This window comes from Labrus bergylta, chromosome 20 (genome assembly GCF_963930695.1).
Source record: "Labrus bergylta chromosome 20, fLabBer1.1, whole genome shotgun sequence".
Classification (NCBI taxonomy): Eukaryota; Metazoa; Chordata; class Actinopteri; order Labriformes; family Labridae; genus Labrus; species Labrus bergylta.
In genome coordinates, this window is record NC_089214.1 from 18,725,462 (window position 1) to 18,869,640 (window position 144,179).

At 40.5% G+C, this 144,179-nt stretch overlaps 1 protein-coding gene across 1 annotated transcript; it reads right to left on the reverse strand.

Annotated features, from left to right (window-relative positions):
* Positions 1-15,035: 15,035 nt before the first annotated feature.
* On the reverse strand, positions 15,036-90,750 carry ofcc1 (orofacial cleft 1 candidate 1; the record flags this gene model as incomplete). The annotated part of the gene is made up of 21 exons (XM_065949163.1): positions 15,036-18,225; positions 18,372-18,510; positions 23,452-23,649; positions 40,325-40,484; positions 44,364-44,527; positions 45,037-45,289; positions 48,177-48,428; positions 61,547-61,680; positions 63,484-63,575; positions 69,490-69,790; positions 70,572-70,686; positions 70,847-70,995; positions 74,193-74,435; positions 79,561-79,687; positions 80,901-80,965; positions 81,622-81,708; positions 83,077-83,174; positions 83,573-83,797; positions 86,471-86,554; positions 87,193-87,297; positions 90,510-90,750. Coding segments are annotated over 21 exons (3,306 nt in total), but the record flags the coding sequence as incomplete, so codon positions are not given.
* Between the last annotated feature and the right edge of the window lie 53,429 nt (positions 90,751-144,179).

The window sequence follows — 144,179 nt, forward strand, 5'->3', positions numbered from 1 at the left end:
AGAACACCAAAGTACTCCCACATTCAGCAGCCGGCTCCCTGCTCTGCTCTGTGCCCCCACTGCACCCCCTATTGCATGGGCTGAGTCTGTGGGGGCTCGATCAGCCTAATGAAAATTACATTCACACCCGCGCCACTCCTGCCTATACAGCCTACATTATGCAACAGATGAGCATTGGGGGCCACAGTGTCTAAGTTTGATAGCATTTCTTAAGCAGGATCAAACTGGAAGCGCGGGAGGAGTGTTGGCAGTGATGTGAATTTGATGAGTTCAACAGTAAAAATATTCACTTTTCACGTATAATGAGAGTGAGAAACAGGTCGGCGCGGGGTGGATTTTTGGAGACAGTTTTTTTTGGGAAGAATCTTCTTTGCAATATCATTATGTGGGGTAAAATTGATATAAAAATGAACTTTTTGGAATAATTGACTCGGTGCTCATAACGAGAGGGGATTCCGTCATTTGTTATGAGCCAAATGTATGCTACAATATAGAAAATCCAGTTAGGAGGAAAGTGATGAGTTTCAGGAAGGCACTGAAATCTACATGCAAATGCATAATAATCACACATCTACAATATTGCAGTGTTAAGAAAAAAATACCTTGAATTCAATTATCATGTGGGCTGAAATAATCATAATGTTATTGGAAACTCAATTACGGAGGCAAGCCATGTCTGGAAATTAGCTGAACTTAGCTAAGGCAAGTCAGCCCCTTGAATTCATCAAGTATGGATTATCACAATATTACATGTTCACTTTGATTCTGCTGTCCAAAGACAAACATTCACAGTCACTGCTGCATACTCCCCACGTTTGTTTTATTCATGAACTGCGCTCTGATCTATTATACATACAAAACTGATTCTATGCTGATCGCCTCGGGCTAAGAGGCTCAGACATAGAATTAATTATATTATATACACATGCATGATAATTGTGTACGATTCGGTCAAACACAGAGGTATTTCTCTATGTGTGATTACCATTGTTGCTTCAGCGGCAATTATTTTCATTATTGTTGCTAATATTGTTAATGTTATTGTTTTCTCATTACAGCATTTCTCTGGGGCTTATTTTTAAGATATTAGGATGTATGTGACCGCTACTCTGGAATAAATCATGGCGGTAGTTGACGAGGCCCATGACATTAATACATAAACGGCATGCTCATATAGCAAGAAAATTACTTTGAAATTAAACACCAGAAGAAAATTACTTTGAAATTAAACACCAGGCTAGCACAGGTCGGGCACAGGAAATAGAGATAAGGGCGCTAATTCATTAAAAAATATTAATGAAATATCCCCCTTTACACAGTGTGCACAGAGACAACCATACTTTTGAATATTGCAACATTAAAAGTATTTCCTCTGGCTGATAGGAAGGGTAGATCTTTGGTTATTATTAATATTATTATATTGGCTGATACTTGTACCCTGTTTTTCCATGCATGAGCATGATTGAAAATATCATTTCCACTTGGTACTGGGAGCGTCACGCTTGGTTTGTTATCAAATTCCAACACACTGCAAGGTCCAATATGATTCCACCCCAAGATTGTACAAAGACATTTACAATGAATTTATTTGGCTAATGCAGAGTTTAATATGACAAGAAGTGGAGGTCAATTGCATGCCTGGGTGGCATTTCTCAAAAAGATAATGTGTTTAGGCATGGACCATGAAAAAGGGTGTCCGGATCTATATTGATATTTGCATAGATGCATTAACAATGTGGATGCACAGTAACACAGTAAAGGAATGCTAGTACATTTACATGAAAGACAATTTGCAGAGCATGCTGTAAAAAAATGAAAAAAAAGTACAATTTCAAGTCTTACTCACAACCTGCACATTTCTGCCGTGCAAGACACACAGGAAATCGTTTTTTCCCCCCTCATGTCCAGCATAAAGGATGCTGGTAATTTATGTTTTCCTTTCTGTTTGTGCATCTCAGTGCCTCTGCTTTTGTCAACTTTGAGAGTTCCTTTCAGTTCACTCTGTCACCAGCCTTACCCTTGTTCCCCTTGCATCGCTGCCTGCCACGGCTGAGCTGGGGAACATGCAGCCTCGCTCCAAGACGACTTCAATCCCCTATTATCAGGAGAGCGCACATTGCCGCTCACAAGGGTTTAATTTATTTGTGCCTGTTTCAGCCCAAGATTAAAGTTTAATTGGCGCTGACTGGCAGCGCCCAAGTTTTGACTAATTCTCCTTATCGGGAATCCTTACCGAGTAGCTGTGGGCAATGTGAGGCCTGCCTGCCTTCCTGTGTGCGTGGCAGCAGTGCCCACACACACACACACACACGCACACACGCACACACACGCACACACACACACACACACACACACACACACACACACAAATGCACACATGCAGCGAACATAGTAATCCCTTACTTTAATTGGCCGATGCATCGAGTACCTGTGACTGCACATTTGTTTGAGTTGTGTGTTTTCTAGGTGTGTGCATGGGTGTTTACACAATTATGCATGTTTAGGTTGTGTATATGTATTTGTTTGAGTGGTGATACATGTGTTAGCTCCATTCCTCCTTGGCACGGCCCCCAAAAGCTCCTGGATTGTTGGGTAATTAGACATGCATCATATTATTTACTTCAGACTTTATAATTGATTTGTAAAGGTGGAACCACGGCGCTCTAGTGCAGGCTGCTCTTGTGTTTCCAAACCAAGGCTTTGTGACTTCACTCTGAATATGATTGTACACATTTACAAATGGAATATCTCAGTCAGTGTGGTAAACACAAGGGGACAAAAAACACAGGGTGAGAAAACAACACGTTGCATTGTGGGTTGATGTGGCTTTTTGCTGCCATATTTCCCATGAATCGTTGTAGCATAAATCATTATAAAGTGCATTACCGTAGAGGGATCACATTTCCATAAGTGCGTGCTTATGCCAGAGTGATACACAAGCGTAAATAACACTGATAATCTCAGCCTGTGTTTGATCAGCCAAATCTGAGTCTGAGGGTGCAATCATTTGTGACCTGAAATATTAGTGGTAGCTATTAAAAGCTGTGGAGGATTTGCAAAGCTTCATTTAGTCCGTTGGGGAGATGTGCGTGAAATAGAGTTCCTTTGCTCGTAACTAATGTCTCTAATTCTAATGAGCAGAGCTTCTGTGTTGTAGCTCCATGCTCCTAAACTGGGATGCAGTGGATTAAGAGAGTTCTCATGAGGGCAAATGGACCAGAGTTCAAAGTCATGGGCTTTGATCAGGAATACACATGGGCACAAAAGCCTGTAATTAGTTGTACTGATGTACTTTTGTAAATATGGTTGAACACATTTTCATCCTGTCAAAATAACTATGATGAATTCAAGGTGTTGTTTCATTTTCAACAGCATGTCTTTGAAGGTGTGATGAGTCTGGGACGTCTCCAACAGTTGTACAGGTTGTACTCTACTGAATCACAGGCGACTGTGGGGCTTTTGAAAAATGTATTCCAACAATTTCAAAGGAAGACAAGGAAACATTAGCAGGTAAAGGTAAAGTAACCTTAGATTCACGGTTTAAATTGAATAAATGTAAAGTAGAGAGGAGATGTACCAAAAAGATAATTGATTGATGATGCTGCTATGCTATGTGAATGTGTTTGGCATTGTGTTTAATAAAAAGGAGAATAACACATCCACACATGGGATGGGACACACACATGCATGAACACACTCTTAAATCTGGTGAGGTTCTTAGCTGCGAGTCATTATTTGGAGCTACGGTATGAGACGGGAATGGCTTGTGTTTGCTTTAGTGTGTGTGTGTGTGTGTGTGTGTGTGTGTGTCTGTGTGTGGGATGTAAGTGTGAAGGGCTGTCAGTGGGGGACGTTGTCCTCTAATGAATCCCCCTGGTCTGAGGGTCTTTCATTGACGGCTGCTAATTTCACCTGACACTTCTTAGCCGCCGCTGAGCACGGCCTGGCAACCAATCGGCACGCATCAGTCTCAATCAGGAAGAGATGCCCCTTCTCTGGAGCCCACATACACACAAACACACACACACATGCTATAGACACCATTTATACAGGGTCAGGGCTGGTATCAGTGTTTCCACAAGTACCATCCTCAAAGAGAGCACCTGATCCTGACTAGGAGGCGATGGTTTCACTGAGTCTAACTCTGCCTGACCTCCAGGCGCTAAATACTGGTCTGTCTTGGTTGTCACACCTGAGGTAGAAAAAACGCCTGATTTATCCCCACAGATCTCCTCCCTTTTACTCGTCTTCTCTTAAGCGCAAAAAAAACAAACTCTTGATAACATCACGTTGGCTTATTGCCACCTTTTGCACGCTTCATGACAACTCCTCTAAAGCACCGCGTACACCACCTGAGGAGTTGAAGAGTTGATTCCTCTCGAGTTGAAGTCAAGCAGCACAAAACAAACAGTACCCAGGAGACAGATGGTGTCAGGCTGCAGAGCTGTAGCACAGGGAAGGCACAGCCAAATAACAGGGTTGCCATTATTGTAAAACAGTTTTCATGCAAAATGGATGTGTTCGCTTTACATGTTGATAGTATCACGGGTGTTTCTTCTTTAGGATTCAAAGATAGAAAAATAGTCCACCTTTACATGTTGATGTGTCCTGTGCATTAAACTTAAAATCAAATCCATTAAACTCATTTACGTACTAATGCGGAACCATCTTTGGCCTTCATCATCCTCTGACTGGTCTTTTTATTTGTCTTTTTTCCAGCTTGTCACTCTAGGGCACAAACATTTTTGCTTTCTGCCGACCAATGTCGAGTTATGATGAACAAACTATGAGGCAAGAGTTGTTTACAGGAGGAAACAAAAACTAGAAACTATGTTGAAAAATGGGCACCGCAGTTAGATTTCACAAAACAATTAATGTTGCTTGCGGTGGGCAAAAAGCGCTTGCGGCCAAAAACCCATCTCTCGCCCTCCTCAGCTTGCGAATGTGGTCGACGTTGCGGGTTTCTCACTGTGTCAAGAAAGAACATATTCAAATGTGTATGGCTATTAAATGTTAATTTGCACAACAGATGAATGTCAAGTACAGTGCTTCATCAACAAAATGCCCTTTCTGTTTCAGTATGCATAAAGTGCGGCTTTCACCAAATGGAATGAGCTCTTGATTGTGGCATTTACATACCTCAGACAGATTTCTTTTTAAGTTTGTAAAAGTTCTAACTTGAACTCCTTCAACACTATAAAGGAATCCCTGAACAATCAGGAGGCAAACGCCTCAATGAGACAAAAGGGAAGGAAATGCTTTGCTCAAGAGTAGGTAGACTGGAAACACTAGAGTTGTGAGAATGATCACCGTCCTAGGCACAACATGCCGATTCTGTTTTCTTTTGTTTGGCTTGTGTCCCACATTTGAACAGTGACTATCAAAACAGTCTCCTGTGCCATTTGTATCCAGTGAAGATTTCTCTATTTCAGCTGTACTATGTTCTCTTCAGAACTTAATCTTGAGCAAACAGCTTGAATTGGCCACCGACCAGGAGTGACTAATGCTGGAGTTGCTCGCTACGTATCACAACGGAGAATGTTGATGTTGAAAAGTGTTGAACCTTTATTGACAAATGGCAGTCAGGGAAATAAATAAATGGAATCAGTGGAGACAGAAAATGTCAATGTGGCCAGCTTAACATGCTGATAGATGGAGATTATGAGCAATGTCCACGGAAAGTTGTACCTCTCAACACATGCTGAGAATTTCAAATCCAAAGTCAAACAAAACATGGAAACCACTAATGCCTTGATCATGCTTTTACATTCTCCTCGATTGTTTTCACCCTTTCTGTTTTTTTCAAGCAGCTTTTAATAGTTAAATTCTACCTTGAATTCATCATCAACACTTTTTGACGACAATTAAATAACATAGACCTCCACCCATGCTGTATTTGTTGCTTTACACGGTTATGATCAAATATTTTAGGGCTTTAAACTGTATACAAAGCATTGTCTAAAGGTTAGTCAGCCCAACACACACAGACACACAGACACACACACACACACACACACACACACACACACACACACACACACACACACACACACACACTAAAGAGCCCCTGTCAGTAGCACTCTGATTGCCTCCTCTTGGTACCTACCTGACAGCTTCTCCCAACCACGTCTGCAACGGAGACACTCACACCCAAGATGCTGAAACAAAGAGCGAGGAAGGAAACGGTCTCGGCGTCTCCCTTTGTCTTGAGCTGATGTTGCCTGACACGGTCAAAACAAAGCTCTGTGTATCTACACCGCTACGTTAAGCATCAGGAGCCGTGTGTCAGGCCTTACCTGCTTCCTGTTTGAAGGCTCCATGGAAACCAGTTGTGACGACACAACCTGGTCAGTGTCAGCAGGAGTCAGCATGAGTGGTACAACGAAGAAAAGAGAGGAGGGGAGCTGGAGACCTGGAGGAAAGGCACACTGTACCATTGTAAACTCTTACTATACTATATCGCTGCAGGAAACTGTTGTCCTTTTTTTTTATAAATATTGATTATTTTCTTTCAGCACCATGCTGTTTTTTTGGCCATTGCTAGCTTGTTCAAAACACTGACCTTTGCACTCCATTCACATCATTTTGGAATTCACTTGCATTTACTATAAGTCACACTGAATAAAAGATATGGATATTGTATTGCACTATTTTTGTCCATATGCTGTAGCTACAATATGCTAATGTGCACCTGGACTAAAATGCACTTATTTCTAGGACGAACATTCAGGGAACATCCCTGGAAAGCTTCATCCATCCTTTGAGCCTGTTTCATATTTTTTGCTTGCAATGTTGTCAAATGGTGCAAATCGCACATCGAGTCTACAGACACACATCCTGTGCCTTCAGGGGATTCAACATTTTATTTCTTTATTTATAAAGTTGCTGGTGCATTTAAAAAACAGGTTACTTACACACGATTTATTCATTGACAGCCCACTATATATTGATCACTAAAGTTGTGCCACATTTTGCACAAGTATATAAGAATAATAGTATTACAGGCCTTAACCAGGGGGTACATGTGTCATAATGTTAACATGGCTTGTGTTAGTGTAAATGATTGAGCTTATTATTGGATTTGAAAGCTCAGAAGTGTTTGAAAAAATAAGAATATATTTTTTTAAATGTGTCGGTGTCAGTGGAGTCGTTTGCTGTCTCTCTTTCGTTCAATCCAGTCGGGGCACATGGCTGTCCACTGACTAGTCTGGTTCTCCTTAAAGTTTAAGCCTGTTGAAAATACCTTTTTCCTTATGATGCAAAATACTTGTTCATGTTGGATAAATGTTGGGTCACTGGTTTTAAGTCTGGAAGCGCTGCTGTTTGCCTTATCTGCTACTGATGCTAGTTTGCAAAGAATGTACTAAATGAATATCCATGTTCTCTCAATTCAGATCTGGGAGATAAAAGGAGGACATTTCAACAAAAGGGCAAAATAGAAGGAGGAGCAGAATGCTTATGTGTGTGTGTGTGTGTGTGTGTGTGTGTGTGTGTGTGTGTGTGTGTGTGTGTGTGTGTGTTCAGCCTTTCCCCCAAATCAAGGCCACACTTTTAAGGTCAGCAGAGTGCGAGGAAGTGCAGCGGGTTGCAGAATGTTGCTGGCACTTAGCTTGGCGCACTTCTGAACCTCGTAGACGTCTGTGGCAAGGTCACCGCAGGAAGCATAAATAAGAGTTGATGGCTCCGTTGTTCAGTGTCATCCGCCGTGCTCTCCACCATACTATTCGGGGACGGCACTACTGAGCGCTTCTGACATCATGTACACAAAGGAGGCAGGCAGGATTAAAAAAGCGTGGCAAAAATAGAGCCCGGGCCGACATTATTAAGACACAAGCTTCAGTTAGCCCACACAATGTGCTGATGGGATGTCATTGATGCATTTCCTGTCTTGAGTCTGGAAGAGCTTTTCATGCTGGCCTGCACAAATAACTGATTGCATATTGTGGGAGTTTTTTGTAAGTATTTCTTGGCTTTTTCTTTTTTTTTTTTTTTTAAAAGGAAAGGGATAATGGAAATTCAGTATGAGAGGCCAGAGTCCTGATGCTCTGCTCACCCTTTCTCTACTCAAGACTTTTTTTTTCTACTCTGCGAATGCATTGTTTTACTGCAAATTATAACCATAAAAAAGCCTCTGATCCCCCATTCTGTTAAATTAATAGAATTACGCAAAAAATGTAATGATAGCAATTAAGTCTTGAAAATGCAAATTTTATAGTCAAGGACGATTACCTCATTTATAGCATGTGCTGGAATGATGCCAGACGAAGGTAATTTAGATCCGGGTTGCTCACGGTTACATCATGATGAATATGAGGCGAGCGGGGCCTCATCACGCACCTCCAGTCACTCAACTCTCAATCAAACTGCGCGGTGGGGGCGGAGCTTAGGGGAACGAGGAACGTGAATGCTGTCAGGGGCAACTTTTCTGCTGGAAAGAAAGACATACATCAGGACTAAATGGGACTGAAGGAGCGTGAGGCAAAAAAACTGCCAGTATGCTCTAAGAGATGCAAATGTTACATTTAATATGGCTGCGACGGGCATTTCTGCAATGACCATAAGCTTTCAAGGGCCTCCTCTTGACTTCTGTGATTATACAAATGTTGTGCTTTCACACAAGTTCTCACCAGTCAAAAATCGTAATAGGTTTTACAATGAATGCTGACATTTTAGAAGGGTATGGATTGTTTCAGAGGCTTGATGAAAGCCTATCAGGACATCCTGTTAACCTCATAATGTTTATTGCCCGAGATTAAGAATTCACATCAAAACTTGTCACCCAAATGACATTTAAAATCTTGGATTTTTAAAGCGCAAAGCTGCGTTTGGCTGAATAAAATACTCATGTCAGTTAATTATTTGAGAAAGTCAGCCTTAATGGCATGAATCTTTTATGGGGTCTGCCTGGTGCCACGATCTCTAATAGCTTAACATTTCATTTAAGCACTCTCTCCATGCTAGTACAATTTGCAAATCAACATCGGTTTCACGCGCCAGAGTAAGATGCAGGGGGCAGCATGACACCATGATCCAATCCCCCCCCCCCCACAAACTATGCACTTTGACTCTACAGACAGTATAAAAGGAACAATTTGTTCTGATATATTATCTTAACATTTCTAGGTAGCATCCTCATGTGTTGGATATTTCCCCACCCATCAGTCAGTGTTTTCAAATTTTACTTATAAGGTTTGATTCTGCCTCCAGGGAGACTTGATATCTGAAAAAGTGCCCAGATAAAAGAAAAGAAATAGAAAGTATCCCTCTTGTTTCCTTTAAAACTGGAAAGCCATTTAACTAACATTTCACCCTGGTCTGGCTATTACACAGTCTATTGACACACATTGCACCGGGGTTGGACTCTTTCTCAACCCCATCCATCGGTCACACAGATTGTCCCCTGGTAGGCAGAGGCCTGCGACGTTAATGGAAATGGGGCGATGCTGGGAGCATAGAGCCTGGAGAAGCCTGGATGATCCCTCAGGCCATGGCTGCCACGGGATGAAATAGAGAGACTATTACAGCCGAGTTGTAAAGCCCCACACGCTCCACGCACTATCATAATAGAATATTGATTCTATCAGATGCCAGGCCCCGGCCTGTCCCCGCAATGAAGGAAAGAGCACTAAAGGTCATTGTGTAAAAGAACAGAGTGGGGGGGAGAGACAGAAGAGCACAGAGGTGGAGAGGAACAGAATTGGGTGGACAGAAAAGAAAGAATGAGCGGCTGCTGCTGTGATACAGTATTTCTGTTATTACAGAATAGATCATGCTGTAAACAACTATAGAGGAATAAAAACAAGTACAAATGAGTTCAATACTATACAAATAGTGTTGAACCAATCTTAACATATTTTTGCTGTGCAATTAAAGTTATTGTTTTTTTTGTGTGTTGCAGCATCTGTCTGCACAGCCATAAGTAACAAGGAAGCAATTTCAACCATTAATTGTTGATCAAGGCGGTTGGGAAAAGCGCCAAAGGAGAAGGATGACAAATAAGCGCCCACCACGCGAACAGCAGTACAAATTACACCACAAGCAGGAGACGTTTATGCTTGATTGGAGCAATTTAATGTTTTCTTACAAAAAAAAGCTTGCAAATCCTGGGAGGACAGTTAAGGAAATGACTTTTTAATCATCCAAGGAGCCGCTGCGCCTTGTCTCTCCTGATGGCCCCATATTGAAGACTTAGAGCCATTAGGAGAAGGAGTTCATTGGTTGAAGGCGTTCTCAGCAACAGTTGGGCGGATGTTACTTAAGGAGACAACTTTTCAGGGAGCATCGAGTCCTATCTGTGAGAGGAATTTTGATTAGAAGATGAAACTCTCTTTTATATCGTTATATTTTTTTAAACATTGAATAGATAACTTTAGCATATTATTTGCCTGGCATAGACGTAAATATGTTCATTTTTTTCTAAGATTACAACAACTAGAGGAGATATGAAGTATAAATACCATTTCATCAAGTATGCAGTTTAACCGTAATGTCTTCAAAAAGAGGCCCAACTGTTTTTGTAAACAAACAAAATGTATCGCAGGTTGTCTACAAGCATCTACTCTGTAACCAAGTCAGGAGAAGGCAATGTTAAACAATGCCACAGTTATGTGCACGATATATTAGGAGATTGACTAATCTTCGCTGTGACATTATGGCCTGTACAAACTTCATGATGAATTCTGTTTTTCCAGGGCCCCTTGGAAAATATATTCATGAAATCTCAATGTCCGATGAAAGAAGTAATCTTTTAACCAGAGCATGACTGTGACATCCCATTCCTCATTTCTATCCCAAGCAAGGCTTTATTTTAGTCAAATAAATATCCATTTGTCTTCTTGTATTTCTTTTTTTTCTTTTTCACTTCTCATACACACAGCCCCGGTAATTGAACAGTAGTTGTTGTCAAGGGCCCCCCGCAAATGAAATTGCCATTGTAGCATCAAAAATAATCAATTTGATGAGTCTTGTATATACTCCCATTCTCAAAGTAATGTGATATTGATTTGGCCCTCTGATATAGTACTCCTCTTCTGCACCACAATGATTATTGGCTTTTGACAAATTCCAACACTATTTTTTTCATCCCCGCTCACACCTCTCTGCTGGGCCACCTCTTTTCTTTCAAAGCTCTCAGCTTCAGTTCGACTCTGTGGCCCAACTTTGTGTGTGTCTGTAACACACTTTGACCATAAAGTGCTTTGTGCTTTATTGCTCGACAACAGCTGTAGTGCAATTTGACCAGATCAGTCTGCTCCTAACCATTCTGAACGCAACTCAATTTGCATCTTAAAGACTTGAAAATTATATTTGTTTTCTCTTGCTCTCTTTTTTTCAATCTTTGCACAAACAGTGGTGCATGCATACCTTTAAGTTATTATGTTTCATAGTGCAGGGAGGCATTGTGGATGGTAGCTCTGAAACGCTAATACATTATTTAAATCCAAATCACCCTGCCCTGTCCAGCCAAGTTATAGATGACACAAATGCTGCCTTTCTCAAACACACCCACACATACACACACACACATACACACACACACACGCACACACACAAAAACAAAACATCTACTTGGACGTAGTGATGGTTAAAACATAAGGGGAAGAGTTAGGGCATGATCGATGCATGGACAGACAAACAGATGGATGGATTTAAGATGTGGGGAGGTAGAAGGGTGGATGGATGAAAGGAAGTGAGGATTGATTTGGGAAAATGATGGGAGATGATGGAGGGAAGGAGGGAGGAAAGGAGGCGGCAGAGGAGGGATGGAAAGATGGCAGGCCTCAACTCCGGGCCAGTCTGTTTTGATTAGTGTGTGTAATAAAGAAAGCGAGACACTTGGCCCCAGAGAGGACATGGTTCACTTGGTGTCTGCTTTAACAAGAAGTGTGTGTGTGAGTAACAATGTGTGTGAGAATGTTTGAGATCTAAAGCCACTAAATATGCCGATGCATGCATTTTACATACAAAAAAATGCCTATGGGTGTCTACAGAAATTAATAAATGAAAGAGTCTGTGTGTGTATGTGTGTACCTATGTATGTTTGTTTGTTAGCCCGTGTATGCATGTGTGTGTGTGTTTGGGCACGCTGCAGGCCTAACCCCCAATGCGCCGTGCATGCAAACACCTCACACATACAACAGGGGCCTGCTCATGGAAAAATCAATACGCTGGTGATAGAAATATGCTAGAATGTTCTCTAGGTGAGCGATTGATCCGAGTTCCATAGAGGCTCTGTCAAAAACCAAATAATGGTTAGGGGCCAGCGACCTCCAGATCTCCACAGAAAACAATAATTATAACCACACCATGTATGCCTGCACTAAGCATAAAGGCCACAGTCAATGAAGGGCTAAATGCTAACACTGTAAAGGTGGTGGCTCAGCATTAAGGAGCTTTCACCAATAATTAGGTCCCCCATATAACTGTCAAAGTGTAGATGCTTTAAAGGAGCTGTTCCCCCAAATCATAAAAGAGCACATTTTCATTTATTACATATAGCCAGGCAGACAACTTGTGTTTAGCTCTTACATAAATATGTGTTTTCCATGTCATTTCAAAATATAACAGATGAATATAATTTCATTGAGTGGCTGAAAACGTCGAAGAGAAGACATAAAATGCAACTGGATTGACTTTTACATGATCATACTTAAAACTAAATTTCACTTTCGCTGTATTATGTCTACCTTTTAGAGTGCCTAGTCTTCCTCATACATGACAAAGTAAAGACGCTCCTCTTAAAGTAATCCATTGTTCCAGTTATTTTTGCATATATTACCACAAGCTTATTATAAAAAACAATCAATAAAAGCACAAATCAATTTTCTTTTTCATTTGATCGAGTAAGAGGTTATCAATCAATCAATTGTCATTTGTATTGCAGCAAATCAGAACACATCCGTGCAGGTCTAGTTTGTACTCTTTCTGTATTTAAGATGATTTTCATAAAGTCAAGTGATTACTGATTCAGACCGTCACTCTATGAGGATGTTTAACTGAAAAACACAGCATCATAACAATTTCATACTGCTCACTGGGTCTTATGACATAATGAATATTCAGTATGTTTGGATTTATATATGCATGCTTTAAGTAGGAGAGAGCCACTAGTTGGCTCTCCAGCAAACACATACTGTATGTAGCTGCATGCAGTGTTTCTATATCAGGGACAAACCACACAAAGACCATCGTTTTAGATTAGGATAGTTACTGCCATAAAGCTGAATAAAAACCAAACATGTCCAATGTATTATGTGTACCTCAGTTTCCATTAAATGCATGGCATTGTTGTTGGTGTTGCCTGTGTGCTGCATCCGGCTCTGTCCTGGCAGGTGCAGTAAAGCAAGCTGTCTCTGTGGAAAGCGACCGGGCACACAGACTGATAAAGAGAGACAGCTAGGTCAAAGCACTGTGTTGGCATGAGGAGATTTTAATTGCTTTGTGTTGCACGAAACAAACTCTCCACTCTCCTCCTCGTCAGGCGTAGCCCAATGGAAATAAAGTCTCTCAATTATATTTTGTGGTTTATATTCATTTATTTTTACAGGGGGCAAAAGGTCTCTATGGCAAAAAAAAAAAAAAAAAAAAAAAGTTGCAGGGATGAGATTTTGGTTGAGAATGCCCAACACATTTTTCAGCACTTCTTCATAAACCCAAAAGAAAGTAATCTAAAATATAAATTGGTCTTTCTTCCCAAGGCTGGATTGGCCAGCAGAACATCTTGTTATTACCTCTCCAGCCTATCATCTGCACCGCCACTTTTTGAGTGATGAGTCTCCTACAGGAACCAACAGCTGTATGTGCAAATCATGCATATAAATCAATTACCGGGGCCCTATGTACTTTAAATGCACCCATTAATTAAGCAATGTCAGACACAATGAACCATGAAGTTCATTACATTTTTAGCATTCAAACTCGGGATTATTTGAAGAGTGCGTGAGACAGGGAGATGGGTGTACCTAATGATTAGCCCCATGGCTCAAAGTCGGGGCAGATGCCAGCGGATGGAAATTTCTGGGAAGCTGTTGCAAGAGGAGAGAAGAAATGGCAGCGAGCTGTCTCAGCAATCTACGAAACACGGGAGGGTTGATCAAAAGGAAACAATCACTTGAAAGATATCGGTTCTGTCTTTGCCTACTTTTGAACTTCAAATAACGAAGCTCTCACTTTACTTTGTCTAACAAGTTCTGTGCAAAATGTTGTCAAAGTCTCAAGACGGGTCACTACCTTTCTGTGAAGAAAATGACAAAACTCCATACACAAGATTTGTCATGAACAGCAGCAACATGAAGGTGTTTGTGTACGAGTGTTTGTGTGACTGCATGTTCACGTGTGACCTCCATGATGCTTCGTGCCAGGCTGTAGTTTGGTTCAAGTTGCTGTGAGATGACAGCAGAGGTTGGGGGGGGGGGGGGGGGGGGGGGGGGGGGGGTAGCGCAGAGAGAAGAAGCTGGGCCCAGCTGCCTGGCATTAAGCAATGACCTCTGCATAATGAAAGATGGCGACAACATTTCCCACTCATTACAAGGTTCCACACTGTGACAAGATTTGCATATTCATATATTTTTTCCCCCTCCACCTCGCCCTCCCCTCTTTTCCACCGCAATCTTTTTTCTTCTCTTCCTGTGAGCAGGACATCTGCCTCCCTGACACCGCTTTGGAAGAAGAAAAATAAATAAATATGTGTTCAGAGAGGCACATGATCTATCCAGATGCCACAGAAATATGGCACGATGTTGACATCTCAGAACACCCCGACCGTGTGGGTTTTCCGCGATTTAAGCACCAGGAAATCACGTTCGGGGTCAGTGAAGAAGAATACAGCTCGGGCAGAAAAACCTGACAGAGGTCCGGAATTTAAATCTGTTTTGCATATTATTTTTTCTACGACAGTGACATTAATGCCACCGTAATACTGGTGTTGCAGGTTATGCATAGTCAGAGTCAGGAGCAGATAAAACGTACGGCACAGAGGAGAAAACACCAGGACTACAAATACTAACTTAAGTTTTTATTGAATAAATCTTTTAAACAAAAGATGACATAATGAATGACAATGTGTTACATTTATTAATTTGAAGTTCAAGCTGCAAACATCTTTACAAAGTTGAAATTTTTTAAACATTTTATTTCTAATCACATATAGTATTTAATTTATTTAGTCTTCTTCACTGAGCCTTATGTGCAACACAGTTCATCACTGCTCATGTATATCTGTAAGTATTGTTCATATGTTCAAATATTCAACTCCCTGTGCTTGTATATAGCTTACTATTTCTTCAGATACCCTGAAACATATACTTAGTATGGTACGGTACTTTGTTCTGCTTAGTCTACTTTTTTCTATTTGATTCTACATTCTATATATATATTTCTATATTTCCGACTTTTACATTGTGTTTGAGAGCTCCTGTAATGACCAAATTCCCCCCCGGGATTAATAAAGTATTTCTGATTCTGGTTATTATATTTCAGAAAAGAAAGTGGTTGAGTAAAAACTTTCCTCAGACTTAAACTAAGATCATCAAGAGAAAAAACAAACATTTTTCTTTTATCTATTAAAAGTGTGAATATATATTTAAGGTTCAGAAGAATTTGAGCTGGATATACTGTCAAACATTCCTGATGGCTGCTGTAATGTTGGTTTTCTCTGATCAAAAAGCATCAGAGCAACACGCCCTTCAAAAGCAACACATCATTACATTTCAACATCAAAAAGGTGCCATGAAAATACAGACATACGTATATGCAAAGACAGTAAATGTGAAAAGTTCTCCATCAAAAGAAATTCTCTGCCTTTAAAAAAACAATCAGGGAAGGTTGGAAACGTGGGGGGGGGGGGGGGACGAAGCAGCAAAAGTGGGCATTTGAATCCCTTTTATTTAGTTGGGTAACTTCAATTCAAATGAATCAGGCAGAGCTCGACCCGCCAACCGTGCCCGGAGAGCCGCCGATCTCAACGTGCAGCATAACGATCACCGCAGCACTTCTGAATGCAAACTGTTTTATGTGAACACCTCAAGCTGAGGGCTACATAAATATAGAATTAGACAAAGTGTTATTTTTTTCTTTTTATGTTTTATTTTCTTGCTCTCCAGCAACATCCCCAGGTTGGCTTGGCTCTAAGCAGATGCAGGCTCGCACTTCAAAAAGTTGCAGCTCCCTTATGATAGCTCTGCAAAAAGGTTTTCTTTTAACTTAAATCAGCAAATGTGTGGAGCACAGACCTAGCGGCGTGTTTTCTCTCCCCTAGAAATAATTGCTCCCAGGGATCAATTTAAAATTTAAATCGTGGAGAAATGGTGTTTGTCATTAACAATCAAATATTTGAACCGTTGAAATACCCCTGCCCTCTCTGTGTCTGCACCCTTTGCACCCAGTTGGAAATTGTTGCAGAGGGCATTGTTTTGATGATGATGAAATGGAGAGTTGGTGAGAGCATCACACAAGAGAAAAGGCAGGAAGATGAAAAAAGCCATTCATCAAAAATTGATGATCAAAGATTTTTCACTACATGCAGTCAGATGCACATTGCAGTATAAATGTATGCAGTTTACCTGCATTGATTTAGATATTCAGACCACCGTCATGTCTTTAAAAAGGACATTTAGATGAATCATAGGGGACAGGAAAGCTGGGTAAAAAATAAACAAGAAAGAGTACAAACAGTATGGTAGGACAAATAGAAGGATGGAGAAGCCTCCTGTCGTCTCTGAGAGGCAGCGTCTCTGCTTAATGTTCATTAGGGCACTGATTGAATTGGGGGGTGTAGCACTGTCACTCTTAATGGAGTGATCTCTAATTGGAGCGCATTAGCTCCATAGGCTCTGGCTAGCGTCAAAGTCAGACAGAAGGACAGGATGCAACTAAACAAATGCTGCTAGTGCTCAAAGACACAAACAATAAAGTACATTTATATGTCGTAATTTCATATACTAGAATCAAACTCCCTGTAGAGTGTTGCTTATTTTTTATTTTAAACTAAATGCAGGGAGATTCATCTAAGAAATGTATTTCAGAGTTTTTTTTATTTATTTCTCGTGTTAATGGAACTTTTAGTTTAAAAGGCCTCTGGCTCTATCAGAGCTCTACGGATCAGAAACAGAGAAGTTGGGTGTGTGTGCATGAATGAGAGAAATTGTGTTTTACAGTGTGTTTGTGTGTGTGTGTGTGTGTGTGTGTGTGTGTGTGTGTGTGTGTGTGCACTGTGAACCAGCCCCCCCCAGGACACCACTATGGTGGTTTAAACATGGAGGTGAGGAGCAACATTAAGGCCAAAGTAAGGTGTGTTCTTGGTAATGACGAGCACGAATGGCCGCTATCGCCAAGTATCGCTAAGTTGATCCATAATGGCTGCCCATAAAGGAGAATCATCATCAATGAATATGACAGGTTATTAAGATACGATTTTAGGGAGGGCTATGGCTTTAGTATGATAGGTTAGCTATCTATAAAACCTTTAAAGCCCGGCCCTCAATGACACGAGTCCTGATTCCCATCTCCCAGCGCCCTGTGCCAGAGACACATGCTAATAAGCTCACAACCTTTAATTAAGCAATATGTGTAAGTAGGCAGCCATTATGGCCTGATTTGTGAGCCACTTCATTACACTGAGCACCGGCTAGCAGACACATATTCAATACAAATCAAGCTGGCCTGAATATTATCCTGTTTAATGTGAGGCCAATATTGATATTTTATCACTGGTGTTCTGATTAGCGACTTTTAGCATCTTCATCTTTCATTGTGTTGAGGCAGCACTGAACACTTGACGACCTGCATGCATTAGCAGTTTTGCTGAACATTGTTTATTAGGTTGCAAAGAGCTAATCAGGTCACACAGATTTGGAATGTTTACTCGCCTAGAAATGCAAAAGTTAAATAATTTACAACACTGTTTATGCTGCCTGTAACCCTCCAAAATAAAACTTTTAATAATGAGCACTTCTTTCTTAAATAAATAAAAAACAAACAAACAGAGGAAGTTCTTCTCCAGTGAACAACAGCTGCATTTTAACCGCTTTGGAAAGGTTCTTGAAAAGCTATCACTTTTACAACATTTCTCTTTAATATTATAATTCAGCTATGGAGACTAAAGACAGTTGAAGACTTACATCAGTGTCAAACAATCTCCTCCTTTGCTTTGATATCATTGGTTGAGGTCCTGCAGTGCAAAACTGGAGCCACACCCACTTCCTCCTACCGGCTCAACACGATGGCACCCTGAGGGAGTGAAACACTTGATGACACTAAGTCAATTCTGTTAAACAAACAGCAGCTAAAGAGGTCAAACACAGTGCGCATACATGAAAAAAAACATGTTTTTGTAAGAGAGTAAAATTTAGGAGAAGCATCAGGTTGACACTCACTTCCAAATAGTCTCCTCCTTTTGCGTAGCTGCAGTGGAGCACTTTCACCTTCCTTGTGCTCTCTTCTGTCAGCAGACCCCTGACCTTGGGAAGACACTATCCTGGTGGAATTATCGAACCCCTCCATGTCCCCAATCACCTTCAGAAAGACCCAAGCAGACGAGAGTCAGCGAGAAATATGCAAAAACTTAACTGTAGTACTCTAAAAAATTAAACCCCGCCGTTTCCCGGAAACCCCGGAGTCGTATATATCAAACATCTTAAAGTGCAGGTTGAACTTGGATGACAGTGACTGAGATTGGCAGGAGAACTGCTACTTTCCTCGAGGCCTGCAAGTAGTGTTGTCATGCACAGTCTCTACCTCTGTCCTAGTGCTTCGAGTGAACTTGGAGAAGAAACAGAAACGGATACTTTACATGACACACTACCTCTCGTCCCAGAGGGGAAACAGCTCACACAACTCCGGGTTGGCCTACTTATGTACAGCAATGTAAAAATGCAACTAAAATCCTGCTGGTGTATGCGATAAAGTAAAATAAACCGTCTATTTGTGTTAAAAGAAATAAATATTTATCATAGTTATATGAAAAAAAAATGAATGCACTGCAATTTAAAATACACACACATGAAGCAGAAATGTAACACAATAAAGGGTAAGATCAAAAAGATGTCTGCATTCTTTCCACATATCTTCATCTCTATATTTCATCACAGGAGCATCAAGTAGTCATGTCAAAGAGCTGGCTGGCTCTTTTCTGAAGTTGAAAATTACACAGATAGAGCAGCAATTGAGACAACTTGAAAAATGTGCTGGAGAGTGCCTCTTTATCTAAAACTAGTATAAACTTGCCAGATAATTACATGCGGTGTACTTTGGAGAAGTCCTCCTGCTAAGCAGATATGGCTGCCAGGGAGGCATTAATCTCCTCATGCAACATACAGTACGTAGCCAAGGACATTCCCCCTCTCTCTCCTTTCCTGTGTCTCCAATACACACACACACACACACAGCATACAGAGCACACTCACTTCCTGTATAAATCATATTCATATTTCTGAGGGCTGCCGATGACCTCACGGCAAATGAAGCGTGGGTCCTCAGCTCCGCAGCGGCAATCAAACGTGCGGCAGAGTAATTACAAAAGAGGGGTAGGAGGGAGAATTGATGCGGTTTGTCAATTGATGTTGCTGTGAGGTGTTTTTTTTTCTTCCAAAGGTTAACTTCTTCATATTCTTCGCATTCTAAATTAGGTCAATATTGGTCCGGCAAAGAGTCGCCGTCGTGTGCAGACGGATGGCGGGCTGAGTCATGGAAGGAAAAAGACAAAGGGGCCTTTTAATGAGAGATTTGATGGCATATCAAGATGATGAGGTGTCCTGATGAAACTCCTCTTTGTTGCAGCTCCGAGCTCCCTTTCTCATAATTATCATCACTGTATTTTGCATTTAAAAAATCAGCATATTTATCGTTTTCCAACAGAATAAAGATCTACAAATGAAAAGGGATATCCTCTCCTTCATATCCTTATGAAACTATCTGCCATGCTGAGGCTACAATAATTTCATGCAATGCAGCTCGAGCCTTCCTATGTGACTAAAAAACTGCATACCTTTTGTTTCTACAAATGGTTAAGCACATCCCCAGAAAACAGGGAGAAAAAAAAAAAAAAAAAAAAAAGCACAGCTGAAATTGCAGAGAAAAGTGTTTTTATTTAGACAAGTCGCTGGAGATGCTCATCATCAGCGTTTTTTCCGAGCCATAAATAATTTGCGCAGAGAGGTAATATTCAAGCTGGCAGAGCCTTAGTTGTGCATCTTTAATGGAAGTTTTACAGAAGCTGAGCCAGTTCTTGCATATGCTGCAGCCTCCCATATGGAGGGAAGGAGACAAAAGGAGCACAGTTGGCTTGTCCTATCTTTTATAAGTCCATCGACACTTAAATGCTAGCCCCAGAGAAAAAGCGACACAGGGGGACATAAACCCACTGTGGTTTTAGGAGGGAAGATAATGACTTTGCCTGCATTAATTTCTTCATCAGCCATCTTGTTTCTTCAGACAGAGTGGTTATGAGGCCTTCTCTGAAGGTCCTAGGTTATAGAGATGCATTCCCCTGCATAATGTCGGCCTGAACAGTTGTTGTCAGCAGTGCTTTTTGTGAGTCGGCAGCTGGGGAACATCTGTTTATAGGTAATGAGTGTTTGAAAAGCTACACCTCACTTTACCTTTAATGTCTTTTATTGGAGCACACTGATGGGAATGTAGCTTTAACTTTTTTGTATTGTTGTGCTTCAGCTACAAGATTCTCGCAGCATGGTCAATATTACAGACACCTGCCTTGGGCAACACGCTGAATGAGAGCATATGATGGATCATTAATATTAACTTTCTTTAAACAGAATTCAATATGCGAGTCAATAAAGACTTCATTATCGTTATATTTTTTACTGCACACCCACAACTCCAAATTCTCTCCTATGTTGCTAACGATGCAGCACAGAAAAAAAAGAAAGAAGTTTCAGTCAACACTGCCGGTTGAATAATGTCTGAATAAACAACAGAAATATTTAGTTTCTCATGACTCTTGTTCGGCCCCTTTTTTTTTCTGAAATCAAACAGGACACACCTCACTGTTCTGTTACTTCCAAACAGTGTCGAGCAGTGTCTATAGCTCAGGGCACTTCTTCCAGGACTTGCTTTTTAAGGTGTTCATTTAGACAAATTTTGGGTGTAAATTTGAGGATATTATGCAAAGCTGCTTCCCCCTGGAGCTGTGGTCATGTTAGTCTAAGGGAGGAGCCGGTCCTCCGGGGCATTGGTGTCCAGGACACTGCCTGCGAAAACAAAGCTCTTTAAAGGAAATGAGCCATCAGTCAATATTTCCTCAGTAAATGGAAACAGACTTCTTAAGTAGCAGGATTAGTCTCTCTTTAAGTAAGTGGGACAGAGAATTGAGTTACGTTATTATGCAGGCAAATTCAGTTTTTCTTGTCACTTTGTTCCTATTTTAAGTTTCAAACAAGATAAAAAAACAGCTAATATATTACAATTACCACCTTAAATACTACATATATAATTATAATAAGATGAAGAAAAAAAACAAGAAGAATGGGTAAAAAAAAGATTTCCCCGTGCATACATTGTCTAATTGTAGGTGTTTCCTAAAGGTCTTATATGTATCTTATATGTAAGAATGTCAAATGTACCTCAACATATTCAGCACAAGTATAATAAATAATATGACTTTTTATTGCTTAAAATGGATCCATGCAACATAATATTTGTCTAGCAACGTTGCAGTGTAACCACATCACCATAAAACATGCTATTATTCGGATAAGTGAATAAAGTAATAAGCATGTACAGGAAAAGCCCATAAAATCCCTTTAAATGTCATAAATCTAAGAACGGAGGGGGGGAAAACTTCTCTGCATTACTGTGGTCACTTGCATCTCATAGAGGAGCTCTTTCCCATTTCATTCTATATTATTTTATCTATTTCATTTGTATGGAAGTATCTGCACGGCTGTTATTTCTCTCCGAGGAGCTGTCACTTTCCATCTGAAGGCCAGTTTGTACACAGCACCCTGTCGCAGTGTGTGTACCGCTGCCAGAATTATATAAAGCGCTAATAAAATCAGCTCAAGTGTTCTTCCGAGTGCTGGAGATGCCCTTTGGTGATTCCTGGATCGTGCTCTATACATAAAACCAGTCTATATATTCAGGGGAGGATTAGTTTTGAATATGTAAAGTGGGGGTCCCTGCTGCGAGGCGAAGGGGAATGGCACCGTGCTCTCTCGGCGATGCCGTGTTATCGCTCCCGCACTACCAGCGGGTGAAAGAGGATGCTATCGGCATCACTTGCTACTGGAGGTCCCTGCCTGTTAAGTTGTAAGGAACAGACAGCAACACCCAAGGGACACAGTGTGTGTGAGAAAAGAGAGCAACCGAAAGATAGCGTATGTGTGTAAGTGTTTCCCAAGGACAGCTACAGATATCTTTCACTTAAGGTTGCTTCTATGAAAATCACTTCATAGTTTACAGAATGGGGAGTCAGCAGAGGAAGAAAACCATTTTGCACGGCAGAGATCGGAGGAACTTATCTTTTATTCACATAAGTTTTCTGTGTGTGGGGTTATGAGTGTTGTAAATCTGTATATGTGTGTTTATTAAAAGAATGAGTGTTGTAGCGCTTTATATTCCAGAACATTTTCTCTTTTTTCATGGTAAGTGTTGATATGTGTGTGTTTGTCTGTGCTGTTTGGCTATGAACAATCCCCCCAGATGTCTCATCTGATATGCACAGGTCTAGAGGCTACGCACACACAGACAGTGCGACACCAGTAATAAATATACCATGCTGTGTGTTTACTCACATAAGCTCACCATCACTCAAATTATGACGGAGAACCATTAGAACGCAAAAGAGCCTCAGAGCTAATTGTTAGCGCACATAACCCCCCCCTCCCTACTCGCTCACTCTCCTGACATTCAAACTTCAAAATATTAATTTTGTCGAGACGATCCAGGTCGCTCTCGGGCGACTGACAGAATGATTGAGGAAAGGAATGACTTCTCGCTACAGCAGCAGTTGTCACAAAGCTCTACTTTTAATTAGGCAGCAATCTGTGAATCAGTCTGTTTCTGACCTGCCTGACTTGCAGGGAGTCAATAAAAGTTGACACAATTGATACACAGTAAACGAAGGGAAACACCGTGTCATCTTCATCAATGTCCTAACACAACGTAAAACAGGAGGAGACACTGAAGTTGTGATTATTTCAGTCGTGTAAAATATGACTTACAGGATGAATGAAGTTTTGATTGGTTTCTAAATCCAAATTCAAAGAAATAATTTCTTCTAAGTGACATTACAAAAACCCAGAGTAGCTGTTTCTTTAATTGCTTCCTTTTTCTCTCTTGAAAGAAGAGGAGAGAGAGAGAGAGAGAGAGAGAGAGAGAGAGAGAGAGAGAGAGAGAGAGAGAGAGAGAGAGAGCAAAGGAGGAAGTGCTTTGTGACTGTTTCAGTATAAATACATATTTATACATATATATATTGTCAACAATATGTAGATATCTCACCTCAATAATAGCCCCATCGGGTTGCCTGAGGAAGTGCCTGTATCTTTGTTTCCTCCCACTTAGGTTTAGGGTGTAGATTGTCACATGGGTGCTGGTGTCTCCCTCTGGGAGGACTCTGCCCTCTCTGGGGTATTCACTGGGGGGTGCAGAGCCTGCTGATGGGTCTTCCGCTGTCCATATATAGTCATAGACTGCAACCTGATCCAGTACAAACATGAAGAGAGATCATTGTAGAATTAAAGCATATACATGTAGATTGCATCATAGTAAGGATCTCAATAGTGTTGCATAGACAAGTTGTAGTGTTGGAGAATCAAACCAGGAGGCAATACATGGCACAAAACATAATAAGATATGAAGGGAATAAGTAAGAGGGATGTTTATAAGAGTAATGTTTCTTACTGGAACTATATTCCATTGATAAAATTCCAATATCAAAAAAATCCATGTATTTTGTTTCAAATCATCCCAACAGCTTACCTTGTAAAGTGCAGGATTTTCATTTTAATTACATACAACTGCAGCCAGCAGATAAGCACCACAGGCTGCTAATTCCTAGCAGTGCATGAGTCCTGTGGGGCCTGATCTGCGGCAGGTAAAGAGACAGGTTGTGTTTGTGATCATGCATACATATGTATAATCCTGGTGGCAGGCTTGTTTATGATTCTTTGTGTGTGTGTGTGTGTGTGTGTGTGTGTGTGTGTGTGTGTGTGTGTGTGTGTGTGTGTGCGTGTACGTGCATGTGTGTATATCGGGGGGCTTACACACCTGTAATGCACTGCCCCTCTGTATTAGGGTGAGACACGTGGAGCAAGCGGAGCGTGTAACATGTTATATAGGTCATGTAACTCGAAGTCATCCATGTGTGAAGATCATGGAAGCTCCCTCTCTTTCTGATCGTGTCTGTTGGTGAAGGCTTGAGTGTGTGCATTATGGGAGATCGTATACATCACATGAAGTAAATAAAAAGCAAAGTAGTACGTTTATATTTGTACACAGTTTATGTCATGAACCAATGACAGAAGTGCTTAATTTAGATTAATTCTAAAATCGTTTGGACCAGCTCATGCAATTCCACCAACACACTTAACCACACATACAGAGTCACCAAGAGGAGGAAGTTTTCCAAGTCATTTGTAAAACCCAAGGTGACCCCCTAATTGGCTGCATAATTGTGATTGGTTTAAAAACACAGAAAAGGGGGAAAAAGGCAAACTCATTCAGCGGGCCATAAGTGGCAGGGTCAGGCTGAAGGAGAGGTTTAATTTGGTGGTGTATCGATGTCACCCCACAATTACAAACGGTTAGCCAAACACAACTCTAGGCACTTCAGCGAGGTAACAGTGGGAGCCATTACCCCGCTCGTAATTAGAGACACTGCGTAAACTGCAAACCTCACGAGCAGAAAGGAGTTCATTGTCAAAATGTCAAAGAGTCACATATTATGCAGAGAGAGGGAGTAGCAGAGAACATTTAAGAAGGTGTGTGTTTTGTTTGTGTCTGTGTGTAAAAGGGGATGTGGGGACGCAGGGATGCATCTCTTCAACGCTAATTAAGACGCTCATTAGTGAGATCGCCACAACTGCGCCTTGCCTCCAGCTTGGCCTCGGCCCACACTGGGGGAAAGTGATTACCTGAATTCTTTAAGTAATCAGTACCTCAGCTAGGCAGCAATCAGTCTGTTTGGATAGGGTGTGTATGTTGATTTGCTGCTTTTTTTGGAAACAAAAGTGGAAGTGTGCAGAAAATCCTAGAATTCTTCCTGTTGCCTGCCAAGTTTATACATTAAAAAAAATAAAAAATCTTGAAGCCATGAATGTTGAGAAGAAAAAATGATTAAGAAAACACATCTTTTGCTGTACTGGTCACAAGTGTGCAGGTGACCCGGTTCAGGCCCCAATCCAGGATTGTGTAAACCAAGCTGTACAGTGTTGATAGAAACAGCGTGCTTTCATTCCTCTGTACTCTAAGTCACTTTGGTTAAACACACCTGCTTAAATCCCCTTGTGCAGACTGCATGTGTATGTATTTTGGCTTGCATGAAAATAGATTTTTTTGATGTTAGCCATGCCACCATCCTACGCTAATTAGCACGTGAAATCCACTTGACAAGACCAGACAAAAGCTTGAAAAGGTGTTTGTGTGTTCGGTTTGGGTGATGCCATTTCATGCAATGCACCATGGCTCTCAGGATGCATCATTGCTGAGACACAAAAAGGAAAGAGCATTAAGGGGCCTGTCTGCTCCACACTACTCTGTTCTGGTCTGTTGTGTTGCGTTATGATGCTAGCCTGGCTTCTAGCCCTAGCGTGAGTGCTCTCTCCACTCCACCATTGTTCCATTTGATAGCACTAAGTGACTGATTTAGGTTCAATGCCTGCATGGAGCAGACAGGCCAGCTGTGGGTTAAGCAGATAGCATTCAAGTGAGCTAACCCAATTCAAACCCAATCAGGCCGGGATTTATTGTCGGGGTCTGTATTTAGAAATCTGATAGTCTGCATCAGTCTCTTGACTAGCATCAGGAGAGATGGGCCTTATTTCTTTTAGCGGACGACTATAAACGGCAAACCATGTTTTCCAGCAGGGACATAAATTTCAGGATTTGTAGACATTACCGCAAATGGGAGGGAGGGACAGGGCACAGGAAGTGAGGATGGCACAGCTGCAGACATGGCTCCATGGTTCACAAATATAGTCTGTCTGTCTTTCTGGGAGAAGATGCGATTTCACACCAACCGAATCATACCATACTACATCTGAATGCAGAATAAAAGCAATCAGTACTTAAATACAGATGCCTGTGGAAAGCTTTTCTTCTTAAAAATCCACTGTGACTTGTGACAAAATTTGACTGGTCTGTCAATCACTTTTATTCAAGTGTGTGCACATGTAAAGTCTGTCAAAAGACAGATTTGGAATTTCAGAGATGTTTTGTTAGTTTGCTTTGAAAATAATAGGCATCACTGACTCAGATAAATGGATGTGCATACAATTTCTGAAAGTGATATTTAAAAAATGACCCATACAGAATCTATACCTTTATTAGGTTGTTAACCTACTAAGCACTAAAAAGTGGGAAGACAATTTCTGGGGAATAAGTGTTTCCACTGGGTGACTGGTATAGTAATATGTCTGGGAAATGAACAGTGTTTTCTATACACTTATCTCCCACGTCCTTGGCTGTCACAGATGTCTAACTTTTTCCTCAATTTTGTGACATGTCGGGTATAAACACAGTGTCTGGAGCTGACCATTATTTAAAGGACATTCCCACTGTGACTCCACATGACATGTCCCAGCTGACAACCAAAACACTTCCTGAACTTGACCCTATGACCTTGCTTAAAACTTTGCTATTTTCCACTTGTTATCAAAACATAGTGTCAAAAGGGGAGACAATCACAGGCCTAGACCGAAAATCCAGACAGCTAATTTGTGCATTAATCCACATTATTAGACCACGACAGAAAAGAGGGACGCACAAAGGAGGGGTTTATACTTGTCTTTGAACTTTTTAAAAACACACATACCATATTACAGCAGATTTTATCCCACTACATTCCCTACAATCTTTAATAATTAAGACTTCTGTGACCATATTGAGTTTTTTCTTTTCTTTTTCTACTTCAACTACTTATTCTACCTCTTTTCTCTCTCACTCTTATTGTGAATTTTTTTTATTGCAGCAAATTATCTGCTTTATTGGTCAGGTATGTGGGCACATACAAAGTCCAGTTTTATGAAGCATTTAAGAATAAATAATAAAGTATCAAACTAATATACAATCCTACTGTACATACTGTCAGAAAACTGGTAGTAAAAAAGACGCTGTGACAAGCATACACAATAAAGTTCTTCTGACTCCGATTGCCATTCTGAACCTTGAGTAAACACGAGTGTCCACATTAGTTTACTAAGCTGTTTGTGTGTGATTTACGAGTACTTATATATATGCATATGTGTGTGTGTGTTTGTAGTGAAAGCAGGAGGGACAGAGAAGTCTCAGTGAGCAGGAAGCCTGAGCCGGGCTGGCGACTGTCCAGCACAGGAGCCTAAGGCGTGGGCACGAGCAAGCCTGTCAGTCCCCCTGATCCCTTAATGATTGATCCAAACTAGATAGCCATCATTACCGCTCAGGCTCTCTCTCTTTCCAAGGTCCCCATGCCACCGTCTAATTTTTACCTTCCATTTGCATGTTCCCATTGACTAATGTAATCTTTCTTTTCTCCTTCTCTCTCTGTCTCTCTACTTCAACCTTTCTGTGTTTCTTTCTCCATCCATGTCCTATTTTTATATAAAAAATGCTGCAGCACATTTTTGGCACATTACAATGTATGAACGGTGAGGGAATAATGTATGCCAGTTGTTTAAAGTTCTCTGGACCCTGTCCGTAGTGAGCACAACACAAGTAGACATTCGACGCAGCCTGTGAGATTGCTGTACCTCTGTTCTCTCCCCTCTCTGTCTCTCGCACTGTTTCCCCTTTTTAAAAACAAAAGCTGCTGACCTTCCCTCCATTTCCCAGCTTCACACTTCCTTCAGCCGTTTCCCACCTTTTCCCGACGCAAAACATACATGGGCGGGCTGTGTTTTTTTTCTTCTGCCACCGCCATGATCATTTTAGTTTGTAGTTCTGTCCCACTTGGCTTTAATTTACAGTGTGAAAATAATTAGAATCTCACTTTTGTGAAGAGTGGAGTGAAAATGTAAACAATGCTTCCCTGCGGGCGGGTGCTTCATCACTTTGACAGGTGCATTTGAATTTGCCTGGGTGGCGGACAGGCTTGGTTATTTATGTGTCAGTCGCACATGGAAGCCCCGGCTGTGGCTGGGACTATGGTTGGGACCGAGACTTGGGGAAGAGATTGGAGCACTGTGGGATATAGGTTTTGATGTGGGAGAAAGCTGAGGATGGTGCTGGTTCTGGACCTGGTGCATGGAATGAGGCTGTTGTTGGTTCTAGCACTTTGAAACCGAAATGAATAGGAAACGGAGCTGGATGTGGAGATTGTAAAGTGGCTGATTATATTAATACTGAGAAGAGGAGTGGTGATACGGAGGAATACTATACTCATACTATTTAAACTGGCTTCACTTGGAGTAAAAGGAGAAGTATGGCTGGGTCTGGACATGGGACTGTTGTTGGTGGGGGGGGGGGGGGGGTGAACGTACAAGTACTAGGTACTAGGTACTAGGTGTAATAAAATGTAGATGTGCAAAAAATGAGGCAGATCTGAGTGAAACAAGCATTGGCAGGACCATGGAGGGAAGAACTATTTTGGATCCTGAGCAGCTTTGCAGCATATAACACAGGCCGACTTGGTAGCACCCATCACATGCTTCAGATTTGCCAATTGTCTATACTTCATTATCCAAAACCTTTAAACTAAACTTTGTTTTTACCATAAGAAAAAACAAGTTCATCTAAAATGTATCCTGACCAACAGGACCTGTTTGTTAGAAAACTCATGTGTGCAGTAATATTGTCCACTTGCTATTTACAAATAAGGACCAAAGATACAGAGGATAAGATCAAGATAATGAATACTGTACATTAGGACAATTAAGGCTGCTTATGGATACTGCTTTTACATTTTTTACAGCAACACTGTATTGTTCAGCATTAAGCACTGTATGGCTTATTTGCTCTCAACTTTATCAAATACTATATAAAAGCTGTATCTTTAAGCTAAACTTTGATTTAAACAACAATCATTTTTATGCCAATTTCATGTTTTTTTTTCAGAAGTGAGGTGCAACTGTTTGACAATGATTTCTTTGTACATTTCAAAACAAAAGGCAGCCATAACATGAAAATGCAGCGGGCACACGAGCACAGATCGAGCAGAAAGGAGCATCAATGATTATTGCCAAGTGAGAGAAGAGGTAGACATGGTTGCTTCTTTTGTCCACAGATCCTCAACCGCGCATGCACACACACACACACACACACACACACACACACACACACACACACACACACACACACACGAACACACTTACACTCATCTACATGCTAACACACACACATACATCCTTGCTCACAAACAGACAAAGCCTCACACAGCGAGGCAACGCATGCGTGCATCTCCAGTGCCTGCGGGCGCTTGGGGCTAGGCAGCAGGGAGTTGGGGGAGGGAGGGGGGAGGGAGGTGGATGAGTGTGTGGGGAGGGGGGGAGGGGGGGGGGGGAGTGTACTGTGCAGAGGCTCTCTGAGCTATAGAGGGTCAATCCCTCCACTACACCACCACCACCCTGTCTGTCAGAGCTGGCCCGGGCTCAAGGCCTGTTTGCCGAGAACTCTGTTTATACCACAGACACATATTGAATGTAGGAATGCTCACACACACACATACACAGACACACACACACGCTCACACACACTCACACTCACACTCACACACAAACACTCCAGCACAAGCTCACAGATACATGCAACACACATGCACTGTGTTTCACACATTCACAAACAAATTCCAAATAATAGGCACATACAGTATACCGAAGTACTTAATGCACAATCTATGGAGGTCAGACGGCACACAAGCACTTGCTCATTCATAGATTTCATTGCATGCATGTGTACACAGGCACATATGTATGAACTAACTGACCTGATGCAACACATACAGATGCAAGGCCAAGACAGGGTACAGCACATTGCACATGGCTTGGAACAGACAAAACCACAAAGCATAAAAGACCACCGACATACATGCATGGATAAGCCAAGAAATGTCAGCCATTAGGATGGAAATAGATATGCTATTATTGTAAATTTGGCCAATATGTGGACGGTCGGCAGAAATAATTGAAGCAGCTTGAAAATGGCATGGATGCACACTGTCTGCGTTGGGCCTGATTTGGCTGAAGCAAAGGTCTGTGTCTGGTTAAACGCACCACTGGACAAGACAGGCCACCCATTCATATTGCATGCAGGGACACACACACACACACACACACACACACAGAGTGATAAAATGGCAAGTACGCTACAGTGGCTTTTCATCCACTCGCCTCTCATTACTGAGGTTGTAAAGCAAAGATCACCGACTATAAATATTTCAGCTTGAAGTTAAAGTGCAATAACACACCCGATCCGAAAGTAGCCCGGACCAAATTGGACTTCGAGAAAAGATAAACAAGCAACAATGACTATATTTACATTCAGAATCAAATGAGCAACTTTGAAGAGATCATCCGGAGAGATCGTATCTCTGAGTGCCTGAGATAATCCAGAAAATAAGATATGCATAATTCACTGTTACTAATCTCCTTTGCAGAAAATAAAGCCTACTCCCAGCCTACAGTAAACAACTCAGATATCCCATCTTTTACTTCAGCCATTTCTGACTCATCCCGGGCCCTGAAGTGATCACTTATAAGGTTTTTATATTGAAGCATATTTAAAGTTACCTGCAAGTTGACCTAATAAAGGCAACTGTGTGCTTTGAATGCTTATAATAATGTCCGTTAAAATGCAATGAAAGTTACATTTATCTTAATCTTTCTTTAGGTCAGGGATGATAGGAACAGGTGATCTAAACATTGAACACAAGAAGTGTAAAAGTTCAACACATGGGCCTCTTGTGCAGGAGACCCACTTTTCTGAGCGACATTGACGTTGTGCATGTTTTATATCATTAGAACTATTCGCAAAGAAATCCAATAAAGGATCAATATGAAGAATAAAAAACAACTTCTTAATGAGAGCGTATAAGAGACTAAAACTAAGACATTTTTCAGTAAGACACACACACACACACACACACTCAATACAGGTCCTATTTTTTATTAAATTGAGGCTACACTGATCACTCAATAATACCAAATACTTGGCTAAAGCAATGCTTGTAGACATGCCTCCCTCAGGAAATCCTAAAAAAACCCCACATTTTCTTACTAACTGTACAAATTTTTAAGACGTTGTGCTCAATTCTCAACATGTCAGGAACCCAGGCTTGGTATTAAGATGCTGCAGACAGATGCCAAAGTTGAGTGTTGCCTTTGATATCCAAAATTTGACTTTGGAGTAGCTTCAACCTAATCAGGCCTCGGAGGCTGGAGGTGATAAGTATCCAAGCCAATAATCAAAATGGGAGCTGGGAATGAGTGATACACACATACACATTCCTTCTCACATAGGTACTGTAAGCGTGCACACACACACACACACACACACTCAGATGCACACATGAACACACGCCATGTCTCTTTAAGGTTATAAGTGAAACCCTTATGAAAAAAAAAAAGTCTATCTCTCCTTAGGATGTCATGTGGGGCTGTTAAGACGCGACACCTGTCACGATCACCGGGCCCTCTTTATCCCCTCCGGGCCGCAGGAAGCGGTCAAGGTCAAACTCTTTGAAGGAGAGGAAGGGAAAAAGGGGGAAAGAAGTGACTAACGACAGACAGTCACAAAGGATCAGATCTGTCAAGTCTAAGCTGTAAAAACCTCTGAGGAGTCAGGGGCTGTATATGCACAGGACTCATAACATTTCCTCAACTGACATAATTGACATGTGTTGCCTTAAGATTACATCCTCATAAATTAAACATACAGCATCAGCAGCATCATAAACTTTCTGGTTCAAACTATTTTTACCCAGCAGATCTTTGCCAGGTGCTTTGGTAATGAAAACACCTGACACTTGCTGTCTTCTTCAGTGTTGCTCTGTTTTTGCAGAGCTCTAATTCAATTTATTCTAAAATAGTCCAATTTGTTGCTTTCTGTTTCTGTCCATGAGAAAACAAAGCAACAGACCACAAGGCCTTGACTCTAAGTTTGATGGAAGAATAAGGATGGTAAATAGATGATGGGGAGAAGAAGGGAAAGGTTTCTAAATCTGGAGTCTCTCTAACTTCTTCCAGCTGGACTTGTTTTGACAGCTGACGGGCGAAGCTTCATATTATGAAGAAATTAAAGGGAAATCTTTACCTCATTGATGGAGTCATAAGAGGCAATTGTCTGAAACATCTGAAGAGCACAATCTTCTGGAATAATCTCCAAGAATCTTAGCTTGATCCTTTTGTGTGACACAGAGATCGACCTTATGGTTAAAGCACTTCCATCTTTTGAGTGGATTTCACTTTATCGCTGTCTCATCCCCTCCCTCTTTTTTTTTTTTTTTTCCATCAGAAAAGCTGCCCAGGCCCAGGCTTTGGTAGATAATGACATCCTCTCCTTGGATTAATTGTGAGGGACACATTAAGCAATGTGGCTGACACTCCCTGTAATTAAAGTGTTCACACCGACAAGTTCATACTGGAACACTCTCTATTTCTCTTGCTTTGTACCGCTGGAACTATTTGGAAACGGGATGAGACATTAAAGTGAAGTGTTTTTGAGCAAAGTGAATGCATCACCTTGGGAATCTTTCACAATTACAGTAGAGAGTTTGAGGTCACTGCCCTTACAGTGGGTCACAGAAATATAACAACTGGTCTGACATTTACAAAATGAAACTTTTTACCCCTGTTATTGGATAGAATAATTTAATGGAAAAATATAGATTTCATACATTTAACATTCAAAAATCAATCAATGGAATTTTAACATATGAGTACTTATTTATCTTATTTACTGTATGTCCTTACATATCTGTTCGGGGTCGCATGGGCTGGAGCTGAACCCAGCTGTCAATGGGCGAGAGGCAGAGGAAAGCCTGGACTCATCCCTAGTGAATCACAGGGCTCACATCGAGAGAACAAGTTGAAAATTGAGTTCCTTGAGTGTCCACTTGAGGCTGGCTGCTATAGCCCCAGAAGTCCCATACACATCCATTCAAAAAAGTCCATTTCATTTTAACAGCAGAAATGAAATGTTTATGTCCTGATTCAAAAAATGTGTTTCATCTGAATAGTTAATTTATTGATTGGGACACACCTTATGGCAGGGTGACTTTATCTTATAACTCTTCTGTTAGGATTTTATGAGGGATAAGAGCCTCTGCTCCACCTCTTTGCCTGTTTCTAGGTCGAACAAAAGTCTGTTTGAGACACCATTTAAAAAATGCTAACCACTGAGCCTCAGAAGTCTGCATCTGAAACCAATGGGTAACATCTCTGATGTGTTTATATATTGCTTATGATAGGGTAAAAAAAACAGTATGTCAATTTCTTAAACCTCACATGTAAAATAACCCCCCCCCCCATCGAGAAAAAACATTTCAATCTTACATAATACATTATCAACCCAAATTGTAGGGAGGGCTTTGCTGATTGCCTTATTCTGCCTGGTACCAGTTACTTTGCCAAGCTTTGTGTGTTACATCAATGGAACTGGGACATTGGTAATATCTCTTCTTGCCCTCACATGCTCAGGCTTCTTTAGAAAGTCAGGTATGGTTATTTTGTAAGGGCTCAGCAGGTGCTATCAGAGGTAAAAGAAGGGGTAGGAGAATCACAGCAATCAACGCATACTGGAAATGGTTTCACAAGACAGAACTAATGGAGAACAGCTCACATCTCAAAGCTAATTAATGGAAAAGGTTTTTCAGTGGTAAATGTGTACACCATTCACTCACAGTAGCAAGTGTTTCCTTTCAGAGCTGTTGGTGGAAATATATTTCTTGTATATTTAAAGACAATGGTGTCATCTCAGACAGAACGTGTATTCTTTTTTAATTAATGCATAGGCTTTGAATGTTGCTGGGCACTTTACATGGATGCACTTTTTTGTCTAGAAGTTCTGAATTAGGATAGAGGTGAGAGAGTCCATCTGTTTGAGCTTTATCTGTTTTTTTTCTGTTCTTCTTTTTTAACCAGTGAGCACCACTTTCACACATTGCTGCCCAGCAAAGTCCATGACCTTTTCAGCAACACAGGCATGTAGCCTTTGCAGTCATATCTCATATTGAGCTCCCTAATGCTCTGACTGTGAAAGCTGTGCTTGCTGCTGCATCGCTCCTGTCCTTGCCTGCCTGCCTGCTCGCTATCGCCTCAGGCCATTGGGGCCCTCAGCGCTGTCCACTAAAAAAAAAACCTCATCCGCTGTAATTGAAGAAGCTACTCTAATGTGACATGCACATACAAGTGCACAAAAAGGTTTGTGTGCACTGTAAACTGTAGTCATCCTTACACATGCACAGTCAAAATGCACACTGTATTGTACAGGCAGCAGAGCAAAATACCCATATGCACTCACATGCATGCACACTGGCCACATTTTTCTTTGGAAGAGGTTATTGGGAGGTTGGGAGGACTCTGGTGACCCCACACTTACTCACATGCGTGTACACACACACACACACACACACACACACACACACACACACACACACACACACACACATACACACACACACACACACACACACACACACACACACACACACACACACACCATAGACCAATAGTTGCCCTCTGACTCCAGTCGACCCTCCATTGCTACTGAAGCACTCAGCTCCTCTGCTCATCTCCTGGTGTTCCTGTGTTGCTGTTTTGGGTTCCTGTTCAGGAGCTGAAGGTTCTATTGTTGTGTGACAGCGGTTCCTGTGTATCCTGTCACAGCCTACTGCTCCCTCTGTCCCCCTTTTCTCACTAAAGTTTCCTCTTCCTTTTTTTTTCAGGGGAGTTAAAAATCCCAGGTGGCCTAAACCTCACTTTACTGTATTGTATGCAGTGGTAAATAAAGCAGGTGAAACACATGTATATTTTAAGTATAGTGTCGAGGTAAGCCTGTAAATGGTTTCAACTTAAATAGTTTTGTATATAGTTTAGAGGTTATTCAGATTGTGTAATGTTCAAAGTCCTTATTTACATTTATACAAACTCATTTAGAGTAATTTAAGTGAAAAGGAACATTTTCCTACATCTCTTCTGTGTTTTTAGGTGTTTTCAGTGAATAACTTCAGCTAAATAACATTGGGTTTTGATTTATTTTGAGAGTCAAGGCAACAGAATATTGCTGAATTAACTGTGGAAATAAGATTATAGAAACAAATGTTCTTTAATGTCACAAGATAATTTGTGGGAAAAGATGGCCCTGGTTCCTCATTGGTCAGATGGTACAATTATGTCACTGCGGTATGTTAAGATGGAGAACACATCTTCTATGATTAACAGCCAGCCTTCTAGACTCCGGTTATCATTACCATCCAATCTGTGCTGCTTGACTCTCAACAGGTTTATTCCCCACCAACCACGCTGCTGTTGCATAGCACCTTGGGTGTTCCCAAACTTGCCCGCTGGAAACCCATTACCTAGACATACGGAGACAAACGGCAACGAAGGTACGCAAATGTTGATGCAATCAAGTTGGGAAAACATCTCCAGGGCCACCACTCAAACCCCCTCCTCCCTCCCACCACACTTCCCCACTTCTTTTAATCTCTCCCTCTCTCCTTCAATTATCACAATGTCACCACCACTGGGAAAGTTTCCTTTCCATGAATTAACAGGAAAAGAGCATTTGCAGTGGGTACGCCGGTTCTCTACTTTGTCATTGTCATGGCGGAGGCTCTGACAAAACAGTTTGCATACCTGCTTAAGTATTACAGAAATTAACACCTCCCTTCCAGGTACAGTAATCAAGGGGGTGACGGGAGACAATTAATTAGGTCCATCTGCATCACTGCCTTTACATAATTAATGGGGCTCATTACTGAACCACGAGCAGAAGCTGTAGCATACTAGTGCACTCACTAGCTCTGAGCATGGTAGCACTATATGGACTTTTGTAGTTTTGTTAAATTTAAAACTTGTTTTATTTTTCAAAATAAAGGTGCAGTGTCAACTCCAGTTTCCTATCAAAATATGTTATCCTTTAATTGGTCCATTCTGCATCTTCTGTTAGCCTCTATTCTAAAACATATGAAGACTCACGCTGTCACAATGCCACTTAAATCAATCTTCACTGGTTGTTTGCTCATACGAGTACATTTTTTTAACTTTTAATTACAGCACTAATCTGTTGATCTGATTACAGTTTTTTGGACAAATTAATGAATTTACACACTTAATGATGTGGGATTTTATAGATAAGTAAATACAATTGGGAGACAGAAGTGTGAGGTAAATCCTGAATAATTTTAATGTGAAAATTGTCATCATTGGTGGGTCAGCTTCACCCCCCCCCCCCTCCCCCTCTACCATGTATGTGTAATAGAATAGATGCAGCAGAGCCAAACTCTGACTTCCATGTGTAAGTATTGGATCTTCTGCGATACTGTGCCCAAAACTCATGCTTACTTGGAGTCGCAGTGCCATTGCTCTGATCTGCGTTCATTATGTCTACAAAAATATCTATTTGGCTTTGATAACATTTTGACACTTTTAGGACTTATGATTTTAAGAAGGGTTATTTAAGGGTTCGTATTGGGAAGTTGATGTACCTTAAAAAAATGATGCAATGATTTATACTCATGGGAAAAAGTCTATTTGCGCCCAATGGTATCACGAGACGCTGCAATACCAGGTTCGGCCACAATGTTAAATTAGCTTTAACAGTTGATGCACTTCCTGGGGGCTTGGTTTCCACTATATCTGAGTCTATTGATCTTTCCTAGAAACTCATTCTTTCTCACTTCTACCTGAGATCAAATCAAAGAGCACACAGGTACATTGGAACTTGACTCATTAAACATTTTTGCTTGGCTACTGCACTCTCCTGCTGACATCTCAATCTGCGAGTCATATTTAAACCTCAAAGCAACTCAAACTATCATATGGCATGGATGGATCTATAATATAAAGTTAATTGGTGAGAAAGTGAAAGTGAAGTGATAATAATGGGCCATTTGAACGTTGGTTATTGGATGTGAATTATTTTTTATTGTTTTGGGGCTGGAGGGAGAAACGGCATTGGACAGATTTTTGTTGGGTTCTTAACACAGTGCAGCCACATGACTAGTTTTAACTTCGTGGATTGTAATCACCTGGCAGTTTATTTGACTTACATATACGTTAACATTTGAATGTGCCGTTCATACACAGTAGGAACATCTTGATCATGCCCATGACATAGAGAATCCTATGATGTGTCAGACACTGAATAGAGCCCATCAACAACATGATCAAAGTCTTAGACTGTCTACTTGTCATGTTTTCCATTAAAGTTGTTGTGATGTTACCAGTTAGGACCAGTTAAGACGCAAGAAAATGCAGAATGTAGAAATAAAGTGGGTCAGCTGGTCGAGCACATTAAACTAGCTGACATACCTCTTGAATTTAATTTGTAGGTTTTATAGGTTAACACATATTTTAACATTATTGCTGTGTCATATGACCTACTTTAAGATTAATCTTAAAAGACCTCAATTTGTGATTCTCTGAATGATTTACTTCAGTTTCCCTGTCTGGCACCTGAAGTACGACTGGCATCAAATAAGGCTAAAACAAACAGCAGGTATTTTCACTTCCTGCTTTCCCCAGATCTGATTTGTGGAAAATGTCACTTGAAAGAGTGTGCTGTTCAATAACTTTGTAAAATTGGCTCAATATCAGACTGCTGCTGTTCCTGTGTGTGCCTTGTTTTCCTTCCCCTCATCCCTCCTTTCTCTCACTCTGCTAATGAAGGCCTCGTGGCCCACTGTTATTAAAATTACGCCCTTGCCTCTGATATTAATTGGGTCCGTAATAGGGAATGCGTCGGATTCATTATTTAATTGCAAGGGCACATTTGGAATACAGTTTCTGAAATGTATTTTTAATGAAAAACACTACATCCTGACCTAATCATATCAACCTTATTCTATCTAATTAAGGATGCAAAAAATCATTAGAGTTGCAAAATATTAGTTTCAGCTCTGTCGGGCTGCTCCTTTGCTCGGCTTCATGAATATTTTTTTTCCTGTCTATGATAAATAGTTAATGAGGGAAAAGTGACAAAAATTTGCATGTAGGCAAATTAGTTTAATAGGGATATGTCTTTGCTGAGGTGGGAGAGTGACCCTTTTCACGGGAGAAACTGTTACAATAATTATGGAATAATGGCAAGGCCCATCTTATTTGGATGAAAAATGGCCAACTTGAATAATGTAAAATCATAAAATGCAATAACCCTAAATTTTCATCACGCTGGAGAATGTGTTAACGTGTTAGCATTATATCAGTTTAATAACAGCAAATTAGGGACAATATGAAGTACGCTGTAATTGTTGCTGTGGAGGGAGATATGCAGTAATGCGAGGATGATTTAGCAGAGCCACCACAGCAAGAGGCCATCAGCAGCTAAATGAAGCATTTTCTTAATCACAAACTTTGGGGCTTTAATTTCTTTCAAAGTCTCCAAACATTGGGAGGTTTAATTTTCTCCCAATAAACAGGACCATCACCATTCCATTAGCAGCAGTGTAGTCACCTCTCAGAGCCAGGGCTGCAGTTCATTAGAGCTTACAAGACGTGTGTTTAAAGGACATATAAGGGGGAAAGCTGTTTTACATTCAGTGCATGCAGTAAGTCGTGCATTAAACAAGACTATAAAGAGGATTCAAGACTGAATCCTCTTTAAAATCCGTTTCAGTATATGATCCCAGTCTGGATCAAGTTTGAGTAAAATGATAAAAGGATAATTTTCATTATGATTTTTATCATGACAGATAGTGAACAATAGAACTTGTTGCAAAGATGAAAAGCAATTTTAAAATGTAAACTGTAAAGCTGTGACTGTAAAATGAAATGAATATGTCAAAAGACAACAGCATTGTATTTATTATTGGTAACCATGTTTTTACTGACAAGAGAAATGTCCATTCTTGGGTGCCTTTTTTTTCATTTATCAAAATTATATCCAGTCATACTGATAAGGAGATTACAGTTAAATGTGACCAATGAGTCAATTCAGAACTTAACAGAGGAAGTTGAATTGTAGTAATTAGACTTTCAAAGGGATATGAGCCAGCTTGACACTCACAAAAACTAATTCTAAACAAGCCTGTTTAAGTCCCCTTTTAGGCAAAATGGGCATCATTTCAACATCAGCTAGTCCATATTTAATGAGAAACAGATAACCAACTTATGCGTCTGGTTCTATTTCCCCCTTTACCGCCATATGAACAAGTAAAGATCACGGGAGTTAATGAACATGGAGAACACCGAGCGATGTGTGCCACTAACAAATCCTACAAAATAAATTAAAATGGACTGCAGTTTGATCGCTGTGCTCCATTTCCCTTATCTCAACAAGTCACATTTTCAATCACTATGCAAAGATTTCCGGTGTAGGCTCGGTGCTAATACACTGCCCTTCTCTGTGTCATCCCTATCGACCTACACTGGGCTGTCAAACATGCACCAGTATATATCAAGACATAATTTCTGAAAACATGGATTTATGCAAACTGGGACTTTGTGTTTCCCATGACACTGAGTTGTCCACATTAAGAGAACGCCCAGTGTAACTTATGCACCCAAGTATGTGTTGATTGAGCAGTCTTTCTTTAATGAAATATCTTTGGAAATTGGTTTCCACAGACTAATCAGGCAGCCCGCTAGCCGGGATTCTGTTTTGGTAATTATCTTGTACTAATTAGAATGGAGCTAAAGACCTCTGAGATGAATTCTCAGCTTTCTCAAATGTAACTAAAGAAAATGTAATGACATAAAACGAGTGTATTCTATATACCTTATTGGACATAATATCTTTGTTAAAGTGACCAAAGGAATACGGTGTGAGAGCGTCACAGCTACCATGAAATAAAAATCATTCCTCTGAGTACCACATTCATCCTGTTCAGCCTGTCTTTCCATTTACTCTACAACATGGGAATGACCCCCACCATAGACACAGAAAATTGAGATGAATAAATGTGACCTTTGACTCATTCTCTTGTTAAGGAAACCTCCATTAGCCCAATTAATCATCAAGGGTTTGAGGAGAAGACCATTGTCTTAGAGAGACAGGAGAGGCTGCATTGTGGTGAGATGCTTACCTTACGCCTTTCCCCATTAAAGCCTCTCCACTGCTCCGCTTTCTTAACAATGTAGCTCAGCTCCTGATTGGACAGCTCCAGGTCTTCAGGCAGGAAGTACGTCCCTTCCTTGGCTGTAAGCCTCTGAAAGACGTCCAGCATGCGGCCATTGTTGTGGAATCTGATGAGGTGAAAAAGGACGTGAGGAAGGAGAAACTGGAGCAGGAGTTGCACCGTGCTGAATCACTGTCTTTGCCCTTTGAAAAGTCACATGGGGTCAAATACGGGTCAGATCTAAGGTCAGATTGTAAATACCTACTTGTGCCAAACAGAATCAAGTCCAGTTTTTTACTTCCACATTGGCTGTCTTTTGTGGATCAGGTCAACAGACAATAATCCCGACTTGCTGGAAGATCATATGAAACGTCTATTGATTACACAAAGCGTGTTTGCAGAGTAATGCTCTATAAATATATAATACATCAATTCCAACACAATGAAAGCGCAAAAAGGAATCAAAAAAATTGGCCAGTGAGTGGGAAGCACTTTGTTAACACAAGCTGACTGTAGCGCTGTCTGTGTTTGACTGTGTGTCTGCGTGGTTGTACATCTGTTAATGTGTGGGAGTCAGATCCTGGGATCCTCTTCAGTGTTAATGCTGAGCTTCAAAGATGGCAGATGCAACAGACGTGCTGGTTGCAGATGTGTCTGGAGAGACGGGCCTGAGTCACAAGCAAACATTCTGCACAGCAAAAGGCGTATTGATTCATACCTCCAGATGAGCGCACATCGCCAAAGTGTTGTTTTTCCTTTACCACACAAGGGTGCACGCAGCCAACCCCTAAAAAGAATCACCATGTCTGTAAACAAATGCCTTGGCTGACCATCAAAACCGGCAGACCTTGTGCCCTTCCATAGAGATTCTAGCCTGTCAGAGGGTAATCAACTCTCAAATAAAACCAACATCAAGGAGACCGGGATTTATACAAGACGCCAGTGCGTAGCTTTGAACCCAGCATCATTCCCCATCACTCTCGGGAGTTGGATGTTTGTAGAATCTTGACCTCAGACACAGGAATAGCATGCATTCATTTTCATCCTACACTTGAATTGTGCTTCTCATTCATTTATGCTGTCTCTCTCTTGGAGAAATTCAACATCTCTGTATCTTTGGCATCAAAACAGTCTCTGGTCTCTGTGTTGCCAGTGCCCTTGATGCAAGTTGCCTATGTGTTACTTGTATCTGGTTTGACCTGGATGAGGATGGCTCCCATTAGCTCTCCTTCAGTAAAGGGGTTCTTCTAAAGGACATAGGTCAACTTATGGACTCCATTTTAGAAATCTAATACTTTAGAATATACACTACCAAACCACTTTGGTGGAATAAAAGGGAAGGGTCTATGCATATAAATTGACAAATGAAACATATACATTATCCACAGTACAATAATGGAATCAATGAATGGACTGTTTGTGTTATGATATGCTAATCTAAAACTGTTTTTATAGTGAAGTTCAAGAATATGCCTTCTATATTTATTTTATTTCCAGGAAAAAAAGAAAAGATTCCAAGTTACCAGTCACATATGATGGACGGTTTGCCTCCCCCCACCCCCTTGCTCCCGATCCCTCTTCCTGCATCTTATCCCATCTCTCCCCTATCCCTTTCCAAGCCCGGCGCAGTCTAGGCCTGTGAAGGCTGTTTCGTCATGATCCGGCCGAAGATTTCTGCCTTTTAATAAGGCAGTTTTTTCTTACCACTGTAACTTTTGCTGCTTTGCTAAAGTGCTCATGATGGATAGGCCGGATCTTTGTAACATAGTAATAAGTAAGGTCTTTTATCTGCTTTTTGTAACATAATAATGAGTAAGGTCTTTTTACCTGCTCTTTTGTAATGTTAACAGACAAAGAGTAAGGTATTTTACCTGCTTTTTGTAAAGTGTCTTGAGATAACACTTGTTATGAGTTGACGCTATACAAATAAAATTGAATTGAAAAATTGAATATCCATGAATTTTACACGACATAGAAACCAATGGATGAGTTTTCCTTCAAGAAGAGCTACTCAAATAGTATATAGTAGATACACACTGTATGCTGTTTAGTACACACATTAAAAGTTGTGTTCTGAATACACATGTGGGCCGAAACCCAACAACAATGCAGATGAACTAACTCATTGTGTATATGCAAACTAAGTATTTTTTATTGTGTAACCATTTTGGGTGTAACTAAACCCATATCAATGTCACTTTATTCTTTGTGGTGTTTATTAAATTTCCAGGGGACAGAGGTGTAAAGCACTGCGCTGATGTGTATTTTTACAGCCAGTGAATAAGGGCTGCCTAAAATGTAATTAAAAAAGGATAACAGTCCATTCTATCTATACATATAGCCTGGGGCATTTTTTTAGAAATAGGTCACGCTCTGTGTCAGAGCCCCTTCCTTGCAGCCAATAGGAAACTGTAACCCATAAAATTATCAGCCTTGCTTCAGCCTCGTGGCCTACATTCAATACAAACCCGTGTGGCGGCTGAGTGGCAGAAGTCATTATTCCCGGCTGCTGTTTTAATATTGTCCATTTAGCCGGAGCCCGATAAGCGTCCCGCTTACTGAAATTAGATGGCACCCTCTCCTCGGCCGCCAATCTCAAACTGATTAATTCAATAAGGGTTTCCTTACATTTGGAGCCCTTAATGGAATTTGCTCTTATACGAGGGTGGGAGAGCTCACCTTGGATAAAACTGTGTTACATTATTCACTAATTTATCAACCCTGACATTCTACTTTTTCATATTGATGCTGCAAAAATAATGTCTTTCTATTATTTAAAAATGCAATAATCATATGTTGTGCTGGAAATGTCTCATAAGTGGTGCTCAAGTTTATATGTAAGGGGGTCTCCTTTAATATTCTAAATTAGCTACTGTTTGACTGAACAGTCAAGGACCAGCCTTCTTCAAATGAACAAGAGCAGATCCAAACTTTTCATATTGTTTTTTCCTGGTTATCCAAGCTAACCAAGCTCCAAAGCTTTTAACAGCCTCACAGAGAACATAAAGGCTTTGTGGGGATTTTTTAAAACAGTCTAAGATGCTCAAACATAATATAAACCAAGCAAGAGAATGTTTCAGGATGGCTGACCTCAATCTGCAAGACATGAGTGGAACACATAGTGCATTAAGATGCTCGCCACCATGTATATGCAGTCCATTTCAATATGTATGAAACCTGCAGTGATACCAACCATGCAAAACACTCAGCCTAATCGGATAATGTAAGGGGGTTATATGTTCACGCTATATCAAAACACATCTAACTTTTGAATTAGAAACGCTTTCAATATTCCAACCCGTATGGTGCCTTCAAAAACAGCAACTGTGTGGTGCATGTGTGAGTTTCTGCTTTTGTGTCACCTAATTCAATGTGTATGTGAGTGAGTGTATGTGTGAGGTTGATGCATAACTGCATAAGTAATTCCATGCGACTTTAAAATCAAAAAGGATTAGATCAACATTTGTTTTTTTTTTGTGTGTGGGGTTTTCTGTGGACAGAGGAGGGAAAGAAATGGTGGATGCGGTAGAACATGGGATGCGGCTGTGGGGGTGGACGGTTTAGAGTTATTCCTGAGTGGGTGCTTGAGAAGTGAAGGCTGGTGAGGGCCTGAGTGTTTCAGGAAGGGTCTTCCTCTTCATTGGCAGACTGTCCCTACAGGCTGTGTCAATTCAGTACTATCAGGACTTTAACTGTCAGGTAGGTTAAACACAAAGCCATAGGTAAATGAATATTTCAATCAAGCCATTGGAACTAGAATTGACAGTAACTGCCACTGCTCCAAGTTGGTACGGAGCCATGTTGGGTCAAAAATGTTCAGCTAGAGAAGATTGGCAAAAAAAAAATACAAGGTTTATATTTATATACGATTGCAACAAACAATATCTCCTTTTATTTCCTTTTTCCTCTTTCACTTAACAGAAAGTATCGCTCATACATGTAATGCTAAGTCAGAAGAATCAAAACAAACAAGACAATCAGGCCACCATCTTCTTGCATGTCTCACCTGAGGAGGTAAATGGACAGGATGGTGATGGAGAGCAGGAAAAGGACTGCGTACAAGAAGAGTGTGATGATCACTCCAGCTGCACCTGATTGGTCGGTTCGATAGAAGTGCCAGTACAGCTTGGCTGCATCACCCACCGGTGTGTCCGGGCTGTAGGCCAGACGCTGAGGAGACAGAGGTTGAATGAAAAGATGGGAAGAAAAAGACGAATCAGTAAGTGTTAGATGTATAAGACTGGACATATGCAATACGGAGAAGCTGCAGCTGAAGACAGAGATTGATCGAAGGAAGACCACATGATGGCTTCAGGACTGTGTGTCACATACTGGTCAGCTGCTTTTCCTTTCACTCTATGTCCCTCATAGCTGACTTTCTTCATTTATAAACACCACAAAGGCTTGGAAGGTTTCTTTTTGAGTTGTTTTTTAAGTATAAGATAATTCATATACAAATTATTCAGGATTTGATCTCTTGTCAAGAGATTCAGTCGACAACAGTCCGAATCATTCCCGTCGCCCAAAAACGACACTCATCTAACCTTGCACATTTATTTCCCACCCTCTCCTCTCCCACCCCTTTTTTTTTTTTTTTGTAATCTAAAGTCACTTTGCCAAGATAAAGTGAACTCCTATTTAAAGTGCACAAGTGTCCAAGTTATTTTTAAGTGACTTACCCCGAGGACGGCGTCCACTGCAAAGACTGCCAGGGGGTCGAGGACTGTCCACACTCCCTGAGCCATGATAAACTTTGACGTGAAGGAAGGGAGTGAGCCAAATATCTGTTGACAGCCCCATCTGATCAGAACCAGCAGGAACGTTACTGCATTCAAGGTCAGGGGACCCACCACCACCATCGCCAGCTCCTCCCGGGTGTGGAGCAGAGAGCCCTGGTACACCAGGTCCACCGTGTGTGCGTGGAACTGGAATCTTGCGGGAGAGGAAAAGGAGGCTGGTGATGCGCAAGTTGGTAGACCAAATGTGTAGTGTGTGTATGTTTGTGTGTGTGTGTGTGTGTGTGTGTGTGTGTGTGTGTGTGTGTGTGTGTGTGTGTGTGTGTGTGTGTGTGTGTGTGTGTGTGTCAATATGTGTGCGGTTGATTTGTGTTTGTGATGCAATGCAGCTTAAGGGCATCTGGTACCAGCATTTCACACTCTCTGTTAGCTTGTTGGTGGTTGATCCAATCATATTTAATGAGTTTGCTGACAATTAACATTATAATTTGTGGTTTTCGTGGCTGTGCAGCCTTACTGCTCTGTATATCATGGGGAACATTGTTGTGTAGGATTCCAAAGCAAGGCAAAATCAAACATAAATTCCACAAGTTACTGTGACAGTATTTATACCTGTCTTTATGCAAATCATTGGAAACTTGTGAGAGTTTTTTTTTAACCTCCTATAGTAAGTTACGCTCCCTGTTTACAGCAAGCCTCATGAGTTTCTTAATCTTCCCATCAGTCAGGAGGAGGTAGAGCCAGTGGTGGGAGAGGACAGGTCCAGTTTTTGCTCATTAATTTCCATCTGATTTGCTCCAAGAGTCAAGCATCTCTCAGATTCTGTCCATTAATCTGACAGTGGAGGTCCATCGGTGTTCTATCTGAGGCAGATCTCTCTAACACAGAAAACTCAATCCTGCAAAAGTCATTTTAGAGAAAGGAGATTACCAGGCCGAATGACCTATTTCAGATGGAGGGCTTTGAATTATTTTCTAATGTTGTAGGCTTCCATTTTCCAAAGAAATTACATCATGAAATCTCATTCCAAAAATGACAACAGATATTTTGTATTTATTAAATCTTGATTGGATACAATGAAACACAAAAGTCCAATACACTAGACTTGTATTTTGGCATCAGCAGCATTGTTTCATATCAAAAACTGGAAGCATTATTCCATATTCAAACACATTTGGTGTCCATTCAAGTGATTTTGCATGAAAAACTTTCAAAATGAGTTGATGGATCGTTCTTGTTTTCATGTTTATTATTTGTATTGCAAATACATCAGCATTAATCTGTATATGTTACACATTTAGACTCCTTTTTTTGTTTGATTTTCCCTATATATTTTCAAAACACTCAATGAAGAAAGAAATGAACACATACATTTGAATGCATCGTGTAATATGCATTGTGCCAATGAAAAAAAATCTTGCAAAGAAGAACATTAACAAGCATGAATTATACTTCTGTCATGGTTTTAGCATGTTCCAAAATATATTCAGATATTGATCAATGGTGGAAAGCATCTCAGTAAACCTTCACAAGTACTGCCCTTAAAGGTACAACACTCATTTGTGAATTTTACATGTACGTTTTGTTTCTACTGCACCCTACATGTATTTGGTTGATTGTTTAAGTTACTAGTTGTATGGATTGATATATTTTAAATACCCACTATGTGGCTTTGTCACATCATTACATAGTACACTTACCAATCAGATAGTACTTAATCCACCTACTACTGCCAACGCATGGGTGCATTAGCAATTACATCCTGAGAACAAAATATATAAGATCATACTGTCAGGGGCAGCTGAGCATAAGAATGACTTTTCATTCACCTCAATACCATTTGGTATTGATAACACAAGACTTACAAGATCTTTGTTAGACCGTTCTTTTAATACTTTGACTTGTCGTTGTGTATAAAACAATATAACCACCAAAGGAGAGAGGAACGCTCATAGGTGGTTGAAGCAAAATTGGAGCCAGAGAAGCTTTGTCCTTCTACAAAGAGAGACAGACAGAAAGAGTTGAGACAGACAGAGAGAGTCGGAGAGAAGAAAAAAAAAGTGAGATAGACACAAGAAGGGAGGGAGGCCTGTCACCACACATAGCCGCTGACTGTCACTTTTCCCCTCTCTCTCTCTCTCTCTCTCTGGGCACCATGAGATCTGGACATTGCATGGAGAGAGAAATGCTTGGAGGGAGAGCAGGCGATTCGGACATGTGGAAGTTGTCAACCGATGTTGACCCCCTCTGTTTTCACATTTTTGTTTTTCTTTTAACCTTCTATCCACCCCCTGAGTACATCCTTCTTTTTTTCTTTTTTTTTTTTAATCCAGCCACATTTTTTTCCTCCCTCCTTCCTCTGTATCACTTTCCATGATTTAATGCATGATGTTTGCAGGCCTGTGTTATTGTAATAAAAACCTGCTTGTGTGCGTGTTTGCAGCCAACGTGTTTTATTGTGAAGAATTAAATCAGCGCCATATGCTATTGAGATGAGATTTAACAGTTCTGTGGTATCTTATTGCTGTTTATAATCAATGCTGTGCACCAAATAATAACAATAAATTCCTTCCAAATAATGTAGCCTTTTGGGACTTAAAGCTGTGTGGTGAAATCAACAAACTCCCCCAGCAATGGTTTGTTAATATTGAGTGTGTCTTGTTAAAATGTTAATGGGGGGATTCCAAGCAGATGATTTGGGCGTATCCAATGCACACATGCACGCACACACACACACACACACAATCTCTGAAACACTGCACATCCTGTGTTCGTTACCCCTTCCACATCCCATTTCACCACAAACTTACTTTGCATTTTGGTGTCTGTTGTGGTGTGTGTTAGTGAATGTGTGTGTGTGTGTGTATGTATCTACAATTTTTCCATGTGCTTCAGTGATCTATGGATGTATCTGCCAATGGAAGGGGATTTATGTCAGCAGAGATGTGTGTATACACACTGAAAGTGTTTATGTTTTGTTGTGTGTGTGTGTACCCATACAACCCCCCCAACCCAATATATGTGTGTGTGCGTGTGTGTTTGTGTGTGTGCGTTTAAGGTGATATCAAAGGAAGCAAACTCACTTGTTGACAGGAACTGCGATGGCCTGGAGGTAGAGCCACTGGCTGCAGTAATGCAGGTAGAGCCTCACAAACCACATCAAAGCCAGCAGCAGCATAATGAGGCCGAGCTGCCGAACGGAGCCACGCCAGCCTCTATGCGGCTGTTGTTGCCCAGGCAACGGTAGGCCCAGCTGGGAAGGTAGCATGCGAAGGGCCAGGCAGGCTCGGTCGGAGAGACGTGAGGGGCGAGAGACGGGTCCAGGCAGCGCGGATCTGTTTTAGACAGAGGAGAATCCGACAGATCACGAGGACGAGTGACAAGTGTTTTCTTTCCTTTTTGCTTCATCCTCAAAGTTCAATCAAACAGACTTTTAGTCATTAAAATGTATGTCACCTGTAAACTGTCAAATATCCATTACTATAAGACAGAATTTGCTTTGGGGCCATTAAACTGAATCATGTTGTATTGTATCGTACTGTACATCCTTTCTCCCCATGTACTGTACCATATCCTATTGTATTTTATCACGCTTTATCGTATTGCATCGAGTTGTGTCGTATCATATCGTACTGTATCATACGGTAAGGTACTGTATCCTATCATATTTTATTGCCAGCTGTTCCTGAGAAAGGGTGTGAGCTTAGGTATGTCGGTTTAGACATTTTAAACATAAACATGTTCAATGCTATGACATCAAGTTGACGTCAGCAGGTATTTATTTCAGCAGTTATGAACTTCAGGGTGAGTAAATGTTTTTGTTTTCTTAACATCAGGTTTATATTCACATGCAAGTTTTTCTTTCTTTCTTGCAGAAGTATTCAGTAAATTACTACTTTATAAATACTATATTTCCCTAATGTAGTATTTAAATCATCACACATGCACACAAATGTGCTCTCTCTCACACACACACACACACACACACACACACACACACACACACACACACACACACACACACACACACACACACACCACAAAGGAATCCCTTCCAGCAGTGCTCAGCCTCCCTCAGCACCTCTGCCTCCTCTGTGCCGCCCTTTGTCAAGCTTGCTCAACTATTCCCTTTCATATAGAGGGCACAGATGGAAGAGTGGAGGCGAGGAGAGGAGAGGAGAGGAGAGGAGAGGAGAGGAGAGGAGAGGAGAAGGAGAGGAGAGGAGAGGAGAGGAGAGGAGGAAGAAGGAGAGAGGAGAGGGAGAGGAGAGTACACAGCACAAGTAGTCACCAATGACCCCATATGGTCTGGTTGTGTTGTAATTAGCACACAGCTAACGTAGGTGTATACAGTTATGGTTAGCATCACATGGTGTGACTTAAGGCCTTTGCCCGTGGACATCCCTGCGTCTCACCACTGTGTCCCAGTACACAGTAGGAATTCACTTTGTAGTGTGTATCTAGGGAAAATGATACACTGCCTAAAGCCGAAAAACAAAAAAAAAAGAATCAATTGTACTGCCCCCCACCACCACCAAATCATAATTAGGCTAGACTTTCATCAAAATGCAGCATTGTGTTTCTAGCTGCTCGTAATGCTGCTGAAATATGAACCGACTCACAGTTACCTCTAAAACACAAAGAGAACATCTTCGCTGTTCTTGTGAGGTGGGTGCGCTCCCTGAAGTGTTAAATTATTTGAAGTTATCAAGTTCCTCAGTGGATGCACATGAGAGCGGCGGTGTAGAGTACAGTACACATGGGAGAGCTCGAGATTCATTCAGAAAACGCTCAGTCAACAGTTTGTCCTGTTAAATATTCATAGCTTGGCTGGAATAAACTCGAGCACAGAGGATAAACATCTGTTGTAAAGTCAGAAGTGTTGTTAAGATTTGAAGCTACTATATATCTCCTGTTTGAGGAATGATGCAACATTAAAAAAGGAAATGAACATTGCATCATTTTTTTCATTAAAGGCACCATGAAACTTTGTCTAAAAAGAACAAAATGACATAATGGTATGGTCAGTTATGATTGCTTTAAAGTCGTTTTTGTCTATGTTTTGAATAAATGACTACATGATGCAAAGAAGCCTCACATGTTATAAAATGCCATCTCTTCAGGTCACCACAAAGAAAGCATTTCTGCTGTGACTTGATGTTGAAAAGTGTGCAATTAAACTGTCAAGTTTGTGTTTCTTCAAGAGTCTTCATTCTAACACAAACAGAAAGACTATAATATATGAAAAAAATCTGTCTTTGCTTCTCTATTATGATCTGTCGTGATCAAGGCGCTCCCTTTCTGTTCCAAGCTTTATCACTTCTTGCTTCCCCGTGTGGTTTAAAAAAAATGCTTTTCCGCATGTCTGCAAAAGTGGAATTACAGAGTAGACAAAACAGCAGTGTGTCAGAGACACAGGCAAGATGCTACCCTGTCAAGTAACATTAAATGGAGACAGCAAATACAACCTGACGCCCGTCTTTCATGTAATGAAGATATTGATGATGCATGAAAGAGGGGTATTTTTAGACGTCTTCATGTGGTGGTGGCTTCCAAAGCAAACTGGTAACATGATGTGAAATCTGTTCTCACCACTGAATTGATTTCATTATGGCATCTCCAATTACAAAAGTACAATGCAGAAAAAAAAGGGGAAGGCGGCGTGTGAGGGTTTTGGCTTTTTTTTTTTTTTTCTGTCTCACAGGAACGCAGAATGTTTTTCATTCCAATATCACAGCTTGTCCCGTGAACGACTGATAGCATGTGGCATAGCGGCCCTGAGATTAAACTAGCCATTTAAACAGGCAAGAATTGGCACACAGAGCATTACTCTAATTGTATTTTACATGATTCTGTGAAATCTGGGCCAGAAGCTGTTCACTCATTGTCTCACTTTTGAAACATTTGTTGTTCATTCCCATGTCATCAAATCTTGTTGCAGAGGACTCATCAAACCTTGCCACCAATTGCAAACGCCTGTAAATCATATTTAACTAGCATAAATCTGTCAACGGATGGAGCAAGAACCATCTTGCTGACTGTCTTTTCCAGGCTGTGTCTCTAAATGTTGTACGGCATAACGACAAGCAGGAGCTGTGGTCTTAAAAATAACAAGAAGTGAATAGCAAGTGCGGACAAGTATTAAACCTTTAAGATGCGGCTAGGGTAATGAGAGATGGAGGAGCGGAGGGAGGCGAAGCGTACAGTGGGGTGTTACATCTTAAAGAGCAGATTTATGGTGAGAAAGCTCCAGGGCCGAGGACATTAAGGTAACCCTCAGAATCCCCTTGCATGGCCCCGATGGCTTAAACCCTGCAGTCTTAGGCCACTTAAAGTATTGGACTTATCCCTTTATTTGGGGGATTAAGTTATTTTTTCCCCGTCACTTTCGTATTTGGGCCACAGGCATTGTTTATAAAAGCACTAAAAGCACATGTCTTTTCGCACAGTCGAAGAATGGTTTGCTATTGGGGAAAAATAGGAAGCGCGGATACAGTGTGGAAATAGACTTAAAAGATTGACAGATAACGTGATTGTTTTCTCAGTGGCAAAAGTGTTGTGGTGATTATGGAAGTGTGATTATCTCAAGTGTTGAGAGATAGGACTGAGGATACCTCAGCTTTGTTTACATTTTTTTTTTTTTGAAGAATGCTGATTTGTTCCTCATTGTATCTGTCATCTGTCTGCTATGAGTTACACAACCAGCTCCGTTTAGAGGATTGGAATATAAAACGTACAGATTTTTCAAGCTAATTGGAAGACACCTTTAGCTAGCTAAATGTCTTACCTGCAGATTAACATGACCTGGTTGGTGGAATGTGTCAGAGTAGGTAGCTGTTATTGAGGTAGCTAAAATATGTTTAGATGGTGATAGGTGTGCAAAACTCATACACATACTGTATGCACAAAGAGTTTTTTGTGCCATGTGTGAACCAAAATGTATTATTTAACACTAGACCATGATCTTTGAAAAAAAGTAAACTTCAGCTTAAAGCTCCACATGCGGCACAAACACTGGTCTCCTGGGAAGAAAAGATTCAAGGCTTGTCCGAGTAATCCTCAATGTATAGCGTCAATACGATTACTTTACTGCTCCTGATTAAATCTACGATTCTAGACCACGTTTCCTCCTACCAAATACTCGCCATAGCCAACAACACAGCCTAGGTTGGTTTGAAAAACTTCTGACTACTTCTGAAAAAAGGAAACTTCTGAACATTTGGTTTTCAGATTGGTTTGCACACATGGAGTTTCCAATAACAACATAGACTCCTTTTTCCATAGCTTACAATGTTAATGTTTCGTATAAGGATGACTGCAAAACCAATCCTTAAAGGTAGGATTGGTCATTTTCTCCAGATACATTTTTTAAGATTTTGGTTGAAATTGTCTTTATCCTGACAGACATTAAAAATTCATGTGCCCTGAAAAAGGAACAAAGAAAATCTGTAATCTGTAGCAGTTGTAAGCATGTAAAAACTTTGACCAATGTCTGCCACTGCCTCTGTGTACATTTCTATACTCTTAAGATGTAAGATCCAAGCCCATGTGTAAAATGCATTTTTATTATCTGTGTGTGGCATTAACATGAACAAATACTGCGTGTATGCCAACCCAAGTTAACAACATGTCCACATGCCATGGTAATTCCCACAGTAGAAATAATTTTGCTTTCACTGCCTATTTACTGCACACACGCAAAAGCACAAAAGTTGACGTCATGACTGGCAAAAAGCTGGGCTTTGCACAGGTGGGGCAAATATAAAGCAGGAAGCTATGAAACTTCACAGAGTGGAAGTCACAAAGAAACTGACTCCCACAAGATGTATTAAATGATAATCATTGGTTACTAAACTGCTATCATTTTCCAAAGCACCTTGAATGTGGATGTGCATAGAAACACGTCAAACAGAGGAGCACAATATGCCTGCAAGGCCTTTAGATAATTGAGTCATTTTTATATTATTTCAAGAGAAGTTTTATTTAGACTTAAAAATAGTAACAAAAACACAGAAATCTGCTTCTGATTTATCTTTATGCATCCTGTTTCTCTTTCACTATCTCCACTCTTACATTTTGTGTGTTCCTAAAAAACAATTATCTCACTATTTGGGGGTTTTATAAGCAATTTTTAACAGAGACCCTGGCAAAGTGAAATACACATAAATGAGTTTCATTGACAAAATGGGAGCACAGTGGCAGGTATTTGGGATGTAGTTAAAGTACAATTATGGATGTGTGACTCAGCTGCAGAACTGGAGTTCAAAACCATACAATTAAAAGAGTATAATGATGCACAACCAAATTATCAGAATTATTTGCAGCTGACAGAGAGCGGAGGAGAGCATAATCAAAAGCATTAAAAAAATACGTTCCACTTAATTAGGAATTCATGTTTGACTAATAGTTGGCTTCTCATTTTTACAATGTGAGGGAGGGTCTCACACGCATATACAAGCTTTCATTTTGCAATGGAAAAATAAATCAGGTTGTGTGTTGTTGATCAGCCAGCAGTAGATGAGTTATAATGCTGACACAGACTCACAAACTGATGCATTAGTGATTAAATGAGATTTGTTTAAACAAACTGGAACACATGAAAGGTATATTTGCATAATCATTTCATGACATCAACAAAATCAAACTAAGGTCAAAATAATAAAAACAATGTGTTTATTTATTTTTTATTTTTTACAATCAATCATATATTACAAATTAATTGTCTTGGATTCTTATCAATTATGCATCAAGATATTGATTGCTAACTCAATCTTTTGCCAGGTGAAACTTCTGGGGTCGAAACAGGACAGGAAGTTTTGAAAACAAAAAGTCTGGTGAATAACCCTTGGTTGATTGGGATTTTGTTTCCTTTTTTCTCTATGTAATGAACAAAGAAAACATGACCTGTCCATTCATAAGTTTAAGAAATGTAGGAGGTTCCTGTTCACTTTGGAAAAGCCAAGCTACAGCTGTTTACAGCTTTAATGCTAAGCTAGCCAGCTGCTAGCCTCATACTGAAGTTATCATCTAGCGCTCAGCAAGAAAGTAATTCCCAAAATGTTTACCTCTATCTTAAATGTACATAAAACAATTAAATGGTTTATTGGCATAAGGCTAATATCAAATCCTGTTTTTTCTCTCTTTATAAAACTAAGAAAAAGATGACAGTAGCTCTAACATGGTCTCCATGACACAAATAATGGCAAATCTATAGAGCTGGCGAGCCAAAGGATTGTTCAAGACTTCTAATTTGATGAGCGATTATATGACTACTGCTCTGGCCAAACAAATCCCTCTTACAAAAATATGTTTTGGCCTCCCCACACACCTTGGAATAGTTTGGGTGCATACACGAGGTAGCTGTTTCATTGCCATGCAACATGTGGTGTTTTTATGGACGCCTGACTTAGCACGAGAGAGGATTAAAACATGGAAATGGCAGGTCCCTTGGAGCGCCATAAACTAGGGTGGAAACATTTCAAATGTAGATGCACCTGGGATCAACAAACACACAGGGGCTTCCCAGGCTCTCATTACATACACACAGCTACTACTCCTACCAACAATGAAGAACAGGTTGTTTCTTCCCCCTATAAACTTTTTTTTGGGGGCAGTGAGAAAATATCAAAACACTGTGCCAATCAAATGATTAATGCACAACAACTATTCCCTGTACTTAGGATATCTATTCATTCATCAATGTGGGTGAGGCTTAGAGGGAGGAGTGCTGTGGAGGCTGAGTACGAGCCTCCAGAGAGTTGCATCAGTATTTAAATGGATTTCACTTCTCTGACCTTGCCTCATAACTGCAGGACATTGTCACCAGAGAGATAGAAACAGCCAGAGAATGAGGAGGGGATGGAGAGTGAAAGATGGAGAAAATTAGAAGCAGAGAAAGTGAGATAAAGACCGAATTAATGGGACAGAGTTGGAGGGAGAGAAGAAATAACTATGAGCCAGGGAGTCTAGCTGTGTTGATTATGTATGTGTGAAGTGAGCAATTAAGTGGGTGACTGACAAAATAAAAATAAAGCAAATTAAAGAAGGTTTTCTGTGGAAAGATGATGATCTCAAATGCCATCTATCATCAAAGCGTAGACGCATCGATAGCTTTCCAACCACTTAATCAAAGTGCTGTATCTGTTCATTGTCGTTTCATGCAGGATAAATCTCAGATTACTTTCAGGAATCACAATGTTTAGTTGTTTGCTACTCTGATTATAAATGTTTTCTGAGCATAAATGATAATACGTACACTCCATACAAGTTCTGATACCACTTTTTATCTTTCCTGATACCAAGTTTGATGGCTAGATTGAAGAATAAGTCAACACCAAGCACCCACCCAACCAATCAATCATAGATAGATTATTTATTTATTTTATTTGCTCTAACCTTCAGTTAACCATAGATTTCCAAGACCAAGACAGCAGCACAAAAGTTCCACAAGAATAACAGACAGAAAAAACATCAAACAAAAAAATTGATTGATTAGTTTTAAAATCTTCTCGCTGTATCATCAGCATAACAATGGAACTTTGCATCAAGGACATTTCTACACACATTATAGATACACATAATAAATTAAATAGGACCCAATATGGACCCTTGTGGGACACAATTTTATATACTTAATAAAAACTGGACAATAAAGCTATCAGAGTGATCAAAGTACAGAGTGATCAATGGTGTTGAAGGCCTTGTTTTTTTTTAAAATGCCACAGAGTATTCTTTACAGTCAATGGCTTTAAGTCTTTCATTAAAGACGTTCTTAGTAGCAGTGACTGTACCATGTTTCTTTCTGGACCAAGACTGCAAGTCATGTAAAATGCCAGATTGTCTTAAAAAATATTTTGACTTCTTAGCCCTTTAAGTACCTTGGAAGGTAGCTACCAATAGCTACTGGTATCAACACCTCTATCATACTGGACTAAAAAGCTGCTGTAACATTTTTTTGGTTGCTATATTGCTAAAGTCCAGCTGCCATGACTGCACTGTATTCCATTCAGTGGTTTAAAGCTCCGATTACAGGCTCAAAACAAGGTGGGAACAGTCACAACAATGACACACTTTCTGATAAGGCTCCCCCTTCATTGTTTATGTTGTCCCACATACAGTATCTCATATTCTATATGCAAATAACATGTAACTCAAATTATAACTATTCATTAAGATGTGAATGAAATTATCGGTCAAACATTCTCTGGAGCTTATAAACTTGCAACAGCTACATGAGCACTGATGACATCATGCTCATACAAACAGAAATGCTACACTGTGAATCCAAATCTGATTACATCCTACAGCTTGTCAGTGATATTATTAGAGCTGCCTGTCAATGCTGTTTTCCTAAAAGTTCATATTTATTTGCACAGGGCACAGTGCATTAGTGAATGTTTGTGCTACAGTGCATTAGCTAACATGTATACGAATGTAAAAATCCACTTGCAAGTTCTTTGGGGTTTGTTTGTTGACTTTCACAATCTTTTTATGTGTTCATGTCATACTGGAGAACAAATGATTACAGATGGAAAAAGAAGAGTGTCACCTCTGGCCTATACTTCTCTCTATCAGATACACACCGATACACACACACACACACACACACACACACACACACACACACACACACACACACACACACACACACACACACACACACACACACACACACACACACACTACTCTCATGTGCAAATCAAACACAATCACTCATATGCTCCCACATATAGTTCCTGTCATTCCTTCTCTAGCCCTCCCCCTCGTCCCCCTTCATGTGTCTGTGGGAAACACGTTCATTTGACCTAGACCACCAATGGGACCACAGTCAGCTTTGACTGACACCCACATCACTGCAGATTAACCAATCATATCGCAACATTAGCCTGTCAGGGAGCTGACAGCTCTGATTTTCATAAAGGAAGCAGCACGTTGATTGTGTATGTGCGTCTGAAAGAGCCGAAGTGACCCAGGGCGCGTCTGGCCACAGAAAACCCTAACATGTGCACTTGGACCGCGGTTAGCCAGGGGCTTCTCTTTCACACATGCATGCTCGTACTCGTGCACGCACACACGCAGACACATTCCTGCCCCCTCAGCACAGGAAAGAGCCCTGGAAAGCACTAGAGACCCAGAGGTGAACAGCACTGCCATCTCCACCCACCTCTCCTACCAGCATTACATCAGAATTGATTGACCCTTGCACTGAGTTGTGATTCAGAGCTGCAGTGTGCAGGGGATTGACAGCATGGAACTACTTGTTATTTCAGGTGGTTTTCTCTTTTTGTGTCTGTCTGTTACTGCAGGAAAAACTCTCCTTCCCTATATGATAGTTGATGCTGGGTGTAGGATCATTGCATATAAATAGTTGCCAGTGTATTTAATACTGTAAACCAATGCATATTAGCTGTCCAAGCTGTACATTAAACTGCTAATCTTACACTTGAGCATGTATACTGCATCAAACAGATGGAGGGCACAGAAAGACATGAGACAGACACATAGTGAGTGAGTGCTCTGATAGGCTCGGTTGGGGTAAACGGGCGGAGAGGATTGTTGGTCCCCAACGAGGCGAGCTAACTGGGGGAAATTAGGTCAGTGTGTTCCCTCTGACTCCACAACAAGAACAGGCTGTGCATGAGTGTGTGTGTGTGCGTGTGCGTATGCGTGTGTGTGTGTGTGTGTGTGTGCGTGCGTGCGTGAGTGCGTGCATGTTTGTCGGTGCACCTACCAAAGCTCCATTCTGCACAACTTATATGCTTTGCAGGTCTATGAGTCTGTGTGTTCTCGTACACTACCTGCAGCATGTTAGTGAAAATTCTGTCAAAAGATATTCAATAAAAGTGATAATAATGTCCTGCATAAAGTGTTTGACTGGGACACTATAATCCATGATGCTAAAGCATATTTGTTCCTTCACTCCTAAGGAAATGTGGATGTAACTGATCATAATACAAAAATTCTGCAAAGATAAAACATATAAAGCGAAGTGAAATATATCCCATTAAAATAGAGATACAGGCCTTCACAATAAAAGCTGCATGGGGAAAGATGGAGTCAGTTCTGCTGTCATTTGGCCTCCAGAGGATGTGGATGCTCTCATATTCCACCTACCGCTCAGCTCTGTTTTTGCTCTGTCTGTCTCTCTCTCTCTTTTCATGTCTGCTGATCAGGAGAAGTCACACATACTATAATTGATATGAGATTTAGGGGGTATATTTTAATGTAATTAGAATCTTCATAATTGGACTAATTAGATCTAATTGCTATGTGAGAATGACTTTGATTAAAACAGGTTTCTCTCTGCAAAACCTGAGCAGAAACATTAATAGGTGACATTGGTGAGACGCAACGCTGAAGCTCTTTTGCAATAATCAAGGATGTGTGAAAATGAAATGTTTGCGACAGAAACAACAGATTTTTTAAATTATCATTAAAAAAATTTCTGAAGCTTTGGGATTGTTTTATATAAAATGTGATGTTTGCAAAGCTTTTGCAACACTGTGGAGAATAGTACATGTAAAGTACTACTGAAGTTCACTCAGCAGGACTTTGGTGAAGTGTAACAAATATTCAGATCATAGAGTATGTTTACCTTTTCTGGAAGTTTAGACCAAACCATCCTAAAGCATTACATTGGCCATATCGAATTACCATATTGAGTCAGATGCTTTGATTTTACTCAGTGCTATTCTGTGAGAAAAAGTTTGGTTAAGATTACACTCGTAGACATCAAATAAGCTGAAACGTCGGTAGGAGTCTTTCATGCATGTTCAAACAGACAGCAGCAGCTTATGAACTCAAGAAAGAAGAATCATTACTGGCCTGTTTTCACAATCTTTTTCAATTGCACAGAATTGACTTGCATTGTCAATACGTGCATAAAAAGCTGTACTGTGCTGTCTTTGAAATTGAAATGTTATGGTTTACGGTTATAATAAATTTTTTGTTTTGCTTTTGAGGTTGTCAACTGGGAACTTCTCGTGAGTTAGTCTAAAATAGAACACAAGGGAAATTACATAGAGAACATAATTAATGGGAAGAAATGTGAAATTACAGAGAGAAAATATAATATACAACTAATAGATTAAACTATTGGTGGCCACGCATATAACAAGATAATTTCATTTTGATATATTTGGTTCGGTTTCATAAAAGTTTCACCTACAGTGACAGCCTGCAATGCACATATATGATATTAACTTAAACTACATATTGTTAAAGACTGTACCTGCTTCATTACAAAATAAAAGTGCTGAACAATTATTGTAGAATAAAAGGCTTTGGATTGTGACGTTCTGCAAATAAGTGAATAACGTTAAAGACATTGCCAAAACTTTCCAAACTAAATCTTTTTATTTGTTAATGGTTGCACCGGAAAGCACAAGCATCTGATTTGCAGATTTGTGTGTCGGGACGCCCTATGAGAAATGTGAATGAGCTCAGTCTCTTGTGGCTCAATAGATGGCAGTAATATCCCTCAATCACTGCAGCAGGAATCCTCATCCCACATTAAATACATGTATACACAGAGAGTGAGGCGCGCACACACACACAGTCAAGGAATGATGCACATAGAAAACACAAACACACTCCCACGCACATGCACATAAACACACACACACACACACACACACACACACACACACACACACACACACACACACACACACACGCAGATACAAACAGAGCTCTCAAAATGCCAGAAGAGATGGAGATGACATCATTAAGGCAGCAAAAATAAGAAATCTGTAAACAATCCCTTTGGTCTGCATCCCCAGGTGATGTAGAAGAACCCAGAGTAAGTCAAACAGCACAGTGGGGGAGATGGGTGAGGGCATACGACTTTGAGATTTCACTGTCTTTAACTTTATTCTGAAAGCCAACACTGGCACTGTATCTCTCTAATGCTCTGATTAGGCAAGGGCGAAAAAAGGCGCCTTTAGCTCAGAGATACTGTAATGTGTGTGCTTGTAAAGATGAAATCAATAGCAGCAGCACCTTCACAGGGCATGAGGGAACCGCCAGGGCTCAGACTCAATACAATCCGTACCTATAACTGACAGAAACGTCTCATCTCGCCGAAACCCCGGCGACTGCTTAGAGGAGAAAAAAGCAGCACTATGAATAATCGTGAAAACCATTTAATTGTGTCCCTTTGTGTGCAGCCTGCCCGGGTTTCTGTGTTCGTTTTGTATTCACTCTCCCTCCAGATAGTCCCTGTGTCGTCATTTGTTGGCAGGATACGCTGGTAATCATTTGAATTCCCCCAGTATGTTCAGAAGATGTCAGGGAGTAGTCTCTGATCTTGTTTAATATGTGACCAGCAGCTATAAATTACCAACTCCCAGAAATGAGGAAACATGGGTACTTTTAAATCTCCAGGGAGAGCTCTCTTTTAGTCTCTTGCACTCACACTCTCTCTCTCTCTCTCTCTATCTATCTCTTTCTCTCTCTGTCTCTCTCTCTCTCTCTCGTTCTCTCTCTCCCCCCCTAGTGTAGCAGTGTGTGTGCTGATCCCCTCCCCTTAATTTACTTGACGTTCAAATAAAAACAAATACCTGTGACTTTTTTGTTGAAATAAGCAATTTTGCTTTCAGCCTATTTTGATGCTCCATGGGCATACAGTGCTGTACCTCATTGCTTTTAACACATTTGGCCGAGGTGTTTTTTTTTTTCAATGCAGTGATTCCTGCTTTTTTTTAAATATTTCATTCATCCCCGTTTTTTTCATTAAGTGAAATGCTGTAAGCCACAGTAAAGGAGGAAAACAACATTTTCAAAACCTCTTTTGTTGCATGCAGAGGAGTGGGAAACACATATAGCACATGATGACAGAGAATGTTGAGCAGTGTTTGATATGTAAAAAACAATTTACTTTGTATAAAATGAACCTGTTAATCAGAAAGTTCAATTCTCAAGTTATAAATTGAAGTTACATTTTTTTGTATTGTTTTACAGACTTAAGTAAAATTAATAAAAAAAATCCAGAAAGTTCAGATATAATGAAAGCACACATTGACCTTTTTTCAGACTGAATTATGAACTTGAAGCTATGAAGCTCTGTCAGAATTCCTGCACTCTAGCAAACTTCTCTCACATTTTTGACTTTCTGTTTTTGTTAAGGGCAGATTAAGCCATGAGGCTCGGCAAATCACTTTGCCTGCGACTTGTTTATGTTGACAAATTACAAGTGAGCCGTACAAGATTAAAGTAAAAGCAGCTGCAAACTCATTTAGTTAGGATTTCCCCTGAAACACATGTGACTACTGTATCTTTATCTGTACGCGAGGTGCACATTTTGTTGTCAGCGTGTGTTGTCTGCTCGATGCCGTGCACATCACTGTGAGGAACACACATCAGTTGTCACCCACGTTTTCCTTTTTTTTTTTTCTTCTTCCTCCACGTTTGAATTTTGTGAGACTGAGGCGGGATAATGAGTGGTGAGACTTACTGTAGGGAGAATGTATACTCCTCCATCTCCTCCGCGGAGAGGTTCTGCATCTTCTGTTTGTCTGCCTGCCGTGGCGGTGCGCTGCTGCCGCTCATGCTGGGGCCGCAGCTATTTGTCTTCTTGATTGGCTTCTTCTGTGAGGAGCAGAAATCGGGGGGGGGGGGGGGGGGGGGGGGGGAACACATGCGGATGTCATTTGTAATCAAAGCAGGAAACAGGCCTCTGAATTTATCTTGGGGGATGCACACGGTGACAGTGACAGTGTGCGTGGCACTTTGGAGCCTCTCCTATATCTCAACCGCGCCTCAATTGACACGAGACAAGAATGACGGCAAAATCGCATACGGCACGCCATCATTCAAGGCGAGTTCATTTGGGGAACATGCAGTACAGTTAGAGTGGTGTTAAATATGTGATATTTGAGCAGCTGGCACTGTTTTTTCCACACAAGTCGTTTACTGTCATCGTCATAAACACAGTCAAATGGAGTTAGGAAGTAGGGTTTTAAATATTTCACCGAGGTACTTGGGAGCAGATATTATTTGTTAAGCCGCCAACATGTTAACGGCTTGCTTTCCCTGGCCCTGTCAGCCCTGCCTGTGTTGCCCTTGGGTGGGCTTAGTGCCTTCCTGCTTGAAGTTGTGAAATACTCGCTGATGTATGTTAATGAGATCCACAGTTGGAATAAGCAGCCCTTCTCTTTCTTCTGCCCCTGTCTCACTCTACCTCTCTCCATTTCATTTTCCCATCTTTTCCTCTCCTCCATTTCTCTCTCTCTCGCTCTGTTTCTCCCTCTGAGATAAACTAGGCCCAGGAAGTAGTAAATGGGCAAGGCCCCATAAAAGCTCCATCCGTTTTCACAGGGCAATCTTTGCCAAAGCAAGCTTGGATTCCAGAGTGATGATCACAATAAAACGGTGGAAAAGGAGCGGGTGAGAAAGCAGGGAGGGGAAAGAAAAAAAAAAGCAGGAGATATATAAACCGCAATGTTCTCCGGTGTCTCCCAACAATAAATTTAATGCAATACCTTAAGAGCGGATTCCGTATATAGCTGGATTCCTGCCCTGTGGGCAAAGTGGTCGCCTGGAGAAAATTCATTTTAATTAGGGCTGCACTGCAGGTTGAAGGGTTGAAATCTGATCCCTAGCGCTCCCAGGCTGGGGCAGGTTGGAGATCACTCCACTTAATCATTAGACAACTGGGTTCCACACCACGACATTTGACAGAGTTAGCGAGGTTTTAAAGAAAGGGCCAAGAGGAAAAGAAAAACAGGTCTACAGAGAATGAGGAGAAATAAAACCTCATATCAACAAACTCATTTATTTAAGAGGTCATCACTGATTAATGGCAGTGTTGTACATCGGCAGAAGTAGATAAGTTAGAAAAAAGTCTGTTTAGGGCTAGAGGAGAGGTTATGAGGGGAGGATGTGTATGTATGAAGCAGACAGAGGCTTGTTCATAAGCTTAAACTACCTCAACAATAACATCACAACAACAAAAAGCCACAGCGGAGGCACAATGGCAGGGGCGGACCGACAGGCAACAATGCTAGATCAGCACACAGAGTAATTTTACAATTACCACTTCAAAGTATGGCAGGTAACATGCAGGCTTTGATTAATTTAGCTTAAGTCCTCTGTAGCACAGGAAGAGGCGTGTTTAGAGCGGCTTGGAGGAAGAAAAAAAAAAAGGCAGGCCTGGCTGGCTTTGCTGATTTCACAGAATTTGAGCTGCTTTGGCTTGTCAAGCAGATCAAAACTGGCTTTGAAGGCTGAAAAATACCTGTTAGTGTGAAATGTATTTTGACAAATCTCAGATAATAAGCCGGGGAGGTGTGTGTAGGGGTGCAGAGAGGGGCGGGAAAGGAAGAGAAGGGGAAAGCGGAGAGGGTGCTCATTTCCAGGGTGGGAATACTTTCTCTTAAATCACAGAGTTACCTTGTAGTGAATCCCACCCTCCGCTTTCTCCCGGCATGGATCGCTCTTCTCGCCCATGTTTCCAGAAATGGCTCCCGAGGAGGAATTCTTGCCTGCATCCCAAACACAGAAGTTATGTGCAGTGAGTGTGAAAAAGAAAGAAAGGTTCATGTTTGTTTTCATTTGCAAACCACATCTGGCAATCATAATGAGGCTCAAGGGTGGTTCAGAAATATTTATATTAGAAAAAGCCAAATGATTGCGAGTGTACAGTTGTTTAAAGTACAGCTGAAATATCCAAAAATGGTAATAATGGAAGATCAAATTCAAATTGAGAAATGCAATTTTTAAATAAAAGTCAACATAACCTTTTGTCGTTAATGCAACTTTGGAAAAAATGAAGAAAGTCTATTCTTTGCATCTCAGAATAAATTATAAATGTTGCTTTTCTTCTCCTAGGCAGGTAGTAAAGATGTTTTGGTTGTCTATCTGGAGACTTGCAGGAGCAACAAAGGCTGACTTTTTTTTTTTTTTTTTTTTTGTAGTGTTAAACTAATGGAGCCCCCACTGCACAGTCATCTTTGTCTCCCACAATCTCAGAGCTGAACCTCTCCAGCCTCAATGCTGTAATGTATGCAATTAGAAATGATGAAAAATCGAAAAAGAAATTAAGTTTGGTTGTAATACATTTTCCTTTTCTTCTCTTCTTGGGAACATTACTTTTGAAGTATTTTTTCATCCTGACCCTTTTTTTCCCCTTTCCTCTCTATCTGTCTCACTCCTTTTTTTTTTGCTGTAATTTAAATGGTAAGCCGCCAGATGTGTGTCTCATGCTTGAAGAGTCGGAGATCTGCATTATTTAGCATATTAACATTCACAGAATTTAAAAAAGGGTTCCTGCATTGCCTGGAGGTTGTAATTAAGTAAACCTTAGCTTGATACATGTAAAAATCTCACTATGTGAAACTTTTTTTCTCCCCCCGTGGAACCAGTCACATCTATATAATACATATGGAAACCTCTGCGATGATATAATTTCTCTCTTGCTGCAGGATTAAATATACCAGTAATAACTTAAATATAGGCGACACATAAGAAATCCTACCGGCAGCTAAGATTGACTTAGATGGCAGGAGGAGTCTGCTCAGTGCTATTTTTAAAAGACTCTGAAATCAGATTTCATCCTAACACAGATGTAGTTTTTAATTACCACCGCTTTGCAGGAATAAACATTTGGAGTGCCTACAGTTACAAGGTAATAAGGTTATATGCATGCTGTTTCTCGAAAAAAAAAAAAAAAATCCACATATTCTACATTTTTTTCTACATTTCCATGGAATTACTTCATGCTCAACTCAGTGTCATATTGTGTGATTCCTATAATTGCACCAGTCAATTTTTCTTGTGTAAATGTTGTAAACATTACACAATGCCTAGACTTTGGGACTCCATTTATTTTTACGGTCTAAAATTCCAAAAATAAAACATAAAGCTTAAATGATTAAATGTTAAAATAATGTGAGACCTTCACCATTTTTTCAATGTCGGAGACTATTTAAAAAGAAGAAGAAGATATACTTTATTAAATTCAATTTGAACTCACCAGGACTTACCAGAACCTAAAATACAAAATATTTTTGCTAACTTTTAAAACCTCTAAAATCAACTTTTCCACTCAATTTGAGGTGCTTCATTTTAATAGTTCATCATTTATATTGAGCAAAAACAGAAAAGTACATGTGTGTTGGTGCCCACAGTGCAAAGTAGCCCTTGGCCAGACACTTTTGCACAGACACACAGATACACAAACACCTCCCAATCTATTAGCAACAACAACAGCAAGTTTGGATTTTCAGACTTGGATCACCATGGATTAGGATGCTTTTTAAACTGCACAGCCACACACACATACACACTCTACACACAAACTCATTACAGAAGGCCCTGCTTGCTAATGCACAGACGCTGTGGAACCAGAATGAGTGCGGAGGCAGCATCAACAGCTTCGACATCATCGACAGCTGAGGGCTACGTCTATGAACTCGGAGCGCTGGAGTTGCCACAACTCCAGCCTCTTCGGGCACTCAAGGCCAACAACACTACTTGTTATCCCCCCCATGCTCTGAGCTGTGTTTAGTCCACCACACACACTTATACAGTGTGTGCAATGGAGGACCATTGCACACACTGCATTGACACACCCACACACAGAAAGGCATGCAAACAAACATATTAATATGTAAACACTTGCATACATGCTAAAACATTTTCCAAGGAAGAAAAATACAAATGAGTGTACCTCACAACTGCAACACACCTCCTTTCCCTCTTGCATTCACACAAAGCAGACCAAGGAAAGAGAAAAGCCTGAGGGCCGTAACTCTGTCCAGACCCCATCACTGTGTTAGCGCTGAGATGTAACCAGGCTGCGATGGCGGTTCTTGCACACCTAGGCCCCTAATTGCCTGATGACTGGTCCAAAGGTACAGAGGGATTGAAGGTCAGTGACTCATGGATTACCCCTCAGTCCATGTTGAGATTTTTGTTAAGGTTGCTATGATACTGCAAGGACTTTGTGTCACTTTGCACAAGAGTATATATATATTCTATCTAGTACATTTGATGACAATAACAGACACACAATTCAGGCTCATGTATTCATATTTTCATTCCAACTACAGAGGAATTCAAAGTCAAATCATTGCTTTCAAATTTGTTTCATCACCACAAAACTGGGAATCCCCCTATTTTGGAGACAAGACACTGTCACCTTTGGGTGTGTTTGTCCCATATGCTTTGCATTTGTCCCCCATTTTGAAGTCCTCTAGGCTTGTTTACTACACCCACTGTGAGGGTTTGCATGTGTATACCCCACAACAGGCTTCAAAGGTTGAATGCATCCGTTTTGGAATCCGGACATTGGTGCATTAATCGCTGGGATGCATAGTGCGACTGATTGAGAGGGTATGATGTAACATTGTGGTTTGCAACACTGATGACTGGGTCCGGCCTGGAGGGGAGCACATCCCGAAAGTGCAGGGCAGCACTCCAAAGAAGACATTAGATGAGGAATCCTCGAAATCAGCATGTGTGCTCAAGGGGATGGATGTTACGATGCATTTGAAAAAAAGAAAAATACAAAAAAAAAGGCAGAGAAAGAAAGCAGTGATACAGTTATGGCAGAATCATCTGCGTGCTTACAGTGATCCACTAAAGGCGATCATGAAACAAGACACTAATCTAATTAGTCATTTGGGTTCAAACAAACCCAATGTAACTAGATCATTCAGCTAACGTGAAAGGTCACTTAACCCAGCGAGCCTCCAGCTCATCTTTGTGTTAAAAAGCCAAATTCACTCCATTATGCTTGGACGACTCAAGCGAGGTAAATCTGAATTATGATCATCCAATTACAAGTCAATCTGAAACACAGCAAAATCGATTCCCACACAATAGCTCTCTCACAATCTTGTGGTATTTTTGGTTGATGGAAACCTGTCAGAGTTATTGTCTTGTGTGGGGTTGTGAGGTTTTTGTTCTGTAATAGACACTTCGCTGCACACCCTGATTTCTTCTACAGGGATTAATTAACTTTAGGCCTCAGGAATACAAAACTTTCTGTCCCACTGTCAGGCTCTGCTGTGTGTATGTTATCACATTGACAAGGGGTCTCCATATACTCGTCCTGTTCCTGAGACAAATGGGTAATGAGGAAAATCCTGGCGTCACATCTGGAGAGATGGTGTTCTCTGCGCGGCACACATCAGAAACAGAGAGGCATGAAATGGAAAGGAAAACCCCCAGACTTGACAGAGGACTCAGGAACAGGGCATAATTTGTTCTTCTTCCCCTCGCTGAATTGGATTTCCATTTTTGGCTGGTTTAAAGTTGTCCGTTCAATCGCTCCCTTCAACCTTGACGTAATCTCCCCCATCTGAATGCCATAATTCGCTCCAGAGGTAATGTAAAATGAACAGATCTGTATGCAAATGAGAAGAAACGTCAGGTCGGCTTAGGGTTTGGCGTGGATGAGGTGTTGTGGGGGACACCTTTTGATCCGGTAATACGGATCGGGTTCACTTCCAGAGCAACCTCCTCACCTGGCTGTGAGAATGTGTGTGCGCTGACATCCATGTGAGCCCCAGACCTGGTACCTTTTTCCTCGTGTGGAACATAAATCTCCCATAGTGAGTACCTCCCTCCCTTCTTCTCTCTCCCTTTTCTGGAAAGGCAGTCAGTTCGTTGGGGACACTTCCCTTGTGGGCGTTAGGATCTCTGTGGGGGGTCACAGGTCAGTCGGCAGAGGAAGCGACAAGCTGTGAAATGTAAAAGACCAATTTCTTCCACATGTTTCAGTGCTGGGAGAACACTGCCAAGCTGTCAGCCGGCATCACGTTTAAAATGGGCCAGGGTGCTACCCAGCAGACCTGTCACAACTCATTTGTAATTAAAAAGCCTGTGTGATGTTTAAAGCAGAGCACCCCAGAAACTTTTGAGGACTGTTAAATAAAGATGAGCTGTGCGTGCAAAAAAAAAGGAAAAAGGAAAAAAAAAGGGAGGATGTATTAATAACAAAGGAGCTAGCCAGTGCCTTTGTAGACGATCAATACCAAATGAGCCTGAACTTGATTCCTGGCAATGGCTGGGACTCCAAACTAGTGCAGTATATCACCACAAGGAAATGGATCTAAATGACTATTAACAGAAGCCATTAGGTACTCCTAAATGTGGTTACAATCATGGTATGACCTTGCCTGGACCACCAAATAAGCACGGTAACCACACTGATACTGAAAGTTAATAAGTGCATCTGACGGGCATACTTAAACTCTTTCAGAATCAACTTGGAGCTTATCCCAAAACCACTCTTAAAGAAAAGCAGGGTAACAACAGTCTATCACATGACTCAAATATGGAAACATAATCGTATTCACACCTGGAAATGTAGGTTTCTATTTAACCTGACCTGCATGTCCTGGGACTATAGGGGGGAAACCAGATCACACCGCCAGGAAAAATAGCCAGATTGCAGACGAAACATGCACATTCAACTCAGAAAGATCATTCTCTGTGTGTAGCACCACTGACCATTGAGCCAAAATGTGCCGTTTGTAGAATGATGCAATTGTTAAATTAAGTAATTTACTGTGTTGTAGTTCCTGTAAAATTACACCAAATGATGGAAATCAAATCTGAAATTTGAGAATTTGAATGGGTTATGGGACAAAGAACTGTTTTTCAACACCTGAGGTTGCCGCTTGATTACGGATCGTAAACCAAATGAAAACAGCTGAAGGGAACGGTAAAAAAGTGAGATATCTTATGTCATGAGGTGCATATTCCTTTTGACTCCACAGCTCAGACGTCTAGTTGTTGTTTTAAAACAAATGAGGCATTCATAGGAGCAGCAGTGTTGTTCTTTTCCATGACTACAGGTGGACACTGTGGAGGCTTACAGTATCTATGGTGCGCCCGAAGGTGACAAAATACTATGCGATTAATGCAATTAAAAAACATGAATGCGTTCATTTCTGACCTTAATTAGTCATGATTAACAAGTTAATGCTGACATCCCTAATATATATGTAATGCTGAATTTAAATGTGATAAATGTTCTTAGTTTATATAAAGCTTTCTATCATTTCATCATAATGAAAGAGGTTTGTTTACTTATTGAAGTCATGGTTGTACGATCAAAAAGCTTTATCTTTTTATGTTACAACCCTATCAGCTGGCTCTATCAGTGTCATACTTGCTGCTCAAACATTTGCTTGAACCAACACTTGTGCTACAGTGTATCTGTTGGGTTTTTACATATAATCTAACTGAGAAAACATTCTTTGTTTGATGTCACTTCTGTCTGTCAAGCTCGGCCCACCCAGCCCTCCCCTCAAGCACATTCACCTCAGAGGAGAACTGCGGAATAAGTGAGGCCTGCCAGTCTTCCCGTCCCAGTGCTGGTGACATTAGGGTGGCATTTTCTCCCCACTGTGGCATAGTTGGGGGGTTTTAACATTGGACCCCTACCTGGCAAAGATGAGGAAGAGCAAGCAGAGTCAGCTGACAGGTGGAGAGGAGACCCCCGGTGAGAGTGTACCACAGCAGGCTCTCCTGCTCGGCTGCTGGGGCCCGCATGCGGCTGCTGCTGGGGATTTAACTGGGACTGGGGGTGAATGAAATGGGGACGGAGCTGGGTTTGTGACAGGGGTTGAGGCTGGGGTGGCAGTTGGCCTTGGGGTTGATCGTATTGCACCACAGGTTGATGATTAGCAGAAGGGATTGACAAAGTGATGCAGCGCTCTGGCCCCCCAGAAGGAAACCTCTTAATCTGAAAAACAAGGAACCAAAATGTAGTGTGTAAGAGGTCTACATATGGGTTCAGTGAATATTATTATTACCTCTTGACGGTAATGTTATCAGCAGTTATTATGCAAAAAAATTCCATGTATTGCATCACTGTTGTTTAGGGGAAAACAGCATGTCTGTGTAATTACACTACAGGTGTAAGTGATCAAACTGCAGACATAAGCAACTATTCAGATTTAATTAAATTTAGCAAAGCATTAATAGTTTTAAATTTGTACATCCGCATGTGCTGAACAGCCGCAATAAGTGCAAAAAATGTTATCATCGTTGAGAAATCAAAGCATCTGCAATAATGATAATGCTGTAATACAAACAGCATGTCGGAGTGGAAGGGACACATAAAGACACAAACCCAAGACAGAGAGCTTTGTTCTGGCTTTTTAATTCAATTAAGATGTTTACTAATCTAATCAATGCATCAGCTCAAATGCATCCGGAATCGCTGGGTTTAGATGTGGTTCTTGTTTGCTCTCTGGGGCCAATTTCCAATCGCTCTGTTAAAGCTTTTTATCATAGAAAATACAAAAAAATCTTTGTACACAGATCCACCATCCTGCCTCCCAAATAATAGAGGCTAATAAGAGGGAGGGGGAAAGACACAAAAACACAATAAATACACTTACACGCATCCATAAGTCATATCAGAAGACTATTCTAAATCTAAAATGTCTAAGAAATAGACAAGATTCTCCATAAGACAGATGCATGCACATCTTTTCATAACTGCACGCGCATGCACACACCTGGAAGTACAGGTTGCACAGCCAGTGGTCTAAATCAGAGGAAATGAGGGCTTCAATTTCTTTAAACCGGTCCACTTGTCTGTTTGGTTCCCCTCTGAGCAAAGGGGTTTTAAACCTGAGACAGTGACATAAAACCAGCAACAAAACAAACATGTATGATTTCATGAAATGTGTGAGGATTTTTCTGGCCATCGTAGCGATTAAGTGGCCTAAAAATTCTTTACAATACAAACTCCTTATGTTCCAAATGCTAACTTTTTTCTTTTTAGACACACCTCCCTTGGACCTGTCCGAGGTTCAGTCCACAAACAGGAAATGCTCCCCATGCTATCACCGAGCTGACGTGGCTGCGGTGCCCTGGGAGTGCGATCAGTTGGAATACCAGGACCATGGACGGAACGACCTCACAGGCTGCAGGTAAGATCTGCAGACACATGGGAAGACACAGAAACACTTACAGTTCATCGCACATGCCTGAAGGCACACACACACTAACGTACGCACACATACACATAACTGAAGACTGCGCACATAAATGAAGCCAATGACAAACAGACACACGGAGGGTAAGACGGGACAGGAGCCCTCAGGGAGCAACTTAATCTACATCCTAGACTAAAATCCTCTTTTAACTTATTTCCATGTTCTTGAAGAGCCATCTTAACTGCCATTCATACCCGTCCAACTCAGCAAATTGCCTTAAAGGAGATGTTGAAGTGATAAAGACTGCTGGAATCAAACTGAGGGTGGAGGAGAAGGTTGGAGTCTTGTTATATTCCCTGACAGTTACTGAATTTCCGATGCATCGAGGCCTCCATAAATCACACTGATGTTATTAAGGGTATCTTCCATGGACCAAAAAGTGTTAGTGCTTAGCAGTTGATGGCAAACACATACATCCTTATTTACCCAGAGAACAGTGGGTTTGCTTAAAAAATGAACTGACAGTGAGGTGTGAGCCACTTCATCCATCATCGGGTGGAAATATTTTATTCCTTTATTAGTTGTAATGGAAAACGCAGGGGACTTGTTTTAACACATAAATCATGTGTATCCCCCTCCCACCACCCCTGATAATCTGAATTTGGTATGCACCTATGCAATGATGGGTAGTAGTGTCTGACTTCGGACACAAATTTATGGCATAATATCACGGATTATGGATATTGAAGATATTTCATATTATTCATTTACTGTAAGAAATATGACCTGCATAAATAGTAATTTGTGTGCATGCGTGTGAGGTGCCTGCTTGCACACACATGCTCCTGTTTGCATGTACAGTGAATGTATGAAGGGTCACAGTGAGACTGGATGATATACTTAAGAGGTTGTCTTATTGCCTCTGTTTTCTGAACAACAGATGGTTTATTTAAGCAAAAAGAAAAAAAAAAAAAACAATTGTCCAGATAAAGATTAGGGAAATACATGACTATAATTCTGTAAGATAACTTCTAACGTTCTTTGTGAAATGACTGACTCTTTGACTCTTCCCCTTGATCATCCAAACACAAAAGAAAAGAAAAAAAAGAAAAGAAAAGTGAGTAAAAAATAGGAGGACATACATACATCTCCAAACAAACAATATACTTTCTTAAGACTTCCTCGTTATTTTGTCTTCTCCCACCCGTGAAATCAAAATGTGGAATCATCTTCCATGGTGGAAAAAGTGCACACAGACTGACTCCTCCTGACTGTTCCCTCCACAGTAAAGACGAGACGCTGAACTGCAGCGTTTTCTGTCTAAATCCAAACCCAGACACACAAAGCAATGGGTGAATGAAAAATACAGGGAGAACGAGAGAGAGGGAGGAAAGGAAAATAAGCTCCTGGCTTTCCTTTACCATCACTAATTCCTCATTTCCTCTTAGAAGGCAGTGCAAGCACTCCTGAAATCGCACGCTATAGTGTGGGCAAGAGGAGGGAGAGAAAACATCCAAGCCAATCCTGATAGTCTCAGACAAATCTGATCAGCGTTTCCACCACTGTCAATGGGGACGACAACAACAGGTTTGTCTTTCAAGTACAGCCGAGATGAGGAGGGAAGGGAGAGTGACATGAGGCATTTAGCATGCTGTACTTAAACCTTTTTTTACCTCTGAATCAGATCCCAGGTCCGCATTCAGTTAATGCCAGCTTTTACCCCGTCCTTTATGTGTGATGGGAGCTCGAGACAATATTATCAGGGTGCTCTCGCTCAGTGAATACGCCCACCAGCCCATTGACAGTGTCCACATGTGCTAAATGCTCCAGCTAAGGCCTTTAGAGTTGCCATCGGAACAGTGAAGAAGCCCTTTCTGAGCCTGCACAAAACTCTATGGGATCAGGAGGGACACTGGATTTAGTGGCTTCTGTTTTAAGGTTTCTCTTGTGAATCTTTCACACAGTGAATAAAAATAAACAGCGATGTCTAATCCACTGGTCAATCTCAAGCATCCAAAACGAGTATGTGGGTTTTTTTTAAGATTAGCACAGCTTCTATAGGGGGTGTTTGTTGCTCACATCAAGAGGTTTTGGAAAAGTGGATGTGAAAAGTGCATAGATTCCATCTAATGTAATCTGCTGTGTTGTTTTATCACGAGGATCAATTGTGGAAAAAAACACATGTACGGTCTTTAATACCGAGGGGGTTTGTATTGTTGTCACCCTTCAAAGATATTAAGGCAACTGTGCAGAACTTTTTGATACCTCTTCTTTTATTTCAAAATCCAGATCAATTATGTGAAGAAAAGATGCTTTGTGAATCACTTTATTTTATACTATGTTACCATACCAATAAAACACTTCCTTATAAATGAATTGATTGATATTGGGTTCTGTTTACTTGCATACTTTATTTATTTAAGCCCAAAAGTAGCATATGGTATATTTTCACATAGCCTATACAGTCTTCTACAGCTTTATAACTTTATATAATTCTCTCAGTCTAGACATGTCTCTGTCTTCTCTGCAACCATTAAAAGCTAGAAAATCAGTGATAAGAATTTCTAAATTGTGTGGCAAGAATGCACTAAAGTACCTTCTGTCATATTAGCACATTGTTGGCTTTTATCTGAGGGGACGGTTTGCGTTAAGGAATGCATTATGCTAAACTTTCCACTGACTTTCAAATCAGAGGTTTTATCCATGTCATTGGAAGTGAGAGTGTTTTTTATTCACAGTCCCTCAGTGTCAAAACTGCTCGATGTTTTATTTCTATGTCAAGGGAAAGAAATATTCAAAGCAGCTTTTACAAGCGTCATATCAATAAAGGGGTTGCAGTCACAATCACAACCCTATTCTGTTGCTGTTGAATAAAAACATATTAGTGTCAAAAGAGAGGAGCAACATGTGTGCATGCACCTGTGACTGTAGACCTTGGTGTATTTACTTTGTATTTGTGAGTCCCTTCAATTCTCCAACCTTTGAGGTGAATGACAATTCTTTTGAGCTAAGCAACTATTTGAAGTTCATTATCAAAATGTTTTCTTGTTCATTTCCTGTATATGTTTTTCAAAACTCTGCAGGTTTCAAAAAGATCAAAAACTATTTACTATCAAATCATTTCTTTTTCATGCATTTCTCATTTATAACAATATCATGTTCATTCATATTTCAACATATAAAACATTCAAAACTCACCACAAACAGACTCTGGTTAACATGCAGGTCTGTGTCGTAGTAACGCCCCCGATGCTCCATTGGCTCAGTGGACACCGCCCATTGTTGCTGCTCTTTCTTACTGCACCAATCCAAAGCTTGACCCCCTAGACGACTGTGAAGGCCAACGCTGACAGAGTAGAGGCCCGTGGGAAGCTTGTCTCTGGTGGCCCTCAGACAACGCACACAGACCTCCACAGGCTGGGACGTGGTGCTCTGGTTCAGCTGTGAGACACATGGTGCAGATCATAAGATCAGTCAGTAAAATCATTTCAATAAAATGACTAACACGTTTCTTCATGACAGCTCATTTAAGCTGTAGTTTTACCGTTGACAGTTGAAAACTAATTGGATGCATTTTTATACAACTCACTGGAGTGAGCTTGTGAATAATAGACACAATTGTGCAGGGACCAGTAAAGTACATCTGCATCACTTGATTCCTCTTTTATTCCCACACTTACAATTACTGAGCAGGAGAACTTTGAACAAATTCTGCATGTCCCTCTAACCTAAACCTACTCAAAACACGTTTACTGACTGATGGTGCGTTCCATTAACCTGGGACTTAAGGGCTGGGAATGATGTCACACTGGAGTTAACAGTGTTTTGAGTTAACAACAAGTTGGACTAGCAACATGGACGCCTCCAGGAGTACCTTTGTTTTGTAAGCTTATACCACATGATGACTACACGCTACGTGATAGTTTGATGACAACTTGTCCACAAGTAGAACACGCACGATACGATCGGTGTGATTTATCTAATTTCACAAAAAGAGGACTACGTTGTTACTAAACACAATGGTTACAGCTTAAACGCTACTGTTGATGAACGTAGTGGACATGTTGGATTTTAAACTCGGGAGACTGAAGGTTTTCAGAGTGTCCAAGTCAGAATTCCGACTTCCGGGGGGCGCTCCTAATGACATATCAGACAAGCAACTCGGAATTTCCAACTTCCAAGATCAAATGTAACGCTCTACTGTAACGCAATACTTTCCTAATCTAAATGGAATGAGATATTGTTCTGCTTTACATTGTCTAATATCTCAATCTTTCCAGACACAAATAACTTCAGTTTTTCCACCGTTTCAGTATTTCCTCCCACTTATTTACTGTATTTAGCAAGTACAAACATGTCAGTTGAGGGAAGTTACAAATTATCACTTAACCATCTGATATACCATCACAAAGCTGTAAAAGTGATAAGTTAACCTGTCTCTAAGACAAACATGATTGTTGACAGTGTGAAGCTGACATTTTGACCACAGTTGTAAATCCTCTCAGCAGTTACGTTATCCCCTCAATTAACTCTGTTAAACACTTTGTAACTACTGTTGGAAATAATGCTTTGTAAATACAATTTGAATACTTATCACATCTCCCAGTACTCACAACACCTCCTTATTGACACATAGCACACATACCTATTGGTGCAATCAGCGATCTATCTGAACCATCCTTTGCCCTTGTAAGGAAAGAGGACATCAGAACAAACTGTGTGTTTTCTTTCTGAAAGATTTCTAGATGTGACAATTAGCGTTGCAAATTCAAATGGTGTTTTTTGCACCATGTGATACCATGACACATGTTGCATGTAATTTAATAGAGGAGAGAAGTGAGAAATTCACATCTGGAGATAAGACAGCATGACTAAAGTGTGAGAAAACAGATCATCTGTCAGTCTTAGATATAACTTGGCTCTAATATTTGCACTGACAACCACTTAAAAAAATAATTTTCACCAATAGACATATTGGATGATTTCATTCCTAATTTTTGGGTGGGGACATTTCCAGGTACTTAACAATGGAGAATGTGTTGGCTGACTGTAGTCAAGCATTGGTATAAGAAAGACTTGCCCAGCACAGCTGCAGGCTTGCATCTACTGATCTCCATTCAACCATTTAGGGGTTAAGTGCATTGCTCAGGGGCACATCAGCATTCCTTGTTATCAAAGTTGAGAGTGATATTTATTTCCCCTGGCCACATTGCCCATTCAGAATAAGATTTCAAAACGCCAACCTTCTGGTAGTGAGCTCATCCCAACAACCTTCAGGCTACATCAGCCCACTTGTTGTTTATTTGCTTGTTTGTTTTGGTGACATGCGCCTCTTTTTGAGGGCTTACGATGAGTAATAGGGTAAGCTGGCTAGACTTTCGTTTTTTTATGAAACATAATCAGGGAACAATATAAATACATTTAAGTCTTTTGTCCCCTATGGCATCTGTTGAGCATCACTGAATGGAAAGTCAATCTGGCTTTAATAGAGTCAATTGGTCTTTATTACTATTAGGTTTTCAAACTTTGATAGCAGTGAAGGTTTGTCGTACATCAGATTGGACGTTTAGAATCGTTGGAAATTTTGGGTTTGCGCAGAGAAAGGAATTCCAAACTCTACTAGCATTAGATTGCAGAATTATATTTGTATTGCACATTAATTGTTCCAAGGATGCCTAGCCTGTCTTACTGTATGTGTTGCTTACCTACCCCATCTTAACCCCATCTTATCCTATCCTATCCTATTCCATCACATTCAATTGTTTTGTATTTCGTATCCTATCCTATCTTACACCTACTAATTTTAAGTGAAGGCATGTCTTTTTCTCTGACAATGTTAGTTGCATCCTATCCTGAGCTCCTGATCTATCCTTTCCCACTGTACCATATCATGCTGCAGGATCCCATCTCATGTCATCGCATCACATCCAATCGCATGTCATCAAATGTGCTATCCTATGGTTACGGTATGGTATCATATGCTATCATTTACTTTACTTTTCCTTCCTTTCCTATCCCATCCCATAGCATCCCAACTTATCCTATCCTATCCTTATCTATCCTCTCACTTTTACCATATCGAACTGTATTATTGCATCACATCGCATCAAATCGCATTTCATCGCATTGCATTGTGTCGTTTATGCTAACCTATCCTCTCATTCCTATGCCATTTTTCAGTAGCCTATCATGTTGAAACATTATGTAAAGATTGTATGGTATCATATTGTATTCCATTGTATTCTATCCTATCCCATACCATACCATGCCACCTCATCCCATCCAATCCTATATTACCTTACCCATGCCATCCCATACCTTCCTCCTATGCTATTCTATCCTATCCCATCCCATCCTATCCTATCCCATCCCATTGTGTTTTCCCTCGGGCAAATTTTGAGTGTCTGGCAATTAAAGCCCTCCATCCAATCAATGACATATTAGCACTCACAGGCTACATGTGCACAACCATACACTGTATCCACTATCTGTTTTACAGTATACTGTGCAAAGTGTTGTCACCAAACACAATTGGACTATTCCTGCTCCTCTTACAGACATACATCACATAATCATTCAACTAGCAGCGGCTGTTGGTGCCCACTGCTCTGCCAGACTGTGAGGGGGGAAGGTGTGTGCTGAGCCCTGCAGTAATGCCCCTCAATCTCCCCACTGTGAGCATCTTTGCATACCAAAACAACAAAAACAATTTAGGCAGAAGTGAAATTAGTATAATTGGTGGCAAAGCGGTTTAGCCCACACATCACACATTTGGGAGGAGGTGATCGAGGCCTCCAAACCCCCACTTTGGAAAGAGATGTATACATGCAGTCTGGAAAGGAAGAGGAGGAGGTGAAAGGATAAAAAAAAAGGGGCACAGAAACAAAAAAAAACAATAACATCACATTGGTGTCCAATTTGCACAATGTGTATTTTTAAGTGGTATTGTATTATCTGGCCCACATGCATGCACAGGTGTTGTAACAGACAGTCAAGACAGCAAGGTGACGGTAAAAGGTGGAGTGAGCCAATTTTCCATATCAGAGGTGGTTTGTTTGCCCCAAGCCTGAGTTGTGCCTAAAGTGCCATAACATTACAGCACTCCTACAGATGAGATCAAAGGCTCTAGCGAGGGATCTTCCTCCGTTTTGCTGGCAAGCATCCGTCCTTTTGCAGAAATATCTTTTCAAGGCTTTCCACGTATTGACTGATCACACAAAATGCACTCTTAATAGAGACAGGAAATGCCACATACAAAAACTTCCTTTCTTTCTAAGTATGGGCTAATATTCAGAGATTAAGCTTTCTCGTTAATTATTTTCATTTTAATTAGTAAATCTTAATTAACAATGAACATTTACCCTTAAAATTTTTTGGCTTCGGAATGAAGGAGGGGGGTGAAGAAAGCAGAGAATAAATATGACAATCTTTTTGGGACCTCCGGGCAGGATTACTGATGCAGGCTGCCTTAGTTATTAAACACGTTCTAAATTAAATGCCTCCATGAATTTTGCACAGAAATATATTTTCATAGTTTTGCATGCCAAATGTGACATTTTATATTTCAGATTCATCTCGCTGCAGTAATTTTAGGGAAATGTCATATAAACAAAGATTTTGTCATTTACCAAAGGAAATTACTATGCGTGGCAGGTTTGGCCATTGCTTTCTCTCTCTCTCTCTCTTTCTCTTTTTTCCCTCTCCCTTTTTTGCCCCCTATTCTGCCTGTGCCGGTTGTTTCAAGTCAGCAAGCCATAAAAAATCTTTATCTCAGTGAAACACAGCAATTTGGGAGATAATCGAATGGTGACTGGGGGGCACAAACGCCAGTCTGAGGAATTATACCACAATCTCCCCTGCATTTACAACCTTCCTCAAAGCCAGTTGTCACCCTGGAAGGAAAGCCCCCGACTGAAGATTCATTACATCTTTAAGCCAGCATGGTGGCATGGCAGCCTCATCCCCAGATGCAACACAACAGCACACTCCTCCCACAGCTGGTGATGCTACCGCTAAAGCTGCAGCTTCCTTCTCCTTTTCCCACTTGGTTCCCTTTTCTCTCCTCTTCCTATGTTCATCTTTTTTCATCTCCAAAGACTCCCTTTTCCCTCCTACTTAGATTCCTAAAACCACAGACAGCATCCACACAAAGCAGGGAGAAGGTTCTTTTTATACTGTACAAAAATAATGTGGCAGGATACTTATAATTCTGTATATGGAAGCCTTCTTTCTATAGTGCCTTTGATTGAATGTGTGTGCCTTTTGTCGGCATGTGCACATACAGTCCCCATTGGTGTAAAGAAAGGAGTAAAGGAATTTGAAACTAGAAAATAAGGGATATGATTTTGCCTTTCTCCAACAGGTCCCATTCATCACAGGATTGCACATAATTACATCATTTCACTGTTTTGAACAAACAACCCTGCCTATTTGATGATTTGTAAACACTTTGGGATCAATATCTTCACAGACATTAAGAGGAGAGTCACTTCCTGTTTGTGTACTTTCTGTTTCATTAAAAATGTGTGAGTCTTACTCTTCACTCACAGTGTGTAACAGATCCTACCTGCCACAGGGGCCGTGATGCTGAGGAGGAGGACTCTTGGAGCTCTGTCATCTGCCCGTATTTGGCTATCGCTTCCTCTTGGCCTTCCCCCAGCGCTCTGAGTGACGGGCTTTCAATGGTTTGGCTGCTACAAGAGCAAACACACACACATACAAGTCACGCAGACACATGAAGTTAACCCTGTTTACAGCCACCTGCATTTTGGACTCTTTGTTGTTCTGTAGCCAACAGCAGCTCAATCTAATAACAGCACAACAAAACACTTTCCACCGGGGTCCCTCTCTCTCTTTCTTTCTCTCTCTTTGCCTTTCTAGGCCTTTCAATCTTATCAGTGGTAATGTAATAAGCGGTTGCTTCGCTCTGTCTCCTCGCCACCTCTCTTAATTCCTCAAAATAAAGCAATATCACAGGGGCCCTGGCCTGCCTGTGACTGGGGATAAGATGCTTGTAAAAGGGAGGATAATTCAGCAAATAAATGCTCGGCATCAAAGGCAAGCACTGGGTCTTTCTTCCCATTCTCTCCCTTTTCCCTCCTCTCTGTTCGCCTATCAAAAGTATTACATGTGCTTTCATCAGTTCACAACAAGGCACAATGTGCTTCCTAATGCAATTACTCGACCTCCATTAAATCAGAAACAGTGGAAACAAATGAATTACACATTTGTTACAAAAACCACAAGTCAGCTCCGCGTCTCTCCTCCTTATTTTTTTTTTCTTTTATAGGCGCAGGGAGAGAAAAAGTGAAATCATTTCTCATTAAATTTCAGGCAGATGTAGCCCTAGGTGATGCATAGAAAGTCTCCCATGTCTAATAGCCACCCACCATTGATATCAGAAGGAATTTACAGAGTTCAAGGCTGTCGAGAGGAGGTCAGCTTGCTAAACTCCGAACCACATTCATCTGACAGAGCTGGTGTCCGACAACCACCCACCCATAAAACAACCAAACACAACAGAAGAGGCTTATGTGTGAAGTAGTGTCTTGATTTTATCATGTCAGCCGGTATGGTAGCCCATAATTACTAAAAACTTAAACATGCTAAGCTGACTGCCCGCGGGGCTCTCCCTACCAGATTTGATGTGTGATCTCTGACTAAAGTGGATGGACCAAGAATTGATGCGCCTCCGAGCCCAATGACATGGACAGATTTCTGTGCCCTGCAGCCATACTACCCACAATGCCATGCCCGTCGACAGGAGAAGCCAAGCAGAGGACATATGAATTACATGCCATATCGGATGTCACTGAGACTACAAATGCTTTTTTACACAATTAATGATTACAGTCGTATGACATCAATTTTACATACGGAGAGAAATCTGAAATGGGCTGGACTTACTGAAGCAGATTGTTCAGCCTGGGCTGTGGAGCCCCCACGTCACAGTCTCGTCCTGAATGAGGCTCCTATGAAATAATAGAGAGGAAATGTTAACAAACACTGTTAAGATGTTAACGGTCATCAATAATTTAACTTCTTATTTTTTTGATCGCATGTAAGAAATTCCATTATTTTACTTTTTTTTTTTTTTTTTTTTTAAATGTTCAAGCTTTTATTTAGATTTTTGTTCATATTTACACTGAAAGTGTGCTTCCTGTTTAAGGTACTATGAAGGTAGATTGAAGGTTATGACATTAGCTTAACCACGGAGAGAATAAATCATTACAGATGGAAAAGTAAATAAAAACAGCTAAAGAGGACGATAGAAAAGTGGACTATTTGATGTGACGGTTTGCTGAAGTGAAATGAGACATTCAAAGGGGCAGCAGGGTCATACTTTTCAATCACTGTGACTATAATAAAATAGCATGCGATTGATGCGATAAGAAAATGAATGCATAAATCTCTGACCTTAATTGGTCGCGATAATTCTCTGAAATGATTTCTCTCAGGGAATTGCTTTAAAAATGAACTTTTAGAAACTTTTTGTTGTACAAATAAGTAATAAGACAGATAATGATCGGATGAAACTATAAACAGCACACAGCTTCAAAACATGTTTCACTGCAACTCAAAAAGCAATACATCCTTCATTCACTTTACATACTGTACAGGTCTTTACCTTTACATTCCCAGTTAAGAAGTGCATTAGCCTCTTCTTCCTCTTTGCCCACTCACTCCTCTTCAGGGGTCCCTGCTGAGCCGCGTGCTGAAATGTGTAAACACACTTGCACACTTTCTTTGGATGCAGCTTTGTGAAACAGTGCAGTGCACCATAATGGCAGAATTAAGCACAAGGAGCAACTGTAATGCAATCTGCAGGCAATCGATACTGAGCCAGGCCCTAAAGACATGTAGCGTTTGATGAGTATTTCTGCCGGTTTTACATTCAGTCAGCACATTCACACTCCCCATTCAGACGCATTGACACTGCTAAGTGACAGCGTCTCGCCCTGTAGAGGCTTTGTACAGCAGAATAGAGAAAGAAGAAAAACGCTATTATTTTTAAAATAGATGTGAAATCTCTGGTGGATAATGTGCTTTCAATGGGAGGTGGGTGTGGAAACAGTAGGAGAGCGCATACATATTATAGCAGAATAAGATAACACTGATCCCAATACTGATACAGTACACAGTTGATTCCACTGATTATGGAGTAAGGCAGGATGAGTCAACTGTTGCTGTCGCTTCCAAGTCATGTTAAGACATTGTTGAGCCTTTTTTTCCCCTATTACACTGACTTTCTATTCACATAATTTGACTTGTAGTCTCTTTTCAAGTGAGATTAGAACTAAAAATACAGTGGATAGAAGTTCTGTATTCTGTTTGTATATGTTCGCGTTTCTTTGCAGTCTCGATTTGCATACACAAAAGAAACCCCATGTTCTTGCAGTCTCTCGTCGCTTTTCTAATTTATGGAGCACAAACATTTGTTCTGAAAGAAGCTTTAGATCTTAACGCTAGTTCACAATCTCCCTGCTCCCTAGTTGGAAAATAAAAAGGTGGTCACGCTCTATTTTTTTTCCTGAAAAGACCTTAAGACGGGTAAAGAACCAAGAAAACGTAGCTTCTGTCAGGAACAAATATGCATAATAATGCACGACAAAGTTCAAAGACACAGCAAAACTGTCTCCGCAAATACGTTATTGTGTGAGGATATCATATGAAGCATAGATTATGCAGTTCAAATTCATGTTCTTATTCTGGGCCATGGATGAATGAGTTATCTAACCTTGAATGCATGTTCTACAAAAAGCAATTTCTCATGACTGCGTTCAGCCGAGATTCAAACATTCTTCACGAAACGTTAAATGCAGAACTTTTATAAAAGGTAGCTTAGGAGCAAGGGTGGGGACAAAAAAGTGGAGCAAACAAGCGAATGTGGAAAGAAGAGGGGATAAGATGTGTTTAGTACACACATGCACACATAGGGATGTGAACGGACAAAACAGACAGACGTACACGCACACATGCACACACTCTATGTCCATTAGCCTAAGCCACAGCATAATGGACATGGCTGATGTGCTGGTGAATATGGGATGATGACACAGATATTCCTCTTTGTAGACCTGACCTGCTGCAGTGAAAGGCTGCCAAGCGTGATCATGTCAGGCCGCACGCGCTCCCTCAGCTGCTGGGCGTAGCGGGGGATCGCCTCCTTAGCTGTCCTCACTGCAAGAAATAATACAGTTGAGCACAAATCATATCGTTTTATATGACCAAATATGTTTTTATTATTATATATTAATTCTTGTGTGCGTGTCCTATCACCTATAATATGTGGGATTCAATATTTTCTAGATACATATAAAGATGTAATTCAAGTCTGCAACTTCTCAAATAATGATTCTTTTTTTTTACAGGATGATTCAGATTTTTTTTTTCGACATAAAATAAAAATTGAGCCAATGCATGAGCTTCTTCTGGTTCCTGAAAGCTTTTAAATCATGTTAGTGCAGAGGTACAATTTAGAAATGTCATAATAATAATGTTATAATACACAATGTATCATATTGCCTCTCCACATGTAAAAAATAATTCTATAAACAAAGTCAAAAGCATAGCATTACTTTTTACAGTGCTCTCTCTGCCCATTACCATCCTCCCTGCTTCGAGTCCAGCCTCTCCTCCCAGCCCAGCACCGGCCCCAGCCTGGGTTTTGGCAATGGTGTGGGCCTGGGAGGGCCGGGAGCCCGAGGCATCACCACCGCTGTGGAGCAGCAGTCGCCGCTGAAGCACCGGATCACCCGCCTTCACCTCCAACACCTCCTCATCCCTGGAGGCTAGCAGCGTACCTGGAGAGATATGCATCAGTGGGCATGCACAGGCACAGGCGCACACACACACACACACACACACACACACACACACACACACACACACATGGATGCACATTCTTACTATGAAGAAACGCATACATGTATACAAAGATTTATTTGCAGGTGGACAATGATACACTCATTGTAATCATTCACAAAACATATTATTCTATCCACAGTTACTCTTTCAGCCTATTTTGTTCCTAGAATACTGATATTGTCAAATCATGTTTACTTATACCCTTAGTTCTTAATAGGAATCAAAAAGGACTGATTATCACACAACCTTTTTCAACCCAATTTGCTCACAGTGTGTATATATATATATATATATATATTATACAGTGTATGTATATTCAAGCTACAGAAATATCCCAACACTTCCCTTTTAGTCATTAGAAAGGCAAAAGGCATGACGTTTTAAAATAATGTAAATAGAATGAGTTTTTCAACTTTAGAAAAAATTCAAATGATGTGCAAAATGTCGAGCTGACCAGAACTGATATGTCATCTTTTTCCATGCAAGAAAATAAAAGCAAGATATTATGTCTTTCTTTAGTGTTTTTAAATGTCTGTGGCTTTACGATATCTGCATGTGCATTGTTGTGTTTTTACTCACATCATACACAAGGAATTGTAAATAGCACCACATTTTTCTCCTATATGTGAACTGGTTTCTTTTTCTTTTTTTTTTAAAGCAAAGACACATCATGTGCAGCAGCTAACCTGCTTGCTGTGTGTCTTTTCTGCATCGCCTCATTGGTAGAAAGCACGAGGTATTCTTTGAGCATCTGTGTTTTTCAACGTGTGCAGTCCAACATGTACAACAGCCAAAGCTGTTATCGCTGCCTAATGCTTTTCACATAGACGCTCATATCAATGCCTAACGCCTCACTGAGAACTAGAATGTATAGAATGCCAGTTTCTATTTCTTTCAACTCCGAGCCAAAGCAAACAAATTTATCGAGATAAAAAGGGAAGTGAAGATCTTAGACAGAGAAATAGGGATTTCTCCAGGAATGTTTTCTGAGTAAAAAATGTCTACAGCATTGGCCACTGTCCATTTCATTAATACTTTGTCTCATTCTCTTTCTTGTGAAGTGTGTATGGGGCTTTGTGGCAGGTTGTAAAAGCCCAGACAAAAGCCTGAGAAGCAGTCACAAAATGTCAGGATCCACTGTGACATACCCTGAGCCGGTTCTGCAGCTGCAAAGAAGACTTGCGGCATACACCGGTGGGAGGCATTCGCACAACAGCATAAGGTGATTGTCTTGAAGTCTATTGTAGCCTGGTGAAGTGCTTACTGGCAGTCGACGCAGTTGGACACCATCAGTACACAAGTACGAGCTCTCTCTCTCTCCTCCTCTCTCTCTTTCCTTCCTTGTGTCTCAGCCTATTGCATGGAGGAACTGCTAATCCAAGATCCTCTTTACTTCTTCTGTAGGATTTCATGAACATTCCAAGACAATGGATGGGGCTGCTAATCTCGGTGGTACAGCTAAATCCGAGACAATGGCAAATAATACAAGCCGGGAAAATTCTACCGTGTTGAAGCGGGCCTAAACCCATCACTTGTGCGCTGGAATTACAAGGGAGTGTGCGTCATGTCAACAGGATCTGGTGCGACTGTCTTCAGCCAGAACAATGCTGAGCTTAAAGCACCTCAATGCTGCCTGGTTGGCTACATATTTAAATGAAACTGAGCTAATGAGAAAAGGCACGCCTACTGTGAGACAATGGCTGTGCTTGGAAAGCAGTGACTACTAGTGAGGGTCTGTTTCTTGTCTTATTCTTTGTTCTGTGTAAGTGCTGCTCTTAGTGCTGGTGGAAAATGCAGGGTCTTATATTTGTCTGGGTGTTTTATGATTCCACAAAGCTTTTCTTAAAGCTACAGTACCCAAAAAGTGCCAGACCAGTAAACAACATAAAAATACTGTGTTCACAAGAATGTTGTTGGAATGTTAAAAGTTTCTATTGATAATTTAGTATGAATATTTATAAAATAATTGATTTGTATTTTTTTTCTTTTTTTTCAATTGATATAATTTTTAATCTCCAAGGGTAAAATCTGGTTTACACTTTGTTATTGAGAGACATGCTACTGACAAACAAACAGGACCTGTGGACATGCATTAATGGAGAGATGTCAGAGTGGGACTGCTAGACAGGGAGCACACCAGAGCTGTTAGGGGTTCGATGCCTTGCTCAAGGGCACCTAGGCAGTACGCAAAGTGACCTGGCACCTCTCCGGGTACCAGACTAACTTCTATACTAAGAGACTTGAACCGGCAACCCTCCAATTTCCAAACCGGGTCCCTACAGACGGAATCTACTGAAGCCATATTTAAGTTGTTCTTAAGTTTTAATACAGACTGAACACAATAGAGCTTAACACCATCATTCTGAGAATGTTATGTTTAATTAGAAATGTTTTCTTAGTCTATGAACATTTATTATCGCGAAAGAAAATATGATCAGTACATGACAGCTGTAAAGTAGTTAAATGAACATTACATGTCCCAAATTGTAATTCTTAAGGATTTTAATTTAAAGCTCTGAAAATGTTTATCTTTCTATTTTGATATTGGCCAACACACCTACTGCTTTCATATAATACTACCCAGGAGTAAAGAATATTGAGTTACATACCGGGTATATTTATGAAGGTATCATCCTCATCCAGCAGTGCAGCCATTCTTTGATACAGCCGGTTTTCATCAGCATCCAACATTGCTAAACAAGTCCAAACAATTATAAAATGAGTACACCTTGAACGGTGCTGAAGAATTACAGGCATTCTGCGTGCTTCAAAATTACTTTCCACTTATCAAAAAAGTCAATCTAAACCACATCTTCACGTGCACATCAGAGATATTAGCTGTGGCTGCAGAGGCCTGAAAATCAAATGTATGCAGAGGGGTAATGAAAAAGGAGCATTAACATGCCTGTTAGCCGGCCTGTCATCATGTGATGAGATTTGGTTTGGTGAATCCTTTGATATTACACGGCAGTGATATCCAAAAGATACAGGTGAAATGGCTTCTCCATTAATAACCATGTTTCATTATAACATGCATATTACTTGGCTCCCCAGAGCTTGCTTTTAATAGGCCTACTTTTAGAGGGGGCTGCAAACTATTGATGTGACTCTGCGTTTGTCATTTGACAGGGGAAAGAAAACGCCACAGTGGAATGAAAACTGACCAATGATACGTGACCTTCGTCAATGACAGTGAGTTGGATGGCCAATCTAGTGATGCCATCATTTAGTGTATTTACATAGACTGTCCTGCCGTCACAAATGGCGGCCTGCCACCAGTGACCTCACTTTAATGAACCGAGGAGAACCATTATGACAGAGAATGGCATACTTAATTCAAGCTCATCTTCGGCGCTGACCCCAGTCATCCTGTGATGCCTTGGGTCCGTCTGCTCTGCCGACAACGGGTCAAAGTAATTTTGGGTGTGATTATTTCCTGTCGAAAGTGCGAGAGGCGAGAGAATGAGGGAAAGAGACATTAGGAGTTGGCAAGGGGGATGGCGGGGAAGGGAAGAGGGGAGTTGTACAGGTTCAGGTTAGTGGTTATTAGAAGCACATGAAGCGAAATGTTAATTTTTGAAACCCACACTGTGGAAGGGCAGGGGCAGCGGCTGCTACCAGATAAGGCAGAGCCAAGATGAGACAGGGGTACAGAGGCAGAAAGAGTGAAGTGGGAAAGAGACTGCTGGCTTTCTCAGTGTGCTTCTCCACGGCCTGCGGTGCTCTGGGGCCTAATTAGCATGCCGCGAAAGGTCATGGCAGGCAATCTCTTAAATACGACTGCCATATGTTTGCTGTGTTCAAAAGGAACTAATGAGAAAGTCTACAAGCCCAAAAGTACCTGGAATTTCAAAGACAATACCTTATAAATACTCCGAGGTCAGCGGCCTAGAGGACCGGGCAAGTTTTGAGGAGTAGATCCAAAGGAAAATAACCTGAGCCCATGTCTCATTGACTTCTTATTAGCAATCACTGACCTATGGGTATCAAGTCTGCTCCACAGAGTTTATGGGAATCCAATGGCTCCAGGGCCTTTCTATTAAGGGTACACCCCACCACGCCGCTTTCTTAACCTCAAATCATTCTCATTACAGGCCTTGAATATTTCACTCCAATCTAAATTGCTTTAGTTGTATTTCTCGGGTTGTGGGCTGAAAAATACATGCTATATTAAATGATGTAATATATTTTACACAAGGATTATCTTTGTAGAAGTTCGAGGTTATCACTGCTTGGCCGAATTAGAATTTGAGTAAGTGTGTTTGCATTTGAGCACCAGTGGTAGTGTCGGCCACAACCAGAAAACACTCACTGTGATTATTTCCTTGTCATATAAAAAAATCAGACGTTTTCAAACTCAATGAACGAGTCAGGCTGAAACACTTATTAAACAAGCAGCAGCCGGTTGATTCCTCAATTGTGGCCATAAATTGACTGTGAAATTCACATGCTAACTCCCCCTTATATCATTAACAGAGGGTTTGAACATTTCTTTGCAAATAACTCTGGGGTTATGAAACCCTTTTTTCAAACACACATTTGCATAATGGTAGACACTCTTTGAGTCATATCTGTGATTTACCTAAATAGTCTGACAGTCCTCCAGTTCATGTCTCTCTAATGAAAGTTTCAATCCTCTGTTCCTACTACACACACGATATCAGTAACTACCACTTCTGTCCATTCAGAGATTCTGATATAGAAAAAGAAGAAATAGAAGAGTCACAAAGTTCCAATCTACCTGGGAGATCTTTCAATGAACACACTTCCTTATTTTAACATGTTGGTTATACTTCATGCTTGGATTAGCAGATTATTTAAACAACATATTCAGTGCAGTTACCACAAAGAAAATAATGAATAACCTATAAACACCTAGCATGAGATATGTTTCCAATATTCCTTTTGAGACTTGACTGTGTTCAAAATGTGAACATGGACGTACAGTAGCACAGGCATGTTAAAGGAAAAGCCCACTCAAAGTAACTTTGTTGATGCAGAAGTTTTTACATGCTGCTTAGCAGTTCAGTATCAATAAACTACCCTATGGTTAAGTTCATTCTGTATGCTTTAAGGGTATGGCATGTGGCCTAATTAGCATTTTCAATTAATAGAGGAGAAAAAAGAACAAAGTTAAATCTCAAAGTGAACTCGTCTCTGTTCTTCAACATGCCATCATATGTGGGGAAAAAAAATAAGCTTTTTATATTGTTAAACTAAATGAAAATCCCCTCCAACAAAGTAACGTTGTAAGAAACAGTTTATAGTAAGACGTGTTAACTTAACTTTTTTAAACAACAATCTTTTATGAATTGGATTTTTGCTCAGAAGGATAATTTATAGTGGCTTCAGTGTGTAAAATGATGGGATGTCATGATTGTCTCCTTCATCTTTTGTTTCTTTGTGTTTTATGTTTTTAAAGAATAAGAAGCTTTAAGAATAAAGCACTGAAATTGTTATCCATCAAATTGTTTTACACATTTTTATATAATTCTTTTAACATGTTATCTGATTTAAGACAACATTGTGATACCTTTCAACTCAACTTCATATGCAGGTTAAATCTAATTCTTTATATTTTGAAATGACTACTGAGTCCCTGTAATGATTTAATCATATTAAAGCCAAGCATATTTTCCCTGCAGTTGATTTACTATTCCAGAGGGTTTTTTTTCATACATGTCTTCCTAAAGAGAGGAAACTTCATGGTATTGGTTGTAGATCTCTGACATGATCAAGAAAAAAAAGGGAACAAACAGCAACAGATGACTGAGGTCAATTTTTTGCCATTTGAGTTTAGGACAGCAAACCCGTCTTCATTGTTTTTCACATGAATAAAGTGATATGTCTGTAAAAGAAATCAAAAAAGGTGAAGACTTGTGCAACTGTTGATTCCCTGACAACACATTTTAAAAGGACTGTCATCTTAAGCCGATGGGTTTTATTTTATTAATAACTTCAGATTTAGTCGCAAATGTTTATGGTCTGACTTTAATGAATGTATATTTTATTTATATGCCGGCCAGTTCCCCACACAATGGTGAAGCCTAATCCCTCGTTCTTAAAACATCATGACAATAATTGATAATAATTACAAGCCAGCACAGCAATAGCAAAATAAACCACATTAAATCAAGAATCTAACATGTGACTCATCCCTGAGAAAACTGGCACGCTCGCAACCTTGAACGCATCCTAATTTACCATCCCATTCCTCAAGAGTTCTCCCTGACATACTGAATTATAAGGGGGCATATTCGTATGCCTGATTGGCCTTAAGCCGTGTTTCGGGGGCGTAGCGAGTACACCACACAGACAGCGGATCGGCTTGGTAGCGTAGTAGCGTATGTAAATGCACTCTCCTATGACTCCAGCCCACCACAAGGCATGTAGCCGAGAGTGGGAGTCAAGGCTGATTGTGTCGAGGGTACTTCTAGATAGAGATAGAACACCCACAACTAGAGCGTTCTCCAGCGGAGGAAGAAGTTATACGAGGGTTGCTTGTTAGGACACGCTTGCTTTGGAATGCAGGGACCAGGGGCCCCTCGAACGAGAAGAGAGAAAAATGAAGAGGGAGTGAGAGAAAGGTTAGATCAGGAACACATCTACTGTCAACAAATTTGAGGCTAATGAAAAATGAAGCTTCACCTCTTTCTTTGGCAGGGGCTTGCAGCTCCATTTTTTTTGGGTGAGCTGCAAGGGTGCTATCTGGCCTGTCACCTCGAATTTCTCTCCCCAGCCAAAGCGAAGAAACGGAAAGCTCCGCGCTTCCTCCTCCATCGAAGGCTGGGTTGTCTATGCCCACCACAGCCGTTCTCTCCTCTCCCCCTGACAAGAATAAGCAGAAACATAAATAAAAATAAAAACACTGGCATGAAGGGGTGATACAACAGTTAGGTCAAAGTGAATCATCAAAAATCCAAGCGTATCTAATGACTACAAATTTTTCCTGTTGGTGATTTTTCTGCACCAACATGTTCAAGCGCATCCTCCTCGAATGACACTAAAACACAATTAGGTTAAAATTAAATCAGAATCTTGCAAAGGAGGAGAGAAAAAAAAAAACGAGAAGAAGAAGAAATGATTAAAATAATTACAAATTGCGCCCTGACAAGCAAGAGCAAAATTTAGCCCAAAGCCATTTGTCTGTAATTAGTTAATTAATCCTTACACAAATTATGAGCAATAACTCATCAAGCAGGACTCACCCATCAGAAATTCAGCCGACTTGGATTTCTTCTGCTTAGGTTGCTGCAGAGCCTTCTGCTGTAACTTCTGGAGGGAAATTGTTAAATGAATAAATTAGCTGCAGAATGAAGATCATCATTTATGATCCGCAACTAACGCAGTATTTTAAATATGGGACGACACTAAAATGTCATTTAATTTACATCGCCGCTAAAGGGGTCAAGCACTAATTGAACAACAGGAGTGGAAAAGAATTTAATCATAAATAGATAAGAAAAGTTGACATGAATGTGTAATGAAGGTCACATTAAAATATTTCCTCCTTGTTTCTAAAATGAATGGGCAACAACACTCGCTCCTGGAAAATTCTGCATTTTTTACACACAGGCTGCATGGCAGACTCGGTGTGCAAATAAGTATGGAAATCTAGGCACACTTCCCATTACTTCCATTTACATGAACTCAACCTAGAAAATCTCAACAGGGGAGAGAGAAAAGCGATCTCTAAGTAACATCATGCCAGGTCTGGTGTAATTTGTAAAGCCTGGAGAAACCTTAAAAACAAATACGTTTGAATGTTATATTCATACTAAACAAATTATTGATATAAACAAAGTGCTTTAAATGTGGTTCCATCTATCCCACTACATACCTAATAACACTGTTGTGTCTTTAGGGTTGTAGGTGGTCTACATTGGCATGACATGGTAAAGAAGAACGAGGAATGTTTTCAAGTAAGAATGGGCTTCTTTGAAATCAACAGCATGTGGAACAAAGTCAGCAGTCCCACATTTCTCTCATTTCTGCAGACAATCAGAACAATAAGAGCGTCGAGGTAAAAGGCAGAAGTAGTTGTTTTGGTTATGGATATGTTTACATAAGAATGCACCATAAAAGAGCTCTGTAGCTCAGAGCGTATGGAGCATCATTTTATGCAGATTTCAATGATGAACTGTGCTCATGCCTATGAACAGCATGTATTTGTATACAATATTTAATTTCAAAGGGGAAAATCAAGGGGCAGACGAGTGGGGGGCTTATTTCGACTCTAAATGACAGAGCAATTAAAATGGAGAAGGACTACTTCCAGACCAATCTGGTAAGAGGAGTTTTTGTAAATCTGTTTTTACATTCAACAAGCCCTACAGCAAGACATTCATTTATACCACTGAGATTAATGCTTATCTAATTGTAACTTATTTAAAAACCATTTTCTTTTCGACTGGGTACCAATCAGTTTTTCTGAGTTTCACATGCTGTGGAGTATGTGACGGGCAAATATAGCTTCAGTGCTGATTGTCTCCCAGAGTTTTCTTGTGTTTCCTTATTTCTATTTCATCAGCCACCATACAGATTATTTATTTGTGCAACACTTGGATTGTTTTGATGCAAATGCAAACTCAGAATATCCCACTGAGACCAGTATGGGAAATCAATCAGTTCATTTTGCTGCAAAAAAAATTAAGCAATCTGTATTTAGTTTTTGTTTGCAATGTACCCCTAATCAAATAAAGAACCTTTTTGATCATCACTGTAACGCCAATACTGAAAACCTTAATGAGTACATTTTAAATAATATATCTAGTTAAGATCTGAACATTTTTCTTTGGACAATACATGTGAAGGTTATTGTTCAAAATTGTGTATTTTTGCATGATCAAATTAAGTTTCAACCCCTTTTAACAAATTCTCCTCTGGGTTTGAGGCAAAGAGATTTGCAAAAATCAAAGTAAAATTCCTATTTAGGGGTTTTCTGTTATATGAATGCATTGTGATTATCTCACTCATTTCTGCACAAAATATTGTCGATTATCTTTCCCACTGCAATGGCTGAATATATAAGAAGATTTGTGTCATTTAAAATGTGTAATAGTCCTTTAATTCTGTTGCTTCTGCCATGTACATACAGTATACTTGTTCTACTTTTGTTTTGGACCAGATAATGCCTGTGTTACTGAATATATTGCATAACTCCATGCCCTGCAAATGTCAATAAGTCCTCTGATTACTATGAATATATTCTGGCCTTTAGATTTGATACAGTGGTGGGGGGTAGTGGGGTAAACGCAACAGGGAGAGTACACAAAATGACTACAGGACATACACCTAAGGCCTAAAAGCTTTGGGTCATTGTCAGAATAATCTAATCCACACAGGCTGTGGGTGTCTCTGTCTAGAAAGCTAAGAAAAATGCCTGGTTCTCATCTCCCTCTGTGGACCCCAATGACGCAGCATGCTCCTTGGGATACCAACACTGTTGCTTAATGTGCATGGAGCGTGTATTTTGCATTCCTTAAAGGATAAGCAACTCAATCCTAGGGGGGAGAAAATCATTAAAAGTTCATGACATAAGCTGGAGTTCATATCCTTTTGCCTGTCACATTGCACCTAAATATGTTGGATTCATGGTGCTGCACCAAAATCTCATGCCAAGAAATTTGGGTGGATTACAACATACATATACAGCAGCACAAAGCAATACCCCCTGAGTTCATTCTGTTGTCATCTAAAGGCATTTACATGCACTTAATCTGCCCCCCTTCCCTCATCTTAAAGTGCAGCGCACAAACTGCTTACGTTGCAGTCGACATGAGAAAAACATCATCTATAACTGGTGACAAATAAACATCCAACATTTTTTTCCCCTTCCTTTCTTTTTTTTAAAACGTGATTGTTGTCAAAAGGAATTGAGCACAACAATGCCTTGTTCAGTTCTTGTTGCATTCAAAGGCATAGCTAGAAGGGCTTGGGGAAGACCGCTTGCTGCTAGGGGCTGGTGGGCACAGACCAGCTAGAAAGTGAATTTTGCATACTGTACGGATCATCGCCCAGTTCAGCCCAGTCACATTGAATCTGCCATCAACCAATTGTGCTTCATGAAACCGTCAACCCTCATTTACGTCTGCCTGTTTTCTTCCCCACGCAGCTGTAAACAAGGGCCCGGCTCTGAGCTGTCTGCCTCTGTCCCCGCGCACGCTGCTTGCCAGGGGAACGGAGACAGCTCGAGCTCGTCTTCACAGAGATGCTGAAAGCTTCCATTTCAAGACAAGCACCTTCTGTGTAAGGCAGGGGAGACAAGGACAAGAGTGTTTCTGGAAATGACAGGAGATTTGGGAGCTGAACATAGAGATCTCCTCTCATGTTTGTCTCTTCCTTGAGTTCTAATTTGCACTTAAAAAATGCACAACATCGGGATTACGCTCATTTTTAGGCTGTTCTGCAAATGGGATCCTAGAGCGACATTGATTATTGATTAAATGTGAATGAAAGTGCATGAAATATTCTTTTTTAATGTAAATACGTTTGTATATCAAACTCAGTACTAATAAATCATGAAAGACACTTTAAAGATGAGACAATGCCTCCCTTTATACTAAATCCTGGAAAGCTGTAGGTTGAATTTTTTTCAAGATATAAAGCCACATTTTATCTCTCAACATAATTCAAAGGTTATATCAATAACTTCCACTATAATAAAACAACTAGAAAACCTCTTCACTTAGATTGCTACAGATAAGGTTAGCATTTTGTTTAAAGGCTTAAAAAGCCATCCTACCCTTCATATGTGAAGCTCTGTATGTGCGTGGTAATTGTGACCCACCAAGCAGTTTCTTATTAAACAACAACAGCGTCAGTTGGTGTAGACAGAAAACATAATTAGTATTCAAGCTTAATTAATCTACGCTGGCCCCCTTTAAGTGAATTAGTCAATTATTTATGCATGTGTGCTTCTTTGATGCTAACAGATTATGTATGTTGCTGGAAAAAAAAAAAAAAAAAAAACCTTGAAAATGACTTTGAAAACTTTCCTCTATAAAATGTCACTACAAGCTCCGGCTTTTACTTGGAAATGTCAGCGGAGAAACATGAAAAGTGAATGATTAAACATGAAAGAAATCTTCCTGGAATAAATGGTCAAACTTCTACAAATTATCATTGTGACCAAATCACTATGCAAGGAAATTTCAGTGCAATACAAGGAAAAGATTGCAAATCATTGTCTGGAAAATCCAGAGCAAAGGAGAAAATAAATCAGCCAAATATGTTCTTTTTTGTGTGCCCTAATCCCCGGAATGGAAATCTAACACAGGTCGGATCAAGGTCTTTTCTAGGATCATGGGAACTCCTTGGGATTTTCAAGAGCCTTTTTGTTTTTACCCTTGAGAACCAGGCACTGGCCTCTGCACCCCTCAATCCCCCATTGAGAACCCAGAGGCAGCGCGGAGGAATGCTAAATGTCAATGGTCAGAATGCAGCAGCACCTTCAGAGAATGAAAGACCGAGGTACAAGGCCTGACCTCCGTGTGCACGGCCACGCTGCAACGAGGGGGCCAGAAGTGAAACTGTACTCACACTGCTGAAGGTGTCCATCTCCTCCGACTGCAAGAGATCATCGCCGGCTGACCCCGATCTCCGAACAATAGCGAGGCCTGCAAAACAGAATGTGTGAAAACATGGTGAGAAAGTGTAAAAATATATACACATGATGAAACCTGCATGAATCACCGCTGCATGTGAGGAGAATCTGTTATCAACTCAAATTTACAAATCTAAATTTGCCTTATAATTCAAAGTTTGTTGACGTGATTAGAGCTCTTTTTATAGCTTAAGTGTGCAGCACAAAGGCGTTACACTATATCCCTTCTGCTTATGTGTTTAGAGAGGTTATCTCTGCGATGCATCTCAGAGAGTAAAGGACAATAAGCACCGTTTATTATCACAGATAACAAATTATTGGGCCTGATTATTCAAATAGTTTATTCATTTACATCTGAGACAATATCATTTGGTATTTTTATCGTCCTCTCCTATGGTAATTCACATGGCTTGCACAAGTTTCTGCTGAAATAGCAAAACAAACCCCAGGCGAAATGTGAAAGATTATCCCCATACCATGCGAGCTAGGATGAAATGCTATACTTTTTCACACTGAACACTGCTCCACTGGGTGTGATTGAAAAACATGTAAAGCTATTGAATCTGTGGTTTGTATATGTGAGGGGAAAATGAGTGTTGTAACAAGTGGGCCAGTGTTTTTGTAATTGTTTCAAATTACACTCTGCGTAATAACTCAGTGAAAGCGGAGCCGGTGTGCGGTCCGTACACATGAACTGGGAAAAGACCATCAGATATCCATGCACCTTATAACGGCCTGCAAAAAAAAAAACCTGATGGTGTACACAAGGATGGAGAATAAAACTCTTTAACTCTATTTCCAGGTGAGTCTATGTGTATTGATTGGCGCTTATCAGCAGTGACTCAAAAGAAGGATAATACTTTCAGATAAGGAGATACTTTCCAGAATTTCCTTTACTTGTGTATTTTATTGAATTAAAGACTCCTTAACATGCTTTTAATTTGTTGCTTTTTAGTTAGTAATACAGCTGTGGGTGTGTTTGTGCATGTATGTTTTATACAGGCTGTAAAATCGGGATGATGTGAGAAAAATAAATGCATTAGTTGTTAACTGCAAGCCTCCTGCCAAATACTCGCTCCCAAAACCAACGAGAAAGCCAACAACTATTGTTAACGACATAAAATACTGACTTACTTTATGCTTCAGGTTCAGTTTTTCAGTCAAAAGTCATTTGTGAATAAATTAACCGATCTCATATGCACACTCCTGAAGGATGCACCCATGTGAACTCACACTGTGTATATTTTTCTATACACACTTTCCATGCAAATATCTTCGTTTCTGACCCGCACGTCTCCTCTCTTAATCGCAGCATCATGCCGGCGATAAGCAGCTCTGGTCAAAGTTTAACAGCAGAAAGATGAAAGTGCTGTCAATTGATTGCCCTTTTCAATTTTGGAGCTGGGTAATGATTCTTACAGATGCTTTGGCATGACTTTTGTGGAACTTTTTTTTCTCCACAAAAACGAACTGTTTTCATAATTATATGCTAAATTATCAATGATACTTTTCTAAATCAATGGCTTCTTGGCCTTCAGTCAGATCCTCAAAATCCCCTGACCCTTTAAGCATTTAACTTTGTTTGCAAAAATTAAACACTGAGTATAATGAATGTGGAAGTTCTTATATACTATCTCTGAAGTAGTGGCTGTTTATATGGAGTTAAAGCTAATAAACTGACTTACTGAGTACATCATTTTGTACAGAAAGAAGGCATCCACATCTCTCCTAAAATGACATGATACTATATCTGACCCTCAACCCTTTTCCCATCTCCCCCCTGCCCTAAGAATGACCACCTCCTCTGTCATCTCGTCAACTAAACTCAATCAAGCCTTAATCCAGAATGACAGTGGGTTCTGTGTTTGCACCAGACGAGGCACTTCCCCTTCTCTATGGCATAGTGCGACCTGAAATCTTCCCTTGACATTCTTTCTCTTTTCCACAAGCACGGATAAGGAATGTAATTCAATAGTCACCAGGGGACGGGGCAACATGCACCAAAGAATATTTTATTTGCTTGTGGACAGAGGCCTTTTCTTAGTGTCTGACAACACTAAGAGGGACAGTCTCCCTCAAGACACCGAGTTCACACAGCTGACAAAGAGGGTAGAAAAAGGGCAAACTCGTTCTTCTACGCAGAGCAATGGAGACATTCTACATTCATTTGTACTCTAAATGTACTCTTTGCACGTAAAAGTGCACTTCCATGGGCATATAGGCAGTTCACTGTGAAGTAAACAGCAGTACAGTATGTTGAAGTGAATTCAGTCTATTGCATTCTACTGATGAATAGCAGGTACAGGCGAGTACAGTTTTTTGTCAAAGTGCTCTTGCTCAGGTAAATGTCGAGCAGTACACTCTGAAGTAAGTCATTTGATCCTACTGGATTATAAACCAAACAAAGAAAATAACTAGCACATTATATTAGTAACTGTATACAGGCATTATAGTATTTATGTAGGATTAAGAGGAGAGTTACCTTTGGAGGCCCGAATTCTTCTGCTGCATGGTCAGCTACACCTCAGTTGTCAAGGTAATGATGACGCAGATCACACACACACACACACACACACACACACACACACACACACACACGTATGCAAGTCCACACAAAGTCTCAGGTAACCTGCTCATGTTCACTTTCACTCACTGGAACAAAAACGTAAAGGAGAAAGTATAATTAAATTACACACATCTTAAATGAATACAGTCCATCATTTAGATCTCAGGTTCTTTCTTTACTGTTTGTTTCAAAGGGACTGTGTGTTTTTATTTGACACGTCCTCAACTCAACTGTGACCCTTTAAGTCATGTGCCAAGATACATTTGAATCTTTTGGCAGTCTCATCCACCAGATGGTATCTCTGTTTGTGTTTCAAATGATGTTTCATGATGACGAGTGTGGCATGACACTTCTTCAAAGATTGATTCACCAGAGATATTTCTTGTAAAGCAGGCTCCTTTATCACCTTTCAGCACAGAATGGACTCTAATGGTAGGGCGCTAACACTGCTTTGTCAACATCCATTATGTAGCAAATGACAATTCACACAAAAGTTCTTCCCGTGCATTATTTAGAGGGAACTGCAGACAAAGGTGTTTCCTCAGCTGAAGACAAAGCTTTGCAGCAGCTGTGAAGAATAGGTGTGGAACGCCCGGCGGATCGGCCCGCTCACTTCTGGCATAGGGCATATAAACACAAAAGTCCCCTTCAGAACATATCGGGAAATCTTGCTAATGCTTCCCTCAGAATAAACAAACTGGGCTTTATTTATTACTGCAAAGCCATCAGGCTATTGGTGGCCTTTTCAACGGTGGAAGAGAGATTGCTCATAAGGAATAGAAATGAATGGTCCTCATTCCTTTTTTTCCAAAAAATAACATAAATGTTTGGTTTGAAATAAAGTTGTGATTGGTGCTGTGACTCAGTTTTTTTTTTGCATTCTAGTACAATGTCTCCTTAATTATACTACAGTCCTATAACAATCAGAAGTTAACAAGGCACAATAATAGATCATTAATGCACATTTGAATCAATATACTGCATGCCAAGACGATATTTGCAGCACCCTCATTACAAACTCCTGGGATCAGTTTTTGCTCATTAGGCTGGTTAAATGTGGTCTAAATAAGATGCCCAGCGATTTGGACCCCCCATTACCTGGCTAAGCTGTCGTTGATCGTTTATGCGATTAAATATAGACCTAAACCTCCATCCTATCCAATTAATTCTCTGTGCAGGCATGAGAGTGGCTAATGATGTTATCTTTCCTAATTAACCTGTATAGGGATTCAACTCCAGGACAGGGGATTGTTCATCCTTCATCCAAGTGTTCATTATTATCATTACAATCATTATCATAAAGGGTCTAACTTATGATGTTGGCCGTTTCATCACCATTAATCTAGATTGAGTTTTTTTTTTTTTTTTTTCTTTTTGGGGAGGGGATCCTTTGGGGTCATTTTTAATTATCACTAAAAGGATGGGGATTCTAGCAAAGCTGGGTAAGTTCAGTTGTGGTCACAGCAATCACTGGAATCCCAAGAGACCACATTACAGGAATGTGATTTGACTACTTATGACTGAGGGGACATTTCTGATTTCACTGTTTATGGGGCCCTGCATTCCTGCACGCCGTGAAACTCTCCTTACACTTCTCTGTCAGCTTTCCCGTTCAATGCCGGCGTCAGCCTATTAACGCAGCAGACTTGGAGCAGATCAATAGCCCTCATTGGGCCATGTGTCATTAGTTAATCGGATATTGATGAGGGTATTGACACGCATCTAATTAATCTCAGGCCCAGTGCCGGCTTTCATATGTTTCCTTAATTATGCACTTCATCTTAGTCCTTATACATCAGCAGGCTGCTGCTTCCTGTTTGACAGTGAGTAAAAGTTTGCTGTCAAGTCTCGGATTGTATGTTTTCTTTTTCCCTTCTTTGCACTTTTTAAACTGTGACATACTGCAGCAGCAGCGGTGGAGCAAATGGCCACATTAAGCATTAAAAGATCTGAACTTTGACACCTGAAAATTGCACTGCTTAACTGTTGCATGTAATGTTATGAAAGCAATATTCCTAAGAGTGTCTGACGCATTACCTTATATATTTTTATTCGAATATAATGTAAATCAGTGACTGAACAACAACAAATGCTTCATTAAAAAAATTCACTTTTAATCAGTTAGAATGCTCCCACTTCCTGGAATCAAAACAAATAAATAAACATTTAAAATTAAAAAGTAATAACTGAATAATGTACTAGAATAAAGTTAACATGCATTTACATGCCCATGTTTACTTGGCTGCACTGGTCAACTCATGCTGCACCTGTTACATTTATTTTTCTTTTAAAGTATGCATGCATGTAACCTTGTGTTAATGTATATGCTATGAGATCTGAAATCCTATCTTTGTGCTTTATGCACAAGCATATATGTGTGTGTGTGTGTGTGTGTGTGTGTGTGTGTGTTTGTGAGTTGACGCATACAGGCTGATCAATAGCACTCTGCATTAGCGTGCTGGAGTACAGATGAGAGAGCACCTGAAGGTGACCCTGACTACTGGCATCACCACAGGGCTCCAATAAGCTGCTCCTCAGCCGCTGCTCTGCGGAGCACAAATCTCCAACTTTTAGCCTGCTGCTGTTGGTTTGATTATTGTTTATAGATACAGCCGAGAATTAAAGTATGGCCTGCAGGCAGCATAATTATTTACAGCTGAAAACTCATATCATTACCAGCATGCTCCTAATTGCCAGAAGTAATATCAATGTTAGTTGATTAAGTGTATTTTTTTTTCATCTCCTCTCTCCATAATGTGCAGAGATTGTTTTCCCTCAGCATATGGGGTGACGGTTTATCTCAATACAGCTGTTCATCTGGCTTGACTTCTATTTATTTATTTATTTTCACTCTTCATTCCAAAATACAATATTGCAGAATCTTCAGAGGGGAGCGATCGATTGCTCCACTTTTTGTAGTTTGCTCACAAGGTCAAAGAAAACACAGGAGATTCATCCTTCATTGCTCAAAAATAAATTATCTCTGTAAAGATTTTCCCTAAATAGCAACACATGTGACTTAGAGGGGCAAGAGCTGACTGTTCGACTCAAGGAGATGTCAGAGCTGAAAAGAAAAGGCCACTGGGCTGTTCGAAAAAAAATCTTTTAATTCAAGATCAAATGATTAATTAAAACAAATGTTTATTTTGCCTGCCCACCCCACCCCACCCCCCATCACCACCCCCTCACTATGAACACGTCAAAATATTTCATCCTGTATTTAAGGCAGCAGGAAAGATGAAGCTATTAATAACAGTGCCTGTGAAGGGAAAAATACATAAACCTTGAAGGCTACTTTATTATTCACATGTAGATTACTCATACATGAAAATTGCGCTGCGGCTCTAGAAATGTATTTTCTGGACCTGGGCTTTGAAATCTCATACTGTGAGTATATGCACTGTTTTAAAATTACATTCAAAAAGTCCAACATCCAATACTTCTTACAGTCATTAATTTATTTTTTAAATGCATTCTCTTTGCCAAATAACTTAATAACAGAATTTGCCGTGTTTAAAAGATGACTTTGCTATGTACATCATTTCATCTATTGGTGCTAACATCTATAGAGGACAAAAACTCTATGTGTATTTTGATATAATGGTATGTAGTGTTACTGTAGTCAGGAAACTATTGCTTCTTAGTGTTGTTCTTTCAGCATTCTGCTTCACAATCCAAAGTAAGTGTGTCATTGGTCGGACTTTGCTGTTTTTAATTTCTGCAATCATTCTCGTCATTCTAACTTTGCATGTTGCCTCATAAGAGTGGGAGTTAGCAGCACTTTTTTTTAAGCCTCACATTTTTCTTCAAACAAACTTTGGAGCAAATTATGCTTTTCAAGAAAAAAAAAACATCCTTGCATGAACAAAAAGGAGAAGATGTACGGAAGATACTTCTAAGTTTTTCCATCATTTTCTTTCAGTGCATCGTAACTAATCGTGCAACAAAAGAAAAGACCTGGCCCCAATAGATTGTGTCTATGAGGCAGTTAACAATCACAGGAATGCATCTCATGCTTGTAGAGTTAAAATTGTGCAGAGGAGTGGAATAATTGTTAAAAAGGGCAATGCAAATACTGATTAAAAGGGAGCCCAGAGTCATCATTAGGGCAGGATGTCTGAGAAATTGAGAGTGTGTGTGTGTGTGTGTGTGTGTGTGTGTGATGGGGGGGGGGGCTGAGAAACAATCTTGCTGACCAACAAGGGGGCTCGCATGCGACTGACTCCTCTCTGACAACCATTTATTATGAGCCTAGTGACAGGCAGTGAATCTGCCCCTTTGATGAGCATACTGACTGAGTTCACGCATAAAGCGCTCGAGGAAATTAGACAATTGTCGGAATGAAACTTTCTGCTATTAATACTTTTTTTTCTTTCTGTCTTAGTCATTGATTCTGAGATGCAGTGATGCCATCGCACAGTGAAGATCTTTTGATCATTTTTTTTTAAAGTTCAAGAGGCCACAGGCGCTGGTGTGTCAGTGGCTCAAAGGGTCGTATGTATAGGATATGATATGAAATACAGTCTGAGGGGTATTATGCTGCAAGAGCTGATGGATTGAGTTTGGCAGAATAACCACACTTTGATGACTCACAAAAAGAGGAGCAAGAGATAACAGTTGATCCGTGATCCATGTGGATCACCTCGCATGGTTAATCTGCATATCAATGGAAATCTATCAACATGTGAAATAAATGTAGGCTACTGCCACTGAATCCATGTGCAAAGTGTCAGTGAAAAGAACGCAGTGTTGAAGTAGTATTTGTAGGCAACATGGAGATCCACTGTACAAATAGGATGAAAATATGTTTACAATCCTTTTTTATGGACGTTCACACAGAAATGGGTCTTCATTTTATTGTGCATGGTTACTTGTTTCAAACACTGCTTCGACTCTTCTCTGTGTCATCTCACTGTGTCTGCATTAATCCTACAAATAATCAGCTAGTGGCAACAAATATGGATCAGAAACTTAATATTTGTTATGAGGGATGTAACGGCATCACCAATTTCATGATATCGCAAAAACGAAAGTGCTCAATACCGTCATAGATATGAATTTACATTTTTTTCCAAGTGTCATGGGTCAACCCCGTGCCCTCTAAAGTAATACACACCATGTGCTAATTTTAAACCAGACACCCGTGAAGTAACATCAAGCCAGCTGAGAGGCCTGTGTTAATATTAGCTTAGCATGACGAGCAAGTAGTGCTTGGTGTGAATGACTTCTGACAAAACTGAAGAATAACTCATTGGGAAATCATTTCAAACATTGTAGTTTTAAGCAAAATATGTTTTTGTTTTTACATTAAAACATTGTATTCATTGTTAAAAATCAAATATATCTTTGTTAGTCACCTGTTGTCCACAGCCTTGTTTGGCTGTTGTTTAGATTGTTGAGATTAAATGTGTTATTTAAATGGCTGTTTAAGTATTTACTCAACTGAAATGTATTTTGATATGCTTTTAGTCGTATTGCAGATAGCATGTGTTGTTTGTAGAACAGCTAATACTCTCCTGAGAGTAAATTGATTTCCAACCCCTTTTGGTAGTGGCCAACTCCTATATAAGAGGAGGATCGAGGGCCTTGGAGGTTGAAGGCGCACAGTGTTGGAGAGTTTTGACAATTAATCTAACAGTGTACAGAGCAGCAAGGGCATTAGAGCTCACTCTTTTCTTTTGTTTGTCACTTTTTGCATTTTATTTTCTTGGTAGTACTATTGTTCATTTTTACATTTTTCACCTGCACTGTGCATGTTGCTGCAACTGAGATGTATAGAATTGCATTTTGATTTTTAGTTCTATTAAATTGCTCAGATGACTCATGGCAATCTGAGGAATAGAAAAGTCATGCTATAGATATATTTTCTTTTTGAAAAAGTGGGTAGTTATACGTAGGTGCTGGGCTTAAACAGCAGACTGAAGATATTGGCGGCAGACTTAATGAAGTGCCACAAAAAAGTTTGAATTCATCAAAACCACAACGTTTGACCAGAGGACTTTTCTTCAGGTGATTACTGGGGAACCACCGAGGGAAGAAGACCTCTGGTCAAAATGTTGTGATCCCTGAAAAAGGATCCCATCCGAGACAAAAATATTTGATTGGATCCAAACCATGAGAATTGGTAACCGCTGCTCCACCACTCAGAAATTAAATGAAGATGGAATGTGGAAAACTAGAAGCTTATTGATGGTTGTGCTTTGTTGATCTCATGAATTAATTTTCTATTCTGGTATCCTTTAAAAAGTTAAAAACTGTAGAATCTTTTGAATAAAAAACTTCAAGTGAAGCTCTTAAAGACTCAAATATCCATGAAAGATTTTTCAGACATAAATTCACTAATTGGGTAATTGTCCTAGATAAGCTTGATACAGTTACCTATTTTTTTTACATAAGGATGAACAGTTTACATGCTTTAAGATTTGACATCTGTTGTCTCTCTACTTAAATAAAAAAAATGAAGCAGGCTGTTATCCAGTTAAATTAGTTTGCAGCTCCGTTCATCTTCTTGGACTTGACAATGGACTCTATGTTTCATGCCTGTCATTTGCTGAAAGCCGGGGTGATTATAGGTGCCCCTAATGACTTACAGTTTGAATTCCCCCGAGGTGCTGTAATGGCACGTTCACATTGTCTCTGCAACAGTGACAGCTGTCCTGAAGTCAGTCCTGAAAGCTGACAGTCATAAGTGGCACATTCATTCTTAACGGCCAGACAAAGTTTTATGTATTTTTTATGCAACATCGTGATGAATCATCAGCAGTTTTCAAAGTAAACTATGCAATTCAGCATCAAGTAAGGGTTATCCAGTTTTTTGTATGATATTCTCTTCCAATGTCAACATTGAAAGCATGTACTGCCCATCAAAGAACATTTTATATTAAAGATTCAAATCAGAGATATAGCATTTGTTTAAGACTTCTTGAAAATTGAGGTAAATTGAGGTAATTGTAAGAAAAATAAAACCTCCAAAGTGGCCCTGAACTCCAGCACATGCATGCTGCACCCCAAACCCCAACCCCACACCCCACCAAAGTATCTGAGTTTTGAGAGAGCATCCGACACAGAGAATATCCCCATGTGAGTTGCATGTGTGAAAGGCAAGTCTCTGAAACTATGGGTTGCCTGAATGTGCTCAAATTATGTCAGGAGTGCTTAATGGAAATGGAAGGAGACATGAAGAGCTCTTTCCCTTATGGCTGAAGTTATTTCAAAAACAGGTTAAGAGTTTATGCTCATGTAGGAAAAAGGCTGTGCTATGTTGCACATATGTTTCAAACAAAGCACTCAGATACTTTAGAGAAGCTTCATAAGCCTGTTTGCTGTTTAAAAACACTCATTAACTGATGACTCACTGGGATGGAAGCCAGTTTAAATTAACATACCAGCACATAGTCTGTCCATGTTGGCCTCCTGCTGTAACAGCAGCTGATTGCCTACAATGAGATCAACCCTGATCTCACAGGTCACTGACTAACCCACACATCTGTCTAAATATCTGGGAGAATGTTTGAAATGTAAATGTCTTCAATGACCAGCTCCACTATGCTTGTCTTCAATGGACATGCAACGCCGACCCTGAGGGCAGTAGCAAGCTCATTGGACTATTCATAGACTGTGTCCTCTGCCTCTTGCCTTTTAAGTTTTTTAAAGGGTATAATGTTCACTCTGTGAGTTTAACCTGGATCTCTTTTGAACTTTTAATGATCTATTTCCTACAGTTAATGATTCAACGCTAGGTTTACTACTGTGTGTGCAATGGCATATTAACGCTCAGGTAAAGCAAGGGCACATCTACATGTAGAAGTTAACTGAGGTAACACTTTATTTCTCCCTGTTTGACTCATTCTTTTACCCTTTAGATGTTTTATATGTCATGTTTACATCTTTGAAATCTAGCTTCAATTCCACATACACATTTATGTCGGTGTAAGATCTACATAGATCTATTAACGTACTATTTCTTTAAGTCTTCTTTTTTCTTCTTTTTTAAGAATCTCAAACATGAACTTTAAAACAACATCCTAAAGCATCAGCTAGGCTACATGTTTTAGCTTTAACAGCTAACAAATACTAACAAACTAGCTACTATCTATGAAGGCTTAACTAAAGGCTGGATTCATTTAAAAGGCAGTCATACAGTAAATGTGTTTTTCTCTTACAGTCTTTAGAAGCACAAGAAAATGGTTCCGACCTCTGCTCTACTTTTTGTTGTTTGGGACTGGATTTCTTTTCCTTCATCCTTAAAGTAAAAAAGTATTTTTCGCTCTATTCACTTTCATGCTTGCTAAATCGTTTTTATCTGATAGAAAACAAGCTCTGCGTTATGTGCTGTCATTGGCTGAGAGAGAGTGAACGACAAAAGAACACAAAGTCAAGTCAATCCTGCTCGCATGTATACTTTCTTTAACAATTCTGCTGATTAATATTTCCATGTTCTATTTGTACTTTTCATCTTTTTTTGCTATTTCATGAAACAAGTCAAACTAAAGTTCACACAAAAATCATGCATGTGAGATTTTTTAGAATGACGTTCTTAAAGCCAGATAATCCACAGACTTCTGTTTGTTGTTCGGTCTGTTTGCTGTGAGATGAACAGCATTAGCAGTTACTGTGTGAATGTTGTTTAACCAGAGATGAAAAGTACATAAAAGGCTCAAGTCAATGTTAATGCAGATGATGCAGCATGTCAGTGCAGCTCAGGCATGATAATGCTTTAATTGCTGGTGTCTTTCTCCACATTTCAGCTCAACGTACCTCAGAGATAAGACTTCTTTATTTGTTAGGAGTTGACACAATATTTGGTGGTTGGGTTGTATTTTGTAAATTGCCCTGAAAACAAATCATGTGCTGATATAGAGTTAATCTTGTCTTTTAAGTGTTTCCAAAAAAAACTCGACAAGCATTTAAAAAAACTGGTTATGTTAGTTAAACTGCACAATCAGTTGACCTATAGCTTTGAATTATGATGTTTTAAATTAATATAATTACTAGTATAAGGAATAAAAAAATACTGATTGCTGTACAATTTGTACACTTTCTTAAAGTACAGTAATCGCTAGTATCTAATGCTGTTTATACAGTTTCCTGTTTAATTTCACTTTCATTTGGTCAATTCCTAATCTCATTCAAATCTTTGTTAAATGGAGGGCATGATGATTCTTTAGCAGCTTTATCATTGTAGAGTAACTTAAAGTCATGACTGACTGACTGTTAGTTCATGAGCCATTTTTATTGGTAATTTTTGTGTGTTTTTTTAGGGGCCAGAGGAAAAGTGCCATCCAAAGAAACCAGAGTGAAAGCTGAAAGCAGGGCAGGCACCATTCTCACATCAGTGAGTGTTAGATGTCGGCCTGTGTGGGGAAAGTCTTAGAGCTCAATATCTCCTGCACATGAAGTTATAAAGAAGACAGAAGCAAAGCATCCTCTGTTGTATAAAAGTCATACATCGCTTGCAGGCACCAAAACACAAAAGAAGTTGAGCCGTGAACGTATTATGAAACAAGATTGGAGAGTGGCAAATTGGTAATTAGCCTCCGTGTTGCAAATGAGCATTACAGTCTTGCTTATGACTTTCCTCTCATGGTCCCCAAAGCCTCTTCTATTAATTTAGCTCTGAGGGGCCATCCATAAACAGGCTGAATAAGCTGTTAGCCTTAAAGACGAGTGCAAATGAAGGGCTGGCTAAATATGCTGAAGGTAACAGAGATAGTGAAACATTCAATACTGACATTACAGAGAGTAGAGAGGGGAAAAGGTGGCAAGTCATTTGTTTTCTCAGGAAAAGCTGGTTTAATAAATGTCTTGTTGAATTTATTAGAAATGCACTGGATACAATTTAAAATAATTTCACTTTTCTTTATTTGCTTATAGCCTCTTTAAATAATAAATGATTGCTATCATATTAATACTTCATCTACTAAATGTAGACCTGTACGAGATGTGTTAATTAAGTTTTATATAATAACGGCATGCCAAAAATGTGATATCCAGTATATCTAATAGTATACAATGGAATTTACAGATTATACTATGTTTTAGTATTGTGTCTGTGAAAGATGGACAGTCCAATCCATGTGTGTGCCTTTAATGCATGTACCAGCTCGTCACAATATGGCTCCCCAGCGTCGTTCGTCACATATCTGTCTCCAGGCTTTAATGGAAATTGCTCTGAACTCTTAAAATTCTGTCTTCTTCTCTCATGAGGTCAGTTTCCTGTTTGAGAATTCATTCAGCCCTCTGGTTGTCCTGCATTAGAACAAGTCGAGCCCATTACTACCAAATGAAAAGGAAGTAAGACAGAAACTTACAAATTAATTTACAGTAGAGCACACCTTACAGGTAACTAGCTTGAGTTTGATGTAATTACTCCAGAAAGCATAAATGGCTGTAATTGAGAAAAAGCCTACAGCACACAAGGATAACGAATGGCAAGATAATGGAGGCAGTGAAAGTCTTAGCTATGCAGATTGATGTTGGGGGAGAAATATCTGGCTTCTTTGAGATGGGCAATTCTTGCAAATACTCCTCACCAACACTGGTAGCACTGCTGCCCTGCGCCTGCCCTCCCTTAAGCAAGGTGCTTATATTCAGATGAGCCAGCCATTAGCTCTAAGTGGTCTTTACCCCCAAATTCCACCATTTCACAAATTAGCCAATTTCCAGCATTAGATGTTAGCCAGTGGCTAGGGTCAAAAGGTCAGCAGTGGTAAATATGAGGTGCAAACCTGCAGTTAAGGGGATTAATAAGGGCTCATTCAAAAGCACTTAAAGGGAGCGTGCAGCACGTTTACAGCAAAGAAGGAGGATGGATGCTGGCTATTCAGGATGAGTGACATTTCAGCTTTTCAAATAGTTCACTGTGACTGAGCTATGGACTGATCTGACCTCAACTATGGATGGGACAGGTTTTAAAGCCATCTCTTTTTAGCAGTGGCCTACATAGTCCCAAATGGCCACTGCATGGTTTAATGCTATAGACAAAACAGCATTAAGCTTTTGCTCTGCACTAGAGTGAGGAGAAAGGCTCGTCAGCCCTGAAAAATAGACTGGAAATAGAGAGAGGAAGAAAAAGGGCAAGAGCACTCTCCCATCCCTGCCCTTCCACTCCACCGAGTATGCACCAGGGCAGACGGACATATGGGTGACGCTACATTCTTTAAAGAGAGTGAAGCGAATTCCTGACCCTCCCCTTCCACCCCCCCATCCCTCTCTCCCGCCCTGTCGCTCACAAATTGCACGTTCGAATGTCAGACCTCCTCTTTATCAAACAAGTGCATTGTCTGCCAATTCATGGGGCAATGACGAGAAGAGGCCGGCAAACTGTGGAAGCTCTCGTCTGTGAATGAGTGTGTGTGTTTTCAGATGTGCTCGCGAGCTGTCGTATTAGTTGTCAGTCTTTTAACGTGGCGGCACACAGTCAGAAAATCAATACAGCTTTGCATGGGCCTGACCCACATACAGTGAGGCCAGTGGTCGCCGATTGGCGGTTGTTTTTTTATTTTGTGTGTGTGTGGAGGCGGGCGTGCATGTGTGTGAAGAGGAAATATGTCCCCTTGTGTATTCCTGAAGAAATGGACTTGCATGTGAACAATCGTAAGCGAATATATACATTTGTGCGTGCGCATGTGAGAGATGTTTTTGAATTTGCATAGAGAGAGTGCAAGTTTGCTTGTCGCGTTGGCCGGTGCGTGCATGTGTGTTTGTGGGCATGCATGTGTATGTGCAAGTCTAAATATCTTGTCCGAGTGGGTGTTGAGTTCACACAAGCCCTTCCTGCTGCCTGACTTCACTGTCACTGATTGCAAGCGACGCAGAGCTAATAAAAGAGCAAAGCTGACTGTCAGCAGCGATTAGGCTGGCTACACAGACAAGACAAAGAGAGGGCAGAGCACAGCGGCATTAGCTATGGTCATTAAACAACTTGAGTCGAGGAGATTTTCAGACTAACCTGGTTTATTAAAGGGGAGGAGGGCAACACTATAGAGCTGTTTGCTGTACTTTAGCAAGCACACTATGAGTTTTGAATTTCACACAAGCTCCACAAGAGCCTGGATTTATAGCGTCTGATGTAGGAAGCCTTTCTGTTTGGCGTCCAAGATGTACAAGGATATGGAATAAATACTTAATACTTAAAATTATAACACTTAAAATACTTTTAATACTGTTCATATTTTCTTTCTTATCCTGTGTATCCCATTCCAGTCTATACCCTTTTTTGCGAAATACGATTCACTGAACAGTAACATTTTGACTTCCTGTACTTTTGTGGTAGTTTTCTTCCATACATTAACCTCCACAAAGAGGTCCTAACCAGAGCGTTTGACTGGATCTCACTGCTGACTTGACCTGTCAATGAGTTGGGTCAGTTCTGTGTTTGTTAGTTCTGTGTTTGTGTGTGCGTATATGTGTGTGTTTGGTGGTGGTGGGGGGTTTCTTCCCTTTCACTATAACACTATGAATGGTGGCATAATGGGGCACATAGTGATCCCACATCTATGTTGCTGCAGAGATAGTAACAGAGACGTTACAGGGGCGAGACCAGAACGGCAGAGCCAGTGGGTGAGAGAAGTGTTGTGTGTGCATGTCTGAGTGTGTGTATATGTCAAGTTCCTGCTGCTTCCGCAACGTGAATTTGGAGACTGTGTGACCAATATGTTGCAGAATTAATAATAAAGTACAAAGACGTAATGACAAAGCTTAATTACAGCGCTATTGCAGAATCAGACTCTGAAACAGACTTCAGAAGGTACCTGTAGATCACTTGACAAGCCGGTGGATTTGAGTAAGTCTCCTCTCTTCACCATTCAGCAAAGTTGGCTCTCATGGTTTCCTGTTTTGCTCACTGGCTGACCAGCAGGAAAGTTAGCTCTCCTTCAAACTCTGTTTAACATCATGCATACCAATGATATTATCTCCATATGCATCAAATCTGAATGCAACCCACCTGCTTTTTCAAGATTAAAAGGAGACAAGTTATGTGTGCCAATTTGCTAGATAGCATGTGAGAGGATGGTGTGCATACAGTATGTGTGTTGAAACTTCATTTAAAGCAGCAGTCTACCAGTTAAGGAGGGCTCCTGGCACATTCAGCTCTCAGGGAGACGGTTATTAGCAAAACTAGCAGCTACATTTCAACGTCAGTGGCCTCTAGGATAAAATGGAAGGCAAGATCTGAATCTGTTGATCATACTGTGGATCATGAGAGAGACGAGACCGGACTTAGAAGACAGAAAAGTATGCAAAATGACAACAAAAGTAACATATATTGATTTGATACCCAGCACGGGCATAAACTGCAAATAATTAATGTGGCAAAATGTTATTTGACCAAAAGCCTGCTCAGGCCTGTAAAGACAACTTAAGCCTTCACATTCAACAGTACATCAAGTTCTAATCCTATTTTGACCACATTATTTCTGATGCCCATAATGTGTCACTGGCTTCTACTGAATAAACCTCTCTTTATTTTAATTACATGGGTGAGTCAGAGGATGCAAACAGGGTACTTTGGCTATATCAACATCTTTCACAGTAGACAATCAGTACTGTGCCCAATCATGCTTTCATCCCAAAGTCCAGTTCGTTTTAAATAGTGTGAGTGCTACCTTGTTAAGGCACGGTACACTTCTTGGATCTGGCACAGTTGGAAGAGGTGTGCTGCGGCATTGTACAAATGCTCGTGCACGAGGACAATCAAGGGAAAACAAGTGTTATTCTCTGTAGTTAGACATTTCAACAGCTTTTGGATTTTTTTTAAGGCAGAACGTTTTCTTTCATGTCACAGTGCATTAGCCAGCTTGAATGTCGAAAAGATAACTGACCCATTATGTTTGTTGTTATTGTGTCTCTTGCATTACTTAGCCTATACTTTGGTCGCTATGCAGGGAGCGCAGCAGAGCTGGTTGGGAGTTCGGTGCATTGCTCAAGGGTACATCGGCTGTCGGGAAGTGCCCTGCACCTCTCCAGCTACCAGACCAACTTCCGTAATTATTCTGGTCCGCACCAGGACTTGAACCGGCGACTCTCCTGTTCAGGACCCAAGTCCCTACAGACTAAGCTACTGCCGCCCAAAATCATGCTATAGGATACGGTACAGGACAACTGGGCCCAGCGTGAGTGTGCTCTTAAACACTATATTAAATGTGAAAACAAGCGGTAAGACTAAATACAGGCCCACCTGTGGATTACTATTGTTTGAACACCTTAAAAAGTCTAAAATGAGCAGATCTTTTGATTAATCAACTACAAAAACAGTTTGTCTCAGGAAGAACACCAACAACCTGATGTTTCTTGTTTTGGCAGACCCACAGGACAAAGAAAGAAGGATGAATAGAAGGAGGGAGGGAGGGAGGTAGAGACGGACAGACGGAGGTAATTAAAGGTAAGAGGTGACCTGAAAGCCCAGACAGGAGGCAGTAAAAACAGCAGTTATAAGTGCACGTGGGAGTTCTTAGGAGAACGTGTTAGTGAGGTGTAAACGGATATCCTTTATACATAGCCTCTGAAATCTCATCATGACGGATTATTCCAACGGTGTTTGCGTGGTCTAAAGACACAAGTTGTGCTATGCTTTTCTATATCATTTACAATGACCCTCTTCCAAAATGTCCTAATATTAACAGACAGAATTAGAATAACTCCGATATGGAAACCCTCTGTTAGATGTGAAGACACTGTCTCATTTACATAATATGAAATGTTAAAGATTTTTTTTTTGCCCCTGAGGCATTTTAGCCCACATAAAATGGAAGCATTGAACACTTTTGAAATTTATGTTCTGCCATTCTGTCATTTATACATTCACATATGAATCTAAAATTTCTTTGTCTCTGTGATTTAAAAAGGAAGTCAATGCAAAAGAAGTCCCGCATAAAGACATTTTCAAATCCTTTTGTTGCACGCACAAAAAAAAAAAGTTTATGGGGGTGGATTCATTTAAAAGAAACTGTACTCGTCACGTAGGAGTTGGAGCCTTTTTTTCTCTTAGTTTCCAACAGCTTTTTCATTGCCTTACATGTTTGCCAGCAAAGCATCCCCATCTATTAGCAAATCTATTTTTTTTGTACCTCCTCCAATCAGCACACAAATTCTAGTGCATACACACAGGGGCATGCATACACACGTTACCACACAAAAATAAGCCCTTATAAAGTGCACATGCACTTGAGTTGCAGGCACACTTGCAAAAATAAACTCACACTGATATAAAAACAAAACACACACTCACATGCAGAATGAGTCAGAAGCACGAACACTCACACACACAAACCCAAAGCCTGTTTTTCCAGCTTGTGTTAGAAATGACTGCCAAGAAGCAGGGCTATCCCACAAGCCCTGTAGCCAAGAGACCGAGGCTGATAACCAGATTGAAACTTGCAGTGTGTGAGTTTTTGTTTGTGTGTGTATGTGTAGGTGAAAGAGGAAGAGAGGCAGATTCTTTTTTTTGTTCACTATTTGTAGAATGTGGATATCAGAGAGGATCTCGGTCCCTTGGGTGTCGGTATTCAGGTATACAGTTCCTCTAATTCTCTCTTTTTATTGCTTGTGTGTATGTGGTTGTAAACCAAATGTAAATCACCAAGTCCTCTATACTTTTCATTCTCTCAACTGGTTAGGCATTGATGTATTGTTCAGGTCATTTCTGCTCATTGAACCCTGATAACCTGTCTTTGAAGGTCACCATCGGTTAAAGGAAGTGTTTCAGTTTGCTGTCCTCCAAATGCACCTGAGAAGAATTTGCACTTCTTATCTGCTATAATAATTCAAATCTGTGTCTGAATGTCTTTGCTGCTGTTTGTTGATGGTTTTGGACATTTAACACTAGAGGCATTTTGATCCTGCCTTTTTTTATTATGTACAAATATATACTTTTTTTTAACAGATTTAATGCAATGGAGAAAAACATATAATTTGTGACATATTGGGGCAAACGTTTTGAAATGATAAACGGACTTGAGCTTGTATAGCGCTTTGCTAGTCTTCTGACTACTCAAAGCACTTTTACACTGCAGGTCACACCTACACATTCACACACTGATGGTAGAGGCTGCTATGTAAAGAGACCATCAGAAGTAACCCATTCATAAACATTCATAACCCGCTGACGGTTAAGTGTCTTACCCAAGGACACATTGGACATGTTGCTGCAGGAGCTAGGGATCTAACCCTTAACCTTCCAGTTGAGGGATGACCAACTCTAGCAACTGAGCCACAGCCGCTCCTTTGTAATCCAACTTTCTCTTGTCAGGTCTCTATAAAATTTTCATGTGAAGTCGTGCGAGCTAATATGTGAACGCAGCAGGTAAAAATTCACCATGGGCAAGTAGGAGAAGGTGATGACCATTGCCTTTTGCCAGTAATAAAGCAGCTTCAAGCCTGTTTCTGCTCTCCACTATGTTCTTGTTGGCTCTTTAGTCGATGCTGTGGTTACGTCAAATAACAAATCCATATTTAAACCATTATGCAGTCACACACTGTGCTGGTTCAGTTGCACAGAAACACATTGAATGAGTCAAAACTCTTTTTGCATTTTGTCATCTTTTATTGTCGTTTCTATATCTGCTTCAGCTTCATGTGCTATTCCAGGTGAAATAACCCAATGATACATTTTGAATCTGAAGCACAGCATCAGTGGGAACTTGGTCAATACTACATAAACAAACTGACGCATGTAAGCAAATCCAAATGTGCTAGGAAACAAAAAAAAAAAACACATTACCAACAGACACTTCAGAAACTTTTCCACATGCTCAACAAATCAATACAATTATCTTTTGTTCTTGAAGGATGTTTTCTATCCCCAATAAAAATCGAGAAGTATTTTTGTATGCCTAACACGCAGCGGCAAAATGTTCAATGACAACACAGTGTCTGGGGAATGAGGGAAGTCTTCGTCCCGGCAAACAAATACGTGCATGCTATTTTCTGCTCCGCCAAGATCAGATATTTGGGGCAAGGTGTTCGCAGATTCCTCATGGGTCTCTCGGGGGAGGCATGTTTTGTGCTTCGTCTTCGGTCTGAGATAAATGAAAAACCTTTTGACTTTCCCTCCAAGGAGAGAGCGCAAGAGGGGAGAAACTGTGAGCTATGCTGAGGAGAATGAAATACAGAAAGGAGTGAGGCGAGGGGAAAACATTAATAAAACAATTTCATCTCATTATAATGCGCTTCAGAATCTATTTTTATTTTGCGTCGTGGCAACAGCACGTCACTCTTGTCAGGAATGATTTGACACAACACCCTTTGCCACATTGGCATAATGTTGCATGTTTTTGTCATTACTCAATGTCACTTTTTTATCATATTCCATAATAGCATGTATTTTCCTGATAGATTCCATAACTGCTGCATTCTCACCTTTTTCGTCTGTCAAATTACTGTCAGACTTTATGGTACATACATTTGATGTAGACGATAGAGGCAGACAAACAAAGCTCGAACACTTTCTTGTGAGTTGGTTGACAGCACAGTGCTTCTTCTAGCTTTTTCAGTTTGTTTCTTGTTGTGTTTTCGTTGTCTTTCAGCATTCGTTGATTTTTTATTTATTTTTTTTTGACCGGTCACTGCCCATCAGTCTGCATGGCGCACCATCAACTTGACTATGTTGTTGGCTGAGAAACTGTCTACTTCTCAGCCATCCATCCATCTCTCAATACTTCTTGTTACCATCTTCCTTTTATGTATCTGTCTGACTGTCAGTACCACACCTCTCCATCAGTCTGCATCCAGCAAATCTCCTTGATTACATGAGTGAAGATAAAGGTCCAGTCTCAGAGTGAAGGACTTTCTTTTATCTCAAACAAGCACACATTCTAAGACATCAAAAACAGTGTAGTGTATCATACCAATGGCAAAGGCAGGTATTCTATTTTGGGTGTGCCAGTAGAAAAAATGGGTTGGAAAACTTTTTCCACAAACTTTGCAAAGGACGGCTGTGGTTCAGTGGTAGAGTCAGTCATCTCTCAAACAGAAGGTCGGGGGTTTGATTCCCAGCTCCTGCAGCCTGAACCCCAAATTGCTCCTACTGCTGCATCAGCGTCGTGTACATCTGTACAACTGATTAGTTAGTCGATATAATATACATAGCAGCCTCTGACATCAGTGTGTGAGTGTGTAGGGAATGGGTAGGTGCATGTGACCTGCAGTGTAAAAAGCTGTTTGAGGAGTCAGAATACTAGATCAGCACAATACAAGCTCAAGTCCATTTACCAACGTTCTATTTCATTTAAATTTAAAAAAATCTGCATGAGATGTAAATGCAACATTCTTCATAACAATGGTAGTAACAGCAAATACTGCCCTCACAACAAGTTCAACCATCAGAGGTCAGTAAATATAAAGACTCAAACTTGCCATTTAACCTCTCTGAAATAGATGAACAATTTAAAAAGTTTAAGACTGAATCTAGAGATGTCTCACAATACAAGCCAATCTAGGCCAAACATTGGTTACAACCACTGGTACAAACCAGTCCTTCTTTAACCCTTATTGGTGGTGGAGGTGACTATAGGATATAGATTGGCCGTAAAACGCCCACTGAGCCTGACCTAAGTCAGGTTCAGCTGTGCTGATGAGGCCTTTTTAATCAAGGAAAGGTGCTAGCTTTCACCAGGCAGTTGATGTATGATTATATGTTACCTTGAGGTTAATTTGACGCCCAGTTTGAGTCTGCTGTTTCACAAGACAAGATTGCATTGATATTTTCTTTGGAAGTGGGTTATGTAACAAGTTACAGTTTGTTTGAAGTGAATTATTTTAATTGCACTATAAACAGCAGAAATGCATTTAAGTGCTCAGCCTTAAATTGTATAGTAACTCAATTAAGTTGTCAGTGTCACAATAGCACTAATATGGGCATTGTGTCTGTTATTTACCCATTGTAAAGCGGATATTTAAAAAAAGTTTTGTTTTGTCATTGTTATGTCAATGTCTATAACTTGTTAAATGTAATGTCATAAAAAAATATATTCACAATCATAACAACTTGTTGTGGCAGGTTCTTGATCAGCCTGTTGGTGAGGTGGTGTTTTCCTGCCTTGGTTTCATTGCCATTGATTTATTTCCTGTTTTCAAATGGTCAAGTTGTAAAAAAGTCACCAAAGTAGAAACTTTAATAAACTAGTTCAGAATCACAATTATCAGACAAGAAAAAAACAAAACAAAGGTTGTAGCAAATTATCTCAACTATATGTAAATTGCTTAAAGGCTTTATATGCGAACGCAGTTAAGCAGTGAGTACAGTATGTTATTCTTCTTTTCTCTAGTCCAATTAAACAACTTTTATACGTGAGGGGAGGAGTCAGCCGCCGTGCCGGCGATGTAAACAAACTGAAAATATGACTTGGAAAACTCGGAAAACATCACAGACAGTGGGACTCGGGTGTTACACCCATTGTAGACAGTCATTACTCACAGAGTTATTTTCAGAGGATATACTTGATTTCTATTATATTTAAGTATGAAAAGTTGCATATAAAGCCTTTAAAGCAGCCATTAATCAGTATTAGGAGAGGTTGGTTTTAAGTAAGGTTTTATGTACAGTTACTGGGCTCAGAGTTTGACAGACTGAGATTGAGAGTTAATGCATTTATTGTTGAGTAGAAGGAATCAAAATCCTTCCGTATCCCTGGTTGTAGGTTGAGAAAGCAAGGGCAAGTTAAAGATGCCACATTTCTTAAAGAAATACTTGAACGCTAATCAGGGATTTAATTTCTGCAGAGTGTAACAGAAGTGTTTCTTTTCATACCACCTAGCTCCGGTGTCAGTGTGTAACCTGTATGTCGGTGTGGGTGTGAGGGGTGAAGGGGAAAGAGAAAAAAAGAGAAGGTGTGGCGTTATTAACCGGCTTGTTGCCACCTGCCACTACCACAGATGGGTAGCGTTGGGCCTTACCTGAGTGTGTTTATATGTGTGTATCCTGACACTGGGGTTGAAGCATGAAAAGACTGACAGTTGACCTTAAATCATGATGAGCATTTGTGTAATCTTCCCACGGTGGTAGATTGTATTGGCACATACACACACACATTCACACATACACCCACACACACACACACACACACACACACTCAATACAAAATAAAATAGTCTCCACTTTTGATTTTATTTCCTAAACTCTCTTCTCTTTCTCTCTCTCTCTCCATTTCCAGTCATTATGCGTCACCTTCACCTGTTAGTCATCAGTATATCAGACATCTATTTTTTCTCGAGCACTGTCTCATTCCTGTTTCTTTACTATGTTTGGCAGTAGAGAATGCATGAATGTGCCCTTGCTTCCAGTACAACAGAGTATTAGAATTCTAAAAAAAAAAAACCCAAAGCGGTGAGTCACCATTTCATTGCATTTGGTACACATACATGTATAACATCATAAACAACAATGCTAACTTGCTGTCAAGCTAATTTGCACTGTAACATTATCTAAACTCTTCCAGCATGTTTAGATATTGCTTATAATGTTCAGCTGGGTTAATGTTTGTTTGTTATACAAGGTGCATCATGTGAAGCATTACGGAAAACAATGTCGAAAAACCTGTTGACCTTGACCCAAACACAATACATTTGACTCAAACTTATTGGTCACATATTTCTCTTTTTTAAATGCACATGCTCATATTGTTGCTTTTTTAAGAGGTGTAATTTAAAAAACATCAGACAACAGCCAGTAGTGGATGAAAAAAAATCACACTTCTTCCACTGCTTCAAACGCTGAAGCATAGCTATTTATTTTCTCCATTGCATAAAAACTGGGAGAAAAAAAAAGGTTTGAGCTAAAGCCGCCTCCATCATCTTCATCAAAGTGTCCCTAACCACATGTTGAGAGAGGAGAAATGCTTTAAACTTGCTCAAGTGAAGGTGTACGTTCAACTTAAGGCAGGGCCAAAACAGCATTAAAAAAGCTCAATGTTCCCCAGTAATCCAATCGCATCACAACAGTCCCTAAATCTTTGTCAAGGAAATGCAATTGTTATAATGCGTTTATTGAAACTTGGGCAAGGTTTTATTTAATCATGGCGCGCTCTAACAGCACTGGCGGTAGATGAGAAAAACACACAATCTTTCATCACACCATCATCCTTGGGAAATCCAATTTGTTGCTGTTCCTTTCGCCCCGGTACGCGCCACACGTGTGATTGCTACATGGTACAGCTTAGAACATGGAGTAAACTCCGTGTTAATGTGTGTTGCGTGTTCCTTTTTTTTTTCATTTTATGTTGTAGTGTGTGTCATAGCAGTTTCATTTTTCTTGGGATTATCTGAGTAATTCAGCATGTTGGGAAGGTAGAGTGTCTTTGCTGAAGAGATGTATGTGCATGCTTATATGTGTTTGTATGGAAACCTCAAATAAACCATGGACCTGAGTCTAAATTCACACTTTCAAGAGATAAAATTCAGCCTAATTTTTTCATCTCAAGATATAACAACATCTTCTATCAACTATAGCCCATTTCACAATAGTTCCCTTGTATACAATGGAAGAAAGGTTGCTTAAATGCACAACACAGGAAGAAGACGTTTTGTAAACATATTCATGCTAAGTTGTTTTTTTTAAACTGAGGTACAAAGACATGATATAAATATTATAACTGTAGAAATGCCAATCTTAATCGACACAATAAGAGATTGATCAAGTTAAGGGTTAACTTCCTAATGCTTCTTTAGCTCCTTTCACACATGCACTTCACTGTACCTAAAATGTAATTGAAAATGCTTGGCTGAGCATCATGTGGTAACACAAATGGCCAAATTTCCATCTGACTTTATTCTTAAATCTTCCTGTCAGCCCCTCTAGTAAAACAATCCCTGTGAAGTCAGGGTGAGTCAGGAAAATTCACTGCGAGTGAGTGGGCAGGGTTGTTATATTTTACAGTTTATTATGCGGCCGATGACTGGGGATCTTTTAGATTTTCTGTCTAAAAATAGTTTTTTCACTCTTTCACTACATGTAGCATTGATGTAAAGGCAACAGAGTCTTTTGCTTGCTTCACCATCTTTGATATGTTGTAAACTTTACACTGAGGCTTTCTCCTCCTTCTCACTTCATATCGTGCCTCCTCCTGTCTGACCGGGAACTGTCCTGCTGCTGAGGATGTGTGTGAATGGATGGGGCAGGCCAAAAGTTATCTAACAAGTGTGCACTGCATGTGACAAGGCTTTAATCCTCATTACATCCCACTGTGGGTTTGAATCTGACCTCGGCCTTTTGCTGCATGTCACTATACCCGCTCTCTTCTCTCAGCATTTCCTGTCTCTCATCAAATCATGCCAATACACGTTCAAATTGCTCACAGGAAAACTTAACAGCAGTTCTGTTTACTAGGACTTAAGTCCTTTTTTTATTGTAATTTAACATGTATCTGTGGGCCTTTTGCTTTGTAAGATATTGACTGGCCTTTGAGTTTTAATTGAATGTGCCTGTGTTGTAGGCCTACTCTGAGTAAAACCCACACATACACTCACACCTACACTGTCAGTCTTATTTATTAGAGTATTTGAGTTGCTGACAGCTCACAGGTCTGGTGTTCATGTAGCCTGTGAGTGAAGGCCTGGGTGATGATTGAAAAATGGCCTGGGCCATGCCCTCACTCTACAAAATGTGTGTGTGTGTGTGTGTGTGTGTGTGTGTGTGTGTGTGTGTGTGTGTGTGTGTGTGTGTGTGTGTGTGTGTGTGTGTGTGTGTGTTATGTGTGTCTGCATGTGACATAAACAGAGACTGCACCCAAGAGAGAGTGTGTTTGTAGGTGTACTCATACTCACGTGTAAAGAAGTCGAGTGCTTGGATGTGTGTTATTTAAGTCTCTTGGCCATTAAATAGCATCAAACCACACAGATAATCTGTTAGCATAAGTAGCCACCACACCCCAGCAATGGAAAGTCTAGTCACTGTGTGTGTGTGTGTGTGTGTGTGTGCGTGCGTGTGTGTGTGTGTGTGTGTGTGTGTGTGTGTGTGTGTGTGTGTGTGTGTGTGTGTGTGTGTGTGTGTGTGTGTGTGTGTGTGTGTGTGTGTGTGTGTGTGTGTGCGTGTGTGTGTAAATATATTGTGAGTGTGCCCCTCTCCTCCACCTGCCAACCTGGCATGATTTCCTCCCTCTCTTCCCTTCCTTGTCTATAAAATTTGCCAGATGTTACGGATTAGTCAGCATTTCACTTTGGCTTAGTCTTAAGTCAAATGCCATCATCCCCAGCCACCCCTGGGTAACCATAAAGGCTTGAGGTTAACCAAATGGAGGAGGGCAACAAAATATAGTTGGGCATTGTTTGCAGATGGGAAACCTTATGGTTGTAAACCAGAGAGGCTCTTATCCAGCTGTGTTTTTAAGCCATTACCGTAATGTAGCCTCAGAGAAAAGGAATTTTACTCCCAACATTTCAGCCAAGAGTGTTCTGCTCAAAGCTCTGGCAGTAACAGCTTTGTTTATCAGGGGACCAACGTCTGAGTGACTGACAGCCCTGACACTTGGTAAGGTGTTTCCATAACAACATAGTAGACATCTGTATTAACTCTGTAACACATTGTAGGCATCGGTTTTCTGCCTTTTAAACTTTTAACTTCTAACACAAATACATTGAAGAACATTTTTCTAAGAACTAAAAGTATTACGTTGAGGTATAAAATGCAACTGATTTGGTTCTAATTTCTTGGGTTTGGAGAGTCCACTGGTTCTCCTGCAAATGTACTGTTGCAATGACACTCAGCCATAATGCCCCTACTCGTCCCTGGATGACCTCTCTCTGTTCCCCCATGTGTTGAAAGGTCTAACAATTGGACAGTGAGGGGTAAATGTGAAAAGAAAAATGTATGAAAAAGGTTTGAGCCTCTGAGTGACACATAAACAATCTGAAGGACGCACCATCAGGGGGAATTTGTTGGCTGTCATTATAGAAAATTAGTACTCAACAATATTTTGAGTACTAACTGTAATTTACTGGAGGGGGGGGTCTCCTGAGGTAAGACGTGATGTAAAAAAAAAAGATGCCGAAGTAGCGGACAAAGCAACAGAGTCCACTATATGATGCTGTAATGAGAATATTTGCCTTAACATCGATGCTGCTTGTAGTTTAACAGAATCACAATACGAACAAAAAGAGCGGCGAACTACATGCTGATTCTCCGGAGAATATCCCGCTGCGTTCGCACATCAGCTCACTCGATCTTGCTGCGGAGTGGAGGTCTGGCAGGAGAAACTCCAAACTCTAAAAAATTCAGCTGTTTGCGTTCACAGATACAGGTCCTCCGGCAATTATCAGGAGTTTTTCAGGACTTTTCTGGAAGTGTGAAAGCGCTAATAGTGACTATGCTACTTAGTGTACATACACCTGTTAATAATTTCCCATTTCAGCAGTTGTTCTTCTAGTAAATAACAATGTACAACTGAGCAGGAATAGTAGTTTTAAAGTGACTTATAGTGAAGACTTTGGCAGGAATAGATTGCATTTGCTTCAGTATATGGTCATCACTGGCCTTCATTGTGGCCTGTACACAAGCACAGCTAACACAATTGCTTTCATGTGCAGTAGAAGCAGATCACAACAATGCGTTGTTAGTTTTGTATCTCTTGAATCTGTTTGAATGGAAATAATTCTTTGCTACTTATTTGAATATTTTATTTCTGAGAAAATGTCCAGTGCCCTCACAATAACAGTCACATTTAGACAATGCTTGCATTTTAATCCACAGTGAGATATTCACAAGAAATGATTTGAATGGAAAATGTTGTATTGTATTGTATTGTATTGTATTGTATTGTACTTCTAATCTTCTCATCTTTCATCTCTGTGAAGCAGGAACAGTATGGAAATAAAACACACTGGTAGCAGCGTTCTTCATTCTAGTGACTCCATAACATACATGCACACACATAGACACACGTAGGCTCGGGAGAATCAACCAACTCCCACACCTTATTAATCCCCTACCCAAACATCACCACAGGCACACACGCACAACACCCCACCACACCAATGTGTTGATGTTTTTGTGTTTGTTGTATGTGTGTATCTGTGGCTCAAATAAGCCTGCAGAACAGGGTCAAGTCAAAAAGGAGTGTGTATTGTTGCACACAGGTTGTGATGTCACACGCATGTCAGGGTAAGAGCCGTAGTTTTTGTGCATGTGTGTGTTTTCTTGCATGTGTGTGTGGCATAAAGGTGCTTCAGATGTTCTGGAAGCTCAGGCCCTCTGGCTCCAGCCAGCTGGAGTTCTCCAAATTAGCCCAGCACTTCATTATGCAGCTCCTCTCTCCTCCTCTCCCCCCCCCCACCCCAATCTCTCGCTCTTCTTCCACACTCTCACCTCCCTCTTGTTCCTCACACATATCCAACATCTATACTTACTGCTGAGCCTTCTTGACTGCACCTCTTTCTCATCATCTTCTCAATTTCTCTTCTTGCTTTTATCTACTTGTAGTAAATCAATAACTATCCTCACGACTCACCTCTGTATTTGATCTTCCAAAACATTTTCGGAAAAATCTTAAAAAGCTACAAGAGAAATTCTAAAAAGAAATGTTGATGTGAAAATTATCAACAAAACTTAAAAATTCCCATCAAACCTCACAATTGTGACGAACCACCTGCCTTCCCCTCTCTTTACCCCTCTTTTCCGCTCTTTGGTTCATGCCCCCCCTACCCCTTCTTAAACCCTTCATCTCTGTCTTCTTCTCCCTCCTCTAACACACCTCCCTCCCCTCTCCTTTCTGACTCCCCTCTGCTTTGGATATTTAGCTGCAGGTGAAACAACGAGCCGACCCTTATGTTGCTTCTGTCTGTGAATCTTTTGTCCTCTTCCTCGTAATTGCACCAAGGCTCAATACAGTGTGTGTGTGTAGATGTGTGTGTACTGTATGCGTGTGTCAGAGAGAGAGACAAAAAGGGAGGTGGAGACAGTTTGGAGGGGGGTTGGGGGGGGGGGGGGGGGGGGGGGGGGGGGAACTCTGGCTATGTTTGTGTTAATGTGTTCGTATGCAGTTGTGTTGGTGTGAGTCCATCTTGTTTGCTTTTCATCTGTTGCCTATGGTGCAATCACCAATCCCACTCCCAACCGACTAGTACCCACACACACAGACACACACCCCCACCCACAGACCCACTCACACAAACACACACCCCCACCCACAGACACACACACACACACAAACACACAGCAGCCCTGCAGTGAGGTTGTTAGCAGGTGTGTACAGTTTATGTTAGCATTAGCCACATTAGCCTAGCTGCCATGCCCCCCAGTGAGCGTCTGTCTCAATGGATGCAAGGGATTTCTTTTCATTTGAGGGCTGAAGGGAGGGCCTTGGTTGCGCACGCAAACTCACACACACACAAACACACACACACACACACACACACACCTACACACACATTGGGAGGCCTGAGGGAGGGCCAGTAACTGAGCCACCAGCCAAGGGAGCTGGACCAATTACATTGTTAGGATAAATGTAGCGCCGGCTATGCATGGATTGTGGTACTTAACAGCCGATGCGAAAAAGAAAAACCCTCCCTTTCCCTGTCTTCACTCCTCTTCAGTTCGCCTGGGCGTTTTTAAATGGAGGGGAATTTAAAAACAGATTTATGGGTCAGTTAAATATAGTAGGCAAAACTGATTCCCTAACCAACCACCCCTCCTCCGTAACTCCCTCCATCCATCCCTCCCTTGTATCAGCACCACCCCTCCATCCCCCCGTTTTTTTGTCTCCTTTTCCCTCCCTTTGGTCTTTTATAAAATGATATATCTCTTAAAAGGGATGAAACAGTTGCCCCAGTGGAACGCTCAAACACAAATTGACAATCCAGGCCTTGTAGTTTAATAGGCACCCCGTATCTCTCTCTCTCTAGCTTCCCCTCCTTTTCTTTCTTTCTATCTCTGTCTCCCTCCCACCTTCCTCTCTCCTGTCTCTTATTCTCCTGACCAACAAGGACTTATTAAATAGAGCCTTAACTAAATCTGAGTTAATGAATTATTCTAACACCTACGATGTGATTATTGTAATTAATGGGCCATCGACATACCTACCTCCACACCAGGTTCCCTAAATGAACGTCTTGCACGGGTCTAATGTCTCTCTTTTTGACACAGATTTAAAGCTTCCCCTGTCTGCCTTCCCTCCTCTTCAACTAACAACCCCAAATGCATTGTGGGATAGAAATCTGGGTCTGGTAGTCATTTTTCTTCTCATAGGAGAACTAAAACCCATGAGTATTTATATTATGGTTTTAATAAAATCCAGAGCACTTAAATTAGAGTTTAAAGAATTAGCAGTATCACAGCGGGTACATCATTGCTAGTTTCTCTGCTGACTGTGACCTCACAGAATTTGTTCTCCATTTTTGTCAAGTCCGCATGATGTTATCAGGGGATGTTTGCATCAACAAGCATCATTTGGCGGTCCATAATGCTGGTTTTAGGAGCAACAACGAATCCTCTTCTATAGTGGTGCTTTTGGATGTTTTAGCTGGTTTTCCTTTAAAAAATCTTCCAGAGGGAAAGGGGGGTGGGGGGGTGGGGGGGGCTCACTAAAAATGTGTTTACCTCACCATACTGGGAGTTGTAAATGCAACGGTTAGCAGGTTTTCAGCAGCGTGCATAGAGGTGTGAATCTCCCTCCTCACCACACGCTAGCCTCCAGCACCAACACACAGACATGTACACATACTTTATTCACACACATATACACACACACACACACACTGCCTGCTGCTGCCTTCTGCTAATCCACAGCACCAGCACAATCCACTTTCAGGGCTGCGCTGCTGCAACCGCGCCAAACAGGCCACAAGTTTGGTTTCTTCTCCAAGTCACACAGTTCCAGGCCATGTTTGAGAATTTGTTTCAGTAGCATACACACAGACCAGCACTGTTCAAAGTTCTGGTAGTATAAAGCAGATAATTTGACAAAAAAAAAAAAAACCTTCCTGGTGTCGGTGCTAGTTCACGAACCTCGGCCAAGCCTTTCATCCTGGAGCCAATGTGTATGGGGCAAACATTCAGTGCGCTTTGATTTTCTAACCACTTAAGAAGATTTGGTCATGCTTAATCCACTTTCTCAGCCGAATATCCCTCCAAGCTGGTAATTATGGCTGAATAAAGTGTATACTTGCAGTATTGCTGTTGCTGCTGTTGTTAAGAACCGAGTGCAGCACCCTTCATATTAACCTGCAGGTTAACGGAGGAAGTGAACCTTGATGAAGTCATTTGCAGATGTGGATTATAAGCTTGTACATTAATTACTTTTTCGTTATAAGATATCTAATTTCTATGAATAAAAGATTCTTAAATTGTGATGTTGCTTTGCATGTCTTCATCTGGTGGTCCTCTCAGGTTATTGTTTTCACTCGTGTAGTTAGTGATTGACCAGAACAGATTAATCTTGTGACAGTTTATCACCAATTGCTTGCTCAGTCTAATTGGGTCATGACTTGTTTCATTTCAGTATGATGTCACCTTGCACCAAGGAGACACCTTTTTGCAGAGTTTAATGTTGTCAATGGAAAATGACTTTATAAACACTCCTCTAAGTCAGCTGCCACTGAAGTATGTCAAGAGCTATGATGTGCCAGCAGCCATACAAAAGCAAAACACATTGTGCTACATTTTAGGATTAAACATCTAGGTGTATACATCTGGTTGTCCTCTCACAAAAAAGGGTTGGGTTGAAGTCTGAGAGGAGTAGGAAATCAGGATGTTGGTCTGTGTGTGTGTGTGTACAGTATCCCTTACAGTCAACGTCTATACACCTTACATTATTTGAGTAATCCATCCAACATCAAACATTTCTGATTTTACTGGCATGGCACCTTGACCACCTTTTCTGCAGGACTTATGCCTCACTCACCAGGTCTCCACATTTGCTTTTCCTTCTTGGGTTAAGAGAGGGCTGTATAAGATGCATTTATATGAAAAATCTCAAGGCTTATGCAACTTAACTTCTGACGGAGAACACTTCTTTACATCTGCAATGCATAACTCTTTTTGATGTTGCATGTCCATCAAACAATAGTCAAGTTGGAGACGCCCATTAAGACTGAGATTGATATCAATGCACTGCAGGCAAGAGCATTTCTCAATGTGGAGATGAAGTATTTGTACAATTTTCAACCACAGGTTAGCACAGCCTTTGTCGAAATATTTTAAATCCATCATTTTGTCCTTAGCTGAAAGGTAATACCATGATTTCTTTTGCAGAAAAGAGCACAATTTTCCTCTTTGTCTTTTATACCACTTCTGCCAAACCAGCAGTGGTGCATCTCCTAGGTATGCTCATTGCGCAGAGATGTGAGGGGTACAGGGTTGACCCATGTGGACCCTCGGCTGGTCTGTGTGCACGGAGCCTGCAGCAAGAAGTCAGCCCAGCACTGATGAGAATCCCTGTAATTGGCCCAAACCTGCACACATGGCCTCAAGCTCCTCTACTCTACATTGCCAATGAGAGTGGAGGATACAGATGGAGAGAGCAAGGCAGAGGAAGACAGCTGACCTGACTGAAGATGTAGCTACATTTTGGGTTTACCAAATTGTGGAGTAGCTCACCTTACTTGAATAATGTTTATATGAGTTTATATGCCGTCAATCAGCTACAGAGCAAACCTGAAAACTCTCCCGTCCATGTCTTTGTTCAGTGTCTTTTATACCTATAATGTAGCTATATCTTTCCAGCACTATTTCTCTTATCCGTCTCAATCCATGCATTGCTCCATCTCTCCATTTCTACTGTCAGACCATAAGTGTGTATGTTTGTGTGTACACTGCATCACTGCACGTGGGCCTGCTATCTCCCAGCCACACTTCTGGGGCTGGCAATGGGACAGAACATCCTGAGGGCCCTAACTTTCCCCGGCTCCCCAACCCCTCCCTCCTCTGTCTCTTTCTCCGTCTGTTAGCCATCCAAGAATATGCCAGTCAGGTCCTGGGCAAATCTGCATGCTGCCCTCCTGCCATCTCCAACCTCCTCTCTTCATCCTCTCTCTTACTCCCTCTCTTCCGTGCACCAAATCCTACTTCCAATTTTCCTTTTTCTCTTCTTCCTCACCTTCTCTTTGCATCTCTCTGTCCCACATTTTCTCTCCGTGTACCCTCCGTGCTCCTTTTCGTCTCTGGCCTTTGGCAGCCACTGTAAACCCACAGCATGAGGTAGTGTGTGTTCGTAGCTCAGTGCCGTATGTGTGGTGACGCCCTCTGGTCACATTGGCACACTTGCTGACAGCTTGATTTGGACCCAGTGTAGCAGAGAGTAGGAGGCTAGTATTAGGAAGCTCATGAATTTACATATTGGGGCATTAAGAGGATTGTTTCTGTTTATTTTGATCTGACTGAAGTTCATTGTGTTAACATTTACATCATAATGACATGAGTTCAAACTTGTGTATATTATGTGTTTTGCATCTATAGCTGTGGAGGTTTGATATTTTAGATCAGCTGTAAAACTATGTTGCCTAAATACAGCGGCTCAGTTCTTGATGTAATGGCCTAAAAGTTGACTCTAACCCTCGGTATCCTGCAGCATGCATCTACACTCCCTCCACCTAGATGTCATGTCTCTATCCACTTTCATTGCCTTTAAAAAATATTAAATAAATAAAGCTAATAGATAATACAAAAAATGACTAATTCATTTTGTAATGCGCTGAAAGCAATGTTAGGCATATTTCTACATCATTGAAACTAATCCATCTATATTTCAATTCTGAGTTAAGCTTTCAATAACTGCTAACAGCCTGTCATTCATGCATCTGCTTTGTACCTGTTGCTATGGGAGATAACATCAACTTAGAGTAAATTATGGATATGATTGATTTTTTTTAATCAACCTACTGCCCTTACTTCCTTAATTTTAGGCTTCTGAGGGTATATGTCTTTTAGTGTTTCAGATATTTGTGTACCTGCAGGAACATTTCTAAAGGTAAGAGAAATCATTTTAAGGCATTATCCTTTTCAGGATGAAAGAAGTTTAGCAAATGAAAACTATTTTCACAAGATTGTTGTTGTTTTGTTTATCATGAAAAGATAATGCACAGGTATATCGGTACAGTTTTTTCTTCTTTTTCCAGAACAGGTTGCTTCATTTTATCTGGGAGCATTCTTTTTTTTTTAAATGATGTATTTGTTTTTATAAAGTGAACATAGCAAATGGCATGAAAAATAGCTAATCTTGGGAATAGATCCAGAAGAATAATCTATACGTTTATGTCTTGTACAACTTTTAAAATAAATTAGCTCTGAACAATATTTACAAGGTAGTGCAAAAAAGTGTTTTGTCGAGCTTTGTTGTTTTTTCTGGCAGCATACTCTTTAATCTATGCAGTATGCACACAAACTAGAGGCCATTGTCAGTGGGTGGGATGAAAGAGTGGACAGGCCGATGGGCAAATGGCCTGCTGTTATTGAATGTTATTGATTGTCCGTGTAATTCCACTGTATAAGGATTGATGTGGCTTCACTGTAGGCCACATCTGCATGGTAACAAATGGGAGGAAGCCAAACAGCTACTGTAGCAGGACCCCCTTCAAAAAAAAAAAAAAAAAAAGGACTGATTAATACAGACTCCTCCAGGGGTACGGATGGAGGGATGGATGGATGCTAAAGAGGAGAGCCTGGCAGCTAACTCCTAATGCTACGGGGAGAGTGACGAGAGGGAGGGAGGAGAAGGAGAGAGAACGTCCGGGGGCAGGCATGCAGGAGCGAATACACACACAGTACACACTGTGCACACACACGTGGGGAGGATTTTGACTCTTTAATCTTGCCCTGTGTTGCTTTGATAAGGAAAGAAATCCCCCCCTTGCAACCAAGATAGAGCTGTTCTCCTTTTGTCTTAAAGTTATGGGCATATTTATGCATGAGCTGTTTATTTGTGTCAGGCTTACAAATTAATTTCTCATAGTCCTCGAAAAAATAAAGTGCGGGCCCAAGTTAAATGTGACTTTGCAGAGTTTTGACACAGCGAGTCAGTGCTGAAGTCTGTGTATCGATTGCATCTGTCTGTAAAGAAAAGCTTCCCTTGGCTGCAGCCAGGAATATTTAGGTATACAAACCCACGCATGTTCACAGATAAACATTCCTTTGACTTTTTTTCAATCAAGTTTCCTGAGAGCGAGTGCATGCCAAACTTGCAGCAGGTCACAGGATGTCAAGTGCACCAACGCTTTCTTTCTTTCTCCCTCTCAAATTTTTTCCAAAATTAAATATGCACAGGCAAGAATTGGGGCAACTCTGACAAAATGACTGCTCACATCTGGGAAAAACTCACTATTGAATACAAATCTAACCGTTGCTTCCTGTCCTCAGGTCTTTTCACTTTAAATCTCTTTCTTTAGCGCGCCCTCTTACAGTAAAACACGGTTATCAAAGTGTTTTTACTGTTGACCCATCAACATAAAGCAAACTTCGTTTTGGCAGACTTCCATTAACACCCACATTTCAAAATTTTCCTGTCTGATAAGGCACAACCCACACATTCACAAACACACACACATGCAGGTATACACACACTTTAAACAAACATTATGTGGCTGTCAGAGGTGCGGAGCTCTATTTTGAAGCTGCTTCCAGGCTTTGAAGTCTGTGACCTTTTGGTCTGGCTCGTCACACACCGACGCAAGAACCGGACTGTCAAGTTGCCACTGCCTTCTGCCACGTTCCACTGTGACTGCCACCAGGAAGCCATTTTTGAATTATTTCTGTGTCACTGGCATGGACAGGCCACCTTGTAACAAAGTAATACAGTGGGGCATGCATGCACGCTCTCAACTGCAGAAAGATGCACTAAAACCCTGCAGTGAAAATAAGCCAAGCGACTAAGAAAGACATATTCACAGGTAAGTTGTAGATTGAACATGAATTTATTACCATGGCAACTAATAAAAAAAAACTTCAAACACATGTTTAATGCTTTAAACAAGGAGCCTAACTCCCATGTGTTGTTTCATGGTTAATAGTGGCAGAAGTAACTGTATACACAAGCCATAAACTGTATCCAATTCTGGGTGGTCTTAGAACAGAACATAAAGTGTATTAACACCACGTCCTTCTATACATACTTTTATCCAACAACAGTGGCTGAAAGAACGATTTGTTAGTCTAAATCTGTACTCATTTTTACTTTACACAAACAAACACATTTATGCATAAAAACATAACACTAGAATGTAGGTGTGTATGTGTGAGGGAGACCTTCAGACATCTGTTTACGAGTGTGTGCTGGCATTTTATGTCTCTTTGGACCGCTTTTTTTTCTTTCCTTCTTCTAGACAGTTACTCATGCACTTAATTTATGGCACACCTGCAGAGTTTGTATGTGTGTGTGTGTATGTGTGTGTGATTGTGTGTGATTGTGGCTCTCACTGTGTGGTAACTCTCAGACTCACAGTGGAACTGTTGATGCAGGAATGCTTCTCCCTCTGACTCACCTGATGATTTGTCTCTTACTTTGTGATCAGCGCAGTGGGGCGATCCCACACAATAGGCAGGCGATGAGCATCGCACAACAGCAGTGTTGTTCAGTTCAGGGGGTCGAAATAAAAAGCTGGAAAAATTGTTTTTGTTATAATCCTGGAGAAAATGTAAGTTTTAAGATTCCTAGCCTTGTTGTACAAATAGTGCTATATCGTTTCTTCATAAAACATGGATAGTAGGTAGATTCTCTGTAACAATGCTGGTGATGTAACATATATGTGAAATAAACAGGAGCCAACATTCAAACATACACACAACACACCCACTCACACTGACCCACACACAACTCACATTTCTGAAAAAGAACTCCTCGTGAGACTTGCTTCAGAATGACGCAGCCACACACCAAGCCAGTATAATCATATAATCAATGACTAAAGAGTTTTGGTCCGCTGCCCTTTGTTAAGATAAGCACTGGCAGACGGGCAGTGGGAGAGAGCCGGGTGGATGGTATTTAAAGTTCACGTGTGTACAAGCTTTAAACTCGGCCTTGGATGGGTGGACGCACTCATTTACATTTCTGCTTCTTTACACTCGTGTCTGTCTTCTGGAGCGTGTGGTGTGCAGAGGATCACTCCAGCGTGCTGCCATCCCTCTCTCTCTCTTATACGCACACACACACACACACACACACACACACACACACATACACACACACACACACTTGTATTGTGTCCGTCTCTCTGAATCTGTCTTGCTGTCCTTCAACCGTCAGATGTGTAAATACAAGCTATGTTTACAGTAAAAGCCTTTAGGCTAGCTGGAGTACACCATAATTATGTGCAGCATTATTTAGAGGACACCGTTGTCAGAATGGTAACTGTAAGTTGGCCCAGGAAAGGTGGGCTCTCCACAGGGACTTCTTTTCCTCTGTATACTAAGTAAGCCTAAGGAATGATATTTGATTGTTTTACGTTTTGAGCTTTAACAGTCGTGGTTAATTAGCCTTCCTAACTTCAGATGTGACATCTAGAGCTAAAACCAGATATAAGGCCAAAATCTGATCTGTTGTTCTAAAGAAATAACCATTCATTATTAATACTAAGTACTTTTTGAAGCCGTAAACACAAGCTCTATATATCCCAGAAGTATACAAACAAAAATGTTGAATTTGGTGTTATTAACAATAGATAAAAAACATCTCTTAGAAGGCTTAAAGCAACAAGATTCAATACTGACTATGCCAGATCTTTTCCTGTTTGAGTAGAGCTACAGAATTCATAATGAAGTGAGTTTCCCTTCTTGTCGTGGATTAATGAACATCTGCATATATAAGGGTTTGACATGGCTGAAAGTTGTTCAATATACAAGCTCAGCTAAGGCAGTTTGTAAAGTTTGTATCATCTCTTTAACATTCCTCAGTGGGGAGTAAGAATGACGGATATCTTTCAACATGACTAACTATCAATTTCTAAGCTTCAATTGTTTGTTGGTACATCCGCAAGTTCAAACAATGAAAATTAATTCATATGTTTGACAATATAAAGTGGTCATTTTGGATGACACCCTGAAAAACGTACTATATCCTCACACAAATTTTAAAAAACTATCTCAGTTTGTGACTGTGTTTTCTGTTATGTCTGATAGCCGTCTGCAGAAATTAAACCATATGTTTGTGATCAGCAACAACACATGGCATGAGCGTGGGATCCTGGGAAGGAAAGGAACGAGACGGGGCCCTTACAACCTGAGTCAGGAAGAAAAGGGAAAAAAGCATCGAGACGACAAAACAGATCCCGTCTTTATTAGCTGGACTCCTACTGCAGGCTTATGTGTCCTTTTGGGCTCAGGTCAGAGCTTATTAAAGAAATACATATTTCTTATTCTCAGATTTCCCTTTGCAACATCTTCCACCCCCACTGTCTCACGGGGCAGTGAGAACATTAAAGTACCTGAAAGGGATCAGCGTTAAAAATGGCTATCGGGTGGTGACAGTCGGGAGTAGCTGCGGAGCTGCTTCTCCAGGCCCCCGCAGCCATGTGACAGTGATGTGATCTAGTTTAAACAACAGCTGTTTGTGATTCCAGGGGAAATTAGGAGCAAGATTCCCCTTGAGATGACAGCAGCTCCCTCCTCCAGTTATCTAAATGAGGTGTCTCAGAGTCTAAAACAGGATCATCTTATAAAAGCACACTACCTTCTTCCGAGTAGTCTCTGATGTAATGCCGTTCAATCTTTGTCTCTCTCTACAGAACACAAACACTCTGACTTTGTCTCTTTCTTTTGCTTCCTTCCTCTTATTCTTCTCTTTTATCTTATCCGATCTTCTCACACTGTCCCTTTAGGTTACATGAATAACACCTGTTGTATTGCATGTGTGTTCCTGCGGTTCATGAAGCCATCCTGCCTGCCTGCATGCCTGCCTTGGTGCTGTATTGAAATGATTAGTGAGCCATTTTTTATTATGCTTGCCTGCTTTCTGAGCATGTGAATACTTGCACAGGACTTATACCACACTCCACTCCATCCCCCAGCCTTGCCCTTAAGCGATCCCTGCCCCGTCCCATAAAAATGATGCAATAGAACAGAATTAAAGAGGCTGAGATAATCTGTAAATGTAGCAGTATTGTGCCCTCTATAAATTCCTTTAGATACCTAAATACTTTTAATACGCGTCTGCTGTTATGTGTAACATTTAACCCCTGTGAAACTGCCTTTAAAGCAGGGGGCTTTTTCTCAGACACTCAAGGTATTAATGAATGTCAATACCAGAACATGTACAGAAGGAGAAAACAATATTGGAAATGAAGCCCTTAACATACCGGACATTTAGGTAATGCATTTCTGTTTTGTCACTTATAGGGTAAAAACATAAAAACAAGCTGCTTGTAACAAGTTTCACTTACATACTAAAACCTCTCTTTTCTCCTCGTTTTGGTAAAAGCACAAAACATGTTTTTTTTCTTCTGAAACTGATTACTTTCAGTTAAAGTTTGGAGCTTCTCACTTTCTCAGTGTTCAGAGATCCAAAAGCAGTAAGAATAGCATATGGATTTAATAACTGCTCTTATTGACTCGGTTTTCTTCTTATAACCACATAAAAAGAATTAACCTCTAAGTACTCTCACTTCTCCAGTCCTTTCAGCAGACCAACTGACCTCTGAAACCCTAGAAAGGTCCAAGCCTCCCACTTCTCCCTCACATGTCTGTTAGCAGGTCATATTGTTGCTGTTCCGTGTTAAGTGCTTGTAGCAGCCACACATGGGTGTGTTTAATTAAAGTTATATAGCCATCATAAATGGAGTGGCCATTATGGATGAGGAAAATTTATGGGAACTTAAAAAATTAAGCAGTTTTCTTTGAAGTAGAAACCACATTATGGCAACCAATAGTAAGTCGTACATACAAATAATATTTACTTTTTACCATAAAACACCTATGTTTGATGTCAAACTTTATGGTTCTAGTAGAACTATTAATTGGTTATTTTTAAAAGATTATATTGGCCAACTTAATAGTTTTATAAACTGGAAAGCACATTGGCAGCATATGTACATGTCTTTGTGTATGGGAATGGGGCATGGTGCAACACCCGGCTATAGCTACACAGCCTGAATAACTTTGGGTTCAGATATTTGAGCTTCGGGGAAGTTGCTGTAAAATCCAAACTCTGACATAGGTTATACGTTCACCTTCTTGACAGACGCCTTCACAGTTTGAGCTTCAACGGCAGCTTCTCACAGTTTCTCACAGTTAATAATCCCTAAGCAGATTTTTAAGTTAAAATAAACAGACTGTTTCTATCCCCAACAAACTGTAAAAAAAAAAAATGGCTCGTTATGTCGATGATGTTGTCATGTTTAATCAGCATTTATATGAGGATACTCAAATAAAAACACAACAGATATGAACTCTGTGTCACATTCCAAAATACTAGAAATGCCACAGTAAGAGACTCTTATCCTCTAGATGAAGACAATATGAGAGAGTAACATCTGTGCTAGCCTCTCACTGAGCTGTGATTCTAGCAGTCTACGCTTAGAGCTAAAGGCTTTGTTGTCAAGTTCTAGCCACAAAAATAACTTCTCGCACCAGACTGCACATTGGCCACCAGTACTCCCACAAATATGCACTCATTCATCAAATCAATGCATTCCCCTCCCATTCACAGAGATCTCCTCCAGCAGAGAACAGCACAGCACAGCGCAGCAGCAAGCTAGACATGTCTGTTGGAGGCTTCACAATGGTTCAGCAAGCAAACATACTTCCCTTAAGGCCCTTGGGACAAACACAGCATCAAGCAGAGGGACTCCAGGAGTAGTTTCTGCTGTCTTTTTTTTGCTTGTGCGCGTGTATGTGTGTGTGTGTGTATTGTGTGTTTATGCGTGTTTTACTGCACAAGTGCACTGTATTGTCTCCCTATCAACAGATGATCTTCCAGATAGAAGTCAGATTTGTAAAAAAAAAAAAACATTTTTGCAGACTTATAATTAGCTTAGAATTTGGTCAAATCTAAATTTGTTGGCCTTTATTTGATTCCCATTTCTTGAGATCTTAGTGTATCTTTGTTATGTAACACACTGCAGTCAGTCCACTCTGAAGAAGTGCAGCACATACTTCTTGTTTTGGAGAAAAGGCAACACCACAGGGATGGCAGAATAAAAATGTTTTATCCTAAGGCAGTCTTTCACGTATCAATGAGAGTCAAGTTGTGAAAAATGAAATAGAACAGACAATGTGTACATGTTAGAAAAAAATATTTTACTTTTTTTGCTGATCGCTCATCACTTAAACTACCAAATCCCATGGGCTTTAATTATCTTTTTTTCTTGATAACTACAGTTTCCATTAATTATGTAATACACTGTGGTGGATGCTTACAGAAGGAAACTGAAGAAACTTAATTTGGGAACGATGATAGTCAGACACATTTTGCTATCATATTCAAGTTAATTTAATAGGATAACATTTTGGTAAAGCAACCATGTTTGTAGTCCTAAATCTGAGATTTAGTTTAGAGGACATAATGCTCCCCACAGTTTGAAATACATCAATCAGCATCAGGATGGGGGGTCCACATTGGCCGGTACCAATGGGCCTGTAAGACAAAGTGGGAGGGGTGTAGACTCTTCACCTTCGCCTGAATGGCACCTTCCAAAGTGGATCCCCTGTCTACCCGTTCCCCAGGCCCCAGATAAGAAGCTCATCCATCATCCACTGGGGCCGCATTAAATTTTAACTCTGGTTACCGAGTGTGGCCATTCAAACTTTTATCTCAAACCTTCTTTATCTTCTTTTCATTAAGTTCTCAAGCACTAATAGCCCTGCGAGTCTCCGCCGGGGTAAGGATGATGTTCTGAATAATGAAAGCTCATTATTTCTCCACAGAATGCTTGTTAATTCAAATGATGATATTAAAACTATAGTAGCCCTCAGCAGTCGGGTGATTTCTAGCATACTTTATCATGTATCAATATATACTCTGTTTGTCAAAACTGCCCCGAGCCTGGGCTGACATTCTCCTCCCGAGGAGTGGAGTGCTTCAGCCGGGCCCGCAATACTCTAAGGTGACAACTGGCAGAGTTTGTGCCTTTAGGAAAGTGGGGGGGAAGGAGGGATGACGGCAGTGATGGGGAGAAGGATGAGACTCAAAGAGCAGTCATTGTGCTCCCATGTCTATTCGACATTTTTCCATCATGCTCACATGAATCCCCCCCCCCCCCCCCCCCTTATCTGCCCACACACGCCCATGCACAAATACACTCACATCTGTCATCCTCATCTGTCTTGCCTGATGTGTGCAAGTCAGCAGACATTTGCACATATTCACTTAAATTCATATATACACACACAAGAGTGCACATGCTCTTGCAGATGAACACCCAATGGCTGTTAACCTTTAAATATAACACTCTTGCATTTTATCTTCAAGACATGAATAATGTCCATAGATGTTAGTTTAATGATTGTGAAGGAGTTTTGATATCATTCAATTTTTTCCAGATTCATCATAATTCCATCATCCTCATGGACAGTAACAACAGAGAAATATAGCTGATGCAGGTAGTTTGGTCATATTAGTTGATCAATATGCCAACACCATGTCGGAATAGGAATGTACAACTAGGAAATAATTTGTATACCTTTCTTTAGTTGTGCTTTACTCACTGCTGCGCTGTACCGATAGCCAATGGACTTTGACGTTGAAGTAAAAAATGACACAATTCACAAAATCAAATAGTTGGAATATTTGTTGTCTCTCAAATCCTTCACAAACATCTAACACAGTAAGGAGTTTTAATACGTCTAACAAAAACATGCATTTACAGTTTAAATAGTTAAATTAGCACGTCACTTGAATAAATAATGCTTGTATTTATAGATAGCCTCCATTTTTTAGGCTTCCTAGAATCAAAAAATAACACATTTAAATAAGATGAATAAAGGATAAAAAAAATGAATGAGTTAAGTACTTAAATTCCAGCAAGTATCTCGCTGCTCTAAATATATCCCTCTTATTCCATTACCTGAAGCTCAGCATTTATGTTTTGGCATCTCCTAAAAAAATGCCTGTGGTTCTTAGCTTGAAATGCATATCTTGGGGGTAATTGTGATGACAATATGTTTTTCAAATAGTGTGGAGGGCATATTTATTCAAGATTCCTCGAGAGAGCGAAACCAGAGGAAAAGAGGGAGGAGAGCAAGGCGCACTAAACGGCCTTGGGTGCCATATAGATGACACTCTTTGATATGTGTGCTCCCTGACACGTCTTGTTATCACCTGGTCAGATGCAAGTTAAATATATAAATCATCTGAATTGTGAATTTGTTCATAAACAGACCACGGTAATAAATATATTGTGTGCAAATGCATGTGTGAACACTCACTTTTTGTGAATGTTTATTTTTTTGCAGAGTGGTGAGCATGTAAGAGAGGGAGGGTTAGGAGTCAAGGAGCAAGGCACTCAAACTGCAAAACAGAACACAACAACAAACCACACTGGCCTGACTGGTTGGTTCACCCCGATGTAGCATGCTATTCGCCCCCAGGCTCATCCAACCTGACTATCTGTAAGCTTCTGCTCCAGGCATCAGGTTTCAAAAGGGGCAGCCTCCAGCACAATGTCACTAAGCCACAGGGCCAAAAGGCCTCTAGTGGTGCACACATCTGCACAGCACAATACACACACATGTATATAACTGTGTGTATATATGCACCCAGTAACTGAAATCTACAATTTAAAGGAAACCATTTCTGAATGATTAACTCAAGATTAGAAAGTTGCAACTGTCCCCATTGTTGCTATCAAGCATGAACCAACAATCATCACATTTACAAACATTACAGATGTTAGATCGAGGTGCGAGTTCACAGTCTGATAAAAGAGAAATAAATGTTGTTTAAAAAGAAGAAGGTTGCAGAGATTGAGAGATTGAGATTGATTCACCTTATATAACATTTCACAGGTAGATATATTTTATGTCTGAAATTTGCTGAGAGAAAATTATTCATTGTTCATTTATTTGGATTCCTTTTGGTTCCACTGTCAGAATGGAAAGATTCTGAAACCAACAACTGTGACTTCATAACTATAATTGTAATCTAAAAAGTGGCCATAATGAAAAATTACTTCAAGAGCTTCATTGTATTTTCCAACAAACATTTTCTTAAAGAAATCATTCCCTTTGCCGTTTACACTGCTCAGATAGAACACCCACCTTACTCTGAACAATAGTGGACTGTGTCTTCCTCTTTCCATCTGTGTATTATCTTGCTTCATGCCCCTGTCCATTTCCTTGAAAGGCTTTTAGAGGAGCATAGTGAGTACAGAGAGAGTGGCAGGCAGCCAAGGACAGTGGACCTGGGGGGGAGAGGGCATTAGCCGGGAATTAGACACACTCACGCTCAGACTGGCACACTGGCCATCACTGTTGGTACAGGGGCCCATTGGAGAGTCCACAGTGTGTATGTGTTGGTGAGTTTGCATGTGTGTAACATCTAGTGCAAGCTGGCAGTGTTGCAAACGGTGTTGAGACGTTTTAAGGATCTTTACAAGCACAACCCTTTGCTGCACCAAAACTTCACCATCAGTCTGTGATGTACTTTTTCAACCTGGTCAAAAAAGATGTTTCTTGAGATTAGTAGAGGTCTGGCCTGTCTTTTAACACACACACACACACACACACACACACACACACACACACACACACAGACATAGCTGAAGTAAATCATCCACAAAGTGTTTGCATAACTAACCTTCTTTCATCCTGATGCAAAAAGTTGTCAAAAGCTCCCTCCTAACTTTAGCTACATCTTCTAATATCAGGTTATAGCAATACAAAAAAATAGACTCACTTGACTCACCTCATGCTTCTGCTTCGTCCAATCTCATGCCTGTAGCCATGCAGGTAATACTTAGTGCTGCTCAGGTGTCAAAATAAATCACACACCCTTTAAGTAGATTGAACTCATTCAACATTTTGTGCAGACATGTCTTCATAATATATTACTCTATACCACAGTAGTAATTAATTTAAGCCTGATAAGTCTGAGGTACACATAGAGGATGTATGTAAATCCCTCACTGCTATTTGTGAGAATTGAATCCATGTTCCCCTCTATAAAATCATACTATGGCATATACGTGGTCTAGATAACTCTTATGTGGTCTGCACTGTTTTTGTTGAGTTTAATTGGTATTTCCATTGGCTTCTAATCTGAGTTTTAAAGCTATTGCAGACCTCAGCATCCCCCATCTCTCTCCCCTGTCTCCTCTCCCTCCTTCCCTGTCTCCATATAATATACAGTGCGAGTGAAACAGTGTGGAAACTGTTGTCCTACCTGATAATGGATTTGGTGGCCCCCCTGCAGGCATGCACCATTGGCAGATACTGAATACCACTGCAAGATCAATGGGAGAACTGGAGGACAGAAAAGGAGGGAGTGACGGAGGGAGGGAGGGAAAGAAGATGAAGAAGGGATGGGGCGGATAAACACAGAAATCCCATGGCTTCCCCTGTTTGCAAGCGGGTAGGGTAAAGCCGTCGCCGTAATCTGTTGTCAAGACACAAGGCCGCTGTAATGTCTTCCATCAGCAAGTGGATTATGTGCAGGGGAATTGTAATTTACACCAGCTTCACTTTTATGCGTCGCTTGGCTTAAAAGTTAATAGCATTTCGCTCAACAATGGCCCAGCCCCATCCACCCCAGTCTGCAGCGTACCAATCTACAAGTGAGGTGCCATTGAAGTGCAGGAGTCCCAAAGACAATGGAGTGTTCCCACTGAGCTAATAAGACAACGCCTGCCTATCTCCACGCCACACATGTCCATTGTTGCTGTCACTGCACGAATCTCTGCACCACCGTATCTCTACATGCTATTGTCTGCTCAGGTTCTCTTCAATAATCCAATGTAACGCCTGCATGTTTTGTCTTTAGCTTGCTACATCTGAGTCCTGGAGTGACATGACCAGACATGGCTTTATAGACCATGTTTGATTTTCTCTGTTGTGCTTTTTGTCTCAAAGGATTTAGGGGGCCTTAAGTGGTAAAGCCTTATGTTCACAAGTACAAGTTACTGAAGATAACATTCAAGGAAAATACCGAATGACGGTTTAAAATGAGACTGCGGCACATCTTAAAGCCATGTCTGGAAGATAATCTCAAAAACACACAAGAACATTCTATTTTGATATGAAACAGTGAGCTATATATACATAAAGAGTTTCTATTTGACCCAGACAAGATGTAGGTCACCCTCTTAAAATTAGCAACAATTTGGAGGGCAAGTCAGTTATTTTGAACATCTTATACTGTGCGTCAGACTATTGGCTGGGAGAATTAGTTGTGGGATTGTTAAAACACAGTAATTTCCAGAATGCTAGGGTTGACCTGGGGTTGAGCATTCCAACAAAATACATACCATCTCTTGCAGAAGAAAGAGAGCAAGAGAGAGAGAGAGAGAGAGAGAGGAGAGGGAAAGTCAAGCCTACCTCAGATATTTTCCCAAGCCATGTTGCCCTTGGGGAAGGCAGGTGTGATGTTACGAGGTGTCCTCTGTTCTCTCTGTGAGTACTTGAGAGGTGGGTGGGTGTAAGAAATGGGTTGGGGATTGAGGTGGGGGTTATACAGATACTGTGATAACGGGAGTTGTGCATTTGGGAAAGTGTGAAAACAGCTGCTACAGTACCAAACCAGGTGGCAGGCAAACCCTGTCAATCATTGCGAATTGCATTCTATGATTTCATTGCCAGAAATACCTTACAGTGTGCGTACCTGTTTCAGGATTAACCTACATGTGAGCCAATGTATAGGCCATACTGTAAGAACAGCTGAGGCTCCACACTACTATGTTGTGACATTCAAAATAAGGAGCATCTTAACATATCGGGGTCTTCTTTACATAACATATAACAGATCTTCAGACTTTCATGGAACATATGTGGACACATGATGACCCTTCCTCTATCATGCAGTCACCCAATCCAACCCTGTCTCTTAAATACGACATTATTAAACTCCTAATTTATGTAACACATTTCAATGTAGATAGAAGCTTAATTGCTGTCTGGAATACTTTTAAAAAAATGTGCAAGTGGGAAGTGCCGCATGTTTAATATGGGAGTGATTAGGTGCAAATGTGACTGCACATTAGTAATAATATTCAGCCAAGAACCTTTAGTGAGTACCTCTCACTTATTTCACATCAGTTGAGATTCAAAGTCATTGTGACAAGTATGCCTTTTTGTAACGGTATAACAAGACCCAAAAATGTCATTTTTTTGTTTAAAATTATTTTATTTTTTTATGGGAGTGGGAAGTGCTGCCACACTGTAAATTGTGCTGCAGGTGACTTGAGTTGAAGAGTCAGTGGACCAGGGCCCTATTTCAGAAAACAGGGTGTGTGAAAATTCTGAGTATGATAAGCCTAAAATGAGGGAAATTCTGTGTTTTCGCTTTCAGAAAGTGAGGTAACTCAAACCTGAGGAAGATTGGTAATTCAAGCCCGTTCAAGAAAGAAAGGTAAACTAATCTCTGAGTCCGTTACCGTGATCACCCGAGTGTGTGAATCAAACCTGGTCGGGATGCAGATTTTTTTTTTTCAATGAACCCAGAGTTTCTCTAAATCTCCTCTCTCTTACAGAGCCAAACATGATGACAATTCTACAATTCATTTAGCAGATGCTTTTATTCAAAGTGACGTAAATCAGAGAGTTAGTACAACACATGCAATGATTTAGAAAGCAGGAAACAACGTCAGTAAGTACAAACGATTCAAGTAAGGTAACACAATGCTGAAGCCTCACTTGTTTGAACTCTGTTCTTATAGACTATTTCATTTAAGCTGCTTTCTAAAGCTGCTTTCTCCCCAACTTGTTATTTTATTATTGTTTTATGTTTGTTATAGACATCAGCAAGCAAGGTAAAATGTACAGTGCAGTTATTACATAGCCAGCAGGTTGTCTACTGTACATGTACACAGGTGAGGTGTCTTCTAGCTTCAGTCCCCCCCTCCCTTCTGCCACACCCAGAGCCTAATATACTCCAAAGGTATACGAGGCGAGTAAGTGCAGTCTTGAATAAGTAAAACTCCATTTCAGCACTCTGCTCTATTATTAATACCGAGCAGGCTGATCTTTGATTAAGATACTCAAGTGTTCTTCCTGTGTGGGATTTTGATTAAGACTGAGCTGTGTCTTGGAGCAGGAGAAAATGGCGTCTCCTTCCTCCCTATCCTACATGTTCTTTCTGTATTTCTGTGTTTCTGCCTGTGCATTCGGATTTTCTGCAGATTACGAGCCTGTTTACAAATGGCCGTCACTTTGTCTTATTAACTAACGTTCCCTTGACACATTGAACTTAATCGTACAGTAAAGTACAACTATTCCTCATTTGTCAACTGTCACCCTATTTACTTTGAGTTCCCAGCATGTTATGGCGCTGTCGCAACTTAAATCCACTAAAACTTTACGACATAAACTACAATAATCTCACATATGCTGTCACACATAATTCATCGCGTGAGATTTCTCTTTAGATTTTGCACCTTTTGAAGTATGATAAATTCATGAAAAAGGCCCTGTCATCTCTTCACGCTCAATTTGTCACTTCTTCTAGGTATGTGTTTAAATTTTGAAGTGACAGGTTAATAAGGCACTATTGCATAACCAAAACTGGTGCAACATGTTTCACGTCCACCACGTTCAGACAAAGAAAACAGCCGGTGACTCACCTGATACCTGTCTGTTAACAGTGGTGAAGATTTTCTTTCTTCTTTCAAAGAGTCAGTTCTTTGAATGAGTAGTTTTACAAAGAAAATCATGTAATTATGCATCAGCAAACAATGTATGTCAGTTGTTTAACTGGAAAACTGAATCTCTAAGACAAACAATTCAGTTTGTGAGTAAGCAGGCTGTTCAGATCATCATTAAGATAAGAACAACTTAAACACATATACAGTATGTGCCTCAGGAAGAACTGATACTTTAGTTGCAGGAAAGTGAAAACAAACAAAACGTTACTTTGGTTAAAGTGGCTGAAGATGTGCTACAGACAGTGAAAAACTTGTTCAAACCTCTGGCCAAGAAAAATGTAAAATGACTGAACAGTGCTCACCTCAGCTACTACTGGCCAACACCAGAGTACAAGACGCTGCTTAAAGAAGAGCATAAAAGTATTCCCTTGATGATGGAACGTAACATAAATGATAATGCAAGCATTCAACCTGAACAGTATAATCCTCCTGATCTTTCTATGATGGTATA